Source organism: Haliotis rubra, unplaced genomic scaffold (assembly GCF_003918875.1).
Source record: "Haliotis rubra isolate DU_JTF1 unplaced genomic scaffold, ASM391887v1 Scf237, whole genome shotgun sequence".
NCBI classification, from domain to species: domain Eukaryota; kingdom Metazoa; phylum Mollusca; class Gastropoda; order Lepetellida; family Haliotidae; genus Haliotis; species Haliotis rubra.
The window spans coordinates 600,693-744,871 of record NW_025766414.1 but is presented as its reverse complement, the minus strand read 5'-3'; the positions used below and the strand labels follow the sequence as shown (position 1 = coordinate 744,871).

General features: G+C 40.7%; 2 protein-coding genes across 4 annotated transcripts; both read right to left on the bottom strand.

Annotated features, from left to right (window-relative positions):
• Nucleotides 1–35,819: 35,819 nt before the first annotated feature.
• LOC124278447 (neurogenic differentiation factor 6-B-like) lies at nt 35,820–89,337 on the bottom strand. Of its 3 annotated transcripts, none has more exons than XM_046714149.1 (2): nt 89,189–89,337; nt 35,820–44,720 (listed from the first exon to the last, which is right to left on the bottom strand). In XM_046714149.1, the coding sequence occupies exons 1-2, from the start codon at nt 89,222–89,224 to the stop codon at nt 44,019–44,021; spliced, it is 738 nt and encodes a 245-aa protein (XP_046570105.1). In that variant the 5' UTR covers nt 89,225–89,337; the 3' UTR covers nt 35,820–44,018. The 3 variants fall into 3 exon arrangements, with proteins under 3 accessions (XP_046570105.1, XP_046570106.1, XP_046570107.1); XM_046714150.1 differs by lacking the exon at nt 89,189–89,337 and adding an exon at nt 61,203–61,522; XM_046714151.1 differs by lacking the exon at nt 89,189–89,337 and adding an exon at nt 53,677–53,795.
• Nucleotides 89,338–133,919: 44,582 nt separating this feature from the next.
• On the bottom strand, nt 133,920–135,191 carry LOC124278428 (uncharacterized protein DDB_G0290685-like). The gene has a single exon (XM_046714135.1). The coding sequence runs from the start codon at nt 135,189–135,191 to the stop codon at nt 133,920–133,922; it is 1,272 nt and encodes a 423-aa protein (XP_046570091.1).
• Between the last annotated feature and the right edge of the window lie 8,988 nt (nt 135,192–144,179).

Below are 144,179 nucleotides of genomic sequence, written 5' to 3'. Positions count from 1 at the left end.
CTATGTTTTCTAGTGTTACTATATTTCTATCTAATGACACCTTGGTATCAGGTGATCAGCTCCTCGATACCACCCGGAAGAGGAACCGGAGCGAGGCACCTGATCGAACTGATCAGACTCAGAAATGTCTTGTATTTGGCATTTTTCTATTAAATTATGCATATCAAAAGTTCCATAATTGTTCTATGAGTTATAAAAGGGGGATGATTATATTTGAATCCATTTATTTATTTAAATAACATTTAAAATATCACCTTAAATCCGTGCCCTTGGAGAACCTGCTCTTTATCCCTATTGGCCATTGAAAGGTATCTTTAATTATTTGAAAATTACTACATACTAATTTAATATGAGTTTATTTTAAGTAAATATATATATTAACATGGGAAAACTGGACAAGGTTTTACCAATATTTTTTGACAATATATATTATTGAAAACTGGAAATACTGACCACATGCCACCATCTTAAACCTGCCAAGGGTCACACTGATGACGAGCATCGGACATAATCCGGGACCAATATCTCTTAAACTAAGAGAGCCAAGATACAGTACATTTGTCGGTCTTTACGGCTGTTTGTAGTTCATGTTTGACAAATCACGCGTGTGCCACATATATACTTTCGTGGCATACTCGCAACTAGTCATCCATTGTACACATTTATCATCGATGGTCCGGTCAAACTAAATGATATAAGTTCACAAAAAACAAACAACCAAAACGTTATCGTCAGTTTTATCTGTAAAAGCGATTATCTGAGATAGCTAGAATAGGTATATAATACGGACAACAGTCACAAATCATTGGGTGGCTGTCTAGTAAATTCACCCACGTATGCAACTTTACTATCTTCAACTTTGATAAATCTTTACCATTGCTATTCTATGTTAACCTTAATCTATTGGACGTCTCTTTACTATTTGTTACCTTGGCACTACCTTCAGGTCTATGTGGAACGTGGCACCCTTTCATATATTCTGTATTACTGTTAAGGATGGTTTATTGAACACTGATTAACACTACGCTGTTTTGTGACTATCATAGAATGCATAGAGTGTGTCGGGTACCCTATACTACTGTGTTACGTTTTGAACACTATTTACTGTTTTGTGACTGAAGATTGTAGATTGTATATCGCCCACTGGTTTTGTGACTGTAGATTGTAGATGGTGTGGGGTGGTGTGTGTAAGTATATGACTAATGTGGTGTGTGTAACGTATCTACATGTGATGTGTTCTTTGAAATCTGATTGCATTGTGATGCTGTGATGTTAATCTTTGATTATCTAAAACATGCTGGCTGTGTAATAAACTCCTCGTTTATTTACAGGTGTTGTGTTGTGTGTGGGTTGTATGCTGCCAAGCGAGCTGATAACAGCGGTCATCATAAACCATTTCTATTATTGCCTGATTATGTAGATCACATGAGTTCAATGTGTAATAAACTCCTCGTTTATTTACTCCTCAGGTGGTGTGTTCAGATAACTGTGGGTTGTATTGTCAACCTCTTGCCAAGCGAGCTGATTCCCCAACACTAGCGGTCTTAATAAGCATGTTCATAACTTTGAATGATGCTCACTTCAATATCCTTGTGATTCTGGTGTTCCTCAGATAACTGTGGTCCTGGTGTTCCTCTGATAACTGTGGTCCTGGTGTTCCTCAGATAACTGTGGTCCTGGTGTTCCTCAGATAACTGTGGTCCTGGTGTTCCTCAGATAACTGTGGTCCTGGTGCTCCTCAGATAACTGTGGTCCTGGTGCTCCTCAGATAACTGTGGTCCTGGTGTTCCTCAGATAACTGTGGTCCTGGTGTTCCTCAGATAACTGTGGTCCTGGTGCTCCTCAGATAACTGTGGTCCTGGTGTTCCTCTGATAACTGTGGTCCTGGTGTACCTCTGTGGTCCTGATAACTGTAACTGTGGTCCTGGTGTACCTCTGATAATAATAATAATAATAATAATAATAATAATGTGTCCATTTTATATAGCGCCAAACTCCACACCAGGTATGCTCATAGCGCTAACAATCAATAAGGCATTATTGAAGTCCATAGAACTTTTGTAAAGAAAGGTTTTTCCTCTGAGATGGCACTTAAAGTTTTCAAGGGTTGGAGACAGCTTAAGTTCATCAGGGAGGGAATTCCATTTGACTGATGCCATGTTCTGGTAAGACTTGCAGCCAAATGATTTTAGGTTCCACTTTGGTACATAGAGCAGATTAGCCGAGGATGAACGCAGTGTTTCTTGTTGGCATGTAAGGAGAGAGGAGTTCTTGAATATACACTGGTGCAATACCATGAATGGACTGATAAGCAAGTGTAAGGATCTTATAGTCAATGCGAGGCCTCAATAGGCAACCAGTGAAGAGACAACAGGATAGGAGTGATGTGGCAGCGTTTTGGTTGGAGAGTAACTATGATAACTGTGGTCCTGGTGCTCCTCAGATAACTGTGGTCCTGGTGTTCCTCTGATAACTGTGGTCCTGGTGCTCCTCAGATAACTGTGGTCCTGGTGTTCCTCTGATAACTGTGGTCCTGGTGTTCCTCAGATAACTGTGGTCCTGGTGTTCCTCTGATAACTGTGGTGCTGGTGTTCCTCTGATAACTGTGGTCCTGGTGCTCCTCAGATAACTGGTGGTCCTTGGTGCTCCTCTGATGACTGTGGTCCTGGTGTTCCTCAGATAACTGGTGGTCCTGGTGTTCCTCAGATAACTGTGGTCCTGGTGCTCCTCTGATAACTGTGGTCCTGGTGCTCCTCTGATAACTGTGGTCCTGGTGCTCCTCAGATAACTGTGGTCCTGGTGTTCCTCTGATAACTGTGGTCCTGGTGTTCCTCTGATAACTGTGGTCCTGGTGTTCCTCTGATAACTGTGGTCCTGGTGTTCCTCTGATAACTGTGGTCCTGGTGCTCCTCAGATAACTGTGGTCCTGGTGTTCCTCTGATAACTGTGGTCCTGGTGTTCCTCTGATAACTGTGGTCCTGGTGTTCCTCTGATAACTGTGGTCCTGGTGTTCCTCTGATAACTGTGGTCCTGGTGTTCCTCTGATAACTGTGGTCCTGGTGTTCCTCAGATAACTGGTGGTCCTGGTGTTCCTCTGATAACTGTGGTCCTGGTGTTCCTCAGATAACTGTGGTCCTGGTGTTCCTCTGATAACTGGTCCTGGTGTTCCTCTGATAACTGTGGTCCTGGTGCTCCTCAGATAACTGTGGTCCTGGTGTTCCTCTGATAACTGTGGTCCTGGTGCTCCTCAGATAACTGTGGTCCTGGTGTTCCTCTGATAACTGTGGTCCTGGTGTGCCTCTGATAACTGGTGGTCCTGGCGTTCCTCTGGTAAGTGCAAATGCCTTCGATGGCTACAACTACCTTCTGATAATGGTGGTGGGGCAGCCTTAGATCGTTTATACATTACACTGTATTAATGGTTCGATTCCACATAGGTTAAATGTGGGAATTGTTTTTTGTTCAACCGTGATTTGACATGAGTCTGTTGGAACATTGCCGAAGGTAGTGTAAGACTATACCCCCTTATATTTTGACTTAATGTTACGAGATTGAAATCATAATAATAAATGTGCATTTATAATGCGCGCCAATCGAGACAGATATGCCTGCTCAAAGGCGCTACAATGGGAATGTATAAAGATAGAAGTCAGGGAGTGTTGGAGTGGAGTTAAATGTCACTATGATACTTGGAGAACATATGGGTCTTTAGTCTTGATTTGAATTTCTCAAAGGTTGGACACAGTTTCAACTCTGATGGAAGTGAGTTCCAGAGGATAGGGGCAGTGCTGGAGAAGGATCTGGAGCCAAATGTCTTCAGTCGATATTTAGGAACTTGGAGGAGATTTTGGTCACTTGATCGGAGTTTACGTGCTGGAGTATGTGGAGTCAAGAGTTCAGATAGATAGTCAGGGCTGGTGTTATGGAGGCATCGATATGTGATACAGAGAAACTTGAACTCTATTCTAGCTTTTACTGGCAACCAGTGGAGGTCTCTGAGCACTGGTGTCATGTGCACGTGTCTTGGTGTTCTTGTGATGACCCGTGCTGCAGAATTTTGCAGCACCTGTAGCTTAGATAGCAGTTTACCACTGATGCCCTAGAAGCAAACTGTTGCAGTAATCTAGTCTTGATGTTATTAGACCATGGGCAAGTACCTTTGCAGCTTCTGCGGTTATTAAATGTCGAATGTTGCTGATGATATCACTGACTAACTTAAGTGGTAATATTTCTGTTTGGTGGTTAAGGCCTTTGTCCGATATATAACTGTTATTAGTCGAGTATGATACCAGAGAGTCCTGTGACTGATATCATAAGCATCGACCTGCGCAACTGGGACTCGATGATATGTGTCAACCAAGGCAGCGAGCCCGACCGCCGGAACTCGTTAGTCGCTTCTTATGACCAGCACGGATTGCTGAAGATCCATTCTAACCCGGACCATCATGGGTCTCGGCGGTATCAAATGTTTACGAAGGTTCGTACTGACCTAGGGAGCTGTGCCGTAGCCTAGTGGTTAAAGCGTTCGCTCGTCACGCCGAAGACCCGGGTTGTATTCCTCACATGGGTACAATATGTGAAGCCCATTTCTGGTGTCCCCAGCCGTGATATTGCTGGAAAATTACTAAACGCGGCGTAAAAACTAACCTCACTCACTCACTCTTTCAGAAAAATTTGTTATGATCCTGGGAAAGGTATTGTCGCTGCAATCTATCATTACTTATAAATCTCTCAGTTCTGGCTTCATAAACTTTAATGTATCGAAAATAATTGATAATGTATAGATAAAAAAACGAGAACCATCTTGGTTTCTTATTACAATAAGTATGGATATTGATCCCTTTTAAGAAACAAAACCAAGAGAAATAGATCTATTTACAGTGTATAAATGTGACCCCATTACGATATATTATGAACCTTAAACGGTTATATATGCCACAGTAACACTTATTGACAATAAGTAGATGACCTTAGCAGTAATACCAACAAAGGTCAAAATGTATTTGTTGAACTATCCCATTACTGTGTTTTGGGACATGTACATTGCTCTGTTGAAATGAGTCATCTCAACAAAACACACTAACAACCTTGTTTGTTGTTTGTTAAACGCCTCACTCAGCAATATTCAAGCTCGGAGACTGATCTGTAAACAAATGTGGCAATACAAGACAGACCCCTTAAAACATTACAAGAAATGTTTTATTTGCGAACATCAGCAGAACTATGTAATGTCAGTTTTGAATTCAGCTTTATCATATGACTGGACTCAAAAATAATGTTGTATAGCATTTTATCTCACGTTATTTTTCCATGGTGTTTTTATAACCTGGATGTTTTAAGGTAGCATTCAATGATGCACGGCGTTATGTAAACTTTATAGTATCAAAGTTAGTTGTGTTGAATCCTTTTTAGCCGAAAAGAAAAGATCGTCTTAAGAAAAGGACTGTTTTGAAGAGCGTTCTACGAAATGAGCTTGACTGGCGGAAGTGAAGCAAAGAGACGTTAATCTCAAATAACGCTACCACAAGTACTCAAAGAACACCAGTAGCACTCTCACTGCAAATTTCGTATGGATCGCGTAGTTGACAAGCCTTGGAAAAAAATAGTCCATTTGCACCATGCGGCACAACGACATGAAACAGATGTTGATTAAGCTTGGAATATGACGTGAAGAGTGGCGCTCAGCATGAATGGCGGGCTAAAGATGAGATAACCTGAGTGAGTATGGTTTTACGCCGGTTTTCGCTATATTCCAGCAATATCACGGCGGGGGACACAAGAAATGGGCTTCACACATTGTACCTATGTGAGGAATCGAACCCGGGTGTTCAGCGTGACGAACGAACGATTTAACCATTAGGCTACCCCACCCCCAGATAACCTGAACCTAGGAGAAGTCATCAAATGGGCCTGACCCTGTTGATCAATACATTTGTCGATTACATATTGATTAATCGCAATAACTTGATCCAAAATGTGATTCAACGCCGCAACACACACACACACACACATGTGCTTAGCCGTCAATCATCAAGTTCAGGATACTGTATAAAATCTTGTGTATCACATATCAACATCCTATCATCAGCGCCCCATCCATTCTATCTCAAAACCTTGGGTTGCGCTCGAGCAACAGAACATCTACCCATGCAGTAGCAACAGCACCTAAATATACACAATAATACACTAATTCCACTTTTTACCATTTTAAAAATTGTTATAAGTATGTATATATGTTCTTTTAACTTTTCAAATGAGTTCTCTCTTTTTATCAACTTCATTTTTTAACCTTTTATATGTTTATCATTATTCACTAAATAGATATGTTTTTAAACATGGGTTGGGTGTAAAACCCCCCAAAAAATCCAATAACAATAACAATAACCATTTATTACACTACATCTATATCAAATTCCAAATCTCTATTACTCTTTACCTATTTCATATGTCTTACCTTTTTAATTCGGCCTCCCATTTAAAGTTCCCTTAATACTCAGTTGTTTTTGTTTTTTGTTTTGGTTTGGGTTTTTTTGGTCGTAACACCACTCTTTCAAAATTTCTATATTTTGTTCCCCCTCATTTCTTAATAAGTGTACTACCCCGTCGCCGTTAAATAAAGCAAATAACAACAACAAGTCGGCGTTGTCGACGATGTCTGTAGCCATCATCAACACCGTCATACTTGTAAGAAACACAAGTAACTACTGCATTTAACTCAATCAACTGAAAATGATAATCCAAAATTGAAACATACAACTTTTAATATGGATGACATTTTTTTGTTTATTGCACAGAGCGACGTTTTGATGTAGATTCTTACATCGTTCTAAATTCAGAATAATAAACATAGAAATGGTATCTACTCTCTCTGGAACCCCAACCCTACTTCAGCCTTCTCGTCCCCATGCCTACAACATGGAGTACCGAGTACCTCTCCTGCCACTGAATCATTATGGGATCTGAAGATAGAGATATAACGGGATCAGGTGATCAGGTTCGCTCCTTTGACTAATGCACGTCATCACAATTACGTTGATCGATGCTAATGGCATCCTTCACTGAGTATCTGGTCCAGACACAATTAATTATACCGCCAGATTATATAGCCGGAATATTGGTCAGTGCAGCACTGAAACAACATTCAAACTCGCAGACAAAACAAATTGAGATATATAACTGTACATTTTCTTAATTTTCTCTCTGATTAGGATTAGCAGATATCGCGGACGCCGATTAAATTAAAGACAGTGTTGTTACTTTTGTTTCTGTTGTATACCGCAGCCTCCATTATCCACTGCTGGCTGTAAACAACAGCGTCTGTAACAGATCTAGCAGTCAGAGATAACATGACGTGTAATGTTCCACGCCGTCGGGTATGTTAGAAAGACATATGTTTTACATACTGTACCTAGCTCTCACCACGCATGCGCTCAACCATGTCCTGCAACAGTAACACACATAAATAATCTGAAAGCAACAACAACGCCAGACAAAAAGTAAAGGTCGGTTATAACGAACTCAAATAGACCAATAATTGCCGTAGTTCGTTATGCACAGTGAACGCATTTCACTAAAACATGCAGCAAATGGCCGGGACCAGAATAGCAGTTCGTTATATCCGTCAGTTCGTTATAAGCGTGTTCTCTATAAATGTTGTTCACTGTAAATACGACCCATGCTTGTCGTAAGAGGCGACTAACAGGATTGGGTGGTCAGGCTCGCTGACTTGGTTGACACATGTCATCGGTTCCCAATTGCGTAAATTGATGCTCATGCTTTGATCACTGGATTGTCTGGTTCAGACTCGAATATTTACAGACCTCCGCCATATAACTGGAATACTGCTGAGTTAAAAAACACACAATCAAACAAAACACTGTAAACACAAAGAAGATAAGCATCGTACTGTTGTAAAAACATATATTTATGCCGGCTTAAATTAATGTGACGGCAAATATTCACAAAATGTTTTCGTCGATGCGGACCTTTACAAATTAAAACGTACGAGGTCGTTTGCCTTGAGGTCTCGTAATTAGAGCGTGCGTTGAATGAAATGTACAACGCCACTGTCAAGTACGCTGGAAACGCGTATATCTCACGGGTATTACGTAACTTTGCACGCACAGCTACAGATTCTTGTTTCATTCACAACCCGGCGTGTTTGTACAGCGAGACCGTGGGTCTTGTCGATTGCAGTACTTAAACATCTACTTAAGTGAAAGATACATGGCAAGCGGACATCCGATATGCGTGCTTAACGATTCGTGATTTAAATAAGCGCTTCCCAGTTTGGCACACATTTCAAACGAAGATTTTATTAACCTTTACACACGCCATTAGTAGCCAGTTATCAGTAAGTCACGATTGCCCAAAATAGTTTTCTAGAAATAGAAGTTTTCAAGTCATATCTAAGGATTTATTATCGACGTAAGTGTCTGTACTTTCATGTCTGTTTCTAATTAATATCAAACTCAACAGTTCGGGTACAGAGATCAATAGGTACATTATTAAAGAATTAGCGAAATGTCAGACTAGTATCACTTCAAATTATGAGAGTATACTATTACACCACCATTAATATAGTTCAAGATCATAAGGTAAATAGTAGCGACAGAAACATTTTAATAATCATACGACGTCTTTATTAATGCATAGTCTATTAACGATTCCGATTATAACATAAGCATGATCTGTTTGATTGGCATTTTAGAAGTTGGTGAGTAATAAGAAACTAAGATTCTTTATGGATAACAACTTCTTTATTATATATGATGCGACGTTTCGGTATGGATTCTTATACCGTTGTCAAGCAAGAGCGAAGTACTACAGCACAGAACGGACTTACATGCATCAACAGTAATTCAGTAATAACAACATGTAGGTATGAATCAAGGGGATTAACAACAACAACAACAACAACAAAGGATGGTGGTAATAATGTGGTGACAATAAGAGTAAGCCAATTTCCTTGAGGCAGAAACAAAATATACATGGCTGATAACATTAATTAGCAATGATAGCCGGAGTGCTCTAATCTTGTGTTTTTATCAGTTCATTGTATGCAGATGGGATGAGATACCCCTGGTCTCTGTTGATTGAGGGTTTAGCATTTGTTAATGAATCAGTAATACTATGAAATCGTGATGATACCTGGTGTTCGCGCATCCTGTCCTTTCCTGCACCTGTCATAAACACATGCAAAGGCAATGCAACTGTTAATCCCCAAATCCAAAACCAACCGGGAACACTTACCTGAAATCCAAACGCACAGAAGGACGGCCGCCTATGTACGGTACGAAACTTGCGACTTTCGACCCCAAGTTACAGCTGCCAATGCAAGCTCCTACGTGACTGGGTTCCGACTCCACTACACCCACCTAACCTCGATTTCATCTCGCTCACACACCACACACACGCACGCACACATACACACACTCATCTTTATTTCTACAAAGGGGCGGTTGTGTAACCTAGTGGTTAAAGCGTTCGCTCGGCACGCCGAAGACCCGGAATCGATTCCCCACATGGGTACAACGTGTAAAGACCATTTCTTGTGTCCCCCGCCGCGATAGTGCTGGAATAATGCTAAAAGCGGCGTAAAACTAGGCTCACACACTGGTGTGTTTCTATAAAGGATCTTTATGATATTTTGGCAACATGTACACAATGCGTGTGACAGTCAACACGCTGTTCAAAATATTCTTTTTTCAAATATTCTCCACAAACCATTGTGTATTTTCTTTTGTGCGTCAGTATATATCTGTGGACACAATGGAGACTCATGCCTCATGAATCAGGGATTGAACTTTAGTTGGCGCGTAACATAGTGCTATACACATTTGGACAATCAAATGTTTAGAAAAAAGTGAAGATGTTATTTATTCTTTTCAGAGACTGAGGGAAACCAGGCAAACCTGTCCAGTTTGTTGAATCACGTGGCATATATTCCACTTGTCTTAGTACATTTTGAGAAAACATGTTCTTTCTCGAATATATGAAGGATGATACAACCCATTCCAACCATATCTAGGATGGTTTAAAGAACAGAAAGGAAACCACCACCTCAAATACACACACATGGGCTATATTGACACCATAACGATTATGACCCCTGCTGTGCCTGCTCCCTACGAAAGTGGTACATATTTCTGCTGTCTATTTCTTCTGGCAATCGGCTGTCAATCCGTGTACTTCACATTCACTATGGGACTCATTGATGTCTTAGGTTTTCTCATGTTACCCATTTTGTTTTTGTGATCCGAAAAAGACATCTTAAAACATAAACTCTACCACATGCTCGTACATTCAACAGACAGCGTGTCTGTATTAAGACACTAACTATGTGAAAACCTAAGGGTATTTAACAGCTGCTCAACAAGTGGGTTTTATGGTCGTGTTCAAACATCAAGAACGACCGCAAACAGTCCATGCTATTAAATACGGTAGGTGTTCAGACAAGATCGATGTATTATCGTTCAATTGCCAACGAGAATTATCCTCCATATTGGTAGAAGATGGAGAGGATAAAGCTACCCACTGTCAGCTTGTGTGAAATGTTAAAGTGTTTCACCTTGAGAATGTAAGGTACATCTGGAGGACGTGGCTGCTATAGTGGGTGACGTACCCGACCTTCTTCACGTCGTTCATCTTGCTTCTCTGGTTGAACTTGGTGATCTTTCTGTCCTCGGCACTGGCTTGGTTAGTCCGGATAATTTTCCAGCAATGCCCTTGCTGCCTTGATATTATGGATCTGACTGATTTCCTGGAAGTGCTGACCTTGGTGATCTTGAAAACGTAATGACCTTGGTGATCGTGGTAACCTTAGTGTCCTCACTGATCTTGTTACCTTGGTGATCGTGGTAACCTTAGTGTCCTCACTGATCGTGGTAACCTTAGTGCCCTCACTGATCGTGGTAACCTTAGTACCCTCACTGATCGTGGTAACCTTAGTGCCCTCACTGATCGTGGTAACCTTAGTGACCTTGGTGATCGTGGTAACCTTAGTGTCCTTGGTGATCGTGGTAACCTTAGTGCCCTCACTGATCTGATCGTGATCGTGGTAACCTTAGTGCCCTCACTGATCGTGGTAACCTTAGTGCCCTCACTGATCGTGGTAACCTGAGTTCCCTCACTGATCGTGGTAACCTTAGTGCCCTCGATGATCGTGTTCGCCTTAGTGACCTTACTGATCTTGAGACCTTAGTGACCTTGGTGATCGTGGTAACCTTAGTGTCCTTGGTGATCGTGGTAACCTTAGTGCCCTCACTGATCGTGGTAACCTTAGTGCCCTCACTGATCGTGGTAACCTTAGTGCCCTCACTGATCGTAGTAACCCCTTAACCTTAGTGCCCTTGATGATCGTGTTCACCTGGTAACCTTAGTGACCTTAACCTGATCTTGAGAACCTTAGTGGTAACCTTAGTGCCCTCACTGATCGTGGTAACCTTAGTGTCCTTGGTGATCGTGTTAGCCTTAGTGACCTTACTGATCTTGAGACCTTAGTGACCTTGGTGATCGTGGTAACCTTAGTGTCCTTGGTGATCGTGGTAACCTTAGTGACCTTACTGATCTGGATACCTTAGTGACCTTGGTGATCGTGGTAACCTTAGTGCCCTCACTGATCGTAGTAACCTTAGTGTCTTTGGTGATCGTGTTAGCCTTAGTGGCCTTACTGATCTTGTGACCTTAGTGACCTTGGTGATCGTGTTAGCCTTAGTGACCTTACTGATCTTGTGACCTTAGTGACCTTGGTGATCGTGTTAGCCTTAGTGACCTTGGTGATCTTGTGACCTTAGTGACCTTGGCGATCGTGGTAACCTTAGTGACCTTGGTGATCTTGGTAACCTTTGTAACTTTACTGACCTTCAGACCTTGGTGATGTTGGTGGGAGTGTTGACCTGTTTGACTTTTTTGACCTTGATGATACGCAAAGATTAAGTTTTTCTGACCCTTCTGTCCTTTTAAACATTCAACAACTTTCAAATAATTACTTCAAAGCAAACACAGAAACGATTTTATCGGCACCGTTCCTCAATAAATAAGCTTAAACAATGTGCTTTTTTTACTAAAATGCAAATCGCTTAAGCACGGTTCTGATATATGCACTGATATTCATGTCTACCATTGTTTTACCCAACGAACTGGCTCTTCCATTGCTCCACATCGCGTAAATGGTGTACATTATAGGCTTCAGCGCATGTGTCTGACGTTGACGAACGAGCTGCGGGAAGCGGTTTATAGGGTTTTTCGCATGGATCCTTTTTCCAGCATTAATGTTATGATATATAACAGGAAGCATTTACCATCCCATGACAAATCATCTGAGGTGTTCCACAACGCATCTTAAATTTTTCAGTTTTAAAATATGGCTCATATTTTTAAAACGAAATTGCCATTTGCTTTAACTCTTTCCAAAAGCCTCTTGTATCAACTGCTATGTTTTCAACACTTTAAGCTGCCCAGAATCAATTCCCAGAGCTTTGGCATCTCTTAAAAATACTGCAGAAGTAACGTAAGTCGCTGGGGAAAACCTCTTGAAATAATAACTCTCGTTTTTGAAGCATCGTAGCATTGCGATTATGTTTGAAGGACTCAGTTAAATTAAAAAAACACAAACTGACATTATCGTTAAATTTGAAATCGATTTCTAAAGCTTATCTGTCAATCAGGAGCAAAAACAATTTGAACCGCTTTAAATCAGGTAAAAAATCTCCTTTTTCTCTTCACCGTGTTTCTTGGGACAATGCGGGTCTTCACGCAACTGTGTTTTGTATGACATTTTAAGCATCCTGGTGGAATGTTGTCATTAGGTAAACGATTATTTTGCTGTAATATCTCCATCATATTATTTTCTCTATCTGTTTTATTCTCTCATTTGTTGTTGAAATGTTTCTTTAATACACATTTCGATAAAACTGAACATTCCAATGTTTTAGAAACTGTAGTTTCCACGGGTGACTGGGGGATGTTATGCAGTTGAGTTTCCTTATGGGGGTGGTGTATGAGAGTAGGGTTTTTGTTTTGAAAGAGAATACTGTATGTCGTGGTTGGACCATGAACGCCCGATTGCTTGATGAAGAGTTGTAAAGGCACGGACATTGGAAAATCACATGGATATTGGTCAAACATTTCTCAGCAGAAACAACTGAGATCAACTGATGTTCAACGTCCCGTGTTAGGTCACTTTTATTCACATATATAGGTATATAGTCATAAGTTCTATCCTATAGGGTTTATTGAGAGGATTTTATGAATGGAATGTAAGGGGGATAGAAATGCGGATCCTGGCCGTGCAGACCTGTGGTTGATAGCGTGAGCAACGACCCACTGCGTTATCATGTGATGGTATGTACTTACCAGATCACGTATATGACCCACGTGATCTCTTTTACGTCTGTGCCCACAAGAAGCATGGTTGTCCGCTGACCAATTCCATCCAAACCTTGGGGGGGGGGGGGGGGGCGTGTTTGGATATGAGGTAAGTGGCCTTACACGTGTCACAGTGGCTTGTATGTATAGTTTTTAAGTCAGCATGGACATACGACTGTCGCAGCTACAAGACTGCTTTGGTCAAACGAGCACTCTGGGACAAACCTTGATTGAGGTGGGTTTTGGCGCCACTTTGTCCTTAATAACGTCTATTTGGTGTCGTGTCTGTTTAATGTAGAAGAAATCCCAGAGCGACGCTGGTCGTACACGCTGAACACTTTAACCAATATACTAGAGACATGGAAATGCTCGGGCTCGCGTCGGTTCCGGGATTAGAACTCGTTACCGGCAATAAAACGTCGTTGCACCATATACCACTTGGCCAGTTTTGCTATGCAGACCAATTGCATAACCGTTAAACCCTATTAATCTGGCTCAAGTGAAATCCATTGGATTGAAGTATTTACGGATTAGACACGTCAATAACTTGTAAAATACAAGCACCATAGTTTAAAGGAAACTGTATATAACAGCACCAGTAGTCGTCGTTAACCGTGAGATGTCGCTGTAGATATCACAGATATCAAAGGAGATAATAGTCCAGATGTAATGTTGGGCCGAATCAGCTGATGGTTCGCAGACAATCTGGTTTTCTGAGTGAGTGAGTGAGTGAGTGAGTGAGTGAGTGAGTGAGTGAGTGAGTGAGTGAGTGAGGTTTACGCCGCACTCTGCAATATTCCAGCTCTATGGATGCAGTCTGTAAATAATTGTGTCTGGACCAGACAATCCAGTGATCAACAGCATCAGCATCGATCTTCGCAATTGGGATACGAAGACATGTGTCATCCAGGTCAGCGAGCCTGACCACCCGATCCCGTTAGTCGCCTCTTACGACAGGGATTACTGAAGATCAATTCTAACCCGGATCTTCACGGGTCGGTTTTGGGTGGATGGGTGAATGAGTAAGTGAGTGAGTTGGGTTTAACGTCGTATTGAATAGCATTCCCGTTACATCACGACTTGTCAGTTTAATGTTGTAGTAATACAGATCTCAGCCGTTTGCCACTTTGGTGAGAACCATCCGAACAGTTATGCTGGCAAGTTAAGAAACATGATCGAGACGAACCGGAACATTGCTAATTCAGTCACTTTGTAAATAACAGATACGATGGATGGAACCGGTTTAATATCTAGAGAGGTTCGATTCCCCGATGTACAAATTGGGAACGTCCATTCTTCAACTGGTTGTGATATTGAGCAATGCTGCTTCAACGGCTTAAAAAACCAATCTCATCACTCACAACGCTTAGAAGAACCACTTTAGTGATCTCAGATCAATTTTGTTTTATTTGTCTGCTTTCCTGTCATTACAAAGGAATCTATCACTCGGGATTTCACTGTGTAATGTACGGCTCCAGCTGATTCCTGAACGCTCCCGTGACGTTTCGTCTGTGCTGTAGTAGCTGTTGATGGAGACGTTGACACCCAATATACAGTGTAGTTAAACTCGGTATTTGATTCAAAGTACGTGGATTGTTCTCGGAAAATTCTTTGCTTGGTAAGCCACAAACTGGTACTTACTGAAAAATATAAAAAAAGAATACATAAGTACAAAACACTCTCATACGTAATAAGCACACGGACAGCATATTTTCTGACCGCTCCCGTGGTCAAGTGCATAGAGTATCTGTCCAGAGTGTTGGGGGTTCGATTCCAAAGACGTTACAACATGGTACTTGTAAGCCATGCTTGAGTCTTGCGCTCCGTTTGTTGGTTTATTGTTTTACGCCGCACTCAGCAATATTCCAGCTATATGACGGAGGTCTGTAAATAATCGAGTCTGGACCAGATAATCCAGTGATCAACAGCATGAGCATCAATCTACGCAACTGGGAACCGATGACATGTGTCAACCAAGTCAGCGAGCCTGACCACCCAATCCCGTTAATCGCCTCTTACGACAAGCATGGGTTGCTGAAGATCAATTCTTACCTGGATCTTCACGGGCCATCTTGCGCTCGCTCGGCCTTGAGGGGATAAAACTGTCTGAGTACGGTATGATGTCTGTATCCAATTTAAATTGCGCCACGACATCTCAATGTTCTAGGACGATAACACTGAACTAGTAAAGAACGCACGCACGCATATTCACATTGTGAATACACTCATGTTCACAATTAAAACATATGACACAAGACACAACGTATTATTGGTTCTTCCTGTTCACAAGCGTTCGCTCGGCACACCGAAGACCCGGGTTCGACTTCCCACATGGATACAATGTGTGAAGCCCATTTCTGGTGTCCCCCGCCGTGATATTGCTGGAATATTGCTAAAAGTGGATAAAACCAAACTCACTCACTCACTCTTCCTGTTCACAACATAAATGACATTGTATACCGCATTCACTCGGGGTATGCGCGTGTGAATATTCAGTTACAGAGTAATATCCACATAGATATTTAATATTTTATAGCCATATATATTATGTATTGTGCTCAGGGATACTGCTCTCTTGGAAACTGCCCTTGGGAAACAACAAAAATAATATTCGTGGTGATATGAAACGATGTTTCACGTCCCGTGTCGTTAGGCATTTTAATTTGTTTGTTTGTAGTTTTTGATGATGTCCGGCATGCTCAAGAAAATGGGCAGTTTACCTCACACATCTTATGCACCAGTCACGCCGAAGGCCCGGGTTCGAATCCCAACATGGGTACAATGTGCGAAGCCCATTTCTGGTGTCCCCCGCCTTGATATTGCTGGAATATTGCTAAAAGCGGCGTAAAAACCATACCAACTCACTCACTCACTTACGCGTCAGTATAACGATAATGAGATTCATTGACACATAGCTTGGATTTCACTTACTTGAAGTAATGACTGACTTATGTAGATTTTTTCATAATTTGTAAGACAAACAACCATATTAGCAATTACTGCAAACTGAAACTAGTCTCAACTTGTAAAGATCCAGCAGATTCTTCAATTATTGGTCAATTACGAGGCAGGCAACATGGTGCGTTAGGTGCTTGGAGGGTTTCACTAATATGTTGGTACAGTTGTCAGAGCCAATTGAGCGGTGTTAGTTGTGTAGCACTTATGTGCTATTACTTTGATGGATCCAGAAACATCTGGCCAGTAATTAGAAATCACAAGTTCGGCGAACAAAGTCGCCAGATAAGTAACCTGAGCATTTCGCAGAGAACCAACTGTCACCAATATACAATCGTATTTCTTTAATTCTTAAACTAATTATCCTTCAACGATTTTTTTGTTCTTCAGAAACTTTCCACTGTTACACATAATAGAATGTAATGTCTTCTGATAACATGTCGACCCTTGAAGACACGTTTTGGAATTGGTCTTCAGTAACCCATGCGACTTACGGGATCGGGTGGTCAGACTCGCTGACCTAGTTGACACATGTCATCATATCGCAATTCCGTAGATCGATGCCCATGCCGTTGATCACTGGATTGTCTGGTCCAGACTCGATTGTTTACAGACTGTCGCCATATAGCTGAAATCCAAACATCAGACCAACCATTCTGATAGTATATCAATCCGATCAGACCGCATGGACACGCCTTGCATGCTGGGCAGGTGCCCGACACCCCAGCGAACGCAGGAGCAACATGCTAATATATGTATGTTATTCATGAGCGGTTGTCAATGTGTCGTCAACGAGTCCATACAGTTGCCCTTGATAACTGCGTTAATTCTTGCAGATGCCTTTTGTGTACTTAAAAATTAAAAATAATTGCTAAACTTGTGGTATTCAGAAAAAAGAACCAAGTTCAAGTACGTCAAAACATTTGATTGGTAACCGTAGATACAGTTATTTCTTTGTAATAAAATTTCAGAACAATTTGTCCAATATGAAAGCAAATGTCTTGTGTCAAAAGCAAAACGTAAAGTGCTGCACTTCTTCATTGATAACATCTATGTGAAATTCTGGGACAGATCATTTAGGCTCCTTGGTCACCGAGCTCCTTCTTTGCTCGAGAAAATTCTGTATAAATTGACAACATCAAACCCCAAGGGCTTTGGAGGACAATTTAACTAAAAATGCTGATTTACCCTTCTAATCTATTTCATAACTAGATTCCTAACTATGCTGAAAGATTCAAATGACTCTCACATTACAAAACATCACTGTAAGCCTAGAGGGATGACGTCGGCTTAGTTAACTGTCACGCTGATCCAATATTCCAGCAGCTCCAGTGATTTCATAACTGTCACAATCGAACTTCCAAGATTGCAAAGAGCGACATACGGCTCTTGTTCAGTGGTTCTTTGATCAGAGTCACAACACTCACGGCCTTAACGAAACTCTGAAAAGGATTCCGACATGTGGAGGACTTTTCTGATTTGACCAAATTCAATTACCAAAAGGATGTCTGATGCATCTTCCTATTTTGACCATACATGTATGTTCCTGTTTTTCCGAGGTGATCAATCGATCTGTCCTTGCTTGTGGGACAGCGTACGCCCACGAACACCTGGTATACTCACTATTTGATAGGGATTCATAAACACCTACACATCGTATCTTCGTAGATACATCTTGTCTTATGGAAAGGGTTTTCCTTTGTGCAGTGTGATAAAGTAGTTATTGCACTCATAATTTGTTGTCACAAAATATAAGGATTGGTTCGTATTGGTTCAGATAAGTGCAGCTCAGTAGCGGTTCAGACAGCTTTTAAATTGTCGCACCACGCATAACATATTCGGAAGTGGGGTTCAGGCAACTTTTATATTGTCACACCACACATACCATATTTATAAGTGTGGTGCAGGCAGCTTTTACGTTGTCACAGTCTTCAGTTCAGACAACATCCATTTTGTCATACTACCCAAACAAACTGTTTCGTGGTATATTTCAGATTTCGTTCTGGTTCATGTATTGCCTTTAAATATGGGGAATCTATTTCCCTAATCACAAATCTATAAATAATGGGAGGCATCCCGTTTGCAGAGGTTTATGCTCATCTGGTTACCATGACTTATATACATGTGATGCTTTATTGAAACCTCTGCCAACCAAACTCATTCCCCAGCCTTAACACATCAACAAGGGATAAGGCAGATGAAAATGTCAATATTCTTCAAATCAGTTATATGAATAGGTGTTTTGCGCACAGATAGCTATTCTATTTATATGATGTACATAGCATCTAATTATGGGTTTGAAAGGATTCATCTTTTCTTGGTGTGTTATTTGTGTAAAATCGGTATGTTTGTGACTGAAACGAATCAATATGTCAAGAGAAATCCACGCTGCGCCCAAAAAACACCTTCGCATCTTGACACGTAAAAAAGACACGCTTTGCGATTCGTGGCAGGTGCTGATTTATTGTGGCTTCAACGAGTCGCCGAATCAATGGACCGGAAGCGGAAATGCGGCCATTTTGTTCTCAGGGATGTCACAGTCCTTCAGCTCCATTGTGCGCTCTAGCGTTTTTGTTCACTGAATACGTACGTCAATCTGCTTTGTTGACTTCGATTCAAGTGAAGATGAAGTAGACATAGTTTGCATTTTCTCAATAACAAGAGGCTATTGAACACTAACCATTGAGCCATTGATTGAATATTTTGCTTGTAAAACAATGCATTGGTTGGTCAATTAATTTTAATTTTTCAAAAAGCTCTCCTCTTTATTACGTTCTTGTCAGCGTGCAAATAATGACTATATAAAATCCTTTTCAAATTATCATGTGTGGGATATACATGATATAAACATCCCAAAATACAAGTTGAAAGTAAATCTGATGTCCCTATTTCCTGTTACTGTGGGGCTGAGCCACACATCGTTTTATTCCTAAACCTGAAAAAACCCCACTACTTACTGATTTTGAATTCCGCCAGTGAAGCAGAATACCGTTTTTACTGGACGAGCTACAGGCAAATGCATGATGCCCACGATGCATCACTTTTTCGGTCTTAATCATACTGTAAGTTTTAAGAAAGACAGGGTTTTTTTCAAAACGTGCGCTGGTTTATATCAGATCTAAGTACAGCCCATGTTGGGTAGCTTTTTGCAAGTATTTCCTATCTAGGGAAACGCCTTCCCCGATTCAATCTATCCTAATAAACGTTACAATGTTTTGCCCATGAACGTGTTGCCCATGTCTTAAATACGTGACCGTGATTGAATTAACCTCGTCTGTTTCACTTTTCCGAAGGCTCCAGACGCAAGAACGTCCTTCTGTGTCTGAGGACGTCTCCTGTTTCAGTGCCACCGGTGAAATCATGGTATATTGTTCTGTTGAACATCTTGAAGCTGTCTTGCCCTGTCAAGGGAATTAGTTCCAGGTATATTATCGGTCTAGGCAGGTTCCATCAAGTCGTTACAAATTGTGCATATCTGCTTACTATAGACTGACTGAGTTTAGTTTTACGCCGCTTTTAGCAATATTCCAGCAATATCACGGCGGGGGACACCAGAAATGGGCTTAACACATTGTGCCCATGTGGGGAATCGAACCCGGGTCTTCGGCGTGACGAGCCAACGCTTTAACCACTAGACTACCCCACCGCCCGCTTACTATAGAGGTCCCATGTGTCAGACAAAATGCCCTGAAACCTACGCTGGTGACAAGAGGTCACTTAATGAATTGTTTGGTCAACCTTGATAACTTGGCTGATTGCTATTATCGTACACTGGATATCCTTACAATCACTGGACTGCCTGGACCAGGCGTAAATATTGACCGGTCATATAGCCCATAGGCGGATCCAGAGGGGGATGCAGGGGTGCGCACCCCCTTTTGTCCTGAACGTTTATTAAGTGACCATTGAAACTCGGGTGAAAATGAAGTGTGCCTCCCCCTTTTCTCAATAGTGTGCACACACACACACACCCTTCTCGAAAAGCTGCATCCGCTCCTGTAGCCGTAATATTGGTGACTGCGATGCTATACTTATGTGAGGAAATATGTACCATCTTTAAATAGCGACAATACCAAATATGTGCAAATACAGTTGTGTGATGTAGTGGTCGTTCTAACTTATGTGAATTATTGTTTATTGCCATCATAATAATAATAATAATAAATGGATATTTTTATGCGCCATAGTCCATCCAGAGCATGCCAAAGCGCGCTACAAACAGAGACAATTAGCAAATAACCGTGAGAGTATTTTACAGTTATAGGTACAGGAAGGTTTTGAGTCCTGATTTGAATGCTTCTAGGGATGAAGCATTTTTAGGGAGTCTGTTCCATAACTTGGTGCTGCAAATTTGAATGACCTCCAAAGTGTTTGAGACGAACTTCGGGAACTGAGAGAAGATGTTGATTCTGAGAGCGGTTCACATCCGGTTGAAGATTCACTAGGCTCTGCGAATACAGGTATTCTTTATGTGCGTTATTTTTCTGTGATGCAATAGATCTATGTTTCTCTATTTGTTGTTGAAGGTATGGGTGTCTTGGCCTAGCCTTGGGCATCACCTCTTGTGTTATAAATTCGGTAAGCTTATCCATCGGTTACCCATTATTGCTGGCACTGCTCGAAACATAGTAGATGAGTCAATTCATTGAATACCTCTCTGTTCACTAGTTGTCCACCTGATGAGCCTTGCACAGAAGAGATTTGTCCGTACGCAGTGTAAGTCGCAAGGGCTTTGAAGCGAAAGAGCCTTAGGAGCGTAATGCGAATACCGTCATCTAACTTTACTCAAAGTTATGTGTTATTCACAATTGCTTTTTATCGAAAATGAATGACGTTAGGTAGTGAAACTGCACTTTAAGGATTTGAAAGTTAAAAGCTTTGACCTGCAGTACGCTGGTGGCGCTCGCGTTACAGAGTTGTTCCCCTTGGCTGTTAGAGTTCGTAGGTCGTGAGGTCAGTTTCAAGTTCAACTCCGCTGTGATGCCTGATTGGTCACCTATGATGTATACTCCTGTAACCTACATGTACTGAGGCGACCCGTGAAGATCCGGGTTACAATTGATCTTCAGTAACCCATGCTTGTCGTAAGAGGCGACTAACGGGATCGGGTGGTCAGGCTCGCTGATTGGTTGACACACGTCATAATACGTGGATCACTGAATTGTTTCGTTCTGACTCGAATATTTACAGACCTCCGCCATATATCTGGAATATTGCTGAGGGTGGCGTAAAACTAAACTCACACATTCATTCACCCACTAACTCTTACTAACAGATATATAAACTGAACGAAAACATACACTTGAAGACTGCTGCCGTTTTACACCTCACATTCATGTCTCCTACGTGTATAGTTAAATCAGGGAATTTATTTTACATTCAGTGATTAATTATTTTGACAGGACATGGCAGAATACATGATTCTGGATCCACTGCTCCATGTGTTATGAATAATTCACCGTTATTGGTCGATGTATTCTACAGCGTCTCTGCTTGATGAATAGTGTGTGCCCATAATTACCAACAAAACATTACTTCATGTCGAAGAGCTGTGTAAATCAAAGCCAGGCCTAATATATCACAATACATCACAAACTTGAATTTGAATCTTGAATTCAGCCAGTTCTGTATAACTGCAATAACTGGGTGACAAACGTGCACGCGTGTCTGTATCCACGGGTCTCAATGTGACATAACCCTGTAAGCTGAACTACATGAATATACGGTTTCCTAATTAGAATGGTTAAAGGGGGTTTGAATTAATTTGCGTGAGTAAGCTTGCGCTGTATCGCATATATTTGAATATTGACGGTCAATGCTGGAGTACGTCAAGGCTGCTGAGGTGTATTTAATTCCGTGTCTGTTTCTCAGCGGTGTCGTTAATTCAATACGACGCCTGAACTTGGCACATCTGCCTTCAACTATCACACTTCTTTCAAGTTGTCTCCAGACTGGTCCATGGAGGGTTCAGGGAAGGCTATAATCAGGCAATGCCAGCTCGTGGTTATGTTTTATATACTCCCCGGGGAGTAGAGACTGGACACGTTGTCGATACCTCCGTAATAAAAGCAGTTGGTTGGGATCACTTTAATGCCCTCCTGTTATTTGAGTTTGCATTTAATTGTTGTTAGAACTCATCCATGTATGAAGAAACGACACTGATGAATCAACATATTATTCAGGATATTAAGCCGTCCTTTGCCATCTAAAATTTACCCATTACGAAAACAGTTGTTACTTGTTTGTTTTTGTGCATGCTATTCAGGCTGTACAATTATAGTCTAGATCAAACTTGAATGAATACATGCAGTTGTTGTGTGTGTACTCAGGGGACCTGGATAGGTAAGGCTCCCGAAGCTGTTGTTTCTCCAAAAGGCGACTAAATTGGACTAGGTGTCTCCGGATGTCTTCATACCAAACAGCATGGGAGAGTTGTCATGATATCAACCACTAGTTTGCCTTACCCACAAGTCGCTGCACGGCCACATTGATCTAGCAGGGGTATTACAAAGCACAGCATGAAACGACGAATCAAACATACAATGACGTCATTGAAATGCTACCGAAGGGTTCGCTCGAATATGGGAAGACTGGTCATATTCTCTTTGATGCGCAACCCTATTTGCGCTACAATTTGCGCGTGCCCAAACAGATCCCGAAAGTGGAATGGGGAATAACATTTTCGATCCGGGTTTTTGTTATCTATGTAGTGATAATAAAGTTACAAGTCGCCCGGTGCGGCAATGTGATGTGTTAAAGGTGTTACATCAATTCCAGTCCACTCACCCGCAGTTTGTTCATCGTCTTAGAAATCCGAAGTAAAAATAATTTGTCAAATGTATGTTCAAGACTGGGTAGCGTTACACACTAACAGAACATTGTTTCTGATATGTTTCTTTCATTCCTGTGACATATGTTATACAGTATTTGCAAGGAACAAGACACTGTTCATCAATCACTGTCGGGATTTGCACAACATGCCCATAAAATAATCATTTTTATCCTCTGAACCCCATGCAATCAGTCGGGAATGAATGCTGCGCTGGATGGCAGAACTTCACAATTGACGTTTCAAGGTTAAAAAATAAAATCACTCGAAAAAAGCAATGTTTGAACTAAAACACGATATGTACGTGCAGCTATATTAGTTTTAGTTCCCGAACACAGCGGGGTATTTTCGCTTTGAACTGATCATAAATCTTCTTCCGATGTATTCAGTTTAAGGTCGACCATATGAAGATAATTTATTGCTGAAGCTGTTTGACAGTGCAAGATCTGTTTAAATAACAGTTATATAAACAACGCCAACCCACGGAGCGTCGTATGTCTGTTCAGCATCTGTAACAACGGTGATGTGTGAGGTTTGATTTATATTGACACTACCATAAACCGTGGACGCTGTTTCTTTTTATGTGACAGAGATATGAGTTGAAGTACTCCAGTGCACATCAGATGTGATAACAGTAACTTTGATTATAATGTCTTCTGTTTATTTAACATTTACAATAAAAGGCCAAGCCGTTTTATTTCCTCGACATTAATGTTATGGTATGAAACTTATGTAAGTTTATTACCTGTACTGAACAGTTGCCTGCACAAATAAACAGTAATCAAACGCTTTATGGCCAACACTAGTCCAGCATTTGTAGTAATCAGAGAACTGGAACCGATACTAACATTTTAAATACTTTATAGTCTTAGCTGAGTCATTAAACAAAACCGATTTATGAGGTTTTGCAAGCGTTTTATTACCAGGATTTATGAATATGCATTAATTGCAATATCTCTTATGGGTATCAAACAAAGTGTTGTGGCATAATGCCGAAGTATTGGTATCACCACTGGTCTCAACATTAGTATCAGCATTGGTCTCAGCGTTGGGTCTCAGCTTTGGTCTCAGCAATGGTCTCAGTGTTAAGTCTCAGAGGTGGTCTCAACGTTGAACCCTGTGTTGGTCTCAGTATTGGTCTCAGCACCACAGGCCCTCGTGTCTTTGCGAGGATTAAAGATTTAATTTTTTGAGATGACCCCCGACTCGAAATGCTACACAGTACAATACATTATGACATAATGTATGGTACTGTGAAGCATTTCGTGTCGGGGGTCATCTCAAATGTTTTATTTTTTTCAAGATCTTTAATCCTTGCAAAGACACGAGGGTCTGTGCTCAGCACTGGTTCCAGTATTAGTCTCAGCATTGATCTTCCCATCAGACCCGCAGGTGGACGCAGCATTTGTTTCTTTAAACGCAGCATTTGTCGTAGCACTAGCCTTATCGTTGATCCTACCGTCTGTCAAGCATTGGTCTCAGCATTGAGCCTACTGTCTCATCACTGAGATATACACTGGTCACAGAACTGAGTTATACACTGGTTCCAGCACTGATATATACATTGGTCCCAGCACTGATATATACATTGGTCTCAGCACTGATATATACATTGGTTCCAGCACTGATATATACATTGCTCTCAGTACTGAGATATACGCTGGTCACAGAACTGAGTTATATACTGGTCTCAGCACTGAGATATACATTGGTCTCAGCACTGAGATATACATTGGTCTCAGCACTGAGATATACATTGGTCCCAGCACTGATATATATACATTGGTCCCAGCACTGATATATACACTGGTCCCAGCACTGAGATATACATTGGTCTCTTCACTGATATTTACACTGGTCTCATCACTGAGATATACACTGGTCCCAGCACTGATATATACATTGCTCTCAGTACTGATATATACATTGGTCTCAGCACTGAGATATACACTGGTCTCAACACTGATATCTACATTGGTCTCATCACTGAGATATACACTGGTCCCAGCACTGAGATATATACTGGTCTCAGCACTGATATATACATTGGTCCCAGCACTATATACACTGGTATAGCACTGAGATATACATTGGTCTCAGCACTGAGATATACACTGGTCTCTGCACAGAGATATACACTTGGTCCCCGCACTGATATATACATTGGTCCCTCCACACTGATTTCTATACATTGGTCTCAGCACTGATATATACATTGGTCTCAGCACTGAGATATACATTGGTCTCAGCACTGAGATATACACTGGTCTGAGCACTGAGATATACATCTATGCACTATACAGGTCTATACACTGATTGGTCCCAGGACTGATATATACATTGGTCCCAGCACTGATATATACATTGGTCTCAGCACTGAGATATACATGGTCTCTGCACTGAGATATAAATTGGTCCCCGCACTGATATATACATTGGTCCCACCACTGATTTATATACATTGGTCCCAGCACTGATATATACATTGGTCTCAGTACTGAGATATACGCTGGTCACAGAACTGAGATATACATTGGTCTCAGCACTGAGATATACATTGGTCTCAGCACTGAGATATACATTGGTCTCAGCACTGAGATATACATTGGTCTCAGCACTGAGATATAGATTGGTCTCAGCACTGAGATATACACTGGTCCCAGCACTGAGATATACATTGGTCTCAGCACTGAGATATACACTGGTTTCAGCACTGACATATACATTGGTCTCAGCACTGAGATATACATTGGTCTCAGCACTGATATATATACACTGGTCCCAGCACTGAGATATACATTGGTCCCACCACTGAGATATACATTGGTCCCAGCACTGATATATACACTGGTCCCAGCACTGAGATATACACTGGTCTCACCACTGATATCTACATTGGTCTCATCACTGAGATATACACTGGTTCCAGCACTGAGATATATACACTGGTCCCAGCACTGATATATACATACATTGCTCTCAGTTCTGATATATACATTGGTCTCAGCACTGAGATATACACTGGTCCCAGCACTGAGATATACACTGGTCCCAGCACTGAGATATACACTGGTCCCAGCACTGAGATATACACTGGTCCCAGCAATGAGATATACCTTGGTCTCAGCACTGAGATATACACTGGTCTCAGCACTGAGATATACACTGGTCCCAGCACTGAGATATACACTGGTCCCAGCACAGAGATATACACACTGGTCCCAGCACTGAGATATACACTGGTCCCAGCACTGAGATATACACTGGTCTCAGCACTGAGATATACACTGGTCCCAGCACTGAGATATACACTGGTCCCAGCACTGAGATATACACTGGTCCCAGCACTGAGATATACACTGGTCCCAGCAATGAGATATACATTGGTCTCAGCACTGAGATATACATTGGTCTCAGCACTGATATGTACACTGGTCTCAGCACTGAGATATACACTGGTCTCAGCACTGAGATATATACATTGGTCTCAGCACTGGGATATATACATTGGTCTCAGCACTGAGATATACACTGGTCCCAGCACTGAGATATACACTGGTCCCAGCACTGAGATATACACCTTGGTCTCAGCACTGAGATATACACTGGTCCCAGCAATGAGATATACATTGGTCTCAGCACTGAAATATGCATTGGTCTCAGCACTGAGATATACATTGGTCTCAGCACTGAGATATGCACTGGTCTCAGTACTGAGATATACACTGGTCTCAGCACTGATATATACATTGGTCCCAGCACTGATATATACATTGGTCTCAGCACTGAGATATACACTGGTCTCTGCACTGAGATATAAATTGGTCCCCGCACTGATATATACATTGGTCCCACCACTGATTTATATACATTGGTCCCAGCACTGATATATACATTGGTCTAAGCACAGGTCCTAGCGTTGATATCTACAGTAAGATCCCATTGTCAAAGTACCAGTTAACAACTGTCAAACCTTTAAAATTTGAATTAAGTTAAGTAAAATCTGGGACTCTTCATTTCATCACAACAACATACGTATGTATCATCACTAGCAGAGCAAAATTTAAAAAAAAACGGTTGCCATTCATGCTATTGCAAAGGTTTAACATGAAGCTGTTAGTCAGGATTTGATTTCGTTCCTCGACTGGTTTCCCCAGGCCGACAGCCTTATTTACTGCTATGTTTAACCCTCTATTTCTGTAGGTCCACAGGGACGAACCGGTTTTGCCGATTGAACGTATCTATTTCAGGCAAGGGGTTTTATACAGCGGATATTTCTGTATTATATGGCATGCAGGTTCGTATCTTGCCACAGCGTGGTGAATTTATGTCCAACCAATGGTCGTATAAAACGGACGTTGCGTAAAAATCATGCCTAGTATCCGAAATAACCTGTCAGACATGGGTGTGCATGTTTAGTTAAATGGATATTCAATGTGAAGGATGTGGAACTCTACTTGCAGTTTAGTCTGCATTGCTAACTTGGTTTCAATACATTGTTCATTATATACTCATGCCAATAATGGTTGTGACCCTCCTCCACCCCACCCCACACCCTCTCCAATTAAAAAATTGAAGGGGTGACAACCATTATTGGCATGAGTATACTTAACATGTGTAGGCCATTGACGCATGTATCTAAACTGAGGCACGCATGACAACACACACCTGATGCTTTGGGACTCTCTTAAAAACACAATGTAAATATTTACAAAAAATTTTGATTGTGACTTACATGTCTCTAACACTACTTGTTAGTTGTTTGGTTGGTTTATTATTTAACGCCGCACTCAGCAATATTCCAGCGATATATCGGCGGTCAGTAAATAATCGAGTCTGGACCAGACAATCCAGTGTTCAACATCAGGAGCAACGAGCTACGCAATTGGGATATACGATGACATGTGTCAACCAAGTCAGCCAGCTGACCACCCGATCCCGTTAGTCGCCTCTTACGGCAAGCATGGGCTGCTGAAGACAGATTCTAACCCGGATCTTCACGGGTCTTTTACGTGTTGTACACAATGCAGCTTATATATGACTTGCATAGATAACTTGGTGTTCCAATATTTTCCTGGCTGATTATTTCATAACAGCTTCTCGTGGGGCATGTGATATGTATCACTTCGGCGCTAAACTAACTAACTAACTCATTAACTCACTCACTCACTCACTCACTCACGCATCCACTCACTCAGATATCTTAAGCAGACATCAGTTGGAACTATCCTCCCCAAAGCCTACTGCGCCATCACTCACATTGCCAAGATGACCGATCGTGTTATTATAGAAATGGTTTAATCACCATGCTGGACAACGCATTTTGGTAGACTTAATGCAATAACGTTACCATAAAAACATATTTTTTCTTCTAAATTAATGGAACCAAATCATATTTCAAACTGATCTTTTTCCGTTTTTCTGTCATAGTGTGCGTCTCCTCGTTATTTGTTATGTGTGGATTTAAAGGTTAAACCCACATGGTGATCAGATTTTATCATAAAACTGTAAATGCTTTTATCATGATAACAGACCTCTTGAAAATATCAAGTTAACGTTCACGTGTCTGACACCATAACGGTATTATCAAAGACAGGAAATAAATGTATTATTAGGTGCTTCCTGATGTTTCGTATTTGGAATTTCCCTCCGTCAGTATGTCCAAACGTCACCAAACCAAGTATGGCAATAAAACGAGGGAAGGGGGTATATGAGTGAGTTTTGTTTTGCGTCGCTTTGAATAATTTGAATTTACATCATCAAGCGTCAGCGAAGTGCAGGTCGACGAGGTAACAATTAATGTGAATCTCATGAGAACAGGTATGGTGCTGACATAACTAGGGAAACTCTGGGATTCAAACCGACCGTCAGCGGATCCTGACATGGATCACAGACTATGGCAATCAAGTATGGATAATATCCTGTCAAGCTGACCAGCGTACTCAGGTAGGACTTATTTCTATTTCAGATCTTATCTCAATTTCAGGCTCGTGTGAATATCCCTTCTGTACAAATGTAACCCCTTTCTCAGCGTATAAAAATATAAAAAGTGCTTCTGACATACAAATACCGGAACCTTGTAAAGTTCGTAACCATGGGTCGGAAAAACAAGATTACTAAAGACATTTTCTTTGAAACCATTTTATGTCCAGATTCTATTTTCTAAGACAGAAAATCGGTTTTCTTGTACTAATTTTGATTTCAATTCATCAAAACAAACACCTTCTCGTTACAGCCTGTCAATTATCCAATGAACTTTGAAATAGAAGCGTCCTGTTGTAATTAGCTAGGTGTTTTCCTTCCATTCGCAGAGATTCTTTTTCCTTTCAAAGGATATTGACCAAAAAATATGAAAAGCATCATTGTTAATATTCCTTCGCAGATGTTTTGTGGTCGATCTCATTCTTCAGAAGACCTATTGTGAATGGCATGTCAATTTCGGATGTTGATATCAGGGGAAGGAGGTCGATCTGATCAAAGTTTAGGACTGGGAATCGAAAGAAATGGCTTGTAATTGATTTTAGACGTCATCGGAAATGACTTGGAGCAGAAAACAAGATTCCAGAAGGTAATTCTACTATCTGATGTCACGTAATTATACGAAATCCCGTGCGGCGATGAGGTAATTTTATTCTGCCTCAAACCATGATAATCGATCACTCCCGAAGTCAGGGCAGTTCCGGATTTAACACTTCATCCCCACTCAGAGCTAGGTCTCCTGATGGACAGCATTACTGACTATTTTGTCTTAATCCCAAAATCAGAGGGTTAATCCTGGGGCCCGGGACTGAACGATTCACGGTCCTGCGTAAATATACAATGCATTAATATTTCTTCCAAATGTTCTGGTGATATGGTAATACAACCTTGATGTCCTTGTTTGATACAGCCCATGAATGGAGTCGATGGCGAACTCTGTGTCCCAGTCACTGTAGAACGGGATGGCATTCACGTTTCAAGGATTCTCTCCGTGCCCCTCGCGGGCAAAGGTCATCAATTATGTCAATCCTATTGATAAGAGATAACAACAACCAATGTCAGCTCTACTCGGGTCTTGATATAATAGGCTGACGCCATCTGTTGTTGCAAGGCAGTTGCTGTGAATCACGGAGAAAGTGAAGTTTACCATCTTTTGAGGAACTGTCAATATGAATTTTATGTACTGCATGTTGTTGTAGAAGAGATTTATGTAGAACACCAATATGTTTAATTATAACAGCAAAACCTGGGCCAGAACGTCCTTAATCCGAAAATCTTTGCGAGGAATATTGAATTAAATACGACCATGTGCGAAATGATTATGGTGAGGTTAGTTCTGTGAGAACGCCGATGTCAGGATCAAGGAGTAATACTGCACCAGAAACGTGATTTACATTCTATAATGTACATATCGGAGGAGGTAAACCTCCAACACATGCGTCTCGTAGGGAGTTTTAGCATATAATTTACATTATCAAGATTTGCAGAGGATCCCCATTTTCAACGTTAATATATTCATTTGTGTTCGTCTTTTGAAGACGTATTGAATGAACGAAACTGCGTTGTCATGTGCCACACAATACCGACCAAAGACATGTGAGCAACAGTCAAACCACCCGTTTAAATGAGAGTATCTGACTAAACTTGAGAAGTCGCTAAAACAAATTGTCCCAAAAACACTATTCTTGCAGTTGCACGTGTGTGATCCACTTGATGCCAAGTCTGTCTAGCATGTTTCCAATAATTGTCTGGGTGGGTGCCGATATGAGATTGTTTCAATCTTTAGTCGGAGCATTGCCGAGTTCATATCGAAATGCCGGAAGAACAGGGCGTCTTCAGAGAGCGATTTGCAATTGGTTTTACAAAATTTGAACCTCAAGAGACTTTTTACTTTTAATTTTATTTACCATGCGCAGTTTTCAAATAGCTCTCGTCGCACATAGATGGGTACCAGTCAGTAATAGGAGATAACGTGCATGTGTGATTTCTCTCTCATACAGCAATGCTTCACATACAAACTTTGACCCTTAGATATGAAATGTGGTCAAGGTATTTCTGGATACGGGATTGTCCGTGTTATATCTAACGTTACATGAGTGTACAGTTCTCTAAATCGTGAAGCAAAGGCGCATGATCTGGGGTAGGTGTGCTGCGAGTACATAGATTTACGCGATAACATAAAAAGTGCCGTCACGATTGTCTCTTTTTAAGTCAAGTCCAACCCATTTTGTAAACCGATCAATCAAGAGTGCATAATTCGTGCATTATCTGTGAGCATATCTTTCACCCTGAAACCAGAGAATGTATCCAGGTGTACAGTTTGTCATAGCATATTCGTTCAAACGATATTTCTACAATTAAACCTCAGACCACAAAGCGATCTTTGCCCGTCACAGTTCAATAAATCGATCTCCAGTATCAACACCCTTTACCAAGGTATCCATGCTGCGGGCGTGTTCAACAAAGAGTCCAAATCAAAATAGCTCTGTGATCTAGCTTCTGACTGGAGATTCTATCCCATTCGTCAGGCATTACAGGGATAAAATAATTGGGCAATACAATAACGTCACTCTCACGCGAGTTTAAGCCCTGTATATACACATCAGCATAAATCAAACACCACCCACATTCTTGGTGTGAAACAATCTACAATCTCTACTTGTTGTTGTGTGTTGTATGCTTTGACAACAAACTCTACGTATTAGTGGGTGTAACCTATTTTACTCTGATTAAAACAACAACAACAACAACAACAAAGAAAAAACCAGCTGAAATTGACATTTGGTAACAATTTACTTGCAATCTAAGAGGAATACCAACAATGCCGGAATGTATTGTCACCATGACAACGCTGCCAATTTGATTGTCTCACAGTTCTGAAATAATGATTGTATGGTGTAGCCACCCCTGACATGTATAACACCTGCCAGTCTCCTCCTCTCATTCTGGCAATCCGCGTCAGAATCCCAGCATTGGCATCCTTCGCCATTCCTCATAGAGTACCTGCGTCAATTCAGATTGTGAGCAGGAGGATCTCAAGCTCGAACCTGACGATAGGGTTGTTCTGTAATTGGTAGTTGTCGGTGATGAATATCCTACGACTTGCAAGGGGATGGTTATCAAAATGTGGCACGACGGTGGTATTCAGTACTTCCTATTAAAAACGTTGACTATTGAGTATCCCAGGTACTGTAGTGAGATCAAACCAGCGGCCCACACCATTACTGTGCCACCACCACCAGAGGAATCCTTGTGGTGACGCCATGTCCCTGAATGACATGTAGCGAGCTTGATCCGACCAATGAAACCTTTGCCACATCATCAGGTTTTCTCGGAGCCTGCACCACGCCAGACGTCCCTGCCTGTACCTATCTGACTGCAACCTCCGCCTGATGATACTGCCAGACTACTGGAGGAGACTCGGCCTCACACTCACTATTGCAGGTCTTGGAAGATTCTTTTCTTCACCTGTGGATACGAGCTTCCTCACAACTCGACTGTTAATGTCAAGCTGGTTAATGTTACAGTTAGCACCGATGTTGCCACAGGACACCCCTGCGTCGTGCATGCCAAAAACTTGCCACCGTGTATTTTCTGAAAGTCTATTTTTTGTAATGTCACGAAAAGTTCATTTTAAGTACTGTCGTCTTTTAAATCAGCTGTGGTGCTATTGCTGGCAAACAACCCATAGTTTTGGAGATGTGTGGACACATGTTTTGCATGTGTATATACCAGTAGGCAAAGTTTGTATTGCCGACTCCAGGATCCGCTTTGTGCTTTATCAATACTGACAACAACCTCTATATTCAATTTTCTCGACCTATATACACTTACACAAACGCTAAGAAAAGTTAACGCACACACACACGTGTGTTGTCAGCCAACAAAGGCTGTGCTATTTATGATATACAACGGTTCTCGCTTTATTCCTAGGCGTTTAAAGAATTATGCTTAACCGATTGGTTTCTTCCTTACTGATGCAGTATTTGGTCATGTTAAACGCTGTCTTTTCAGCGTCGAAACGCTAACGACATCCGTCTTTTGCGACAAACAACGATCATGGCGTCCTTTAACTAATATATACCATCCAACAACAGTCAATGTAGTCCCTTTGAAGCCTCCTTTGTACAACAGTCGATGTACCATCCAACAAAGCGATCTTTGTACAACAATTGTCGTATCGTCCGTCAAAGCGATCTTTGTACAACAGTCAATGTGCCATCCAACAAAGCGACGGTTGTACAACAGTCGATGTACCATCAACAAAGCGATCTTTGTACAACAGTTGTCGTATCGTCCCGTCAAAGCGATCTTTGTACAAAAGTCAATGTGCCATCCAACAAAGCGACGGTTTGTACAACAGTCGATGTACCATCCAACAAATCGATCTTTGTACAAAGTCAATGTGCCGTCAACAAAGCGATCTTTGTACAACAGTCGATGTACCATCAACAACAGCGATCTTTGTACAACAGCTGTCGTATCGTCCGTCAAAGCGATCTTTGTACAAAACAAAGTCAATGTGCCATCCAACAAAGCGATCAGTTGTATCGTCCGTCAAAGCGATCTTTGTACAAATGTCAATGTGCCGTCCAACAAAGCGATATTTGTTCAACATTCGATGTACCATCCAACAGAGCGATCTTTGTACAACAGTCGATGTACCATCCAACAAAGCGATCTTTGTACAACAGTCGATGTACCATCCAACAAAGCGATATTTTTTAACAGTCAATGTGCCCGTCCAACAAAGCAATCTTTGTACAACTGTCACCATCCAACAAAGCGATCTTTGTACAACATGTCAATGTACCGTCCAACAAAACAACCTCAATACAACAGTCAATTTGCCATGCTTCAAAGCGATCCATGTACACCATGTGACCTCCCACAAAGTGTCTTCAGTAAAACATTCAACATGCCGTGCTACAAAATGATCTCAATACAACAGTATATATGCCCTCATACATAGTGATCTCAAAAACACCCAATGTACAGTCCTTCAAAGTGATCCAAGTACAACAGTGAATGTGCCGGCCTACAAAACGTTCAGTGTACTAAACTACACCGAGTGATCTCAGTCCAACGTTCAGTGCACTAAACTACACAGTGGTCTCAACATGCCTACAACGTTCAGTGTACTAAACTACAAAGTGATCTCAGTACAACGTTCAGTGTACTAAACTACAAAGTGATCTCAGTACAACTTTCAGTGTACTAAACTACAAAGTTATCTCAGTACAACAGTAAATGCGTCGTACTGTAAAGTGATCTCAATAAAACTGTCCCTCTCCGTGCTACAAAGTGATCTCAATAAAACTGTCCCTCTCCGTGCTACAACGTGAACTCAGTAAATAGTCCACTGGCGGAAGTACAACTACGCTCATTGTTTTCACGGCATGTATCAAATATCATCAGGAATAGATTGAAATTTTATGAGCTTCATATTTTCTCAAAAGATTAATGTATGTTGGTGTTTATGGGTAAAAATAACAGGCGTCATTATCTTGGATAAAAAGGGAGACGGAGGCAGAAATGGATACTGTAAAAAGAAAAATACATAAAAATCGAATGAAACATAAGAACAATAATGGACGCAATAACCAAGAACAAACTCCCACGATGTTCAGCTCTAATGAGGTTGTGTAGTGCTTACCTTTGTTTTGTTCAAACGTTATTCGTATCTTTGGCAGGAAACATAAAGACTGTCATTATCTCTAATGTAGCAAATAATCAAGTTAGTTAAAACTAACGTTAAAACGATTCCAGTTACCGTACGTGGAATGTGAAGGTCTAAAAACACTATCACTCTCACATGAGTAACCAAACTGGCGACTACTTAATTAAGTCCTGGCATTGACAGTTGTGACAACTTTAGGTCTCTCATGAACACATCACTGATAATGATGGGCCATTGAAGACAAGTGCCCCCAGTTTACACAATCGGTATTCGGCATTGAAGGAGTTGTCAGTTGCCAATTAAAGGTGATCTGGAACTTGTTTGCAATATATACTGGACAAAAATAGTTATGATATATGTACATTTTGAAATTATGACTAATAATCTATTTATTCATTAACGTACTGATAAAATATCAATGATAAAATACCAATATCCCTAACCTTTTTTGTCCAGTATATTAGGAGGATTACATTGTTTTATATACTGTCAATCACCAAGGTAACATGTTTTATCTGTACATGTAAAACGTCATTAAGAGGCTTAACATACCCTATATCCTGTAGTGTGTGCAAGTGTTGAGATATTTTGTATTTCTTCAGGGTATTCAAACGCCAACGTCTGCAACTTGAAAGAGAAGCACGTAGTGCCGTATTTCAGTTTTCCAAGTATAATTGTTTGTGTGGAGTGTATATCACATCATATAATTACCAACAAGAAATAAAACCCCACTAATACCTTAAGGGCCCCGTTCCACTACGCGATCTTAGCGTTATGATCCAACGCCTGTGTTCACGAGTTACGATCACCTTAGCGTTAACGTCGCTTTGTGGTACGGGGCCGTGGGTGCCGTTGTACAAAACAACCTTATCGCTAAGACTACCTTAAGTCTATGTTAAGGTATGGGAGTTACGGTCACCTTAGCGCTAAGATAGCTTTTTACAACGGCACCCAGACCGCTAATAAGCCAATAGTGACTCTCTAATAAAACACAACACAAAACGCATGTAAAATCTTAAGGAATTTTATTATGAAATTAAGTTTGTATGTATATTCATATGTATATAGATATATATTATGAAAATTCAATAAATATCGCCTTTTCTTAGCCAGATGTGTTATCTCGCCAGTAGCGTAACAGGGAACAACGACAGGGATAAAGTCGGGCTCCGGAAAATACACTCATAGATCACTCAGTAAACAATTAGACGAGATTTATAACAGTGATAGGGGATGCAGTGATGATGGAAGTAAGATATTAACAACACTGGAATCTATATCTGACAAAAATCGCATTTACACATTATAACAGACATGAAATATATTATAGCGTATTTGCAATGTACACGGTTTCTGTCAAACAGCATTCACACCACGTATTATATCAACTTGTGCATATAACAAGCCAGAATCCAGACAATCTTTTGATACTGTTGATATTAATATTCTTTTCGGAAGAAATACTTTTGTTCAAATCACGGTTCGTTAAATTTCAAGTTTTGTTTTTGTTAGCTTATGCTTGACTTCAAACAAGCACACCAGGATAATTAAAACTCTGATATATGGTTATCAATAAAAGTACGTTCACTTGACCTAAATTCTCTTACTTACATACAAGGTAACAAAGAATTGTTTGCAGTCACACAGCAGTATAGTATGTAAACCGACGATTGGTCGGTCCCCTGATCAACAATTGTGGTTTGCGAATATTTTATCATTTGAATACTGACCTAGTTTTATGTGAAATCTCAAGGTCCTCGTGGCCCCAATACCACTGAGATTTCACCAACAGGTGCGGCATAGTGTTTCAATGGTTGTAGTCACGACATTCAAAGCAATGGCTTTTTGGCCTGGGAGAATTATTTTGATAAACATTTGCTAGTACTCGGGCAATACACTCTTGCCTCACCTTCCTTTGTTATCTGGTAGGGATTACGAGTCCCAGTTTTAGTCTTCCATTCATTCTGTCACACAACCACTATCATATAATGCGAATTGGACATGTGTATTAATCGTTCATCACTGACCTACTATCAACTTCGGGTGTTTCCGGATGATTCCGTCACGTCAAGCTCAAAATATGTTCAATATTCAGCATCATTGATTAATTTGTTTATCAAAATAAAGTTGCTTGCTGCGAAAATATTCAATATGCTAATTGATGATTGCGCACAGTCCGGAAAAGCCCGAGGTTGAGTTAACTGATGATGTGAGAAGCGCATGCGTAGATGGAGATGGATGAATTGCACACGTGATCTACAGCCAATCGGAAGACTGTTTGCACCTTCTTTGAATCGTACAAAAATAGTTCTTAAATATCACACATTCATGTCAATGCACAAAATAATGTCAATTACACAGGCGTTCTTTTGGAATGTGTCACGCTGTTTTGGTCAGATTTGCTCTTTTTATGTATTTCTTTAGAAACAGAGGAATATTTCACCGATGTAATCCAACTTCAGTGTAAGTCTCTTGAAATGTTTGAATGGATATCAGATGACGCTGATAAACATGTGCCAATGGATGATTGAAATTAATCACGAAATCAATGAAATATACCTCTTATCGGAAACATATCAACATCAGCATAACTGCAATGTACAACAAGAAAATATAATGTATTTTAAACATCTTCAAACAAAACAAGTGTCAATAAAAGAAATCAATTTCAGGCACAGTAATGGGAGGTGACATTAAACATCCTCCCCATATTTTAATAATGGCAGTATTAACATCAAAGAACGGGATCGACCAATATTAAAAATGGGGGTGTCAGGATGTACAGGGAAATGTATACGACACTGACTCCGTACACGTTTTGTAGACCTGATATCTAACAGTATCAAACAACTATCAAAACAAATGTATGAAAAATGTAATTAACATCTTCAGGTAACGTGGTGTTCATGCGGATGAAGTCTGGGTAACGAGTGTCAGGGACGCCATATATCAATGGGGGTGTAACAAGGGTGATGCGTGGAGGGGATGGGCAATGGGGTGCATTGAGGTGTCAGGTTTTATCTTGTACTGTACTGTTCTCACCCCCTTACTTGTTTTGAAACCATGTGAATAATATCAACCAAATTACAACGTTAACGTTTATCATGATTTCATCAGTAAACCATCATCAGCTCAAAGTATCCAAATGGCAGATATTAAATCTCATCAGTCTCATCCGGCCTGATTTGTCGTTAATGCGTTTCAGCTTTGAGGATAACAACAGCGTGGGCAGGTTTATTTCAACATATAAACATGAATAAATAGTCGTGAAATACCAGAGGTCATGCTTGATCAAAAATGACCAGATTTATACCATTGACACAAATCCAATTTGAACCCTACGCATATAAACGTTGAAGGTATTCACAGGTTAAAAATACCATTGTTCAAAATGTACACCATTGACAGTCAACTAGTAATGTTGCCATCAGTTTGCCAAACACTAAATCACCCCCGCAGGAGCGTGTAAGCAACAGTAATAAACACTGGATTTTCCAACAAGCAAAGTGACCTTTGGAGCTGTTGTATCTTACTGCTGGGTAAATGACGCCAATTTGGTCGGTGTGTAATTAGAGCAAAATTGTTGTAAATAACGCGTAATTATGCCGCTGCCTACTGCCGCCACAACAGCGTATTCTGAAATAAACACAAGTTCTGGCGCTGTAGCTACTTCCTAATCCATAATTGGTGCATCAGTATTGGAAGTTGTGAATGTGAAATGTTACATTAACGTAAGTGTCATTATGATATCAGCTATGTTGTTATGAAGGACTCGATATTGCACAATCGACAAGTAACTTCGCCTTCAGCATTCCTTCCATAAACAAGGTACTAATTAAAACAACTACACTGTAGATTGCATCTATGCTGTTTCAATCATTTGAATTCATTCATGTACTATTTCTACAAAGCCATTTCCTAGTAGGGATGGATAAAAATACTTCTGATATATTACTGATTGTCCCAACAATGGTTTGTTACTTGAAACAGATTGCTTAGGTTATTTTGAGCCGTTTCTATGACAACATCATTTAACTGTTACATAGAGCCGATAGGCAACAATGGTCAATGTGTTATTAAAAGTCCTATGAAAATGTATTTATCTCGTTCATAATGCGTCACAATTGTCAGCGAACGTAACGCTGGAATAACCTATACCAGGTGCGGTGGAATTCCTTTGTGGTAATTGTGAAGCCTTCACACGACAGAGAGTCGGCATGTAATTAAAATCCGCACTAATTTCCGATTCATGGTCATCACAGCTAATTACCATTGCTTGGGAAACACGATATGGACAATGCGGAAGGGAATCGAACTCGGCAAATTAGAACAAATTGGAGAAGAGCTATGTCATTTTCGCATCCTACACACAGTAATATTTACCCAGTGGGTTGGAAGGTTGGGCCTGGCTAAAGATCAACCATTTTCCTATCGATTAATGGAGCCGCACCCACGTGTCCATACTTGAAATAAAGGAGAGCGCTTACGAACACGTTAAACTAATAATTGAACTCTACGCTTGCTCGAGGAGAAATAGCTTCCCTACAGGGGAAGATGTCTTTCACTCTGTCAATTACTGATTTACACACTTTTAGATTTTTTTAAATCCAAGAAACATAAATAAGAGAACATGGAAGATCTCAGGAATCTGCGAAAAACATTAATGGTTTAAGTGCTAGTTTGCCGGCGCCTAAAATAGAAATAGACACTTCAAAAAGTGTTTCCAGGTAATAAAAACAGCTCGATTTCGGGTGAATGTCTATCAAAATTCAATCAAAGAGGAAAGTTCACGAAATGGACTAAACCAAAAAAATCTATTTATTTTACACAAACATACACCAGTATGGCCATCTAGAAATGTTCTTGAGTTTGTTGGTGAAGATCACAAATCATGTTTTGGAGACAACAAATCGAAACCTTTACACTTAGTTCGATTAATCGTTTTTTGGGGACAAATTCTATTTAGGAGGCCACTGCCCACGCACGGTTTTTAACAGTCAAGATGAGGAACACTATTTTATTACAAGCCAAAACATCAATCGAATATCTCTATTAAACGTATTGCTACGGAGGCAGATGGCATGTGTATTTCCCCTATAACGGGATCTTGTAGGGAGCTGCCATCCCAACCAGCAGACAATCAATATTACGGAAACTGGCCGTCATCTCTTAGCGCTAGCTATACTTTATGACAGCGATGCTCTAGTATTAGGATGGCCACTAGTGGTCTAGAACTATGGTGTGGTCATCGGGTTCTCTGGGTAAGCGTAGTCACCGAACTAATTGATATTGACCATGCTGGACGCTGGTCATTACCGAAGTCTGGCAGAATATTCTATTATATGCGCATGGGTACTATTGGGAAGAGAATTACTTTTAATCTTTGGGGATCTTCTTAAAAACACACTCGTCTTGCAGTATCTAAAAAGTCGTGGGTGTGTCAGAAGAACTTTCATTTAGACGCATTATTCTTAAATAACGAATCACATTTGATATTTCTGAATTAGATTTGACAAACAATGACTCCTTGGGACATGAAAACTGGTACGAACTGGCCAGCTCCATAAAGAACTGATAATGCTCAGGTTCTGAATATTGACTTTCATGCTAAAACTGAATTATATTCGCAAGGAATAAACTCCATTGGTTGGATAGTGTATGGTTCGATAGATCTAATTTCTCCTGATGGTTTTTATGAAATCTAATCATGCCATGGCATAGAATCAGGGGAAGAATGGTAACCGCGGTACTGGTCGAATCAATGATCTTTACGCAATAGACACCGAGAACTAGAATAAACACTAGGGAGGCTGAACGGCCAGAGAAGTCCCATGACAATCTGTAGCGGACAAAGTCATGACCCCAAATCCCTTGGCTTCCCGCGAACCTCAGTGTAACAGGACACACCTAGGACATGAGAAGGCTTGGCGTTTTACGTCACAAGGTAGACGCTGGCAGGATGGATCCAACGTTCCAAATCCTATAAACGGCGCTACAAGTTCGTTGTCAGATGGTAAACGATTTGGTCGCCAATACGCCAGCATGGTAAAGTGAATTCGTAATTCGTCGCCATGCTGATGGAGTGCCTTTCATCTCAGGAATTTTGTATGGTTTTTGTTAATCATGCAATTACTGACAATAGCACCATAAATTACAATCCGGGTATTTATAGCAGAATGGAAGCATATCGGCTTCTTAACGAACGAGACACGCTCGGCATTGTCGTGTAGCGGATGAGTGAGAGAATAGGTCGCTTTCACTGAATTACAAGCCACCTTATTGCATGTCTATTTGTAATAACTCTATCGATCCGGTATTGAATTTTGCGTAGGATTTGTTAAAGCAAATTTCCCTTCCTTTCGAGGACTCATCGAGCATATCAAACGAGAGTCGCTGAGTGGAGTTCTTAATAAGCGTAAATTTGCATGTTTCATTCGAGTAGGTCGCGTTTGGACAACACGTTCGATCATCAAGCCATGCCGTTCATCCTAAGTATCCTTCATCGGCTTACGAGTCACTATGAAAATTGTTTTGGGCCTTATCAACAAGCGCAATATTGAGGACCGTGTGTGTTTGGGCAAGAGTCTGGCAGTTATAGTCAATAAATTCGCATTTGCCGCCGTTTTAAGTCGTTGAGATTGTTGCGACGACGTCGACAAACCAATTAGAAGTTACTTCTTTACGTCTGACGTACAATGGCTATGTAAAGAAGTTAAGGTTGTTGTGTGGGTAATAGCATGTAGATATAGTCCTCGAAGAGTCATGCGTGCGACTTGGCAACATGATTAAGCTTTTACCTATGGTAGTCTACTAAAACGCCGGAACGACTTAAGACACGACAGGTTCTATATTAAAAGGGACATATCTTGTCTTGCAGTGAAATGTGTTATTAGATTCTGTGACCTTGGAGTTGTTTCAGGACGGTTTGTGCAGTACTTTCTGAATTTGTCCTTTAATTTGTCACAGTACGATGGAACCTAAGCCTGCGGGAATATAGTACTGGGAAGATTACTGGAAATTACAAACACTGATTAGTTTCGTTCGGAAGAATATTTAAAAAATACTGAATCCTAATAAGAAAATTTCGTATTGCTATGGGACGAACGATCGTTTTTCACCTTTCATCCTGAAACATTGTGTCTTTCTTCTTTGAGAAAAGTGAAGCTAATTATGTTTAATGAGAACTTAGTTCCACAGTCAGTAGACATGATTAGGCGCGACATTTTACTTCGTTACCAGAGCGTGGGGAAGTCTGGATAATAATCTTAAAAGAGTTCCAGGGCTGAAATTAGTACACTATATCAGATTAGAGATGAGCGGATATTGAGACATAGGTTTCTGTTCAAAGAAAATTAAAAAAACAAATATAACTTTGATGATCAAAGTAAATAACGTGCATGGTTTTACCGAATCAATATTTGTTAAGAAGCTTGAAAGCGTAGACTCTTTTGGCTTCATACACACTGGCATTGTTTCCAGCATATCAGAAATTGAAGAGAGTTAAAAACCGTGAGAAAAGTCTCTTGGCGGAAACCTTGCCCAGTATGCTCGAGATGGCTGTCCCTACCTCGAAATTGAATACAGTCTGTCGAGGACGTTTTTATAGCCCATCAGATTGCATGTTATTGATTTTGTGACCTTAATGACCTCGTGGCTTATCGGAATGTGGTTCTTCAGTGTATCAACACGAGGAAATAACACGTTGTTTCAAAATCCAAAGGTGAGCCAAAATTACTTGCACTAGCGTCCTGTTGTTATGCAAGACATTCGAGTTGGGCTGAAAGCCGGTTCAGCAGTTTGGAACAAATTTGATTAGACCACAACAAATACGGTAGTTAGTTTTTTAATTCTCCTCATTCCTTTTTTAGGTTGTGTATTTTTGACCAGGTATTGGTATCTTGTACTGTACAAAGACTAGAACACACCTCAGCACATAGGATAAGCCTTAAACACAATATGATTTAATCATTGATAATCCACCAGTTTAAGGGATATCAACAAATGAAGTGAGAATATATAAAAGTCTTCGGAATAAAGATAATAGTAAAATAATTCCTTATTTGTGGAATCATGTCCACTTTTTGTGGCCTTATACAACGACTCTAAGACGACACTTTAACAAAATAGTTTCGTTTTATTGAATAAAAGAATAGAATCAATAAATATATCCATCTGATTGGATTAGACACCAAGTTCAATGATAACAATAGTATAGGGGCACCAGATGTGAGCAGAGTTAGCTCCCTTCGGTCAGTGTCGTATACATTATTTTATAATGGAAATAAGTTATATGACCTGTATTTGTGAACATGTACTCATTGCTGAAAGAACGAGAGTCGAAGAGTTAGAACGACAGAAGTCATCATGATGGCAATACTACAAGGTAATCTAATAATTATCTTACAAACATGAGTATTGAAAATGTACAACAGTTGTCAGTTTCAAATATACACAACATTGGATCCTAACCCACTCTTATACACTGAAATGTAATCTGAAAATATGCTGAAAAAATAAATGACTTCTTTTGTCAATTATGACCCAGGCATATCAAAATGAGGTGATACTGATGGAATGATGGGAGATTGTATGATTAAAATTCTATTGATGAAAAGCGTAAGCTACAAACATGACTGAAATGCATGCATTTTGAAAGGCATTTCTAAATTCACATTTCCTCTAATATAACTGTGGCCCGTTCCCAGACAGACAAAAAGAATACTTACAATCGTCTTATCTGAAAATAACAATTGGTCAAAACAATATCCATCGATAAATGTACACTAGCGTATTTGAAAATAATCTGAACAATGATCTTCTTGTTTCAAAATAAAGGCTTTGTCCATTTTGAATTGAGTCCACATTGTGATGGAGGCCACATCGCAGCTCATCTGGCACCTCTTACCTTTATGCTGTGTAGTTCAAGTCATGAGTAACACGATAGAGTCTAGGTAAGGTATTGCTCCGTTTGATTTTTCACTAACATGATGCTCTCGCGTCATATTTTATACAAAACGCGATGCTCTTGTTAGATATTTTGTGGACCGTGAAGCTCCCTTGCAGTTTGTCTCCAGCACGTGATGATCTCATTTGATTTTCACAAAGAGGTACTCCAGCAGATTTGAAAAGGATTTATTTGGAAGAGTCACAATGTCGGATGAGCTTGTTCGGCCGATGGCACTGGCCGATCACTTAGATGATGATAGTTTAAACTTGTGTGACAGGAAAGTGGACGTTTTCTAGCTCATCGTCTTCCTGTAGTTCATGCGAATTGCCATTGTCTGAGACGTCAACATCGCCATCCAGGCCCTGCATGGGCTCAGTGTCCAGCTCGTTACATGACCGTGTTTTACCGGATGCACTGTTTACACTACTCATGTTGTCGTCTTCATCCTCATACTCAAGATCATTAAACTTACTCTCAACCCCCGTCTCCTCGAATGTGAACGGGCGATTTTCTCCACGCATTTCACAAATTACATTAGTAAGAGCCTTGATGTAATTCTTCGCTAAAGTCAGCGTTTCAATTTTCGACAGTTTCCGGTCAAGACGGACGTGAGGAATGACCTCCCGGAGTTCCCCGAATGCATCATTGAGACTATGCATCCTCATCCGTTCCCGTTCATTACTCTCAAGACGACGAAGGTTTCTTTCACGGGCACTCACTCCCTTTTTCCTCCGTGCTGCTTTGCGTGTGTTCCTCGGCTTCTTCTCCGCTATCTCCTCATTGGTAGAACTTCCGGAATCTGATGGCGAGCTGGGGTTGTCTCTCTTTGTGCCACGTTTGCGCATGTCAAAGTCCTGGTTCTTTAAGCTGGTTATGCCCCAAAGGGAATCTTCACTCGCTATATCGTCCGACATGCCTAATTCTATGTTCCTACTCATTTCCTCCGCTCGAGAACGCATAACCTGAAAAGATAGGAAATTCTACTTAGAATACGTTACACAGAAGGTCACAGGTCATCAGGTCCCTGAGTGGGTCACACACACACACACCATAACAAGGCATTGATAGAAATACATTGGCTGCGGTTACCATTACATGAACATTCATGGATTTAATAAAACGTCAACACGATTAACAGGGAAAGTCAAGGTCAAAGTAGCAAGTAAACTATGCGACCATTAGACATGATTAAAGGAGCGGCATATCTGTGCAAAATAATGATTGAAAAATTCCTCTGATAGCAGAAAAGGGAGGTAATGCAGTGGTTTCTATAGATTCTAAGCAAGATAGTTCATATTAAAGAAATATGGCGCTTTTAAGTCCAAAGGCATGTGAACGCTTTCGCACTCAAACCGGAGTTAATTTGGTTTTCAAACCAAGGTCCGCATAATTGGAAATGCCATGAGGCCGACAAGCAACTCATTACAACTTGAATTAGTTCTGAGTTTTTGTTCACCAAAAACTTTCTAACAATTCAGTGCCCGGGGCATTTGTTCCCAAAGTCTTATTTTTAATGACGATTCTCGCGTTCACACTCACAAACATATTTATAAGTCGCCATTGGTCTCTCAAATGTCCTTGCTCGAAGCCCTGGGGAATGAAGTACATGCCATTTCCAACTAGAATTGTAGGGTTTTTTAAGACGACATTGTTATTCAAGCTCCCCTCTCTCAGTGACGGTAACCAGTGGTAATTGCACTCCGCTGATATGTACAAGCCGTGAGAAATTGGACGAAATATAATTTTGAAAATAAAAGTAGTCATGTACATTATACCTCGACATGTGATGATTGACACCTGGTGTCTCAGCCGTGTAATTAACATTTTGCTGGAGTAAGGTTATGTCGTTAAATATCCATTGCATCAGAATCTACTTATTAGACACATATTCATTCAACAATCAGATATGAGAACATTTATGACATCCGTTGGTTGACAGAAATGTAAAGCCATACAATCATGCATGACATACAATCGTTGAGAGAAATGTACCAATTGTACATATGTACATATGTCTCATTTTTCTTGAAACAAATATCCCCCTCGACACATAAAGTCATGCATCTCATCGATCCTAGAGAGAAAAATATTCACATGAGACATGAAATCGTGCATTCGCGAATATTAAGGCCAGTAACAATCCAGCCCTAAAAGCGTAACTGAAATACTGTCTGTTCAATTTCGATGACATTTAACGTCAGTCAAGTCTGGCCTTTGAATTACACAATGCAAGCTATGGTATGACATTGCAAGATCCTTCAACCTCAAAAACAATGCAACGCAGCTGGTTTCTTTGAGAGTTGGCCGATTCTGATCCATCTGCTTCAAGTATAAGGATTGGGAAAAACAAATCGATTACCACGAATATAAAGCGGTGCGGCAGAGAGTTTAAATGTCACCGCCTACGCGAAGGCGTTTGTATGTTGTTCCAGACAACTCAGTGAATGGACACAGCCATCTACAAGCAAATGCCGCCAATCGTCTGGACTGACCATCGACTTGGACACGCTGACCGATCGACTGGGTGGCTCGTGTTGACTATCGAGCAACGGCCTACATTTTTATAGTGTTTCCCGATGGATTTGACGTCATGAAATGGGATGCGTTAACAGTGGAAAGCGTACCAGTTGTGTTTAATGCTTCAGCGGATCTGTATTAAAGATCCATACCATATGTATCAGATCAAATGATATCAAGTGATATCAAATGAGAACTGATATCAACTGATTAGAAGCATCATCAGAATATATGATCCCCAACATCGATCATAGAACTGCGACTGTCGAAATTCTACATGTGATACAAACTTAAAATAACCCTGAAGTTGATGTCGCTGTTTGTGCTTTGATATGGACAACAGATCCATTGAGAGATTTATGAAAACATTTCCTTTTCATAAAATCGATAACTGGAACAGATTACAAGAGCACTGTTGTTATAATTACGCAGTCGAACATCAGATACATTAACGAGATCTACTCTCTTATCACGCTTGGCATATCATACTCAGAGCTCTCGTAAACAATTTTCTCAATCACCATTAAAACCCCAGTTCACATTACTCTTTTTATTGGGTTATTCACAATCACAGACACATCAGTGGCCCTAAGATTTATCAAAACGCATCAGATAAATAAGCCAGTGATGTTATTAATACTCCAGTCCTATTTTTAATGGTCCATGCAAAGCTACATCCCTTCTGACTCTATCGTAATAGTGATCAGCTTTGACTGAAAGGCTCTGTTATTTTAACCTTGGAGTATCGGGCAATTAATCGAGAGCCGGCTCCATAAAAAGTCAGCGAGGCAGGTTGATAGGATTTAAAAGTCGTTTTGGAATATTCAAATAATAACTGTCCTTTGATGTTGCCAATGAAAAGATGTCAATGCATTGGTTCATGCTGTGGAAATAGCTTAGAGATCAGCCGTTGGCACAAAGACACTTTTTACACACTGTGACGGGCTGGTATTTATCAAGCAAGCCATAGAGGATACCTTTGACATTTGTGTTTGAACAGACTTCTTAATCAAGCGCTGCTAATGTGGACGAGTTATTACTGTGAGACTGTGATGCCGAAAACGCTACCGGCTCGGCACACCACTAACCTCTGCTTGTGATGAATGTAATTAGTGAGGGAATGGTGGTGGTTATTTGTGAGAAGTTGTTACGTTTCATGTGTCTGTAAATGTCCACGGAGGCGTAGCAATAAACACAAGGAATGGGCTGGGGAGGGGCGTGAGGGGTGGGGGGGAGGGATAGAAAACGCATGTCATGTGTACACACGTGTTACGTTGGTATGACTGAGTTTAGTTTTACGCCGCTTTTAGCAATATTCCAGCAATATCACGGCGGAAGACACCAAAAATGGGCTTCACACACTGTACCCATGTTAGGAATCGAACCCGGGTATTCGGCGTGACGAGCGAACTCTTTAACCACAAGGCTATCTGTTACTGCAGCACGTGTTGCGTCATGTAGTGTAACTGGATCTTCGTATAGTATGATACGTGCCTGTTACGATAAACATTACGTTATTTGTTACAGGTCACACACGTATTGTGTTATACGTAACTGTTACAGTAAGCATAACGACAAAGATGCTCAGGGTGAGTGAGTGAGTTCAGTTTTACGCCGCTTTTAGCAATATTCGAGCAATATCACGGCGGGGGACACCAGAAATGGGCTTCACACATTGTACCCATGTTGGGAATCGAACCCGGCTCTTCATTACCACTAGGCTACCCCACCGCCCCAAGAGGCTTAAATGGAAAGTTCCATATATACCCATATCAGAATAACACACAATTCAATTACCTAAAACATATTTGCAAATGGACACCATTAATGAGAAACACCTACAATAACGCCCTTCACATTGTCACAGCCTTCATCAGACAGTTGATGGCATGATGCCGTAGATCGATGTCACTCATTTGGTTGTCTGTTCCAGATTCCATGATTTACAGGCCGCCGTAATATATATATATTATAATATTATCGACTTTCGACAAGTAACAAGACAAACAGACAAGACATATAGACAAACGACCAACCTACGAATACAATACTCTTAAAGACAGCATTACTCTGACGTAAGACGAGGAGGTCGGGCAACAAACCCCTCCGCGGCAACTGATAATGAAACAAACAGTTCCATTTTCTTTTGACAAAAGGTGTAAGAAAAGTCCTCTCTCAGCTGCAATCGATCGTCTCTGGAACAAGCTCGATTTCCATTCAGTCAACGACTTTAATTTGTCTTAGTTCAACATCTAGAGTATTTCTCTCCAAATAAGCTGGTATTTCGTGGACAAGACCTCTGTAATCTCTCCACAATGCCGCCATAGGGAATAAGCAGGGGATGTCAAGTTTGGCCTGAACCTTGACATTTCTGTGCGAGCAGTTTACATTCGTGATGAATGGTAATTGGCCACCGATCAGAATAAAATCAAATTGAGAACGTCTAACCTGAAATACACATGTCATCTCCAGCTAAGAATGGCGTGGCATTTAAAGCCCGGAAAGTGCCTTGCTGATAACACACACACACACGTGATTGTTACAAGGTGTCTTCGCTGTCGGTGTATCAGTGTATCTCTGTATCTATATTCCCACAATCCAGCCCCAGATGATACAACCATCTTGTATCCATTTATATAACTACCCATCCCCAAATAATACACCCATATTGTATCCATTTATATAACTACCCATCCCCAAATAATACATCTATCGTGTATCAGTTTATGCAACTACCCATCCCCAAATAATACACCCATAATGTATCCATTTATCCAACTACCCATCCCCAAATAATACATCCATCGTGCATCAGTTTATGCAACCACCCATCCCATAAATAATACATCCATCGTGTATCAGTTTATGCAACTACCCATCCCCAAATAATACACCCATAATGTATCCATTTATCCAACTACCCATCCCCAAATAATACATCCATCGTGTATCAGTTTATGCAACTACCCATCCCCAAATAATACACCCATATTGTATCCATTTATCCAACTACCCATCCCCAAATAATACATCCATTTTGTATCCATTTATCCAACTACCCATCCCCAAATAATACATCCATTTTGTATCCATTTATCCAACTACCCATCCCCAAATAATAGATCCATCGTGTATCAGTTTATGCAACTACCAATCCCAAAATAATAAACCCATAATGTATCCATTTATCCAACTTCCCATCCCCAAATAATACATCCATCGTGTATCAGTTTATGCAACTACCCATCCCCGAATAATACACCCATATTGTATCCATTTATCCAACTACCCATCCCCAAATAATACATCCATTTTGTATCCATTTATCCAACTACCCATCCCCAAATAATAGATCCATCGTGTATCAGTTTATGCAACTACCCATCCCAAAATAATAAACCCATAATGTATCCATTTATCCAACTTCCCATCCCCAAATAATACATCCATCGTGTATCAGTTTATGCAACTACCCATCCCAAAATAATAAACCCATAATGTATCCATTTATCCAACTTCCCATCCCCAAATAATACATCCATCGTGTATCAGTTTATGCAACTACCCATCCCCAAATAATACACCCATAATGTATCCATTTATCCAACTTCCCATCCCCAAATAATACATCCATCGTGTATCAGTTTATCCAACTACCCATCCCCAAATAATACATCCATTTTGTATCCATTTATCCAACTACCCATTCCCAAATAATACATCCATTTTGTATCCATTTATCCAACTACCCATCCCCAAATAATACATCCATTTTGTATCCATTTATCCAACTACCCATCCCCAAATAATAGTTATCCATCTTGTATCCATTTATCCAACTACCCATCCTACCCCCTCTCCATAATACATCCATAATGTATCCATTTATCCAACTACCCATCCCCAAATAATGCAGTTATCATCTATCCATTTATCCAACTACCCCTCTCCAAATAATACATCCATTTTGTATCCATCTATCCAACTACCCATCCCCAAATAATGCAGTTATCATCTACCCATTTATCAAACTACCCCTCTCCAAATAATACATCCATCTTGTATCCATTTATCCAACTACCCATCCCCAAATAATACATCCATTTTGTATCCATTTATCCAACTACCCATCCCGAAATAATGCAGTTATCATCTATCCATTTATCCAACTACCCCTCTTCATATAATACAGCCACCATCTGACCATTTATCTATCCATCATTACTAGTCCCGACACACACCTAACTTTCCACCTATCTGTTCCTCCTTACATCTGTTCACCAATCAATCTACCCCTCAACCCATCCTATTCCTCTATCTACCCATCCAACATTCCTTCCTCAAACCTTCAATGCATTTGACTAGTATGATTGTACATACTTGATAATGGAATGCTTGAAACGTTAATTTCATCATTTCAGCTATCAATTTATACCTTACATTTCGCGAACAGTTCTTAAATGTCAAAGCATTTAACGAAATGAAGTTCAAACATCATTATGTCATCGCTAATATGTACCTGCTTACATATTTGCAAACATTTGCTTGTCGTCAAATCAACGGAGCACATGACTAGAGCGGAGGGCCATCATTGCCCTTTAAACATTTGCTGAACTTAAACCGTAGATTCATTACCCCATTCAACACAACGGATATTGTGTTGTAACCCAGTTTCATATTTCAAGTTGACACTAATAACATACAGGATACTAATAACGCCAAGACACTAATAACATATATTGGTTAATTATTCAATTACTCATTTCGGCCCTTCTAACTGTAACAAAAGTAATGGGCCACATGGAGATGTCAGTACATTCATCAAACACAGGGTGAGTGAGTTGGGTTTAACACAGCTTTGATCATCAGAACAGACATGAATCTTCAGTCACGTCTGCAGTCCATCGTTTATAAGTTGCTGCTGCTGCTGCATCAATATTATTTGCATCATTGTGCACAACCATGTCCGAAAATTTTGGGCCTTAATCAAGAACGAAGTCTTGACATTCATTTTATGACACATCAGTGGTCAACGCCAGAGAAACATGTTGTCTCTATTATCCAACGAAACATGTTCCATTAGGCGTAAATAATACTTAAAGTAATATGAATGGATCAGTGATGACACCAGGTGCTCAGGAAAATCAGAAATCACATTGATGATGTAACAGAAACAAGCTTTGAGGACTGCGACAAAAGGGTCATTTCGCTCGGTGGTTCATCACGTGACTCCAGGCGCTATCGCAATCTGCGACCAGGTCACATCTGTGTACCCTCAAGCTGAGAGTAAGTTGGTCGCACGTGTCAATAAACCACGACATTTATCTTCAACTTATCAACACCTTTACAGTTGCATAGCAATCTTTCGTTTGTGTGCACAAAATATTTCTCAGTCGGAATGATCTCAAAACGTATAAAATAGAGTCTTGCACCTTTTGTCACTAGCGGGGACGTCAACGACGTTCAACGAGGATGATGAGCCCTGAACTAGTAAGACGATTCCTTCGGGCGTCTCATACCGTATTTATACAGCTCTAGGAACCATCGTTGCAGACAGAATCCATTAGCTGAAGCACGCCTTACGGCATCAACAGCAGAGGATAAGCGAATAGTGTTCCTTCGCAGTGCCATCGAGAAGTTCGACCATTAGTAAACCTCGTCCTTTAGCAGTTTTCATCTTCATTGGGGTCACCGAAGGTCGGTAGACTTAGGAGAACCGGCTGTCAATAATTCCGCCCAAATCAGATTACCACCGATCATCCAAAATAGATACATTTCTAAAAATAAACGGCGATTTTATCCTTCGTTATAGGCCTTCTATGGGGACGGCTCGAGTTGGTTTACTGGTTACCCATTGCAGATTAGTTAGAATTGGTCGTTGCCTCATAAGTACTGGAATTTGGTAACTACATGAATAGAGAAGTTATAACCAAACCTCGACAATCCGGACCAGGTTTGCTAGGAAACCACTTCTTCAAGAATAGTGTTGCTGTGAACTGTATACGGATAGTACATCAAGTCGTTATCATTAATCGCTTATCTAAACCTGGTTAAATCAAACCGGTTCTCTTCGTCTTGACAGAGTTTCGTTATTTATAATCTGGGTATCAGGGATGTTGACTATATTGGTGTGTAGGTTAACGGAACGGTCTGTTCATAATTGAGACGCTTTTATCTCTAGATAGATCATTAACGGAATTACATTGATTCATAATAAGAATCTGAATCTTAATTTTGAACAGGGTAGGCAGAATGCCATAACGCTTAATATACCTTAATTTCGCCGTGACCTGCATGTATATTCTGCTCTATCAGATATAATGACGATAATTTTACATCGTATAATATCACCGTGAAATATACATATTGTATTAACTGTATATGACTATTGCTAATGTGTTTCGATAATTGATTGACCATTAACGAATAATTGTCGGGATTCGACACTTTGAATATGAACCTGTGATAATCGACAAATGTGGGTCAGGGTACTTTAGGCCATAGAATACCACAGAGATTTGTCCTGTTCAAACAATATTATTTGCGTCAATCATGTTTATATTTGTGTGCCGTGAAGATCAGACTTCACAGACTGTTTACTTGTTGTCAAATGTGTATGTCCTTCTGATTCCACAGTATTTACTGGTTCTTAAAATATGGCTTAACACAAAACCATCCGACAAAGCTAAGCATTCAGTATGTGTTCCAGTTCATAATATAGACCAGATCTCGGTTTGAAAGGTATATCTTGCACTAATACAATGCTCAAATACAACAGCTTGCCTTCTACAAAATAATGGCCTACATACATACACAATGTTTCTTATAGATCGTGAGAACCGTAAAAACTGTTTGAACAGCCGTGATAACTTATATCGTCGAATGTATGTCAATTGTGAGTTTGAGTATTTATTGACTTCAGATTGTCAATATATTGTAAGACAAAATAGATACTTAACATTTGAATGAATGTGTTATCTATATTCATAAACGCTATTTGTATATGTTGTTTATATGCGAATTAATTATTAACTCATTGAAACCGCATGATGATCACAGGGGAACAGCAATAATAAAATGTCAAGTTGTAAAACTGTTTTGTTACAAATCAAATGACATTTGTCATTTTATTCCAATATTCTAAATATCCCTTCAACGTATTTCCGATTTTGCATTACAATAAATATATAGATGTGCGTATGATAAAAAGTACAAGCATAATATTTTAAATATAATTCTCGAACCTTATCAGCTATGTACAACTGGATGTTAACACAAACTCCCCACAACAAGGCATACAGGCGGTGAATGACAGCCGCTTCACTGACAGCAATATACAATGCAGATATCAAGCGACATCGCGTAATATTTCAATACAATAGCAATCAAGGGATACATTACCTTTCCAGGGCGACAGACCTGTTGACAGGTAGGTAGATTAATGAAATATGCCCGTATGTAGGTAAAGCCAACATACACCTGTTCGCTCTCAGCTTGGCCTCGCACCTACTGCACGGACTTAGTAATAGACTTTCCACCTGTACGCTCAGGATTGATCTGGCTCAACTGCTGAGTGACAGCTATGTATATTTGTTGTCGATTGCAAAAGTGAAATTGACATGCGTGTTGATTTCAGTCCCCAGGTGCTTTTGCAGGCTGCACCGAGACATTTACACGACAGACAATAATACGTTAATATTAGTACACTATCTTACTGTATAATTTGTTGATATTTCGAAAAATCAATTTCTTTGACTACAACCATTTTTTTTCAAAAGATAGAGATATTTTAGCTATTGAAATGTTCATAACATATCAATCATCTTATTAATGCATGTGAGTATATATGTTCTCGAAAATATAATACAGAAATCCTTTTAAAATACGGATAATGTTAGGAAAGAGACAAAGGGAAATTTCTGGCAAAGAGATCTAGTTCCTGAATGCCCGTTGGACACAACCAGGCAAACAGTCATCAATTTCCACTTCTCTGGTACATTATGTATGCAGGGGCACTTCCAAAACTTCTGATCATAAAAAGTATGGATGACCTGTCAGCCACTATGTAAATGTCCCAAGGGTTGAAACCGTATCAGTGTTAGACTGATGTAAACGGGGCTGTGACTGCTACAACGTGAACATCAGTGACTTGGCACCGATGATGCATTGACCTGGCACTCATGATGCATTGACCTGGCACTCGTGCTGCAGTGACCTGGCACTCATGATGCAGTGTAAGGGAGAAGCACTGTACTGGTAGACCTGTCAAAGCGCTGGGAGATGATGATGCAAATCAAACGTGTAATGCGTGTTTGTACATTGCTGACAGTGAAATGTATTCCCCGTCAACAGACTTGTTATGCACTATGGATGTGGAACCTTTCACTTGATATGCACCCAGTTTGCACCCTTGCAACTACCTAACTTCTGATATACAGATTCTCTGAAGCGTAAACGTCAAAATCCATTTGTTTGTGACATTTATGTGTACATTGCAAAACACGTGTCAAAAGCCAGTATGTAATGCTGTTTCATATCATGGTATATCATGAACCAGGGAGTCTAGTGGTTGTATATATCACCAGTGTAAGAAGGCGAGCATAATGGAAATTAATATATTTCACAAGAGTGTACGATTTCAGGAGACAGATGAACTTGGCCAGTATATGATGACATGTTGCCTTGGAAACCAATGATGGCAAGCAGGATTCAGAAGTCTGGTGCCTTGTCTTTCAAAATAGTCAGATAATAAGCGGGGCATTTAACTAAGCTGAATATTTCAGCAGCCCTCCCTGATGCCTCGGTCAGAGGGTATGGGCAGATGATCAACGGCTCAATTCATTGCCTTGTACATTTCACCAGTGCCATCAGATGCTTAACAGTCAGTACGGTAAGAATTTCAATGATTCAGTAATTAACTTGTACATTTCAGTAGGCCGATTCGATCTCATCAGTTAGTACGGTCACTGTCTCAATCAATCCATCAATCGACCTGTGTTCATTTAATTCAGTCCATGTCCATGATCACATTCGTAATCAATATATGCTCGTCCAGATTCGTTATCAATAAACATCAGAAGCTAGGTCATGGCCAGGTCCAGTCTTTCACTCTGCAACGACGCCGGTGCAACCGCTTACTTCTGAATCACGTCGACGTCAAACATCTACATTTTTCAGTAGGAATAACACGAATTCAGCCTGTCTGCTCCCTTGTCAAAATGCAATGTGTGACTGACAATTAGCGTGTCTTAATGCACTCGGAAATGACCTTTAACTAATCACGCTTAGGCAATAGATCTAGATACGAGGCAAACTGGCAGGACTGGGATGGTAAACGTGCTTGTTTGCACCGACATGCAAATATATGTAAATATGACTATTCGACGTATACCACATACGTCAATCACATCTTCTTCATGTCTGCAATACGTCGTACATACGTATACGTACTAATGGTATACACTCGTACAAAAGAATTTTCGAGAGATGATATTTTTTCATTTTATGTGTAACTGATATATATAAACTTTGCATATGACATCGCTTAAATAGTTGCTGTGTCAGCTGTATTTGACGGGGGTGTATGACAAACAAGCGCGAGTGTCAAAAATGTCGTCATAAATATTTGTCCAGACATATGTAACGTAAACATTTCATTTTTTCGATATCAATTCTGATACACGACAGTCATTTTACTGAAACACGACACCATTCGTCTAAAGGGAACAACGTGTATTTTTATTTCCAAAATACGTCCAGACATAATAATGGTAAACTAGCAAATTTATGGCCCACAGACCAAAATATGTCCAATTAATACAAATATAACGGGGTGTTTTGCCCACACATTCTAGAAATGACGTCCACAGCTGTCAGTGCGAGGATATCTTGTCAATCTTCCTAACGGTGAATTTTCGACAGCTGTAGGAAATATTGTACATTACAACCTGTCCATCAAGTGAGGCTCGGCCACAGAACAGTCGGTGCAAAACAAACAGTTGTCGAAGCACCAGCGCAAACAATGACATGGTGCCCCAAAGCGGTTGAAACGCCGTTAAGCCCTTGGTATATAACGGGATATATACGAATGTGTGCTGAGCGCAGGTGCGCGGTATTGGCAGATCCCAGAATTATATGTGCCTCTATTGCTCGCAGTTCAAGATGTGCATACAGTTTCATGGTCCATACAGCTAATATCGACATCTGTGGTATCTTGTACATTGCAAATAACCCAATTTCTATCAATATTACATATGTGTCAGTATAGCTGGTCACACTGACCTAGTTCTGTTCCAGTTTTCAAGGAATGCCATCTTAAAACCTAAGATACCATCGGTTGTTCTCCAGAAACCGAATTCTTGCTAGAAACATTCCCAAGAGAACACATGTGCGACTCGTTTAATAAACAGATTCTGACAAGCATGTCGGTCAGGATGCTATCCTTTAAAGTTTTCACAACATCCGTCAAATGTTTTGAGGAACGAAGGTAAACAATCTTGGAATGGTTTCCGTTCTTCTGTGAAATGAGCTGCATTATACATCGCATAGGTTCCGGAGAAACGTGACTAAACTTCTTGCGTGTTGTCACAGGGTTAGCAAAAACTAATCCTTGAAACCGGAGAAGCGAGAAAGCGATTGCTAACGATTACCACCAGCTCATGTTCTAACCTATGTAGGTCAGGGAGACATACATTTTTAGATATAGTCTCCATATTAGCCTATTTTGACCACAGATGCAATCTACATGAAATTGACATGCGAGATGCTTTTGGTGTTCCATGCATTTAAACGCAATTTGTGCCATGGCTGTGGGATTGACATGCGAGGGACAGATGGTTTACACGCTGACATTAGATTGTGCTTCAACTATGACGAAAGAGGGAGTAATCGGTGTGTTTTTGAAACTTAACAACCTCAGCTCAGTCGCATGGCTTGTAAATAGCCACAAAGTTGTCCATTAGTGTGTTATTGATTTCGATCTCTGAAACAGCTCAATGTTATAAAACCGTATAAAGAGACAACTATTTATATCTCACAAACAAAACACTCAAGGGCTGGCGCACAAATGGTTCATAAATATAGTATTAGGGGAAACACTATAACGATATAATTTCGATTGAATCAGAGTACTTATTATTAATATCCACATGTCTGAGTTAAAGTTTTGATGTTTAAAAGATCATATATTCATATCAAATACTTCTGGACAACACTGTTCCCTGTTTACGCATGACACAGAACAGTTTAGAAAGTTGGGACAGGTCACTACGATATATTTCCAATCGTCGAATCAATAATAACACGCACGCTGTAGAAATTACTGTTATACACAATAATATAATCATAATATGACTTTCATGTGGTATATCCGAAGGTTACATGGGATATTCATATCAGAATGTAATTATCACTAACGACCGAAATTGGCACGAGTTGAATGTGGGAGAGCAGAGTTAAGCGTTCACGAGGGCAGCTGTGAGGAGTTAATTTGTTCTGTAGTTCAATCCTTCTCGTCATGTGGGACTTAAGCAGCGTGTGTTTAGTCCTCGAAACCGAAAGTACAAGTCTAGTACTACCGCCCTTGCGTGTGCAAACAGTTCTGTTGCATCATCAATTTCTAAAGCAGGGAACTCGTGTGTTAAGTCCATACATACACAAATATAATGTTTTTGCAACAGTGAACGAAACACGGAGCTAAAGCCGCTATGCCACGAAAGCTGAAAAATTGCTGATTCAGCGTTTCGAGAATTTTACTCGTTAATGTAATGTGAAGATGTATTTACATTGACAGATCACGCGGTGGTAAATAAAAACATTGAAATAGATATGGCTCGAGATGCAGTAATTCTATCCTCGATCTATTTGCTGTCTTAGTTCTGACCCAGGCTACCAGGTAGTGCATGTTCATTATGATACAGGATGACAGGTGCATACATTTCATGCAAGGGGTCGTGTGTGTTGTCGCTGTTGCTGCTTTACAGCCTGGTGATTGTATCCACTTTCCTTCCCGGCGCGACATGTTGATGAAACAAAGCGTGCCCATTGCAATCACATTTCATATTTCTACGCTCAACCCATGGGGATTTCTGTGATAACTGCCGGATCAATTTCGATGTAAACAACACCATTGCGGGTTTGACAGGAGACTCGAGTAGGCTGGACTGGGATCATTTCGACAAACAAGCTGTGGAATTTTGACAGATAATCAGTGGAAACCTTGGTCATAAAACGCTGGACAGCTTTGGAATCGATAAGGATGCGGAAAAATACCTGATCAATAACAATTAAGAAACCAACGGCAATTCTAGGCCAAGGTATGCACACAAGGGGTTGCTGTCGGATATACTGAAATATTAAATCTGCTACCAATGTGTCACTGTCCTATGCAATAACTGAAGCAAGAATTAATGTCAAACCATAGCCACGGGTTCTAGTTCTCTCTGAGATCACACGCGTACACACACCAGTAATACACACAGTGAGATAGTGTGTGAAGAGGGAGTAAAGCTATCGGGCCATTGCACGGTACATTTACAAGGTATAGCAGTACAAGGCAGATTGACGGCTTGACCTTGTGTGTGGAGGGGGAGAAGAGCTGTTGGGCCCTTGAACGGTACATTTACAAGGTATTACAGTATTAGACAGGTTGACGGTCTGAACTTGTGTGTGATGGGAGAGAAGAGCTGTTTGGCCCTTGGACGGTACATTTACAAGGTATTACAGTATTAGACAGGTTGACGGTCTGAACTTGTGTGTGAAGGGGGAGAAGAGCTGTTGGGCCCTTGAACGGTACATTTACAAGGTACAACAGTATTAGACAGGTTGACGGTCTGAACTTGTGTGTGATGGGAGAGTCGAACTGTTGGGCCCTTGAACGGTACATTTACAAGGTATTACAGTATTAGACAGGTTGACGGTCTGAACTTGTGTGTGGAGGGGAGAAGAGCTGTTGGGCCCTTGAACGGTACATTTACAAGGTACAACAGTATTAGACAGGTTGACGGTCTGAACTTGTGTGTGATGTGAGAGAAGGGAGATTTACAAGAACTGGTATTGGGCCTTGAACTGTAGGTCCCTTGAACGAACAGTACATTTACAAAAGGTTTACAATTAGACAGGTTGACGGTCTGAACTTGTGTTAGACAGGTTGAGATGTTGGGTCTGAACGGTACATTTACAAGTGTGATAGACTGGGACGGAGAAGAGCTGTTGGGCCCTTGGACGGTACATTTACAAGGTACAACAGTATTAGACAGGTTGACGGTCTGAACTTGTGTGTGATGGGAGAGAAGAGCTGTTGGGCCCTTGGACGGTACACTTACAAGGTACAACGGTATTAGACAGATTGACGGCTTGAACTGGTGTGTGAAGGGAGAGAGGGGCTGTAGGTCCATTATACGGTACAATTACTAGGTATAACAGTACATGACATGTAGATGGCTTCAACTGGTGTGTGACGGTCAAGCTGAGGATTACACTAACAAATCAAGACGAAGATAAATAGTGTCGCTCACATTGTCTCAGCTTTGATACAAACAATTCATAGGCCCTCAACGGGTGCTCCAAATATTCCTACTGTCTCGGGGGCGGTATATGTAACACATGAGAAGTCAAGATATTCGCTGTACCATCCCACATCTTCACCTGGTCCCCGGTACAAGCCACGTGCCTCTTGCACATGTTTTCTAGTGACAGTGGATATACATTCGAGGCAAACCATGAATGGGAAATAAATAATTCAAAAGGAAACAATCCTGGCATCTGATATCAGATTATGCGTTACATTATTCCTCTGACAATGTCACACAATTCTGGTATTTCATTTGGTTTAATAACCATAGTTATTGCATGGACATATATTACACAACTTCGCTGTATGACTTGAGGTCACATCGATAGTGGTTACTCGCCTTCACCAGATGCAAACACTCTCAGTTACATACGGAATATATTGCTATGAATGTGACATTTGTCTAATAAAACAGAACGAAGGCTCCTGCGCGAACCTGATCAATACATCATTAATACAGTCCAAGAGACAGAAGTTGTTAGAATGTATTTATAGCTAGGCTAATCCAGCTGCTGTCAGTTTGGACGATTGGACATAGCACCTGTCAAAGACAATATACTCGGTGTGTGTAAAGATCCTCGCCGCGCGACTGTCTTCAGCCGAAAGCATTACAGTTAATATTCGGAAAGGAATCACGGAAATATACTGCTATTTTGTGGATATGAGATGCCATTTAATTGCTAGCACGTTGCAGTGAAATCTACAAGGGTTGTATATAGCATGTCAATGACTGACAAGCACGGTGTTGTCTATGACCGGCCTTTAATGACCCCTTGCGCGATCTTATGTCATTAGCCTGGGGCAGTGGTGCCTGTTCGAGACTAAAGTGTGTCATCGAGTCACAGACAAGCTACATGGAGGCTTGCATATGTGTATTTCACTTCATTGCTCTCAGCACCATGTTAATATCACACTAATAGTTTGTCAATTACACATCGATAGCTGTAGACAGGGATCTTTCATGCGAGAGGTTAATCATTAAGTGAACGAGCATGTGTAAGAGAAACCCATGGCATGAGTGAAACCGCTTCATTTTGACATCTCTTCACTTTATGCAAACTAAATAAAACCGTAAAAGTCATGAGTAAGCAAGTTTCTCGCTAGACACATAAGCGTATGAATGGAGTGTTTTTCAGTTACGATTGATGCATATTTAAGAAAACCAGATATGGACGATCAGCTGTCAATGAAGATAACAGTAAAGACGTGTAAAGAAACTGTAACATAATACGAAAGCGTTGACATGTGCTGACAGTAAATCATGTATATATCAGCGTATTAATTGCTTCGAGAGTCACTCATGTGCATTGCGGTTTGACAAGCCACATGTCGCTTGTCAGGCAACGATATAGCTTACCTCTGGTTTATGAAAGTCAAATGTCCACTCGGTATCCTTGACCAGCGCTTGGTATTCCTGATATTTGGGGAAGCCAGAGTTACTAGTGATGGTTCGCACTGCCTCGTCTTCCCTGCGTTCACAGCAGTGTAAGCCTCGGATTCAACGCCACTCACATATCCCGTTAATACGCGGCTTTTGCCCGTGTTATTTTAATAATCGATCTCTCTGTTTCGATAAGCCAATCGCATGTCCCGTTCGCCGTGACGTCAAATCTGTAAGGCTGATAGCAGCTCGAGTTAGCTACGTTAGAACAGGAATTATGTCACACCGATTGAGAAGGACCATTTTGGAGAGAAACAACAGGTTGCCTCATTCCGAACAATACGGCCGGCCTCAGCCAATCACAGAGCTTATGACGTAGCGACGCCGTATCTCCCCCTCCCACAAAATGTTTATCATAAGCTGCGCGTCGGTGTGAGCGCTGAGCTAAATCGAAACGGAATCACTCTCTAGCTTCATTCACACTACTTTGGCCGTTGGGACTTTTCAGACCGAGATTATACTGCGAAGGACGAGGAGAGTGGTGACACCACTCCCCCAGTCTCACCCCCTCCTGCCCACGCTGTCCAATCGATCGATACTGACTTATTCGATGAGTGATCTCCACGACAAGTGAATTCACCCCTTCCTCTTGTAGAGATGTAAAGTCTCCGTAACATAAAATAGTTGTGTTATTCGCGTCTACAAGCAAACAATCCGTACAGAAATAGCGCACTGCCGTCCACATTGTTAATTAGAGATATAAACACAATAACCCTGCAGCAACCTACGCTGGATTAGACTCAGTGAAATAATAATCTCTCGTCTAGAATAGACTGTCGCTTCATCTCGGATTGTGACTTTATTAAAATTTGAAATATAATAACATTAGGTTCCATGTCGCATCTATTTCTTACGTCCATTTCTCTAAAAGGCACACTGTACATGATCAACTCTATAATCCCAAATATTCATAAACACAGTGGGTGAAATCGGTTAAGGTAACTGAACTCAGATGTCACTCGTCCAATTTCTTTCAAAATTGATTTAGGCTTAGATTGCTAATACCTCCAGTAACAGTTATATATAACTGAATACCGTAAAACTCATAAAGGGAACTGGGTTTAATACCGTAAAACATACAAAGAGAATCGTGATGGACAAAGTAAAAACATAAAGAAAACAGGTGCATACCGTAAAACACCTAAAGAAAAGCTGGGTATCTACCTCAAAAAGAGAAGTGCCCAATGTAACGTTGTATCTAACGCAGTCAATCTTATCTCAGTGTTATAATACACTTTCATTAATGTTAAATCCAATTTAAAATATTCTTAATATGTTTTGCTACATATACCATGCGCCTGTCATGTACGTTACGGTTTCAATTAGGACACATTTCTGATATTACTCTATGAATCCACACATATGTGTGACACATACAGACGTACGCACACGCACGCACGCACACATACACACCATAACAATACGGAAATCAGAAGCCGATGTTACAGGGTGTATCCATTTCTCTCCAATCGATGTCAATTAGCGATTGACGAAGTGTGTGGAGTTCGGCCAGCAAGGCACAGTGTGATAGATGCTAGATGACAGGTAGATGCGTGAAACGAATGCAGCAGCTGGTGCAACAGGTGCTTGTCGATATTAACAAGATACACTGTCACTCATGTTACGGCCTAGATGCTATAGACGATAGATGGCGGATGACGGATTACGGATACTGTTAAACTTTTGAAACAAACATTTTGTGTGTTTATATTTAGTAGAACATGTGCTTGCTAAACGGTGTAGGTTGCATTGAGAGGGTAATTAATATATGTGAATGTATATTTTTCATGGTTACAATTTTAATTGGAGTTATTATTCCGATATTAGGGAGTTCGTTTCTTTTGTCATATATCAATATTTTACGTAATAGACAAACTCGTATACGTAGTATCTCCACAGTTACTGAAATAAGCAGCGCATCTAATTATCCGTTTATGACAACATTTACGGTAGAGTCTAAACTGTATTATACCAACTGGGTTTGATTCACAGCATGGGCATAATATGTGAAGTTCATTTCTGGTGCTGAAAGGGCGTTGTATCGAACTTACTCACTCACCCATTTATATAATGCACTATAATACAGGCATGATAACTAATGGGATTTTAAAAGCTTTCTCGATACTTTATGTCACTACTTTACGAGCACACTAAACCTGTGACTGTTTATTGTTACTCAATTGGCTTCGGTGTGATCGTGTTCCAGGGCTGTCCTTCAAACACAAAATACAGTGTATTAAAAGTCTTGAGTGTCGTACTGCGTGGCCCTTTACGGATATCACTTAAAGGGACTCTCAGTGTGTGCTAAAACCCAGTATGACCTGGTAATCTGTTCATATCGGGCGGTTTGCAACAAGGGCAAATATAATTTATGTACACTCGACCGTTTAACTCGGTGTTAAGATATATTCCAAACTGTTAACTATCGAAATTAATTTTGAGGTCACTGAGATGTTTATTTCATACTGACGTCATGCTCACATGGAATATTCTTTTTAAGTAAGGTACTCGCATGTACTGAAGTTAATGTGTACTTTCTAAACCTCTTTGGGTGGTGGAGTAAGTCGCCTGGTGGTTAAATCGTTCAATCGGCACGGATTAGATTCCCCACGTGGGTACAATGTGTGAAGCCCATTTGTGGTGTCCCCTGCCGTGATATTGTTGAAATATTGCCAAATGCGGCGTAAAACTAAACTCACTCACTCTAAATCTAGTAGTTCACATGGTTAGCAAGACGTAATTCTGACCTAGATGAAGATTATTTGAAAGTTTTCCTGTGAAGAGTGATCTGCGACGACACTTATATTAACATTCATATATGTTAGTTATCACAACTCAGGGATAAAAGGCAGTTCGTTACATCCGATTTTTCGCCACATTGACAGTAACGTTAGTTATGACAGTTCGCTGATGAAAAGCATTTCGTTACATCAGAAGTTTTGCCACAATGATAGTAACGTTAGTTTCCACACTTCGGGGATTAAAAGCAGTTCGGTACATCCGTTATTTCGCAACAGTAACAATACCGTTAGTTATCACAGCTCGGGCATTATAAGTAGTTCGTTACATCCGTTGCAAAGCCAGTAAATACGCGTCTTCCAGGACTTCATTACACCAGGTTTGGACTATTGGTAATTCGAACTGTGAATATTGCTACAACGATTCTTGGTATCGAATTTGACAATTTAGGCGGAAAGAGGACCATCAAATTAATGGATATCTGATGAATATATGAATACATCAGTAAAATGACAGTCTAGACAGACCTATTTGCTTCATTAATGGCTGAATTCGACCATTGAATAATCAAAATACCTCTCCTACCATCACCGAAGCGCCACGCCCTCTATCATCTATACATGTATCTGACAATATCCTTCAAATCTCGCCACAAACGTGTATTTATCGCAACACGTGGTGCGGCTATTTAACCAAGACCTTTGCTTTTCGCTAGCCTATTGTTTGAACTGATGGCTATCGACCGACAATAAATTAGAAGCGGTGTAACTGACGCGCACTGGTCGTCCTTTGGGATGGACACTGTCCAGTTGTGTCCAGTACTTGACATGCAACCCCCAGGGGCATGGGGGAGGGGTCAGGTTCGCGCAGCTGTAGTTAGATCCAGTACTGATTTAAAATACCTACATTTTCCTTTTAAAATACTCTCGTTTTAAAAACACGTGGTGCTACGGTAATTGTCCTTTAATGGAGTCTCTCCCGTTTAGTGTCCAAAAATGGTCACAACAACGGAACAATTACAAGCGAAGATTAATTATTGGAGTTTAGACAGCGAGCCGGTCAATAAATGGCGGAAGTTGCAGGTCCGCCCCCTCTCGGGCGGACGGGAAACTAAGGACGTCATGAGAAAACTCCATTTGGTTATCAAGTCATAGAGGTGTATGTAACAGACATGACAGCGAGCGTTCCCGCGTTGCCCTGCAAACCAAATGAAGATAATTCTAGTTGGCTAAGCGGCATTTGTCAATAGAGGGATAGTTATCTACCGAAGTCTCGTAATTTCACGACGTGGGTTAATGCTTCCGTTGTTTGACGTTACCACTAAGCATGGTCGTCAAATGACGCCAGCGCGAGGAAGCGATATGTAAATATTGATGTTCTTTCTTAATAAAGACACAGCAATTTACGCCTACACAAGCGTAGTTTGGACGTTAAACTGAATGTGCCGGTTCTTACAAGGGTGGGCGTATTTCTGTTACTTTATATTCTATTAGTTTGGTGTACCGGAATGATGTTGAAGGATAAAGCAAAATAGTTCTGTTTTCAAAAGGAAGGATGGGTGATGTTTTAAAGAATAAAAAACCTGGTGTTCAATAAAACATGTCCTATTACCAATGCCTCAGCCGATATAGGAAACAAATGACTGCACATTCATCGGTCGGTCGATTTAGTTGTCCGAACACACAAATGTGCTTCAATAAGCGTGGAATTGAATTAAAAACGCGTTCAATAGGCTTATTGGTTTACCCTAATGTATTAGGAGATGCACGTCTTCGCGCATAACAAAGTTACGACATGCCGCAAAGTGTCGATGTGTGTCTTTTGATATCTTAAAATCAGCACGGACAACACAATCATAGAAATATGAAAGTTCAATATGCTCTCTATAAAATGCTTTGGTTTTATTCTGGGCTCTACACAATTACGACATTCCGAAAAGCAGTTGTTATCGAGTTATTTTTTTCAATAGAAAGATTGAAACTTTCCCAGTGACTCCCGTTCGCTGCGGGGGTAATTCGGTCGAGGTGTCTCCGTCGCGGAGTGATACATCGATTCTGTAAATTATCTTACAAGAGCAGACCTGGTTTGAGAAACATCGAAATTGTCAACAATTGATTTGATGAGGCGGAGTTTAAAGCACGGAGAATTCTTTGGCGGCAAATTAGGCATAGTTGATTTGATTCCGACGTGCTTTTCAGGGACGGAGGATACTTGGAAAGATGATCAAGTGAGTTCATCAAAGGACCCTTCTGAGAAGGGCGACTAAATGGCAGTCGGCGTTCTCTCGCGGTGGCCATGATAGTGGAAACGACGTCGGGAGGGAGATGTCGTTAAGGGTGTCACCATAACCAGTACTGCTTGATAAATCACACAAGCATGGCGTTGTTGCTTGCATTGGTGTGTTGAAGCGCTACGTACCAGAAAATATATAATCAACACTTAAGAATACTGTTATTTACGGCGATTTAACAACGGAAAGTAATAGTTTTAAGGGATTTTAGAAGTAGCACCAATAAAGCGATTTTATATTAATCCGAGGTGAGACTGCACGTGTGGTTATTCTGCCTCGAGGCAACAATGAAATATTCAAATACCTGGTTATCTATTGACAGCTCGGTTACTTCCGGCATATCAAATCGTTCATTTCCGTCGTGGCGAAATCAGCAAACCCTTTTGGTCCTTTACGCGGCTGTCAAAGGCAGAATGATTGATAATTACGTAGTATAGGGAGAAATCGGAAAATGGCGGCTTTTCCAGACCACACGACAGCTCGCATAAGAGGAATAACAGTTTTATTGACATGCGTGGTAGACAGCGCGACAAGCATTAATAGTTGCTATAGCTCCACGTGACTTAACCGGAAAATCCCGAAGGTGGTCGATCAATTTGTGTGTGAGATTAACCTGTCAGTTACGCATTACGAGAGGTGGTGACAAAACAGCTGCCACGCTGTGACGCTTTTACAAACGAAGTCGAAAGGACCACGATATAGACGATCGAAACTAACTTCCTTCGACCTTTCTAGTGATTGGTTTTGGGCCTGTGAAGCTGTCGGTTCGAACAGTCAGAGGAATACGCGGAGTTAGTTTTTGTTGTTTTCCCACACTCCTGAAAGCTAGTCTTCCCTACTGTTACATTAATGACATGTTAGCCATGATGCAGGTTGCGACAGTGTCAATTTAATTGGAATTGTGACATATCTGACGTTTTGTAAAGCAATCAACGTGTGCGCATGGAGATTCATCACACGTCTATAACACCAGGCGTACAATTAAAAAGAAAATGTCGAGCGTCTAAATTTACATATTTTGTTATTTAGGAGGTTTTGCTATTGTTGGAAGATTGGCCTATTTTTTCTTAACTTAACAATTCGTATCCCGACGGATGTTATTCTCAATCACGTCCGAGTTGATTATATTTCTTATTTGTAGTAATTTGAAGTAATTCCTGGAGTGGAAACAGTATGTTCAGAATTTAAACATATTAAAACACCGGTTGCGTCATCTTTCCCCTGCTTGAAATCTAATTCGTTATACAAAAACATTGGACTATTCATGTTGATGTTTCCCACCTGATGGGTGGCAGATTGATCGACTTTAAATCTAGTTTCTGTGCGTTCATGAGTACGTCAATTGCACGTTGACCTGACCGCGAGGATCTGGGCTTTTCTTAATCACTTTGGCGGTGGGGTAGCCTAGTAGTTAAAGCGTCCTCTCGTCAAGCTGAAGACCCGGGTTCGATTCCCCATATGGTGACAGTGTGTGAAACCCATTTCTGGTGTCCCCCGCCGTGACATTGTGGCGATACACCATACTCACTCACTCAAGTAATCACTGGTCTGATACAGTTCATACTGTTGGGGTGGGGTGGGGTGGGATGATGTGGGGGTGGAGGGTACACACACGTGGTCATCAGTGACGACAGAAAGCATGAGAATAGGGCTGGGATAATTGAAGGATGAAGGTGCATTTGGATTTAGCTTAGATGGGACGTTGTGCAGAAAATGTGGTGATTCGGGGTTTGGAGGGATGTTGGACAGTTGGTGGTAGTGGAATCTGGTTGCAGATGGGCCTTTCTGGGTCCGGGGGCGGCGAGGGTGGAAGACCAGTGATGGTGGAGATGTGATGGGATTTAAGTGGAAAGATATTACCCAAGGGTAGGGTAACGTATGGAGCTGAAGTGATATTGGTCGTATCTAACAACTAGTCCTCACGCTGACCTCTCCGAGCGATCTGGCTGTGTGGTGGGAATCTTATTAATGCCAATACAGATATACCACATTCTGCCAAATGGACAAAAACACGTATTTGCCTATTTAACTTACAGTTGACGTACCTCTCAGTGGCATCCCCTTAAAATAATGTATATTCCTAATAATCTAAAACAGCTTTCATATGATTAAAGTGATAATATCGATCAGTAGCTTCCAATGTCACTCTCTCTCTCTCTCTTATCTACAATATCCACAAAATATCAACACTTTCCATAAAGCCGACGACAATGGGTTGTAATTCATCCTAAAGTCAATATCTTCAACCACCATGCCCCATTTCAGAATGGACATGACACGTGCTACCTGCACCAACCCACTTAGTGTAAGCCCGATCAGGCTAAACTCGAAGCCACCAATCCAATTTCCCTATTAGCTGAAGGGAATATTTTTCCATTTACACCAGTCGAAGCTAAAGAGCTCGGCGGGTGTAATTCCGAGCCTACCGACATCGTGAAATAGGCATCTGTGTATTGCTGACGTGCAGATGTGTGACAGGCGATTGACACAGACATTGACATCACTGTGAACATTCCCTGTCAATATTAACCCTCTCCAACATGTTTGTTCTAATCGACCCAAGCGATATTCAGTTGAAAGCAAATTCATTACTACATTCATAAATATTAATGAATTGACATAACTATTAATTAGAAAATCAAAATATTTTAAAACTAAATAGGATAACCTGCTTTCTCAACATTGTCTTTAATAAACTTAAAAATCAATGAATACAAAATGTCATCCATCTAATTCACTTCAACAGTTTGTAAATAACGTTCGTTCTTGAAACAAGCTGAAAACAGGCTGCACTTTTCACACGTTTCGAAATACAACATGTCAACTTAACCCTGTAAACAAATGTCACAGAATACATCCTTCGCATATGCTAGTCATAAGCTAAAAGCTATTATCGACGTCCCTGCAACCTATTAGTGGACCACGCACGACCCACTGAGAAATGTGACAACTCAAGGGAGGTCACTCTGATTTGGGGTTGATGAGCCACGCTGCACGTTTTGTGTCGGTAATAACACCAACTTATTTGAAATTAAGTACCTGTCACGACCCCATTAATCCCGACCGTATTTACTGATTAAGCCAGTGCATCTTGGTTATTGTCAGCTATGTACATATTACAATAAATTATGTTTACTGTTTAATTTTCACGAGGTACGTTGGCCTGTAATAGTATGTAGCGATTTTGCTGTATTTGCATAAGAGTCAGCAGTTAGTGTCCCCAGTGATAGAAATGTGTGCATTATTGTCGATGTACATTCACTTGAGGAGACCCATTTAATTATCAGGGTCAAGTTCAGTGCATTTAGATATCTGCAAATATGGAATCGACAACAAATGTAAACAGTCCTGTCAATGCCATAAAGTGATGTATGTCAGTTTTATATAAACATTCACAGTGAGAAATCGAAAGGTAATATTGATCCAGTTTGGTATAGAAGGTGTAATGGAGAGTTATCGTGCACTTTTGTCGTTTAGAAAATATGGTGTCTTTATAAGACACACACAGACACACAGACACACAGATTGTGTTCATTAACCTTTTTTGAATAGCATATTTTTTAATAGTAATAGTATATATATTCACACACATTTCAGGGTTGTTCAGTGAAAGCATGTAAATGATTTATTCTATCTGGACTGGAAAGTGAAGTAATTTGCAAATGAACAGTTTATAACTGCTCGAATTTCATCCGTTATGAAATAATATTTACTATTGCATAAATCAACATACATTTCAAAGTCAATAGGGACACGGCGTGCTTATTTGATACCCATAATCTGTTAAATATCATAATGGGATTTGAAAGTTCACGTGACAGGACCATTATTCGACTGCTGTCAATAGTACGTTTAATAGGACCACGAATTATGGTAAAGTTTAAATGTCGTCCCACCGTCAATATGCAGATGAGAGCTGTGCATGGCGCTCATTATGTTTACATTAACACATAACGCTCGTGTCCAGACATGTTCATAAACCCCGTGTCACTATACCCTCGTCCCCCGACATAACGCTATTTAGGGTATTACTAACGAAATGATGTGTAATTGAACTAGCATTTGTAACAACAGGACGTTAAAAAGAGGTATAGTGTATTTGAGAATCCATCCGATGCTTTCCATGGTGCCATTATGTAGCTTGCCAAATACGATCTGATTGACCCCCTTCCATAACGTTACTGCGACCTAAAGACAAATATGGCGTATTTGCCGAGATCTGAGTCCCTCTTCACGCATTGACACATGAGATTTGAGACAGGTAGAAGGGATAAGACTCGAACCCAGCTCAAACGTTAACGAAGCTCTCGAGAAAAAGATTTACACAATTTCCAGTGTTTGTCGTACAAGCAATCGCCGAATCTTTCACTGAAGCCTAATCTCCTTTAATTCCTTGGCCTACAGAAAACTTTAGAAAAAAATTCGATACAATCTTTTGAAATTTAGCGTGGTTGGGACTTTGAGATTATCATCCGTGAGCATGCTCATCGGTGTTCAGTCCGAGAATGGTACAGATTGATTCAGCAAAGTGGGGATGTATTGCAAGAATTACCGACGGCGCGAGCTCTTTGCTGTACTTAATTCAAGCATGACGAAATAAAATAACACTCAAAACCATCTAAAGATATCTAACCTTAATGATCATTAACTACTGCTGGAGTACTTGTCAAAAGAAACACATCGCCCCACACTTAAGGAACAAAGAATTGGTCGTGTATTAATGCACTATTAATTTCCTGACTTTTAAATCTTTGCTATATTGCAACGCATTACTACGTAATTCAAAGACTTGGTCGGTGCATTAAAGCCATGAAATACTAAGGGCGGAAAGTTGGCTTTGAAGATGTCGTAATATCGTTCCGAATTTCACACTTTAACTGTGAAGGAAAAGGATTAAAGACGTCTTAAATTGCAAGTGTGACAACAAACGTCCATTGTGTCTTATTTTAGACAGCGGGGGATAAACCGCGGTCCAGCTCATCACCATGCAGGAACCATAAACTGAGACACGAAAGTATGGCTGTCCGTCAGGTCACGCTGACCCAACGCTGAATAACAATCTATGTGGCGTCGTTAAGCGGCGCGAGGTGCCGGGATGTCGCAAACAGCGGGCAGTGTCGTAAAAGAAAGATCAGTGGTCTACTAACCTTGATGTTTATAACTACTTAGTTGAGTTTACAAATTGCACCCACTTGCTAAATTTCACGGGCTAGGTGGCGAGACGTTAACGTAGCACCATAATCCGTCACGCTAGATGCACGCTGAAATTGGGACATGATGACCACATGTTTGACCGCTCAATACGTTTACTGTTAGCCTCCACACATTTACAATAACGATTTAAGACCTTTGTTAAAAGAATAACTAGTAAAAATACAACCATATCAACAGACAGGTTTTTTATACAGTAACAGATACTATATTGCATATACAGCCTTTATATGAATAGTATCGAGCATTTTGTTCACAGCCTAATTACCACAAATGTTTTTTTTCAGATAAATCGTTCACAACACTTCAGGATTTCCTTATGAAGAGGCAAGAAGTCGACCTGAACTGCATCGAATGCATTATGAGAAATGGTTGTTCTTAATACGCCTTATCGTTATGATATCTTCTACTTGCCCAAACAAACTCATTGTGATTAAAAAAGGATATTTTGATTTGCACCATGCTGTATTCAAGTCGAAAACATAACCCTCAGTATAACTATACAGAAACAGGGAGCACTGCTCGTTCTGTAGTTTAAGGTGCCGCTACACGTTGTGTTGTGTTGCCTCCCTTGGGCATGTCAGGATCGTAGGTCGGTTCGAATCCCGGTTTCCCCGATCATGTTTCTAGCATCACAACCATGCTCAGAGTAAGTGAGTATGGTTTTACGCCGCTTTTAGCAATAATACAGCAATATCACGGCAGGGGAAACCAGGAATGTGCCTCACGCATTGTACCCATGTGGTGAATCGAACCCGGGTGTTCCGCGTGATGAGCAAACGCTTTAACCACTAGGCTACCCTACCGCCCCGCCTATTCATCGCCCAACTCAGACATTCATAACATAAGCAGCAGTCTTCCATAATCTAGCAATGCAATATTTCAGTAACAATAGCAACAGTAATGGCGAAGCAAGTTGATTCTTGTACAAGAAACAATAACAGATACTCAAATCTGATACGAGATAAACCTGGATCCCTAGCAAAGAGATTTGTTTAATGACATCACCTAGCACGGGATACATATTTTATGAAGCTCTGTGCAGTATTATAGCGCTGGTCATAATAAGGGCACTTGGGCGATATCGCCACAAAAACAGCTGTGCAATGGTGCGATGTCAGCATCCAAACAGCTGTGCATTGAAACTCGAGTGTAGAGCCTTGAATTGTGTTAAAACCTATTAGAGATGACAGCGTTTTTATTTACAATAAATGTAACTCGCGTGGCATAGTATATTCTACTTGTGGAGTGTTTATCTCCACTCCGTGCGAGAGCGGCTTGCTGTGCCAAGCCATTTACGTAATAAAATGCCGTTTTATGTGATAATTGTAAAATAAAGCATGGCGCTAAATATTGTATTTATTGCACGTGGAGACTGTCACTTTATATTTAAGGGTTTCTGATAAGATATGGTGTGTTGTCCCTTTCTAACACATATGTGGTATTAAGTACCACAGTTTCGGTATTGTGGCTGATTGAGTTTGGGTTTAATGCCTCTTTGAACAGTATTCCAGTTATATCACAGAAGGGATGATGGGGGTGGGGGTCAAACCCGTGCCTGGAGCAGATAACGGTAAACTTTGCAAACTGCCACCTGTTGCAAAGTACTTTTGATCTGGGACATCCACGTTGGCGTTTGTGCTTCATATCTACCACATAAATTACCAATACAGTTTAAATATGAAATATGTAATTTGAAAGAATTTGACGAATGGCAATGTCGAGCGAATAGAGCTTACGCTTACGTTTGATGGTGACTTTAGATGTGACATACAATGTCATTAATTCGGTGATGATTCATTTGAAATTTTTGATATTATAAGGTTGCAGGGTTTTTGGGGTTGTTTTTGTTGTTGTTGTTTTTAAAAAAAAAAATTCTATTCCTGCTCTGTGCATGGTTGTGTTAACGCACTGTTCACGTGGATAATGTTTGGGTTAAATAGAGGTTTCAAGAGTATTCTTTAGCGCGGTAATTTACCCAAAACGAATTACTATATTTCGCTACAGATGACAAATATTAAACTATCGATCTTCAGAATGATTTGCGATGAGGTTCCCGGACTCGTAAAATCAGCGTCGGGATTGATGCTATTGATTGAAATTGACATCAAAACGTTGATCGGTTTGCTTTCGCGAGGCGCATTCACCCGACGGGCATACATAAATATTATATTTGTCCCAGTACGAGACAAGGCTGTGACGGCTATGTAAAACGATGCCGTAGTTCAACAGGACCATGGTATGACTATCAACCCTGTCAATCAAGTTGCCCTCGCATTTGACAGGGTCACATTCACGAAATTAACAAGCCATTGACAAATAACATGACGAGCCGACACCTGACAGGGAGATGGATTAATCTCCTGAAAGCCCACCTGTGTGTGGTGCTTACATATATAGATTTTTAAACTGCTTAATTGCAAAGGTTTTCTTTAGAATTCAGAGTCAACTTCAAATACGTACAGCAAGTTTTAGAAGTAAATATCTACATGTGCCTATCTCAGTTTGTCTAGTGAACGGAATGGACGAAGAATCAACACGCGAATTAAGCCAGCATCAACTCAAATAATGAAATGTACTTGAAGAATATATTTAATGTGTGGGTGTCCCGTTTATCCCCAGGTGGGGGAATGTGGCAAAGGGGGTACGTTGACTTGTCATCGTCTGTTTCAATTAGCAAATGTCTACGTAAAGATGGACCAATCATGAGGCCAGGGGCCACTCGGAAACAACGTTGTGGTCACCTGGCAAGCGGAGCTAAGTCTTATTTGTGTACCATTAACTGGTCCAGGAGAACCTGGATGACCTTACGGAGGTCAATGCACTTGACTTCCGTCTGGAATTATACGAGTTAATCTCAAAGGTATTTTACAGTTATGTCATGACCGACTGCGGTGTAAATACCCCAAAACGCGACCCCTCATTGTTACATGTTAAATAGAGATTTTTTTAACCTCGCGTGTTTCCGTATCATTAATATGATATATTTGGAATAAAAAATATGTATTATGCTCGCCAAAGGCTCATACATATTTTTTATTCCTAATATATCATGTGATACGGAAACACACGAGGTTAATAATCTCTTTATCATATAATGTCATTCTTAAAATTACTCTTACAAAGAAGCAAATCGTACTTGAATTTATATTAAGAGAATCGAGCATTCGCGTAACCATACTTAGCGGTACACCAAGGTGAAGGTCGTTCATGACGGCGGCATATGGTTGTGACTAGTCGCTAATACAGTGCAAACATAACTCATGCTTAAAATAAGATCTTTCTGTCTAAAAAGAACAACAAAATCGAGCAGGGTTTTCCTGGCAGTGTTTCTATTTTCACTGCGGGTAATCACCTCATCAATATCAGTTTCTGATACCTGACGGAATCGATTCGTCGTCTGTATTGTGATCGATAGATCAAAATCCTTGGTTGGCACCTTTCTTAGACGATTGCCTTGCAGTCGTGCCTCATAATCCGTACCTTCAATTTGAACGAAGTACTCCGTTTCATGTTTTCCAAAGTCAATTACTGCAGTCCCGACTCCAGAACCTCTGTCATCAATTCTTACTGAATCACTAATTTTTAGAATGGGGGAAGCCATGCATGTTTGTCTACAAACAATGTAAACTCGCGACGACGTCATCAATAAAATGTTAAAACGTTTTAGGATTCGCATGACCGTGTATGGAGTTTTGTGAAAGTAGTTCGTGGATTGACGTAATTTGCATAGTTATCATATTTGGATACCAAGTTATCAGATTGCTTTAATGCACCGATAACACCTCCATTAGATTATATATTTTAATAACTACACAAACTTTAAACCATCATTGTATCGAATCTTATGTTTTTTTCTCAACTTGAAGATTAACTGTGTTTCCCCATCTGTTTCACAACACGTCTTTTCTGTCCACTAGTAGATGCCATTATTAATAGGCTTGTTTCTTGGTTGTGAGGAGAAGTGTTGATATTGCATGCAATTGTGTGATATTGTCATATTGTATCAAACCTGGGTATAATTTCTAAGTAAAATAAGAAGCTCAATCACAAAATATTCTGTCACTTATTTCTATATTTCTCCTGTAAAAAACAATGCGTAATTAATAGACGTGATATTGAGCAACCAATTAAGCCAAACGAGGCATAGGTCACTAAAAGACCTTTACTTGATACGATGTGACTAAGATACCGAACTATTAAGATAATCATGTTTCGCTGTTAGATTAAAATGGTAAATCTAATATAATCACTTTGGGTTATTGTGACATAGGAAAATGTACTTGCAGATACCATTTCAGATTGAGTTTGTTGCTTGTTGTTTGTATATTCGATGGCACTGTGATATTTAACGATTGCTTCAAATGAATATGTTGGTTCACATTTGGGATTTGTTAAACAAATTGCCATATCCTCATTGCATCGATTTTGCAATTGTTAAGACAGAAATATATCGTAATGAACACAAATTGAAGCGCCTTGTTACTGTAAATGTATCTAATCGGTCACATATCTGAAAATTGTTTTCGGAAGAAATGTATTCCTTTATTGAAATTGATTGGATTTCAGTAGCACAAAGATCGACGAGTAGATGTATATTAATCTCATTTGGGAAGGCTGGTCTGCGATGGCTCTGTTCTTCCAGCTGAGCGTGATTGCTGCAGACCTCGCAGCACGAAACTAATGCCCACCGAGACAACGCAAGTTACTGAGTAAAATGAATTACAAAAATATCAAATTCGCAACGGAATTCAACTCTCGCCTCTGCACTACGCGACGTCACACCCTTGAAGTCTCGCGAGAATTGAAAGATTGTGAGTTATACCATGACCCCACAGAGTGCCCGGTCTATTTTGGGGATGATTGTCTGCAATAACGCGATAATTGAACGAGGCTTAACGAGAGCATAAAACCCGTTATATAACGCTTGTGGGCCAGTAACGGTTAATTGTAGATTGTAGCCATGCTAAGGAGAATACAACGAGGTCTCATTATAAAATATCGTGATATCTGAATTTAAGGCTGCCCCTTTATTCTTGCATTTAAAGCCTGTGATAATGTCAGAAAAGACCTTCATGAAATCGTTTATGGTGGCTCATAAACCTTCTTATTTTGCTACCTCAGCTGTTTTCCAGGGATTATATTATACAAGGCCTTGAGTTAAATGAAAAAAAACATTCAAGAGGCATTCAGTCTGAAATCGAACGGATGCATTTTCCTTTTCAGCACAAAAGTGAATTATTTTTATTGAAAAAATGGATTTGGAAATAAACGCTATTAACGAAGCCTTAGCTGTGACAAGACCTGTCAAATGCAATATGACACCCGCATCTCAAATCTTTACACGGAATTTCATATGAATTACCTAAGGATAATGGATGGGTCGATACTGCCTATCTTCTTGGAATCCTCGCCGACGCGTTTCCAATGGCATTTCTAATAAAAACACAGCAAGACGTTATTTTCAGGTACCGTATTTACTCTGTGGTGCCGCAGAGACATTTTCAAGACAACGTATTCTGCTAGACTAATGTTTGTAACAGCATCCACTCGTGTCTCATATAAGATAAACGATAAATCACGTCATAAAGAACTACGGAAAATATAGGGCTGACCAGAGCGTTGACATAAATTGAGGAGCGAAAATTAAATCAAGTCCTCCAGATGTACAATACTTCGAGATATAGAATACTTCGAAGTGTGCCAGATAATTCGATATGGGAAGGCCTATATTCAATCTAAATGATACTCAGATCTAATGTGAGCTGTTCAGACCACAGACCCAGTTAAGTGAATGTTTCTTTTGACAAGTAGTGTAGATATACATCATCATCTACAGCGGAAAACAAGGCAGAAAAAGGCAATGTGTTGCTTTGGACGGGTTTCTTGGAAATGGACTTTGAAGTGGCACTACTTTGAAGAGGTAGAACATCCTCCGAACACGGAAACAACATCCGTTCTTTCATATTATTATCGTTATTATATTATTATACAGATTTACAATAATAATGTTCAAGATCAGATTTTCCTTAACTTATGCTGAGTAGCATAATACTGTGTTTCGACAACCTGCAGCCAGCTGCACCTATTGCCTCCATGTATTTCATTACCCCACCGATGGCCTGTGCCGGGTATTGATGTAATGGAGTTCACGACTCAGTGCCTCCTTTCAGACTGTTTTTTTGACGTATTGCCGACCGATATGTTTGTGTGGTTTTACAAATTTCCCCACTATAGATATTGTGACATCCTCATCTCTATTGTGAAACCCCTATTCGGGATGCGATCACAAAAGGCACTCATCACGCAAGACTGAATCGCCACTTTAAGAAACAAAGTTCGATATAAAGTCATTTCGAGCCAAATAAAGGATGATGCTAGAGGTTTTATGGCGATTGTTTTTCACATGAAAGCTGAATGCATATTCGCGTCAATCCAATATCGATTTGGATCTCGAATGAACAACCGGAAGCGGAAATGTCCCCCGTGGCTATGGTCGAGCGGACCTGAAAGAAGACACCTTGTCACGTGGTGTCAATATACTGGTCTCCCAAGGCGACTGGGTTGTACCGGGACAATGGTTGCCGATGTAATGCCTCGGCTAGAGGAAATATGACCGCTTTATTATTCTACATTTGAAAGGATTTACTGTAAACATGGTGAGAAGCCCTACTTTATTGTGTCCGGGGAATATCACCCAAACGTTTCCTCATTGCTGAGATTTTCCCTTTTGATGCAACCATTTATTACAGTTTATTTCGTAAATGAAGGACAACAATACACAGCTAAAATGGGATCAGGGTTACTTTTATGATATGTTTATGAAATTGTGTGCTCGGTCTTCACAACAAGAAAATACACACACACACCCACCACCACCCCACCATCACCATCATCTCCAGCCCACCCAACCCCCAAAAGAAAATAAAAATAATATAAATAAAAATAAATAAAATAAAAAAATAAAAAGAATGATAAATAAAAAAAATACAATAAACATAAAATCATCCCTCAATATCTTTTCTCATTAGATATACTAACACATCAAAACCGGCTCTACACTCCCCTCGATGCATCACGATCGGCAATTTTGGATGAAAATGGAGCAGTATCAACAGCGGATATAGGATGAAATCAACAGTTGCTCATACAGTATCATGATGCGATAAAGCTTTAAAGACATATTTAAGTTGGAACATTTCCATATCTTTCGAAAGATTATGAGATCAGATGCAATTCCCTATTCTGTAAATACTTGATTAGCCTTTTTGTGTGTTTGTGACGTGTGCCACCGGCCTTTAAGCGAAAACCTGGAATAAACACGTAATCCCGATATACGATAGAATCTGCACTGAGCAATCGCATACAGTTCTTTACGATTATGGAAGGTTTTGTCACCTTTAGTTATTTACTATTTTCAAACTATCCTCATCTAAAGAAGTAAGCTCTCTGGTATAAACAATAGAGCTTAAACAAATAATTCAATAATTTGCGCTTGGAGGGTTAATGTTAAATTGAAACCCACTAGTAATAATACCATAGCCAAGAATATGTGTATCAGCCGGGAACATGCGTGTCGCTTTACCGTAAAGCCGAAGGGCAGTGCATACGCACCCACGCATCTGAAAATTAGATTTCTGAGATGAAGTGTTGAACAACTGAGTCACTGCGTATCGAGCAAGCTGGAGCTGATGATACTCACGACCTCTCACGTATCTGCCGTGGGCAGACTTCCGATGTGCCGGGCAGTGAATGAAGATTTAACAGGCTCATCAATCAGTTGCCGTGTAAGCTATGCAGGGTCCACGCCATGCACTAACCCATATCAGCCCTAAATATGGAACGTTAATAAAAGTCAGAATGCTGACCACACGAGCAGGTTAGTGGGATGTTAGATGTTTCAGTGAAGAAAAGAATATGTTCCACGGTATAAAACATATGTACTTATAGAAAAAATATTTTGAAAAAAAATATTAAAAAATTATAAAAAATCATAGCCAAACAGAGTTCCATGAATGATTCAAACTGGTGTAAGTACGTCTCCATGAATCAATAACAAAATAAAACTGATTATAGGTGTTCGAGAAAAGGGGTGTTTTTTGTAGCTCTGATTGTCATTATCTCCGAGGAGAACATAACATAACATACCAGCAGCAATTGATAATGGACAAAACCTGCTGGTGTTGACACTGCAACGTCGTTGTGACGTCACTGTATGCCAATGACGCCCAAACCATCATTACACTGGCTAAGCCTTCGACTGCCTCTTTCAGCACTCATTGGACAAACAGGGCGACTGCACAATGTCAATTTGCTGTGAAATACGAAGTTAACACGAAGCATGGCTCTAATCTGCCCCAACGCTGTCAGAATGTGGCAAATAGTCTCCAGAAAGAGTGTCCACACCGGGAAAGGCGGGGTTTCATTCCTACGACTTCTTAAATCCGATAGCCTGCTGTAGGCCTATATGATATGACGACTTGCGAAGCATACCGAGGAGTATGTCCCACTTATTCTCAGCGTGTCGGTCGGTCGCAGGTGTAAAAACCACGTTAAACGCGGAAATGTCAAAATGGTGTTGACATAACTGGTGGACTAAACCCAAATCAAATATCTGCTCTTTTGCCATTTATAATTACACAGACAACTATTTTTTAAGGATATTGACTTTTGTTCTGTTTGTTATATACAGCAGAAAATGTCATGAAGCTGGGGTACTACAGGGGAAGTAACCAACGCCAGCCTCTGGGACAACAAGTCTAACAAACAAAGCTGGTACTAAAAGGTTTGATGGACAAAAACGAATATCGTGGGGGAGAGGGAAAGTGAGAGGGAGGGAGACAGGGAGAGGAGGGAGAGAGAAGCGATAAAGCTAGGGAGAGACACAAAGAGCAAGAGAGTGAGAGAGGGGAGGGAGATAGAGAGGAAGGGGGAGAGAGGATGTGAGAGAGGAGAGAGGGAGAGAGAGTTAAAGGGAGAGAGAGAGAGTCGGAGAGAGAAGCGAGACAGAAAGAGCAAGAGAGGAGAGTGAGTGAGTATGGTTTTACTCCGCTTTAGCAATATTCCAGCAATATCACGGCGGGGACACCAGAAATGGGCTTCACACATTGTACCCATGTTGGGAATCGAACCCGGGTCTTCGGCGTGACGAGCGAACGCTTTAACCACTAGGCTACCCCACCGCCCCGCAAGAGAGGACAGACAGAAAGAGATCCTTTAAAAGTACTTCGCTTAGGAAGAGAACTATTTTTATCATCGTGGCTACAGCATGTTTACTATATATGCTGATGCAGCTACGTATACATGATAACGCCAAGTAGCAACATCACTATAATGCCTCTGGACATCTTTTTAAAGAGTGTGATAAATCGACGAATCCCACAAAATGTGTTACTCAGAAACCGGGCGAAGGTGGACGCCAAGTTCAACAATAGGGTGGGAGGTAAAACCACTTTGGAAGCCGAGAAACCAAACAATTTCCACATTTTATCGTTCTGAACCTTAAACAAAAAACGTAGTTCTTAACCTACACTGATACAGGCTTGACATGCATGCTACACAGAGTTGTGTAAACGTTATGGTTTTTCTACCGTGGTTTGATAATAAAAATCCTTCTAGCCTTCGTCACGACAGCAAACACTTATAATTGAAACCTTCCACAATACCAGCATTAACAATCCTGCAAATTGACCTGCTGTCTATGTGATCCTTTGTCAAATTGAATTACCAAATATTAGATACGTACACCCACGGATCGCTCTCACATACGTTCTCTTTCACAGTGTTTAGCATACAGTGGGAAAATGGCCATTGTACATTCTAACATAGTCAATATCAAGTGAACAGGATAATTATAACATGGCACATGCATATAAATATATATGTATATTTATATTAGGTGTTTTCAATGTCATTATAACACATTTTCTCGTGTTTCTGGACCAGGCTCCATGATAGACAAGACAGTCGTGTATTTTATGAATGGATACGAGTACATTTTATCGCGAGCGACACACATAGCATGTCAAACCGCGCAAGCCCCGGGCCAACACCGTGCGGGATATGCAGGCGAGGAGTGGGTTTCCGCAAATACCACTTCTTGCAATAAACTCGGGAAGATTTCATTGGTTGTCTCAATAATTAAACCACGTCTTACGTCACACCATAGTTGCCCCTGTCAGATTGCTGCGCCCTTTCGTGTTGTTTAATTATAAATGTAACACTGTTACCTGTGCAGAATATCAGGTACATTTTGCATTAAATGAAATGGAAATTCAAGATTTCAAGATTTCAGATTAAAAAAACATCGGCTATACCGAACTTGGTTATCATTGTTAAGCTGATAGGTATAATTGTTTAACTGACATTATATATACTTATGATCAATTACATTTGGATTGTTGGATTGGGTTGGGATCTTAGTTCTTAGTTTTTAACTTTGTATCATATACACGTAGCGCTTTGAGCACCCACTATAGTGGTTGGATTTAGTACCATATACCTTTCAGTATTATTATCCTGTAATGATTGTATATAATATTTCCCAGTTATAACATTATGCATATGCCAACAGAGACAAATGCAGTTTAGTCTAAGACAAGCGCCTAATATTCGTGTCACACACTGTACTAATTTGACAAAGGTATAGCATATGAATGAAAACGTCAATGTGATACCCCGCGCAGACACAGTATACTGACCAACCAGTCCTAGTCCCACCCCACACTCCCCCATCCCTCTAGCTAACCCCCACATACACATCTTAACCACAGAACCAGGTAACAACAAGTACCATCCTTTATGACACGCCCCGGGATCGAACCACAGACTACCAATCCACTTGCCTAAAGGTCTGCTATAAATATACTCATGCCAATAATGGTTGTCACCCCCTCCCCACCCCAACCCCACCTCACACCCACACCCCCTCTCCAATTAAAAAAATTGAAGGGTGTTGACAACCATTATTGGCATGAGTATACATTAGCGTACGTCAATGTGATATGCATATCCGTTTTTTATTCAGTAACTGCAATATATTAATTACTTCCTTGAAGACAAGTAGACAGGTTATTGTCTTTGTTATCAAAGCAATGTCGAATGTAAACATCGAGTAAATAGCAACAAAAGCCCCAAATCATATTTCGAAGCCTGACACCTGTTTGTCATGGAGGACATAAATTCTATTTGACATATTGATATAATCTCACTTCTTAGCAATGACCTATACATGAACGTGCTTGTTCTTTTCATGTGTGAAATAAACACGGTATTAGCATGAAATATACATGGGGGTTTTTCCAGTGGTGAAATGTACACTGTTTTGATGACGAGCAAGAAACCATGCCACCGGACATACGATCTAACGAGTCGTGAGCTGGGGACTTGACAGATATCTGTGGTGAAATTGACATGATTGATTGGGTATATTTCTGTACTCTGGGCCTTACACATTTGTTATAGAAACCCCCAAATGACTCTGCAGAATCACAAGATCTATGGGTTTAGATGAGTTGGTGAACATTCTGATTTAAAGATTGTGGGTGCCTCTGGCAATTCAAAACGGTTACGGAGGGGGAATAACCTTCCTCGATTACCTGCCGAAAGGAGTGAGTGAGTTTAGTTCTACGCCGCACTCAGCAATATTCCAGCTATATGGCGGCGGAGTGTACAATCTAGACCAGACAATCCAGTGATCAACAGCATGAGCATCGATCTACGCAATTGGGATACGATGACATGTGTCAATCAAGTCACCCAATCCCGTTAGTCGCCTCTTACAAGCATAGGTAACTGAAGATCAATTCTAACCCGGATCTTCACGGAGCGGGCGTTGTAAGACAAAACAGTGACAACTGCATGATGGATCCCAAAACGACACCGGGTGTTCGAGAAAAGGGCACTCCTGTCCCACACTGTGTAGTGGTAGGGGATGTTGTACATTCGGACGGGCATGTGTGAATGAATGTAGTTTTACGCTGCTTTAAGAAACCGAACACTTGCATAATGAGATAGCCCATTGCCCTCTGGGCTACACCAATACAGAGGTGACGTGAGGTGAAATTTGGTTTAACGTCGTGCTTTGAATATATTTTGCTCATATGACGACGTGCATGCGTGTGTATGTGTATGTGCGGCTGCTTGTACTAGCCCAGACTGAAGCTGGTTTTATAGTGCTAGCCCATTTAGATACCATGCCGCAGTGAAGCATGAATACCCCACTCAGACACATTATACTGACTCCGAGCCGACCAGTCCTTGTTGTACCCATTAATGCCGAGCGCCAGGCAGGGACCAACAAGTACCATATTTTAACGTCTTTTGGTATGACGCGGTCGGGGATCGAACCCGCGACCTTCCGCTCTCCGGGCGGACGCTCTAACCACTACACCACGGAGGTGGTCCTCACCAATACAGAAGTGTAATAAACGGCGAATATAATTATTCCCCTCTTTGATCATTCGAGACTTTCTGATTTTATCGGATTGAAACTTGACTTACTGGCTGCAAAACAGGGCTCTGGTATTGGTGATATATAGTTACTTTCTGGGTCAAAGAAAGGAGGGAGGTGTGTATGCGAAGGCACGATATCTGAGATTGGTGAGCTAAGGTGGGGTTACATTGGATGTGTACTATTACATTTATAGGACAACATGCACGCACGTGTGTGTGCACATGCATGTTCGTGCGCTTATACAAGTCTGGATTAAATACTCCTGCAATTTGCGTGCCCTCTTAGATAGGCAATTCGACTGAAATATACAGCAAGTTTACTGGACAAAATACAGTTCGTATTATCCGTCAGTTCGTCCCAACCGCGTTCGTTATAACCGTAGGTTTATTTTTGTAATCTCCCCTACATTACGAAATATATACCAAACGGAAAATATACCTTGAATGTAAAAAGAAACTGTCTTCTAAAACGTTTTCCCCACAGCCCCAGGTCCCACAAGCCCTAACATCCACCGTCCAATCACACTGAATGACCTGTGCTCGCTTGGAGGTGCTGTTAAGCTATCGACTGACATGTCTATAGTTTTTATTGCTTTGAGGGGAACAGAGATGGGCTTCACCTCATCAATTCCAACATATATAAAACTGAAGTACAGCATATATAAGCTGTACTGTCTGTGCGTTTACTCAGTGTAATTAGGTCTTCCGCGGGGCATGTTTTGTGAATCTGCCTGTGAGCGTCAACTACCAAAGAAAAAATGAAGTTGCCTTATATAAACAAACGCATGGGAGATCTAGTCACGTGATAGGGAATCACGTGATGACAGTGACACGAAGAAATGACATTCCAACTGGGATGTGTTGGAATATTTGAGAAAAACCGACACAGAAATTGTCGAGATTAGCGAATTGGTTCAGCTTAGCATAACTTCCTTTGTTTTCTGTCGGTGGTTTGAAATTGAGTGGCGGGATGCTATGATTACTTACGAAAGTTACGAGCTGTGAAATTTCTTTGTTGTTAGAAAATCTTAAATAGGTTAATCCATCAAAGCGATTAGGCTGTGTTTACCAATTGTTATTGTAAAAGTGCCGAGACTACGTACACAGCCCATTTGATACGCAAGATTTACAACATGGAATAAACTCTGAACCTGCTAATTACCTCAGTGGGGCTATGCGGAATTTGTTTTAGGGGACTATTTATACCTCATAGATGGGTGGGTTTTGCTCGAGTGTTTATTTAAGGGGCACGGGATTAACACTTTGCCCATCGCTGTATAGCTGACGTCACAAGATGAATCTAGGAATTCGTCTTATTTTTCAAAATTGTGAATAATGGGGAAGGAACGTGGGAAACTCTGTGTAAATTTATCCAATTTTCAGTTTTATCGTTTTTATTGTTCATTTCGGTGTGTCTATATGTTGTAAAAACACCGCAATGTTATGTTTTCGATTTCTATAATAAACTGATCGATGATGTAAATATTTCTTTGGAACGTAAATAAGTCATTTTTTTAAAAATTAAAATTTAAACTAAACGTCATAGATATCCGTTATTTCATTAAATGAAATCACTTGGTCGTGTATAAACAAATATTCCATAATGAAATTGACAAATCTTTGAAATGAATCAGCCTCGAGTCAAAGCCAGAACAAAAATAACCACAAACGATACTGTTGACAAATTAGCGTCTTAGGCGCAACAATCAGATGCGTGTGTTGTCTGTTCGTGATGGAATGAGCCGGATCGGGATGACGGTATACACGGAATTTAGGCGAAACGACAAGATTAAACAAGCATGTCAACAATTGTCAGGTCAAGGGGTCAAAAAGACGATCGAATATGACGCATACACGTGTAGTTTTTTTTAAATATATCATTCCCGTATCTATCATATATCAAATACATACTTTCTACTATGCAGTACAATGTATATTATGGTTCACACGCCGTGGTCGCTACTATTAGACATGCCTGTCAATTAATGTCTATTTCACACGATATAGCGCACTGTGCTGTATGTAAACGATACGCATGTACATTTCAAGTAGGTTCTCAAGAAACTGGATCTGTCAACTTTTAACATTAATATATAATGACCTATATCATCGCATAGGAAATGAAGATATTTGTAATTGTATACTCCAGTTTACATATACTTTAATGTACACGGGCTTACATAAAACATTCCTTTACATAGATAGAGTGCGATTATGTGTGGTTGATAAAAACTATTATAACAAGCAAATCTATGCTGTCGATATAAGTAGACCAGGGGGGCTACAGGTGCTGTGAGAAAATATGCATGTCATTGAACTAATAGATGAATTGGTAAATTGATAAACTGAGAAAAATGATATTTCTGGAATAGACAGACTTGTGTTACATACAAGGTGAGTTGGTTAGGCGGCTGACTTTGTGTGCTGTCGATTAGGTGCCTGACTCTGATGGTGTGGGTTCGAATCCCGGATGGGACTAAACCCCCAAAAGTACTAGAATCTGTACTTTACTGAGAAAGCGTAATCCCAAAGATAACATGTGTTACACACAAAATAATCCATTATCCATACTGTTATCTAAATGGTTTGTTTAGCAAACTATTACATTATGCTCCATACTTATATCTAAATGCTTTTTTTATTGTTTTTTGACACAGATATCATCCAGGTGTAAATGTGCCTTGCACATCTGACTGGAGAGGGAATAACTTAAAAAAACTTTTAAAGTTTACGGGAGTCAAATTCTTCTGGAGTCAGGGCATTTCGCAGATTGTAAAGTGGTTACTTATACCATGCAGGTGTTACCCTACCTGTAACCGCAGTATCTCCACGTGCATCTTGATAAAGACTGACATGTTGTGACAACGCAGACGCCTTGAAATACACATCTGCAGAGTGGTCTTGTGATATATTTCAGAGCAATCAGCTACGATTGAAGTTCACTTTGATATTGAGACATGTGACATGCCCGATTGAATTTCATGAAATGCGTTGATGTTTCGGGATAACAGGTCTCTTGATAACGTGGATAATAGTCTATTTGTCGTGAATATCCGGGATGGGGTAGTATTCGCTTTTTATACAATATGCTCGACTGACTGACTGACTGAGTTTGGGTTTACGCCGCTTTTAGCAATATCCCAGCAACATCACGGCGGGGGACACCAGAAATGGGCTTCACACATTGTACCCATGTGGAGATTCGACCCCGGGTCTTCGGCGTGACGAGCCAACGCTTTAACCACTAGGCTACCCCACCGCCCCAAATATGCTCGGATAACGTTCCCTCTGCATGTTTGCTATTGTAGGTACATTGCGTGCGGTGTTTACGAAAACAAACATTTTCCACTTTATCCAGGATCTACGGGATGTAGGCACGTCTTGGTTTCTATTTCAGTGACCTAATCAATTTCAACACACCGTAACAAGGATGTCAGGATTTTTGAACAATTACGGTCCGGTTACATTGGATTTCAAAATTAGGTAGCTTACACTAAATAACCTTTGTCATCATTACAGTGAAAAGAAACCTCCTCCCTGTGAATAAATCAGCGAGTCCAAGACACGAAGTCAAATACATCTTGGACTGGTATTCAGCCTTAACAAATGTTTATTTGTTTATCTTCTATATTTAGATCAGTGACATCACGAAATGGGACATGTGTATTTTGTATGCATTATATTAAGCTAAATATAGTCCCACCCTCACGACAGAATCTTCAAGCGAATTACTACAGTGTTGAAGCATGAGCAAGCCTCTTCAATGGGCATTCAATGGATCTACCCTACTTCGATCTTGCTAAGTACTTAGACATCGTTTTTACGACCATTCACCCTAGCTCTCATGAGTAAATTACTATTGACATAACTGCACATTGCGAGTAGCCTCATGTGTCTCTGGTATATACATTCCCACACCGCCGTGTTTTAAGGAGATTTGGTTTCTATACTATTTTATACCTAGGCCTTAGAAACGTATTGCGTGAAGAGAGATGCGCCTGGTGAAGACGTGTTGTAGATTTCGTGTATTTACGACGTACGGGGGCATTGTCTATGACGATACAGCTATCAATCACTGTCAGTGTCGTCTGTGGTGGCTCTTGCATAGTGTGAGATCCTAAGTCTGGCGTCGATATGATTCTGAATAATCTTCCCAGTACATTCATGTGTAAACACATAGTAAATACCCAGTGATGAAAATAGTAAATAATATTTTCAAATAAATAGTTCAGACATCAACCTCCCGAATTATATTCAACAATACAATTATGTAAACAATGTTGTAATATGATGTATTTCAGTATAAGATCATATAATGGATTTTAATGACAAATGTCGACACCGTTTGATTTATAGCTCATGTTATGTTCCTAACGGTATATCAAACATTTATGTCATTTGAACCGAATTGTACAGATTGTCAAGTCAATGAATTCAGCTATAGACCCTCGATGAAGAACTTGGCAAAATTTTAGAAATAACATAAAACGCTGACACACCGTTAATCACTTTAAAGATAAGATTCCTTGAATATTAATGAAGATAATGTTGCCAAATATTGATGTATCCCCCCCTCCTCCCTCTCCCCTTGTCACATAAGGCCACCGCAGCTGAAACCGACAGTAAACCGCGACGTGCACACATTAAGTGAAATCCGCTCCAGTGAAATCTACAACTATTACGAGACATTCGGATGAGCAAACACCTGTGTTGTGTTTACACGTGGGTCCTGTTCCAGCGTTATCTTACAGTCCAATCACAATCTTTAAACATGGCTTGGAAAGAATACCCCATCGCAAACCAGATTAACTTCTACCTGTAAATAGATATCCCTCCTTTCATTGTCCACATCGTGAGCTGGTTGTATATTTCTACGGCATTTGACATGTTTTTATAAATCAGCTGAGACGTCAAGGCTGACATGTGTCGTATTTATCTCAGCTCCGATTGTAAATATATAAACAAACAAACTGCTCAGCGTTGTCATCAAAATAAGGTCAAATGAAAACATTTCGTCATCAAGTAAGCGTTCTAGTAACTGCATACCAAACACTGTTTGAAATTCTCGCACGATTTTACAAAATCGTGACAGTCTTAAAATCACTGTCGCGAAGTCGGGAACACCACATACATCAAGTTGAAGGGAAGGGACAAGTATAATATAAAAGAAACAAATAAACGTGTGTGTACAGCGAAAGAAACTACTCACTATATGAAGGTCCGATCTCGACGTCCAATTGAACATGTGTTAAATCCGCAAATTCCTAGGTGAAGATCTTGACAGGCAGCTAAAGGCCTTGTGTGCTACTGTTCGCTTAACCACACGCTGTGTCACTCAATCCAGCTAACTTTGGAATCCTTAGGTGAACCGTTACTTTGCCTCAGGCTGCGCATGCGTCATAGACCACCTATCCCGATAACTTTTTCAGGTTGTGTACTGTTTGGGGACAAACCGTATATAAGCGGTGCTCAGATAGCAGAGTCAGTTAGCTAATTAATCGTGTATCTGTGATGGCGGTAGTTATAGACAGTTTATTTAACGGGTTTTGTTTTCATAACTTTGATGACATCACGCGGGGTTGTACGTCTCGAACTGTCCCGACAAACAGGGAAATCCCCGACGGCTAAATATGACGCGCATTGTTTAGACCAGAGACCGCAGGCTTTTGTTTCCGGAAATAAAATACCGAGAAGTTGTTTAACTCGCGCTTTCCTCTATTTACACCCTACATGTCAGTCAAGGAAATGACTTTATTATGGGGATTAAAATTAAATATGTTTAAGATTAGCTGAATGTCAAGGCAGAGATTTGTCCGTGGAATTTACCTGAGAATTTCAAAATTTAATTAAGGCGGCTGGGAAATGCATCAAACTGACGACTTCATCTATCGATTTCTGAAGTACATTGTAGATAGAGTCAGCCCAGAAAACCCACAACATGATTCTCTTCCGGGTAATGATTAGATAAAAATAGCGCTGGTAAATTACGTAATGGTATGTCACATCTGTTATCAAGTTCCTTCGGAAATAGATTACATTATTTATAACTAGAATATTTCTAAAATTTATTTATGAGTAAAACATAAATATAGCATCAATGGATATATTTGTGTACTTGTCTGTCTGTAAAATGTAATTAATGTATGGCAGTTATACTTTTTAAAGGTGTATTGAGAAATAAATCATATTATTTATATATTGTTTATGTAAAGTGAAATTATATAAAAATGTACATTTATAAGCGATTACTTTTATTCAGCTTTATTGTTGGTGTGGCATGTTGGGCTGCCGGTTTAGAGTACACCGACAGTAACCGTTATCTAGGAGAGATAGCAAGAGGATCGGGGGTCAGGGAGAGAATAGTAGGAGACGGGGCTGGGAGAAGAACATAGGGGAGGGTATGATAAAGTCGAAAAAGGGAGGGGTCTTGATTAAAAACAACAGGGAAGCGTAATGAAATAAAGTTATCGAAGAGTTTCATGAAGGTACAAAAATACTTTGCTCAAAATAGATTATGGGAATCCCAAGATTTTCAGCTCTGTTTCAGTACTACTGGCAGTGGATAGTTCCGCTGAAGAATCAAATGTCTCCGACTTACGTAATAGTCATTCCTCATTTGTAATGACAATAGGCCGTGATGTCACTGAGACAATGTGACAATATCCGTTAAACCATATCGTGAACTCTCATGTGAAGAAGGCTCATATAAGAGTTCCTATCAGAGGGTTTCCCATAAGAGACGCAATAGCCATTCATAGTCAGCGGATTAACAACCAGACTTTACCGTGTGGGTTCCTGAACAGCTAAGCAATACGGCAGGTATTGTCCAGAATCACCAATAGTTTATGATGACGTAACTCCTGATGATACATTAAGCTATCGATCAAATGACTTCTTGGTTTCCACCAGTTGAACAGCTACGACTACCCGCCGTTGTACTCCCATACGTTGTTGCCAAGCTGAAGTATCATACAACTAAAATAAACCTATATGGGTATTAAAGAGTCCTCAATTTGGTAAAACGTTCAAATCACATGCTATGTGAATACCTTAACAATGTTTAATATCAAAGGTAGAGGGCAACATAGTAGCAATGCCACGGCCTTTAAATAACAGCTCCTGGGCCAACTAGTGGTTGATAGCAAGAACACATCTTCGCCGAATGGATACAAACACGCAACACATTGTAACCAGACTGTACTCGTTAGCAGACAGTTATTAAATTGAGGGCGTTGGGGTAGTAGCCTCGTGGTTAAAGCGATCGCTCGTCACGCCGAAGACCCGGGTTCGATTCTCCACATGGGAACAATGTGTGAAGCTAATTTCTGGTGTCCTCCGCCGTGATATTGCTGGAATATTGCTAAAAACAGCGTAAAACAAAACTTACTCACTCACTATGAAATTGAACATATTTTGCTGCCGGTTATGTCTCTTTTCACAGTGCGGAAGGTCGATGGTTCGATTCCCTGTTGTATCTTTCTTAAAGACGTTAAGAGGTTGTATTTGTTGTTGGTCGACATTAAGGCGACATTAAGTTCACTGTTGTATCTCAGTGGGCTGGCACTGTCATTTATCCAAAACAATCCGAGCATCAATAACCTTCAACGCGACGTTAAACCCCATTGCACCCACCCACCCACCTCAGTCCATATTTCAGGATATATTTCCTCATACTGACAACACCCACGTGACCACGCTGCTAATAGCCCGTACACACGGGATGAACCAGGCATGACATAGCTTTTGTCTGTCATCTGATATCCTGTATCTGTCATCTGATAATCATAAGATGATCATTTAACAACATGACCACAGACATGTCACGTGACCCAGGTCCTTCTTAAACCCACGTGGTGTCGCGTGGTGTCTATCATAGTACTCACTCAACGTCGTCAAAATGACACCTTTAAATTTGGAAAACGAAATTTAGAGTGAAATATCTGAGTTAACAAGATTATCTTTTATAATTCAGTTATAAGGTCTTTTCCTATGCAAATTTTACTTGTTATTTGACTTCCTTTCACTCAATTTCACGTATGGATTACTTTCAGTTTCTGTATGTTATTATCATGTCATAAAATGGTTTTGTTTACACATATAAACATTTATTTGACGTGTGACGCATCACTCATTCATTCATTTATTGTCAACATTATGAAACCCGTGAAGATCCGGGTTAGAATTGATCTTCAGTAATCCATGCTTGTCGTAAGCGGCGACTAACGGGATTGGGTGGTCAGGCTTGGTTGACACATGTCATCGTATCCCAATTGCGTAGATCGATGCTCATGCTGTTGACCACTGGATTGTCTGGTCCAGACTCGATTATATACAGACCGCCGCCATATAGCTGGAATATTGCTGAGTGCGGTGTAAAACTAAACTCACTCACTCATTCAACATTATGAAACTACATACTTATTGTGTAACATTCAAAGTGTGGGAATGACGTAAACGTATAGTTTACAAAACATTACATCTAAATCATAGCAACTCCGGCCAGAAATAAAGGAAGACAAAAATAGATACATAGGTCGACAGCATGAACCACTACCAACGCCCTCTGAAATCAACAACACGATTCCTATTTTCGTTGGGCCATGCAATCGGTACTGGAAACCTCCGGAATCCCTTAGGAGATGAAACATTCGTCACCACAGGGGCGTGTCACGCTAAGAAACAGCGTTAAAAAGACATATAGGTATATGGACCCTACCCTAGTACTATATAAAAAAAGGATATTACTAGAGTAGGGTCTATATACCTATGTGTCTTTCTAACGCTGTTTCTAAGCGTGACACGCCCCTGTGTTCGTCACCACTCGCTCTCTGGCCTGTCCCGGAAGAACACGAGTGGTCACGAATGCAGTTACTATGAAATACACAGAATGACACACGGTCAAGTTAAACGAATGAAATCCCCAGCTGTAACTGTTGGTTTTTCAGATAACATTATTTCTAACCTGACACTTGTTTATGACATAATCGGAATCTTACAGTAGAGATTTCATATGATTGTTGAAAGGATTTGTTGGTATTATTAGTAGGGGTGGGTATTGCAGAGAATATTCATATTGCGATATATTGCGATGCGAAAGCATGTATTGCGATATGTATTGCAATATATTGCAAGACGTATTTTTAAACAAAACACTACTTATAATCGAGTTACTGCTTGATTTATAGAGCAAAAACACAACAAAATCACTATGCTTGATTAAGCTTTAATAACAAATTGTAATCATGATAAAATAAAAATGTGAATAATATTTGGCACAAATGAAACACGAAAATATCCGAAAATTTCCAAGTGTTACGACGTTTTCCGAATGCATGTCAAAATACCGGTTTTCGATCAGCATATCGCAATACGTATCGTTTTCATGTCTGAACATGTAAATACCGTTAAACCGGTTATATTGCGCAGCCCTAATTATTAGGTATGGCTTATCATAGCTCTATTTAAGTTAAGGATTTTAAGTTAGTTTCATGTAGTTGTAACAGCAGTATCGAAACAGCTGGAATGATTTATCTTCAGTATTGATTGTATCCGGGGCGGTGGGGTAGCCTTGTGGTTAAAGCGTTCGCTCGTCACGCCGAAGACCCGGGTTCGATTCCCCACATGTGTACAATATGTGAAGTCCATTTCTGGTGTCCCCCTCTGTTGATATTGCTGGGATATTGCTAAAAGCGGCGTAAAACTAAACTCACTCACTCATGATTGTATCCAAACTCGGTAACACAAGAGTCTGATATACTATATACATGTATGTATGATAAACGCATTCACTCAACGCATGAAAGACAAAGGTAAGGAAGTGCTAAGAGATTGGTCACCCGTACAAGGTGTTCATCGGAACAGTGTGATAGTTCCCCTCAAGGCGCCCCTTCTGCCCCTTGCTTACTGTCGCTGCGATTGAACATATTGGATGTTTCTGTGGAATTGGTAAACTCCGCCTGCTGTTTGGTCAAGAGGAGGCCGACATCATCACTTAGACGTGTCAGCACATCCTATGTGGCATGCTGTCTAGACGGTGGAGATATACTCAGACGCACATTCGACGGAATGAGGGGATTAATGTGAGTAAGGCGGAAGGAGTGACACATGAGGATTTATCTCAGCGTTAATTAGGTATAAATGTCGTACTCTGTTGGTCAAACCTGTGAAGGGAGAAAGAGAGCGCAGGATAGTAAGAGAGAAACACAGAGAAAGAGAAAGAAAGCAATCGAGAGAAACCAAGAGAGATACAGACAGAATGAGCTGGAGAGAGACCGTGATCCCAAGAGGGAGAGAGTGTGTGTGAGAGAGGGGGGTTGGGGAGGGAGAGAAACCAAGAGACAGAAAGAGCTAGAGAAAGACCAAGAGAAGGAGAGAGCAAGAGACGGAAAGAGGTAGATAGGGAGTTAGATAGATAGAGATTGATAGATAAATAGAACGTGATAGAGATTGAGGCAGATGCAGATAGAGCTAGAAAGAGATAGAGAGAGAGAGAGAGAGAGAGAGAGAGAGAGAGAGAGAGAGAGAGAGAGAGAGAGAGAGAGAGAGAGAGAGAGAGAAGAGAGTGCGAGAGAGACAAAAATGTAAACACACACGTACAACTATTGCCCGAGTGTTATGGGTGACATGTAATGTTACAATTACATCAGACATTGGACACCGTCTTCAGACCGCCATGCCGAGACACAGCTGAATCATTGCTAAAGTGCAACGGAAGACTGTTGACTGGCAATGAATTAGTATTGTACTGCGAATATCCCAGCAATTATGACGACTGTGAACACTAAAACCAGATTTTACACATCGAAATCGCTATGTCACGAACAAACTGTTCACCAAGAAGACTGCGTTACCGTCCTCCCGACGTTTGCTGTTTGACCACATAAGTCCTGAAACATTGTCTTACTTCAACCAATGACAACAAACAGTCGTCACGACTGGCAACATTACGTCAACATTCATTGTTTCCTGAAACAGTGACGAACGGCCTTGTTGAAAAATGAGACCAGCGTTTTGTTTTGTCAGTTTACATTATGTCAGTCAGAGCTTGAGGAACGTGATGGTCTTTTGTTGTGAACTTTATCAGCATCTTGACAGATCCCTAATAAACAACGTGCACCCGGATGTGTTCAGATGTGAAATAATACCAAGTACAAGCAAACCCAATACCCTGTTCTCATAAAAGTTCTCTTTCCAAACAACAACATTTTTGCACGTTATTATGTAAATAAAGTGCTGTTTTGATGTTTTGACGAAATGAATTGTTATATACTTTTAAATATCTTCTATAAACTGACAAAGGTTTGCTAATGGGACGCTCTCAAGCAATGCAACATGCAATGTTCACATAACTATTCCGGAGGAGTTGTTTCTTATTGTGTACTCGTACAGTAATGGGGATTTCAATTCACGCCTAAGGGAAGGGTGAGCCAGCAACTAGTCATATGTACACGCACTATCAACCCCTAGGCGGCATTTTGGTAATCCGATCTCCCTGTTGTGTTTGAAGCACGGAACAGACGGTATCGTTTCTATTGAATATCCACACGGGCAGTTTAAAACGTCTTGTGTTTCAGTACTCATGGGAATCACGGTAAGATTTTTTGTCGGCTATTGTCGGTTTACACACAATCAGGTCTGGACCAGGGGAACCACTGATTGGTATTATGGGTGGGTGAGTGAGTTTAGTTCTACGCCGCATTCAGCAACATTCCAGCTATATGGCGGCGGTCTATAAATAAGCGAGTGTGGACCAACAGCATGAGCATCGATCAATGCAATTGGGATAACATGACATGTGTCAACCAAGTCAGCGAGCCTGACCATCCGATCCCGTTAGTCGCCTCTTACGACAAGCATGGGCTACTGAAGATCAATTCTAACCCGGATCTGCCTAAACTGGAGAACGTTTGCAAACTACGAAACATACGTTGTAAGTGTTCAAGAACTTCTAAAGGCAGTGATGAATGAAACCGACCTGCAGAAATTCAGCTGAACCTCCTCTTAATAACTGCAAATTTTGTTCATCCTCCGTCAGGAGGTTGTTGGCTCTGCCTCAGGTCAGTTGTTTACTTATTCCTTGAGAGACGTAATAGAGAGCAGATATGTGCATTAATACATATTTGGAAACACAAACATGCGAAATTCGGGCAATTGGAAACCACTGACAATGATTAATCAGCATAACAAGTGAGGTAGTGCTGCGGTAAAAACATCTGTTTTTCACGTTGCAGTCCTATGATCCATTCCCAACATGGGCATATTGTGTGAAGCCAATGTTTATCTCCCCTGTGGTGATATTCCTGAAAAAGGTTCTACATGCAGCCTGAATCAACCTCAATCACAGTCGTACCAGGGCTGAGGTGTTGACGTCAGCCGACGTCAGATACTGTACATTTATAGGTCACTCGGTAACAAATGTGTTTCTTGGCCCCTGTCAACATTCCCGTCAGAACAGTGATGTGTGAGAGGAACGAGGACGTGCTGTCTACCAGATGCCTATCCTCCTCTGTGATAAACATGTTTTAGTTCTTGTAACATCAGTATATGTCAAAGCTGAAGGCTGGCACTTTTCCTTACAGGTGTGAAGGATATTACTAGAAGTACATGTATATCTCAGCGCCTTGTTGGACTGTGGTAACAAGTACCTATTACATTGCAATGATGATATGAATATTTGACCTCAAATTATTCAAGCCATAACACGTCCTCAACATGTTTTATTAATTACTAATGATCATCTTGGAGTGAGTGAGTGAGTAAGTGAGTTGAGTTTTGTCACTGTCTTCAATTGCTCTTCATTTTGGGCAATATTGTGTTCGTTTTCCTGTAATGCTCTTTAATTCAGGCAATGCTTTATGCCTTTTACCACAGTAGCTATTTTGGGCAAAGCAATGTGTGCCTGTCATCAAATGATGTCTACGGAAATCCTACCAATTCCATCTTGCTCAACGTTTACAATGGGGCCACAGACACGATTCAGAAGAATTATCTTCAGTGATGAGTCGCACTTCACATTGCGCTTTGCCTATGGCAGGGTATGGGTGTGACGCATGAGAGGTGAAGGTCACTCATAGTGTTGTGTTCGTGAGGCAATGGTCGATCTCCATTGATGTCGTGGAGGAGAACCTTGTTAGTACCAAGTTTTGACCCAAGTCCTTTTGCCGTCCATGCAGCTACCTGGTCCTGGACTGATATTTCAACATGACAACGCCATATGTTCTAATGCCAACGTCACATCGGTGTTAATGTCCTGGACTAATCGTGTCGTTACCCAGGCTTGAACCCGATCGAACACATTTGGGATGACCTGGGATGAAGGGTGGGACAGCAAATGAATCAACCCTGAACTTGCAAGGACTCGGACAAGCACAATCGTCATCACTCGCCCCTTTCTACTGCAGAAGACGCATCCCCCTATCGATGAATGTTATATGCAAAATTACAACAAACCAATCAGAATATGCTTCAGGTGCTTTGATAAAAGTAAGCCCGGGTTCTTAAATCTGTTCCGAAAAGATGTGATCGTTTAAAAATTGTTAAAAACATATGTCGCAATCTTGACATTAAAAAGTGCATAAATGACACCATTGTGATGCAAGAATTGAAGTTGTTAATTGAGATAGTAGATGCACGGTAAGCGATTCAAATCCTCATATGTGTGTTTTTTTACATAACATGTTTTCGTGTTGGGTATTTTGTCTGTCAGTCTGTTGGCTTTCCAGATATATTTCAGTTTAATATCCGCCTTGATTTCATAGATACCCAGGAGTTTCAAAACAATATGTTTTCATATATTATTAATCAACGTTTATCTTAAATATTATGATTACATTTCACTTTATTGTGGATATTGGAGCCGTAATATATTTATCTATATCTCATAAATTATACATCGGTGGTACATATCGTGACGAAGCTGTTTGTCTGATCCCTGACAGATACATGTATTATGTTAATAGCGGATTGTCGATAACACATACTTTTTATATGACATGGCATTTCACTTCAATGTACCTTCCAACTTTCAAACAAATTATAGATAAAATATAGTTTATGAATGTTTATGAGGAGAAAATATTTTTTTCAGGGTTCGAAATGATATGATTGCGATTCATTTGTCTTCATAAAGCACATAAGCCATGTCGCATGGAACACATTCAGTTAAATTTGAAAATGTTGATATACACAATACAGATATATGACTATTTTGAAGCGTTAACACCACCTTATATAAAATGTACACGAGTAGCTGAGAGTAACAAATTATACTTGTTATTTTCAAAGAGGTATTGATCTGTATAAAACAACAACAATGTGTGTGTGTGTGTGTGTGTGTGTGTGTTTCTGTGATGTTTATTTATAATTTACTATTTGAATTACTACAGAAATAGAGTTATCGTTCTCGTTTCAAGTAGTTCTGGGGTTCAGACGCCAATATGAAATCCTCCCACAGGGGCGCGAGCCGCTCTTCGGCTTGTCCCGGAAGAACACGAGTGGGTCACGAATAGGACAAGCACTCGTTGGCAAATGGCGACAACTTCCGGTTACAGTCCCAACAGGTTGTCCTATCCTTGAGTAGACGTTGTTTTGCCGTCACGGTCGCCCTATGAGGTCAGTCGGTACTGACTTTTTCTGTTTCAACAGTTTTATCAGTGTGAAGTTCGCTTGGGAAGTTATAGAACGTCATGCATTATTTTTCGAATAAAATAATTTCGCAATCCACTTTTCATCTCCTGTAATTGGTTGAGTATACATGAAAATGACCCGACGGAGAAATACTCCATTTTTAATTTTGTCATATACAAGGAATATACACATAAAATGAAAAACACCTCCAACATCCGGGTCAGAGACTGGGCAGTTCTGATGGGCATTTCAACATCTAAACATCTTCCTATATCTATTTTCAGATCCCTCAGACCAAATCTTGTGGATGTGTTTAAATCTACCATTTGAAAGATGCAATTGTAGTGAAAGGGGAGGCGTCATATCCTGATACGATATGCATCATATCCGATACGATATACATCATATCCCGATACGATATACATCATATCCCGATACGATATACATTATATCCCGATACGATATACATCATATCCCGATACGATATGCATTATATCCCGATACGATATACATCATATCCCGATACGATATGCATTATATCCCGATACGATAGACATCATATCTCGATACGATATACATTATATCCCGATACGATATGCATTATATCCCGATACGAAATGCATTATATCCCGATACGATATGGATCATATCTCCCGATACGATATGCATTATATCCCGATACGATATACATCATATCCCGATACGATATGCATTATATCCCGATAAGATATACATCATATCCCGATACGATATGCATTATATCCCGATACGATAATTATGCATTATATTCCATTACGATATGCATAATATCCTGATACGATATGCATCATATCCCGATACGATATGCATTATATCCCGATACGATATGCATTATATCCCGATACGATATGCATCATATCCCGATACGATATGCATTATATCCCGATACGATATGCATTATATATATCCCATACGATCTCATTATATCCCGATACGATATGCATTATATCCGGAACTTGTACAAATTGTACAAAGCCAACCTTGTGGAAACATATCTACAGCAAAATAGGAAATTCTAAAACTTATCAACATCATCAGTAGCTCCAACTTGAAGATATATTGTAAAACTACACCAAGTCAAGGTTAAACAAGTTAACCGTATGCAGGAGTGTGTTCCTTCAATTATTCATATAAAGTGCCCCAACACTGGGAGATGGATTGACAATCTTACTGTTAGTAGTATTCTGTTTAAGGCATACTAAATAGTTGCATAGCCGAGTAAATTATGTTCCGAGTGACCGACGAGTAACATGGTTTGTTGACAATCGAACAATAGTCGAATAAAATCGTCATTTAAAAATCATGACAGTAAATCGTTATTAGACCTATTGTTATCAGTAAAACGTGTGTTAACCGTGAAGATCCGGGTTAGAATTGATCTTCAGCAGCCCATGCTTGTCGTGAAAGGCGGCTTGGTTGACCATGTGATTGTATCTTAATCCCAAATCGATGCTCATGCTGTTGATCACTGAATTGTCTGGTTCAGATTCCATTATTTACACACCGCCGCCATATAGCTGGAATATTACTGAGTGCGGCGTAAAACAACAAACAAACAAAACAAGCAAAACCATTTGTTGGGTAGCCGAGTAAAGAAATAAAATTACAGTTTATTGAAGACTATGGTTGACATCTATTATTAGTAAGGGCGTTTTTGTACTGTCGGTTAAACATAAGAGTTTCGAGTAAAGTGATCTGTGATGACTAGAGTAAAAAGGCTTTTAGACAGTCAAGTTTAATTGTCTACATGCAACCTAGCTGGCGACGATATCTCCATATTTTGGATTCAAATGCCTGTAAGAAAATACTTTTGATAAAGGGATATCATATGTGCTAAATCGTGCCCGTTTGCACACATATGAGCTAGCTTAAGCAATACGAACTTTAAACAACCACTAAGGCACAAACAATAATGTGCTGTAAATCCCAATTTTTAAAAATACATGTGTAAGAGGCATGACAAGACTAGCTCCCCGAGAGCTTAAGCTTGACAAGGGACGGTGTCAAATATTCTGATATAATTTTCAATCTTAAAAAAACAGTCCACATTGTTCCATTTAGCTTCCTCCAAAGCGTGTTTCCTTGTCTGTGTCATATTAAACGCTGTCTATGAATTAAGAGATCATGCACTCAAGGTTGACTTAACCGAGCCTTTTGTGTTAGATATGCTCCAGTGAAACATGCGCACAGGCAATCGCCTTTATCATATCTCTCACAGGTGACGATTGTGTGGTTACATAGCGACATAGTTAAAAAGTAAAAGTTAGGCCAACTGTGTCAGTATGTATATCGATCGGGTTTGGTGTAAGAATCAAACCCGGAAGTCTATTACCGTTAACCTTGGCATTATATTACCAGGAAAAGCGATCATGTTACATATCATGTCAAGGATGCTTTAAATGCAGGTCCTCGTTTGTACCTCTTGCATAGTATTGAGGGAATCCGTTTTTCGGGCTTAACGACAGTTTGCACACTATTTTATTTCAATCACAGATGTGTGAGGAAAACCGATGAAATGAAAAACATAGACGATCGCATTGTTTGGATATGGCATTAATGGCTGCCGCGACATATTGTAGGACATGAATCAACAACATATTCAGTCTATGGACGAACCATAACACAAGTCGGACAAAGATGGCTTGCTGCATTTTGGTTGGTATTTTTTTAATTTCAAAAACAGTTTGAAAATGTACGAAAACCCCTAAATTCTCATGGGAAACGAGCATAATAAACAAACCTGTTTTTTACAATACAATATGAGGTGAGGTGAAATTGGTTTAACGTCGTGCTTGAGAATATTTCTCTCATATGACGACGTGCATGCGGGTGTATGTGTATGTGCGGCTGCTTGTACTAGCCCAGACTGAAGCTGGTTTTATAGTGCTAGCCCACTGAAATACCATGCCGCAGTGAAGCATGAATATCCCACTCAGACACATTATACTGACTCCGAGCCGACCAGTCCTTGTTGTACCCATTAATGCCGAGCGCCAGGCAGGTACCAACAAGTACCATATTTTAACGTCTTTTGGTATGACGCGGTCGGGGATCGAACCCGCGACCTTCCGTTCTCCGGGCGGACGCTCTAACCACTACACCACGGAGGCGGTCAATACAATATGAGGAGCCGTGTGTATTAACTGATTAACATAGTTACTTGGGACAAAATTCAAGTAGTTACAAGAGGGTTCCTGAACTTTGTATGACACACCAAACTATATAGTCGAAGCAACACTGATGGTGTTGAATATTGTCTGCATGAATCCCAAGATATTTAACGGCAAGAGGGCCACACAGAAGTGACTTGAAGTTGTAATACTTTCATGTTGCAGTACGGAGTAATGTGTGAATCATTGCTTGATAGCATCAATGTAAATCCATGATTCCACATATTTAATACTTCGTGTCAACCGTAGTATGTGATAACTGATGTGATCTTCTTTCAGTGCGTAATTAACAAACTAACCTATGTTAATTTGGGATTACACTTTCTTAATAAAGTACTAGAATTTGTACTTTACTAAGAAAGTGTAATCCCAAATATAACATATGTTACATTTAACCACTTTCTAAATGGCTTTGTGTAATCATAGCTTTCGGCCGTGGGAGCCGTGCCTATCAACACTTATCAGAGGGGTACACAAAGCCCGCAGTCTAGACAACCAGTTGTCCGACTTCCATTTTTGTGGAAGTCCCGGTAGCTGAGCGGTCTAGGCGGCTGACTTTGTGTGCTGGCGATTAGGTGCCTGACTCTGAGGGTGTGAGTTCGAATCCCCGATGGGGCTCAACATATAAAAAGTACTAGAATTTGTACTTTACTAAGAAAGTGTAATCCCAAATATAACATATGTTACATTTGACCACTTTCTAAATGACATTGTGTAATCATAACAAACTAACCTGCTGTATAATATGGGTACACATTATAACCTAGCTGAATGGCAGGACTACTGCTTTGAGGTGTTAGGCGACAAACAAAAACTTGTCTATGTACATTGTGAGTGGAGGGTACTGCCTTTAGGACCTTTTCTCGAACACCTGGTGCCAGCACCGTATATTGTGATCGCAAGTGGGTACGATATCTGTGTACAAAACATACACAATTTTTTTTGAATATTTGCGACCTGTAAGTCACAATCAATGTGGGTTTTTTTTTCTAAATATTTACGTTGTTTTTGTAAAATGATCACAAAGCACCAAGTGTGTACTTTCTTTTGTACATCAGTTTACTCAGTACGCTGTTTCAAAGAGAGCACAGGGTTTACTATATCCTTTGGTTGAGAGAGGTGACCTCGTTAGGCAGTAACAGCACGGTGGTGATGTGACAGGTATTGTTGTGTGAACAGTGTTTACATACACTTGTCAACTGAACCGTGGTGAATCACTCGCTTCTGCTCCTGGGGCTTCTGGTATGGGGAAGCAATCACTGCTCCCGCCATTCGCCAGCTGTGAATGGATGGAGGTGGGACACGGAATAGAGACGTGGGTCTGGAGAATGAGGGTGAGTGGGAGGATGGCGCTGGGTGGGTGGGGTCGAGGAACTAGAAAGGTGCTGGAGGTGGTGGTGGGAATCGGGGATTTAGGGTGGTGTTGGAGTTGGTTGGTGGGGGTCGGGGCTGGAGGCTAGGCAGGAGTTTTGGGGTGGGGGTCGGGGCCAAAGGCTGGGGCTTTAGTTGGTATGTAGAAAGTAAGGGATGGATGGGTGGGCTGGATTTTGGGGGTGGGGAAAGGTGCGTGGGGCTAGATGGGGTGTGGTGGGTATTGAAAGGCGGCGGGGGAGGGCGTGTATTGGTGCCTGGAGAATGGGGGATGGAATGTTGGGCTTGAGTTGGTGTATGAAAGTGAAGGACTGAGTGTTGGCTTGAGTTGGTGGACTGGGGTGGGTCTGGAGTTGGTGGGTGGGGTGGAGGCTGAAGGATGGGCTGATGGAAGTCGGTAGGGGTTGGTGCTAGAAGTGAGAGATGGAAGTTGGGGCTGGAGTTTGAGGCTTGAGTGGAGAGTGGGACTTGATTTTCTGGATGGGGAAGGGGGAAGGTTGATTGGGGCTGGAATTTCGGGTTTTGGGGCGGGGTTGTATTTGACTGGTGGGGATGGGGCATGGAGGCCTGAGTTGGGGGATGGGACTGGAATTGGTGGGTCGGATGGGAATGTTAGGTGGTGTAGGTTAAGTGGTGGGTGGGAGTGGGAATGAGATGTCTGGGTAAGATGGGTTAGAGGAAAGTGATGTAGGTCGTGGTTTGAGTTGGTGTCGATCGTAATTCTTCATTCACTTCTCGAGAACATCTCAAAGGGTTTTTGTCATTCAAGGTGGATTAGATTGCCATTCATTGCACGTGAAAGTGTTAATCGTCAGTGAGTTTAGGTTTTAAGCAGACATTTCACCATTATTTCAGACATATGTCGTTGGTGGACACCGACAGATCTTTTCGGCGGACTGAGCTAACACTTGTCCCACAGGACTACTTCAGTGCTCCTTAATCAGGGCCAACATTACCATTTCCATAGTGAGAAATAGCTACTAAACAGTCCACTGTGGTACACCGGTAATATATTGAGCTTGTGTTTATAAATCACTGTCAAGAGGTGATGAAAGTATTCGTGAAAAGCTGAGCGTAACCTTATACAGAGGCTGTTGCCTTGTTAATCTGTAATATGTCTGTTTTAATATGTCTGCTTTAACATTGTATTATACAGATGTGTGACACAGAATAAACTATTTTCTCTCTCTCTCTCTGTAATCATTCGGGGCGGTGGGGTAGCCTTGTGGTTAAAGCGTTCGCTCGTCACGCCGAAGACCCGGGTTCGATTCCCCACATGGCTACAATGTGTGAAGCTCATTTCTGGCGTCCCTCGTCGTGATATTGTTGAAATATTGCTAAAAGCGGCATAAAACCCAACTCACTCACTCACTGTAATGATTCACGGTCATGTGGTCGGTGTCGACATAACCGTCTGATATAAGGACCACAACAGCGATTTCACAGTGTATTTCCTACACTATCATCCTGTCTCTATCAAATCAGACAAACTCTCAAAATACCCGCTGAGTGATCTAAAAATGCCCTAGGGCAAAATATCACTTTGTCATGGTGACGTGACGTCACGAACAATGCATGCTATGACGTCACGCTTCTGTGACGATGCGTTCTAAATGCGGCGACGGCGGGTAGTCAGCCTATGTTTGAAAGTAGATTTGGTTATTTTCCTCAATTTGACGACTTCGGTAATAAACAGAATAGCATACTCGTGCCCATATCATACTATGTTTACGACACTCGTGCCTAAATATCGGTATATCCCTCGCTCTCGCTCGGGAAATACCAACATTATATAAGCACTCGTGTCGTAAACATAGTATGACATGGGCACTCATATAATATCGTCTATATATTGCTGCAAAGGCTGTATTTGACTACGTTCGATCATATGAATATACACTCCGTCAGCAAAAAATATTGACCGTAATTCAACTGTTGGGAGAAAAGAACATCAACCTATGACGTCATCAGTGTTTGATGTCACATGATTCGCTAAGCATGACGTATTAGAAACATTCATCACTCTTTACACTTTTTCTCTTAAACATCCCGGGTCTTTAAATGTCTGTAAAATATGAACAATCAACATGAAATACGGTCAACTGAACAGCTGTCATTGAAATTCTCATTTATAAAATATATTTTTACGCGTGTCAGTTATGCATTGGTGTTAAAAAGTCTAAGCATGATAATTGCTCATTCTGTACAGAGGCTCAAAGGGATGAACATATATCTGTCTAAATCCATCATAGTCTTCAAAACTAGACTCATTAGGATCTTTTCTTCTGCCACCAGCATTGTACGCTCTCGTTTGACTTGTGCCGATCTAACGCCCAATATGATATATTGTTTCTTATGTGTGATAAAATACATGCTTTAAATTATGATATTTAACGTTTTAGTCAAAGTTGTGATCTAATCCATATAACACAAAGATTCGTATTCTCCGGCTGCGTTTTTAAATGACTCAATGACAGGGAAGAACAATGTCTAAAATCTCTGATTGGTGTCATGAACTATGGCTATTCAGACATCCTGTCATCCATTTACACTGATCATATCCATCACAGACAACTGAAGAGGTTTAATAATGTTGATGATAAACTAATGACATCTCATTCTATGATACCTTTTTCACGTGCAGTGTCACTTGTGACAGAATGACAAAATGTTGAAAAAGAGAGAGCAGTAATTGCCTTTATCTATACCTCGGAAGGGAGGGATTAGTACGGTTTATAACGGGTATAAGCAAACCTTGTGCTCCAGCACTGAAATGATAGTAACAATACACTTGGAATAAATGAAAGCCAATAAACCCTTTTCCTTTTTCGTACATGATCTCTGCAGAAAACAGAAATCTTTTGGTTTGATATCGTGATTTGTTTGTTTGTTGTTTTACGCCGCACTCTGCAATATTCCAGCTTTATGTCGGTGGTCTGTAAATACTAGTGTCTGCACCAGACAATCCAGTTGATTGAGCATCGATCGATTAAGCATGAACATCGATCTATGCAATTGGGACCCGATGACATGTGTCAACCAAGTCAGCAAGCCTGGCCACCCGATCCCGTTAGTCGCCTCTTACGACAAGCATGGATTGCTGAAGACCAAGTTCTAACCTTAATCTTCACGGGTGTACTATACCATGATCATGTGTTTATGACCAAGTGCAAACAATAGTTATGATTTCTTGTGGATGTGGAAAAGGATTCTGTCGCTTCTATTTTATATCCACCTTAAATAATACGATACTAAACAGACTAATTTACACATAGGAGACAAATTAGGATCTTAACGTAGGTACTCTGTTCATGTACAACATGAACTTTCTATTTTTATATATCAAGCTAATGATAGATTATTTAAAAAACCTGTTAGTATTTGAAGGATGTTATGTATGAAATACTAAATGTATACTGAATTGTATGTGGATCGTGTCACACCGTCTGTCTCAGAGTATATGATTTATCATAACGTATAACGATTGTGACCTTCTCATCACATTTATACGAGGACATTATAAAGGCATATTTACTCAAGTACTATCAGACGAACAATTTCACATATTACATATCAGGATAGATAACCAGGGCGAAGAAAATGAATATATGCATTAAAAAGTATAGGCCCTTAGAACATCAGTCACAGCGCAAACACCTATCTGATCGTGATGAAGATGATTGATTGACGAGGAAATCCTTTCATGAATTCAAAGTGGCTTAAAATGACTTGCACTTATTCGTACGTAAAAACGCTTCTGATGGAAACGTGAACTGTGTAAAACCACGCGCAGTGATACAGACTGGAAAACAGTTCAGAGAAAAAAACGTGTGTGGGGTGCAACAGGGTGATTTTTTACTCTTATTGTCTTTACGTAAAGTGAACATTGAATCAGTTCATCCAGACATTACACAAGTGATGCGCTAAATAAATAATAATGATTATAATTAACCGCTGTGGTCTCGATTCCAAACGAATTCGCTATTATAGTAATGCACTGAGCGAATGAGCATGGTTCTATGTCGCTTTTAGAATATTCCAGAAATATCACGGCGAGGGGCACCAGAAATAGGCTTCACACATTGTACCCAGCTAATGTACTGAATCATATTAACACAAGGGTGAATGATGTATTAATCAATATAATCTGAAGAGAGTTTTTATGGATGTCAACTTCTTTATTATGTGGAACACATCCTTTCGGAATATATCCTTCATAGCCCATTTCTGGTGTCCCCTGCCGTGATATTGCTGGAATATTGCTAAAAGTGGCTTAAAACCCAACTCACTCATATTTACAAGTTAAGCCCCAAACAAATAAACATGTCAGCATCGAGTTTCTAAAGACCTCTCCTGATATAGTGATCTCATTATAAGGTTTGTACCAATCACGTCCAAACACACTAAGATAAATTCGACACTGTTTGTATTATGATATGATAAGGTGTCATCGCGATTCATGGAATACAAAATTTGCTTTAAGCCCTTGGTGCAAGTCAAATGGTTTCCTAGGTTATTTGGAGGGTCATGTAACCAGGTGCACTGTGTGTACAGCAGACAGGTTATAGATCACGGTGCGTGGTTGAGATGGATGGGCTACATTGTTACAAGCGGCGTCTACCTAGGCAAGTGACTTCTGAATATGCTTCTAATGTGAATGGGTGCCCGATGTGAAAGTACTTTTCACTGTTGCCCACCAAGCCCGAGTTGTATTCTCCCCTTCGAATGGAAAATCTAATACACACTGATCCAATGGCCGGGATAATATTGAGATCTATCCTCCATGGTGTAAGCAGATTCGAAAGATATGAATTGGATTGGCACAATACAAATGCAACTTCATACCAAAATATATTAAAAGCTAAATTACATTTTATTGCCTCCTCAGTCAATAGCTACAGCTGATTACTGAACAGCGTTCTGCGCCTAACCGACTGACTGTGTTGAAGGAGACGTTTATCCCGTACACAATTCCTTCGAAGGTCCAACGAGGCTTGAGCGATCCCATTGGTGCAGAAGGCAATCACCTTTTGATGTATAAGTCGTCCTCGCCAGCAGTGTCGGTGCTGAATTGCTTACACATTTTTCGTCAAGTTTAAGGAAGTGAAGGACATCTGACGGTGCAAAATCTTGTTGATAGGGGGATGTTCAATGAGTGATGAGTTTGGTTTTACGCCGCTTTTAGCAATATTCCAGCAATATCACGGCGGGGGACACCAGAAATGGGCTTCACACATTGTACCCATGTAGGGAATCGAACCCGGGTCCTTGGCGTGACGAGCGAACTCTTTAACCACTAGGCTACCTCACCGCCCCGATGTTCAAAAAGTTCAAAGACACAGTGATGCATTGCGGCCTTAACTTAAGCACAGGTGCTTTGGAATTATGGAAAAACATGCCTGAAGTGACCTCTTTACACGGCGCTTATCATTTGTACTAGTATTCAAACACGGTTGGCCATAATCTGGCCTTTCGGGAGATAGTCCAAGAGTAAAAATCCTTTGGAATCCCAGAGAACAGACAGCACCAAATTGCCTTCAGGTGAAGTGACCTTGGATGTTACCACTACTGTAGCTGATGTATGGACAGAACCCATCCGCTGTTACAAAATCAGCTGGGAATGTGCAAAGCGAAGTCTATTCTCACGAGAGATGAAGCATCAGATCCATCTATTGGATCATGTCAGACCAGTGTTATGACTCCTTTACATGATCTCACTTCATCACCTAACCACGATGTGAAAATTGAACGGTGTAAATAAGCTTCACACAATGAATCGAATCCGAGCCTTCGACAAGCCAACTTTTTATCAGAATTTTAGTCAATTGCACCGTAATCCTAAGAAAGTTGGACGGCTGCAAAATGACAGGCGTATTGTTTATACAAGGTTAAATGGAAAGCATAACTCTTTCATCAGATTTGACCCACATTCTAACTCTTTCATCAGATTTGACCCACATTCACATAGTGCTTTCATGATGCAAACAAGTCCATCCTCTTTCTTGGCTAATAGAATTCACAATAACAACTTCAATATACAACGGTTATAACGAACTCAAGATCCCATTAATTCTAGTTCGTTATGACTCTAGTTCGTTTTTTACGTCAGTTCTTTATAGGCGTAGTACCGTGCGTCTCAAAGTTTCAAAAACGCATTTCTATGTCGGCAAGATCAGCTTGTACAAATAAATAAATAATGTGTTCGTGCTTGGTCTATGTGACTGTACATGCCTGATGACAAACCGTACATGTAAACAACACGATTCATGCTTTAACCAAGTTATTACTCGACCACTGATCGTAGGTCAGCTCCAGCAGCGCGTGAAACGTTAGCGGAACGGCCTAACCCGACCTAGTTCCGTCAAATATTTACACCCGAGGGATAAATGCTAATCCTTAATACTACTTTGGAGATTTATTCCCACATAGTGTAAACGATGCCATGCCTCCCATTGCCCGACCCCCGGCAAATTGCCCGGGGGTAGATATGAGGGTAGCAGGTCAATAAAGCAATTATTGCTTGATGGACTTGATCTTCAACAGGGCATTTAGTGTAATGAAAACGTCACGTTTATCCGCCCTTTATAGTTTAAAGGTCTGGTTGTGTTAAAAGCATGATGTAAATCCTGTAACTGAAAATTTATGAGAGCTTTAAGTGAAACCTTAAGCCCGTCCTACTCACAATATTTTTGTTAATGATGTCTATTTTCTTTGCAGCTTCCTTCTAAGTAAGCTGACGACTACATGGAGACCCTGGGAAATTCTGTACAGAGCCACATGTAATTAAATACCGAGATTATCTCACGAGGAACGATAGTGATTTGTGCGAAGGTGGGGCATATAATGGTACATTATTTCCGTAATTAGATATTCATAATGACCTGGTATTTACTGACAATGAGTTTCGTGTCGTAAAATGTCATCCATTATAGTTTCAGGAACTAAGTTCCTTGTTTGTCACACCTACATTTTCACAAATGTATTTTGACTGATTCATTTTTTATGGAGCAAACACAAAATATTTGTGTTGGTGACGAGGATGAAAAGTAAAATATGATTACTATTTTCGATATTTTTGGTTTTATCTTGTCAGATGATAATTCAGTTCGAAGTATGAGTGCTTGACTGTTTATAGGTTTAGGCCGCCTTAATAATGTTCCAGCCATATCACGCTGAGGGAAAATTGAAATAGACTTCACGTAATGTGTGTGGGCAAGCCAACACGTCAGTGTTCAGTCCTATAATTGTGGAACATCAGTACTGAGTAATATCTATGTATGTTTTTCTCATAATTTTAACCCTTAAAAGACGCGTTTGTTTGCCTTTTCAGACGCATTTGTCCGATCGTTTATTATCCATACAGACCATGAACTCGTCCGCTTTAGTGCCGTGACGTGACTTACATAATGTCATGAAATAATACTATGGCAGGTACCTTCCGAGTTTCAGCAGAAATTCTGTCACGTCTTAAGAGAAGTTCACCTCAGAAATCTAAGTGTCACGTCTCTGAAAATCTAGTGTCATAGCAAGTGCCAAATGTTCCGACATAGAAGTCAATGTTTTCCGACATCGAAGTCAATGTTTTCCGACATAGAAGTCAATGTTTTCCGACATAGAAGTCAATGTTTTCCGAGATAGAAGTCAATGTTTTCCGACATAGAAGTCAATGTTTTCCGACATAGAAGTTAATGTTTTCCGACATAGAAGTCAATGTTTTCCGACATAGAAGTCAATGTTTTCCGACATAGAAGTCAATGTTTTCCGACATAGAAGTCACATAGTCAATGTTTTCCGACATAGAAGTCAATGTTTTCCGACATAGAAGTCAATGTTTTCCGACATAGAAGTCAATGTTTTCCGACATAGAAGTCAATGTTTTCCGACATAGAAGTCAATGTTTTCCGAGATAGAAGTCAATGTTTTCCGACATAGAAGTCAATGTTGTTTTCCGACATAGAATGTTTTCCGACATAGAAATCAATGTTTTCCGACATAGAAGTCAATGTTTTCCGACATAGAAGTCAATGTTTTCCGAGATAGAAGTCAATGTTTTCCATAGAAGTCAATGTTTTCCGAGATATGTCAATGTTTTCCGACATAGAAGTCAATGTTTTCCCGACATAGAAATCAATGTTTTCCGACATAGAAATCAATGTTTTCCGACATAGAAGTCAATGTTTTCCGACATAGAAATCAATGTTTTCCGACATAGAAGTCAATGTTTTCCGACATAGAAGTCAATGTTTTCCGACGGTCAATGTTTTCCGACATAGAAGTCAATGTTTTCCGACATAGAAGTCAATGTTTTCCGACATAGAAATCAATGTTTTCCGACATAGAAATCAATGTTTTCCGACATAGAAGTCAATGTTTTCCGACATAGAAGCCAATGTTTTCCGACATAGAAGTCAATGTTTTCCGAAGTCAACATAGAAGTCAATGTTTTCCCACATAGAAATCAATGTTTTCCGACATAGTCAATGTTTTCCGACATAGAAGTCAATGTTTTCCGACATAGAAGCCAATGTTTTCCGACATAGAAGCCAATGTTTTCCGACGGTCAATGTGTCCCGACATAGAAATCAATGTTTTCCGACATAGAAGCCAATGTGTCCCGACATAGAAGCCAATGTTTTCTGACGTAGAAGCCAATGTTTTCCGAGATAGAAGCCAATGTGTCCTGACATAGAAGGCAATGTTTTCCGAGATAGAAGGCAATGTTTTCCGACATAGAAGTCAATGTTTCCCGACATAGAAGTCAATGTTTTCCGACATAGAAGCCAATGTGTCCCGACATAGAAGCCAATGTTTTCTGACATAGATTTTGGTTTGACTAATACAGTTCTTGACTGGCTAAGATCCTACCTTTTAGACAGAACCCAGTCCATTCACATCGGAACGTCTTCATCATCCAGTCACACCCTAACCTGTGGAGTTCCCCAGGGATCAGTTCTTGGACCAACTCTTTTCTCCCTGTATACTCAACCGCTCGGAAAACTGATGTCTGCTTATCATGTGCCTCATCATTTCTATGCGGACCACAGCCAATTGTTTGACAGTTTTAAGTCGTCAGAACAAAGTCAGTTAGAGTGCAAGTCCAACCTTGAAGCATGCCTCTCGAGCACAAGGTCCTGGATGTCTGCTAACAAGCTGAAACTTAACGACTATAAAACAGAAACAATGGTCATCTCCACAATCTCAAGACAACGAAACCTTATCATCAAAGATATCTCCATTGGGCAATCTTCGATTCCTTTTTCTCCTCTTGTGAAAAACCTTGGCGTTCTTTTGGACTCAAACCTCAGCATGGACAAGCAAATAAATCATCTAGTAAAGACCTGCCACTACCATCTGAAGAACATCGGCAGCATCCGCAAAGTCCTAACAAAGAAGCCACTGCCACCCTTGTGCGGACACTGATTTTATCCCGCCTGGATTACTGCAACAGTTTACTGTTTGGCATCTCTTCCTCTCAACTCCATCGTCTTCAGAAAATCCAGAACAAAGCTGCACGCATCATCACTCTCACCAGTCCTCGCTGTCACATCTCTCCCATCCTAAACTCTCTACACTGGCTCCGTATTCGTGAAAGGATTGATTTCAAGATTCTCTGCCTCACCTACCAGTCTTTCTACAACTCAGGACCTTCCTACCTTCAAGACCTTCTGACACATTACTCTCCAGAAAGAACCCTGCGCTCATCACAACAACTGTTACTTGCTGTCCCGAGCTACAATCTCAAATCATTTGGCTCAAGGACCTTTTCATATGCAGCAGCTTCTCTGTGGAACTCTCTCCCTATCGAGTTAAAATCATCTCCTTCCCTAAGTACATTCAAAACACGACTAAAGACTCATCTATTTCTTCGCTACAAGTGACTTCCAATCATCCGTACCTGCCAACTGTATATAGTTTTAACTTGAGCTCAGGAAGCGCTTTGAGCATATCCCTGTGACGTGGAAAGGCGCTATATAAATGGCCTATTATTATTATTATAAGCCAATGTTTTCCGACATAGAAGCCAATGTTTTCCGACATAGAAGTCAATGTTTTCCGACGTAGAAGCCAATGTTTCCCGACATAGAAGCCAATGTTTTCCGAGATAGAAGTCAATGTTTTCCGACGTAGAAGCCAATGTGTCCCGACATAGAAATCAATGTTTTCCGAGATAGAAGTCAATGTTTTCCGACATAGAAGTCAATGTTTTCCGACATAGAAATCAATGTTTTCCGACATAGAAATCAATGTTTTCCCACATAGAAATCAATGTTTTCTGACATAGAAATCAATATTTTCCGACATAGAAGTCAATGTTTTCCGACGGACAATGTTTTCCGAGATAGAAGTCAATGTTTTCCGACATAGAAATCAATGTTTTCCGAGATAGAAGTCAATGTTTTCCGACGGTCAATGTTTTCCGACATAGAAGTCAATGTTTTCCGACATAGAAGTCAATGTTTTCCGACATAGAAATCAATGTTTTCCGATATAGAAGTCAATGTTTTCCGACATAGAAATCAATGTTTTCCGACATAGAAGTCAATGTTTTCCGACATAGAAGTCAATGTTTTCCAACGTAGAAGCCAATGTGTCCCGACATAGAAGCCAATGTGTCCCGACATAGAAGCCAATGTGTCCCGACATAGAAGCCAATGTGTCCTGACATAGAAGCCAATGTGTCCCGACATAGAAGCCGATGTTTCCCGACATAGAGGCCAATGTGTCCTGACATAGAGGCCAATGTTTTCCGACATAGAAGCCAATGTTTTCCGACATAGAGGTCAATGTTTTCCGATATAGAAGCCAATGTGTTTCAACTCAGAAGTCAATGTGTCTCGACATAGAAGTCAATGTGTTCCGACATAGAAGTCAATGTGTCCCGACATAGAAGCCAATGTGTCCTGACATAGAGGCCAATGTTTTCCGACATAGAAGCCAATGTTTCCCGACATAGAAGCCGATGTTTTCTGACATAGAAGTCAATGTTTTCCGACATAGAGGTCAATGTTTTCCGATATAGAAGCCAATGTGTTTCAACTCAGAAGTCAATGTGTCCCGACATAGAAGTCAATGTGTCCCGACATAGAAGTCAATATGTCCCGACATAGAAGCCAATGTGTCCCGATATAGAGGCCAATGTGTCCCGACATAGAAGTCAATGTGTCCCGACATAGAAGTCAATGTGTCCCGATATAGAGGCCAATGTGTCCCGACATAGAAGTCAATGTGTCCCGACATAGAAATCAATGTGTCCCGACATAGAAGTCAATGTGTCCCGACATAGAAGCCAATGTGTTTCAACTCAGAAGCCAATGTGTTCCGACATAGAGGCCAATGTGTCTCGAAATAGAAGTCAATGTGTCCCGACATAGAAGTCAATGTGTCCCGACATAGAAGTCAATGTGTCCCGACATAGAAGTCAATGTGTCCCGACATAGAAGTCAATGTGTCCCGACATAGAAGCCAATGTGTTTCAACTCAGAAGCCAATGTGTTCCGACATAGAAGTCAATGTGTCCCGAAATAGAAGTCAATGTGTCCCGACATAGAGGTCAATGTTTTCCGACATAGAAGTCAATGTGTTTCAACTCAGAAGTCAATGTGTCCCGACATAGAAGCCAATGTGTCCCGACATAGAAGCCAATGTGTCCCGACATAGAGGCCAATGTGTCCCGACATAGAAGCCAATGTGTCCCGACATAGAGGCCAATGTGTCCCGACATAGAGGCCAATGTGTTTCAACTCAGAAGCCAATGTGTTTCAACTCAGAAGCCAATGTGTCGCGCCACAGATGTTGAAGTATCATGCCTCAGAATAATGTAAATTGTCACGCCATAAAAACTAATGTGTCACGCCACAGAAGGAAATGTGTCACGCCTCAGAAGGAAATGTGTCACGCCTCAGAAGGAAATGTGTCGCACGTCAGACGTTCTACAATGATGACAGAAACCACAACAGTTTATACAATTAAGAATAAATATTGTCAGTAATTCCCTGTTTACCGCTGCTAAAATATGGTTGATAACAATACCTAGCAGGTAGATGATCATACATCCAGTCACATCATGCTACAGATCAACGTACGCGGTGAAAATAGGGTACAGACAAAGGTATACGTATTGTCTTATGTCGACATGTATCGTTGATTTCCAGATCGGCATGGTTAGGAACAATCTCGATACTGTTTAAACTTCTAAGACACCATAAACACTAGGGCTATATTTGTACTCTAAAAAACTAAAAAATAGTTTAGTCAAAAGTACATCGCTCTGTGCACCCCTCATAGCATTTATTCATAGCGAGAAGTGATAAAGATGAAAAATAACACCAATCAAAGTGTCACATGTCTGTGGGAAATGTACTCGGCATCTTGTTTTAAAAAATGTAAAATGCTTCTAATTTGCGGTCTCTTTTGAGGTAAAGGAAGGGAGACCGTGACTCCCCATTCCCCCACAAGGAAGTGACCCCCGGGGCACTGTTACCTGACATGTTTATGATACCTGTGCGCGTTAGACATGATTGCCTCTCATCTCGATGTACCTGTGTCAACAAACCTGTCAGTCATTGTCGAGTTCAGTGTCGGTAACCACGTGGCCCGAGCAAGGGTATAGTATACATTTAGCAGTGTGGGGAAAAGTCACATTGGACTCTATGTGTCTAGCACATTCATCTGGGCAGTCGAAAGCACAGACAAGACAGTGAGGGTATATAGTGAAGTAAATAGGCACACACATGTGTTCTCACCTTAGGCAAGCGAGTTTGTTCAAAGTTGCCTGTGTTCACCCAGCAGAAAATGGGTACCCGGTGGGATAAGTCATGTGACTATAACATTCTAGCGCGTAACAGGCAGCTTGGGTTATCAAGGGTAATAATATGTTAGCGCTTTGAGCATGCACAAGTGTGTGGAAACAGGCGCTTTATTAATGGCCATTATCATTATTTTTTCTTAGACAAAAAAATATACATTAGACGAGAACCTTTTTCGGGGTTTTATATATTGTACTACCACCGTCAACAATATTTACATATACTGTAATCGTGGTCCTTTCAAGTTGTATGGAACCTACAACTTCAAGACCAACTCACGATCTAGGCGCATTATTACCATCACAACATTTCTGGGGGCGATGGATATCTGTTTGTTTGTTGTTCAACGCCTCATTCAGCAACATTCCAGCTATATGGCGGCGGTTTTTCAAATAATCAAGTCTGGGCCAGATAATCGAGTGATTGACATCACGAGTATCGATCAACGCAATTACGAAACGTTGACATGCATCAACAAAGACAGCGATCCTGACAACCCGATCCCGTTAGTGATCTCTTCCGAAAAGCCGGGTAGCTGGAGACTTATTCTTACCCGGATCTTCACGGGTATCATATTCCAAAACACAGTGTATTCTTACAATATTGGAGAATCTCTGCCAGTCTTAATGTGTCGGTAACAGACACCTAGTAAGAAACGTGCAGTAAATTGTATTCCATCTAATATCAATTAAATGTCACACCAAATCAAATCTCGCGTATATCCCCGGAACCATAACGACTGATTATTGTGCTGATAATTACATACACATCAGGACGGATTCCAGTACAAATGAGAGTATCGCCAGTGATATCAAGATCACAAGTGTATCTCACTGGGACCAACGTCTAGTGAATGCATTCATGAAATGATCAATCGGCATGTGAGTCATGAAAAGGGTAATTAGTGAATTTGTCATGCGAATTGTTTTGTCATTGTCACTTTGAATTGCCATATGCATGCGAATTACTACTACTACTTCTGCTACTACTACTACTACCACCACCACCACTACTACTGCTGCTGATGTTGTTACTACTGCTACTACCACTGCTACTGCTACTACTACTGCTACTACCACCACCACTTCTTCTGCTGCTGCTGCTGTTACCACTGCTACTGCTACTGCTACTTCTACTACCACTGCTACTGCTACTACTACCACTGCTACTGCTACTACTATCACTGCTACTGCTACTACCACCACTGCTACTGCTACTGCTACTATCACTGCTATTGCTACTACTACCACTGCTACTGCTACTACCACCACTGCTACTGCTACTACCACTACTACTACTACCACCACTGCTACTGCTACTACCACTGCTACTGCTACTACCACCACTGCTACTGCTACTGCTACTATCACTGCTATTGCTACTTCTACCACTGCTACTGCTACTACCACCACTGCTACTGCTACTACCACTGCTACTGCTACTACCACCACTGCTACTACTGCTACTATCACTGCTATTGCTACTTCTACCACTGCTACTGCTACTACCACCACTGCTACTGCTACTACCACTGCTACTGCTACTACTACCACTGCTACTGCTACCACCACTGCTACTGCTACTACTACCACTGCTACTGCTACCGCTATCACTGCTACTGCTACTACTACCACTGCTACTGCTACTACCACTGCTACTGCTACTGCCACTGCTACTGCTACTGCTGCTACTGCTACTACCTACCACTGCTACTGCTACTACCACTGCCACTACTGCTACCACCACTGCCACTGCTACTGCTACTACTACTACTGCTACTACTACTACTGCACCACTGCTACTGCTACTACCACTACTACCGCTGCTGCTACTACTGCTACTACTACTACTACTACTGCTACTACCACTACTACCACCACTGCTACTACCACTACTACTGCTACTACTACTACTACTACTGCTACTGCTACTGCCACCGCTACTACTACTACTGCACTGCTACCACTACCGCTACTACTACCACTGCTACTGCTACCACCACTGCTACCACTACTACTACTGCTGCTACTGCTACCACTACTACCACTGCTACTGCTACTACTACCACTGCTACTGCTACTGCTACTGCTACTACTACTGCTACTACTACTACTGCTACTGCTACTGCTACTACCACCACTGCTACTGCTACTACCACTGCTACTGCTACTACTACCACTGCTACTGCTACTACTACCACTGCTACTGCTACCACCACTGCTACTGCTACTACTACCACTGCTACCACCACTGCTACTGCTACTACCACTGCTACTGCTACAATACGACCGCTACTGCTACTACCACTGCTACTGCTACTACTACTACCACTGCTGCTACTACTGCTACTGCTACTACTACTACTACTACTGTGTAGTAGTGCAGCTGTTTCCGCTGTTTATTTCACTGCTGCTATACTTTCATTTTCACACTACGTTAACGTTTCCCCTACACCAACTGTTACCACCTACTCAAGTGGCTGGACTGCCATGGATGTGACTGTCAGTTGTCGACACAATATTTTTAATATTGCTAGCATTACAACCGAACCCTTTCTACTGCTCGTTGTGTTACCGTTACTGTTGTAGGTATCCCTGGTTGGGCAACTCTCCGTTAAGTCTTCTGCAACCAATACCCGTGAAAGGCAACTAAGGGTGGTCAGGTTCGTACTCTTATTGCATAGATCACTGGACTGATTGATTGAGCCTGAGTTATTTACAGACAGTCGTCCTGGAGATGTAATTTTACTAGGTGCAGTGTTTAGCAACAAACAAACAAACAAAAACCCACACCATTCCTTCTGAAACCAACACTACAACCTTTAACTCGTACTGCTGCACCTGAAATGACGACGGAAACAATAAAACATATGCGCGTGGTCCTGTGCTCAAAGCTCAGGTCACAAATCGGTGAAGTTAAGCAGCGTCGAGCTCGGAGAGTCCTTGGATGGGTGACCGTGTTTGGCAGCTTGGCTCCTGAGAGTTTCTAGGACTTGAGTCCTGCCCCACAACGAAGCATATGTAACACATGTGGTCTCACCTTAGGCAAGTGAGTTTGTTCAAAATTGTCTCTGTTCACCCAGCAGGAAAATGGGTACCCGGTGGAAAAAAAGTCATATGACTATAACCTTCTAGCGCCTAACAGGCAGCTTGGGTTATCCGGGGTAATAATGTGCTGTGCCTTGATTGTTAGCGCTATGAGCATACCTAGTGTGGAGGTATATAAATGGACACATTATTATTATTATTAAATAACAAATGAATAAAATCACTAGTTTCTGGTACTAATGAACTCTTTAACCACAAGGCTCACTGTATTGCGAATATCACTCTCTGTGGGATTCCAGGTTTCAATCGGCCTGTCGGAAGTGACGTATATGTATTGCGTGAGTTGATTGGTTGCGTGGATCGTTGCTCATGTTATCAATCACTGGATTGTCTGGTCCAAACTGAATCTGCAAGAATATCGCTGACATTGGCGTTAGACAACCGCTATACAAAACTGGGACCACACGCATAACTACTGCTGCATGTACCGCCAAAGGTACAGTTGTATCAACCAGTTTCTGCTGCCTCTACCCTTGCCTGCTACAACTGCTGCTAATGCCTCAAACGCCACTACTGCAACGACTTCCAGCTACACCATTGTCGACTATTCAACTCCACAAAACTAGAGAAGCAAGACTAGCTTCAACTTATATTTGATTTAGTACACTGACATCCAGAAAAGACATTGCAACGTAAATTGCGCAGATAATTCACCAGAGGCACACATTTATACTGATAGCTGAAGGCAGATGACAATAAAATGTCGACCGTATGGACTGAGTTATGCATTCCATGGCTGAGCCCCGTCGCTTCGCATCTCGTGAATATTCATGAGGAAGAATTAAATTTCGTATAAATAATCGGGCACTTGACACCAAGACATTCTATCCGTAATGAGACCTGACACTGCTTCGTTAGCATTATGTTTGGTTCACATCTTAAATAATGATATTTATTAATGTTTACGCGGGCTGGGATATGAGGCAAGTTGCATAGAATTAAGCACAGAGTGATCAGCATAAGGCAAGCCAGATCATAGTACCAACAGGAATGTGTTTTACAAGGTCATATTTGATTGCATATTCCGAAGCACGATATTGCTTTGCGATATTAACCTTGAGTTATTCGTCAGAAATGTCACCAAGATCATTTTGTGATTACCCGTGAAGACCCGGGTAAGAATCGGTCTTCATCAACCCAAGCTTAGGGCGACTAACGGTAACGGGCTCGTTGACACGTGTCATCGTATCCCTCCTGAGAGGGTACATAAGTCCCGAAACATTCAAAGGAATTTAAATTTACCAGCTGTTTTAAATGTTGTATCCTTGTCATTTTAATTTTGGCTAAATTTGACTTCAATCGCCAGCGGCTGAAGGGATGATATAAATCCAGCTAGGGTCCATGCAGGTAGCAAAAGTAATGTAAGTCACCATGGTCCCTAGTTTGGTGATCTACCTTCAGTTGTTGGCGACCTATAGCCAGGTTTTATATTGTATTGTCCAAATAGTGCTATTAGTTTTAATTGTCCGCAATTGTGATATTCTAGTTGTTTTACTGTCCTTCGTCGACAGGTTTTTACGGTATACATCTATTCCATTTCGGTGTCACATGTGTTCTCGTCACGATATGGCTGAAATATTGCCGATATGACGTTAAATAATAACTCACTCACACTAACTCACTCACTCATCGTATACCAATTGTGTAGATCGACGCTCATGCTGTCAACCACTGGATTGTCTGGTCCAGACTGACTGATTTACGTCTGTCGTCATATAGCTGGAATATTGCTGAGTGCTTCGTGAAACATCGACAAAGTGATTGTTGCTGTTGCTCTTGTTGCTGTTTAACACCTCACACAGCAATATTCCAGCTCTACGGCGGTCAAAGTTAGCGAAGAGAACCAAGGTCCTCGACGGGATATAGGTCTATAAGCATGTTTCTGGAAGTTTCATCCAAGAATCTATCATTTCCGGGACAGGTAGACCTTAAGCTTAGTTACTGTGTCACCGGCTGCATGGAAACCAGTCTTCTTTAGGCTGGTTCTTGTCGCTCTTTGCGCTGCGACATTTTATGCAATTTTGAGACCAATCTGTTTTACGATCTTAAAATCGATAAACCCGTCTCAAATCTTCTTACACTTTACGTCATATATACCAAGTGCCGAGTAAGAAAATGCGTAATATTTTGGTATCTGTGTTCAGTGTTGAATAAAAAAAACAGTTGTGAGATACAGTTGTAGATATGGCAATAGAACGTTAGAAGATTATTTAATTGTTTGCTTATTCTCAGCTCCGTCGATTACACTACCGTGACCCTTTTGTATGCTTCCACTTCATTGTAGACGTAATTCAAATATGTCCATTAGTGAAGAGTATCACCCTGAGTTTGATGAGAGTAAGTCTGTTGACTCGCTGTAACGTAATACCAGTGATGGGTAGGGTTAATCATTACTGGCAAGGGATGAAAAACATTAAACTGACATACTTCCCGAAAGATTTGTATGAATATTCAACCTGGTAAACTCTGGAGCAGTCGACATACCGGTACTTTAAACACTGCGAATAAATGCAATCGGTACACAATAAGCACAAGTTTAGACTTGAACCTACGTTGAATTGACATGGCAAACATTGGCTTGCTAGTTGACTTGGGGGATGTGTGTGTAGAATGAGCTAACAAGTCCGAACATTACTGTGGGGAAAACGGAAAGCACCTGGCGAGGAGTGAAAAGGTGGATTGACATGAGGTGTTACGTCCCGTTCAAGATATTTGCACTTATAAAGCTAGTCAGGGTGGTGGGTGGGGTGTGTGTGTGTGCGTGTGTGCATGCATGAGTGCGAAAGTGCGTTTACGTGCATACATGCACACGAGCATGTTTGAACTGAGATACTATACCACAAGGATACCCAAGTCAAGACTGAGAATGAGTGAGTGAGTTTAGTTTTACGCCGCGCTTTTAGCAATATTCCAGCAATATCACGATGGTGGACATCACAAATGGGCTTCACACGACAAGCGAACGCCTTAACCACTAGGCTACCCCACCGCCCCTTCAAGACAGAGACAAGATAGGACAGGGAGTTGTTCATAGCAAGCAGAACGAATGTGAAGAAAGTGAGAGCTTGCGACAAAAAGAGGACGAGAAAAAGCGAGATTTCAAGAGTGAGTAAGTTTAGTTTTACGCCGCACTCAACAATATTCCAGCTATATGGCAGCGGTCTGTAAATAATCGAGTCTTGACCAGACAATCCAGTGATTAACAGCATGAGCATCGATCTGCGGAATTGGGAACCGACGACATGTGTCAACCAAGTCAGCGAGCCTGACCACCCGATCCCGTTAGTCGCCTCATACGACAAGCATGGGTAACTGAAGGCCAATATTCTAACCCGGACCTTCACGGGTAGAGATTTCAAGAAGCGAGGGCTGGGAGTAGGAGAGGAGAGATATGGCTGTGGGTAAGGAAAGAGCGGGTAGAAATTGAATCAGGCTGAAATCGTGTTCAATCCCAAACTCTACAAAATACAACTGCCTCGCTCATTATATAGAAGTCGCATTTACCGCTCGGCACCCACACCGCCTGACCGTGGTAACACACGTCACAGAGAGGATCGTTCAATTCGAGAAGGAATACTAATGAAAGCGAAAGTGCGAACTCAGTTGAAGTAATGGTTGGAAGAGGTGCCAGACAAGATGTTGTGGTGGTAGTAGTCAAATAATTAACATCGCCGTCGGTTCAATATACGTCGGTTCATATTTTATTCCTGGATTTGACCTATCCAATCATGAAGCACTGGTTTCAATAATCATATTTAGACAACATGATTTTTTATTTTTTTAACTAATTTGATTTGAGTTTCCATTTGTGACTCGATATGCCTAGACTAACCGAATTTGCAACAATTAAATAGTTTCTGAACCTTAAATATTTTTATTAAAAATACAGAGAAACGATTTATTAGAAATGCCATTTTAAAGGTATACGTACATCGTAAAAATATGTAATGACATAAAGCTTACACATAATCACATTATACTCGATCATAATTGAGGTGGTTTTTTCACATCTAAACACCTCAAAATTCAAATACAAGTGACAGAATATTCAATCTGTCAATCAGGTCTGACATGTAAATGACGGAGAATGATTCTGTTGTCATTTCAAAATCATTGATCTACCATTAAAAGATACTGTCACCCATTCAAATGAAAGAACACATTCATTTTGTTCCTAATTAGCCCGCAGTAGACCTTGAGTACAGCATCCACACTGATGACGTCTTAAGACAGCCCTGAACATCACAGTTACACAGCTTCAACACCACTACCTTAAACAACGACTTCTATATGCACAGTTCAAAACAACCTGGGACGTTGAGGTAGCCTAGTGGTTAAGGCGTTCGCTCGTCACGCTGAAGACCCGGGTTCTACTCCCCGCACGGATACCATGTGTGAAGCCCATTTCTGACATCCCCCGGCGTGATATTGCTAACAGCGTCGTAAAACCAAACTCACTCACTCAAAACAACCTGGAACCTCGACATCAATATGCACAGTTCAACACAACCTGGAACCTCGACATCTATCTGCTCAGTTCAACACAACCTTCAACTTCGACATCTATCTGCGCAGTTCAAAACAAACCTTAAGCGCCGACATCTTTCTGCTCAGTTCAACAAAACCTGGAACCTCGACATCTATCTGCTCAGTTCAACAAACCCTGGAACCTCGACATCTATCTGCTCAGTTCAACACAACCTTAAACGTCGACATATATCTGCTCAGTTCAACACAACCTAGAACCTCAACATCTATCTGCTCAGTTCAACACAACCTGGAACCTCGACATCTATCTGCTCAGTTCAACACAACCTTAAACGTCGACATCTATCTGCTCAGTTCAACACAAACTGGAACCTCGACATCTATCTGCTCAGTTCAACACAACCTGGAACCCCGACATCTATCTGCACAGTTCAACACAACCTTAAACGTCGACATCTATCTACTCAGTTCAACACAACCTTAAACGTCGACATCTATCTGCTTAGTTCAACACAACCTTAAACGTCGACATCTATCTGCTCAGTTCAACACAAACCTTAAGCGTCGACATCTATCTGCACAGTTCAACACAACCTGGAACCTCGACATCTATCTGCACAGTTCAACACAACCTTAAACTTCGACATCTATTTGCACAGTTCAACACAACCTTACTACACGTAACACCATGGATATATGCTGGAGTCGGCCATTTCAGTTGGAGATGCATGATGACAGCACAGCCCAATTTCAACAGAAAATGCCTAGTCGCTTTGGTGTCTGTAAACATGTGCAGCCTTGTGGTGGTTTGGGTTCAGGCGCAAGCTATTAGCATGCAATGTATTGTACGTAATGCATGCAAAATGTTATAGGATTACAATACATCCCTTGTAGTTAGGCTCAGAATACTTCAGCCGCGCCACGTCTCTACATATTCTAATACTACCCTGAATGTCGATGTATAAACTCACTGTTCCAAACAACCAGATTAACACACACGCACATGTCGCCCAAACACTGTACTATCACCTAGCCAGATGCCACGCAGTCATGATTTATTACCGGTGCCAGACACCTGCACATATACAGATACTCGCAGAAAGTCACGTCCTTCCATTTCTGAATATACAAATGTATGCTCATGCCAATTCTTCGGCGTAGGGTCAGGGTGAACCTCTTTCATTTCCATACATGCATGCTTTCATTTTGACGTCTGTAATGGAATCTCAAATATGTATTCAATGAAACATAATTAAACCCAAAGTGTCATGGCAACCAATGCAGAATATTACTGCAATATGATTTATGTGCATATTCCCATCCCCAACAAGAAACCTCATCAGCAACAGGGACTGTTTTTCCCTTTGTTGTGGAGGCTGCAGTGTAAAGAAGTGTTCAAGGTAATGCAGAGAAGCTATAAAATGTCATATGTTGGTGGTGCTTAAAGTGTCACCATGCAAACTCCGGAATTTCAATTACTGTCATCGTCCGTGTTGCGCAGCGAGATTACGGAAGACTCTGAGTGCGCTTGGCGAATTGGTACACGAAAACCTATTTTTCTCGCGGTGATAAAAAGGACAATACTGACTGTAAACCTCTCGCCTGACCTTTACGATGGTCAAACGACATTTCCCTTCAAGATCTTCACGAAACACTTGAATAACCGATATACATTGCGTCGCCCCTTATGTTACCTTTCTGCATACACTCAGACTGTTTGTTATATCGGTTAATTTATACCGATACGCCTTTGAACATTCAGTGCAGCTCAGCTACACTGCCGGACAGAAGACAGTATTCACCTGTTTGATGATACCCTTGAAGATCCCGGTTAGAATTGATCCTCAGCAAACAATGCTTGACAAACGGGATCTTCGTGTCAGGATCGCTGTCGGGAGTGCATGTTAACGAATCCTAATTGAGTAGATCGATGCTCATGATGCGAGTCGATTATTTACAGACCGCTTTCACATAGTTGTACATTGCCGAGAGGGGCGTTAGATACCCAAAACAAAACATTGTTTGATGACGGCTAGAATAAAGCAAACATATGGTTATTAAACATATGGTTATTCGATGGTGATGTGTGTGATAAGGGTGTTGGGATTGGTACCTTACGTTTACAGTGTTTTGGCGATTATAAAGATAAACCAGACTTCCGGGAAAAACTACTGAAAATAAATCTACCTGTTATCCTGCGTTTGTAAAATGTCATCGTTATCCGAAATTTGGGAAAGAATAAACTGTAAGCTAATTCTTGTGTTTTAAATCTGGTTCCGCTTCACCACAGGAATACATAGCTTGAAGATATTTATTTTTTAAATACAGACCTCACTGTATACATGGGTGAATATTCATATTGTTCAACGATGCATTTGCGGCGTTCTGAGCACTGTGGGACATGGGAAATAACTTTGGGCATGACTGATCACGGTCACAAAAATGTCGTAGCCGGAACGGACCACAGACCCAGCGTGGTCCCATGTTCCTGATAAGTGATGGTGTTACAGCTTAATGGAATACGGAATTGTATGTAGGACACTGCCATGAGTGTGGCACAACCGACATAAGTAGTCTGCGTTGTCCCAGGCTCACCTTTCTAACATACAAAAGACATGTATCAACTCTAAACCTGGTTGTAATGATGACAGCTTTAGAACATATACTTGTTAAACAATGCACTGACACCCTTCAAAACAACATTACCGTTACATTTATCATGTGAATGGATACTTAAAGTGCTATGCTCCGTCCAACAACACTGTTCTCAGGGCTGAAAATAGATTTGAAATTGCACGCGCCTGTTTTACAGAACATCCAACACGATGTTGTCTGAGGGTCGGTATGAAGCCTAATAAAAGTATGTTTGAACTTGAGGTGCTATATGTCTTAATAAATATACGTTTTAAAAGTAACATCATTGTTATCACTGAATGTTTATATTTCTTTTTCGACCTTAATGAACTGACTGTGCGTGTAACATTTGACACTGTTTGTTTATCTGAATACTAGTATGTGTTTCAGATTTGCTTGGTGACGGTTATCCGAAATAGTGTATTGTGTAATTTTGTTTGTGTCGATCTTAAAACTAGCTTAAGCCACACGATGGCCTAGCGTGCCTTTTGCAACACATGAAGGATGTGTCCTCATCTTTGCAGTAACTCTATTGCATATACTGACAGTAAACAAATATATGTTCATTGTATTGTACAAGCGGGTCTTTATGACAGAGCGTTATATTCTCAGGACTAGCAGCAACATATCAGCATGGTTTCGAATCCCAGTTTTAATCCCTATTCCTGTACTGGTGGTTTCGTCAAGTTGGTGAATATCTGAGGTCCGCATCACAAATGATACTAAAAAATGCTGCTCAAATTGGCACCAAACTCACTCTCACTCACTCACTCACTCACTCACTCTACTAGCGTTCTTGCAAAGGGGACGTCAAACTGACTGAAGACACTCTATGACCAAATAAGGAATGGTTGTATTATCATTAACCCAATCGCTGATAATTATTATTTACCATTAATAAATCAGCGTACATTTTAGTTCCTGTAAACAATTTGATAAATTATCATTGACGTCCATGGCTTGTTTTTCCTTGCACCCAATGTTTTTATATAAAAATATCTGAGTTAATTCTCACGGAACATATACCGTAATGACATTGAAACTAGGTGAATATACCTACACAGGTTCACGCTTACCTGGTATATAACCGCTCAACAGTCACGAATTGTGTATGTTAACAATACAGACGTGTAATCGAGGCGTGTGTTGGGCATGTACATTTCAACGCGTTCATGTCAATCCCAGAGGTGGTGTCACGTCTTCACAACAGTGTAGCACATGCAAGGTCGTTGTCGACATATCTTCCCATGATACATTTCCTAGAGATGGTAACTGATATAACTAGGTTAACGTTACACGGGAACACCGTCATTCCAGACCGTACCCGACCCATTAAAATCACTCGGACTGATACTGGGACTGTATTTATGAACCAAGGGTATTGATTATTGTGTACACATAGACACATGGAACATTCATTGCAAGCATGTCAGACACACGGGTTTCAGTGTACATGCATACTCGATATTCTGTTGGTTTCCCACAGAAGACTCTACGTCATACTGAAATGCTGACACACCTGCTAGCGTTATAAACACTGCGTACAGTGTGAACAGGTATGTTTGATTAAAACGTCAGTGTAGGTAATCTAATAATGTCTACGGTTGAGGGTTTGGATGCCATGACAGGTGTATGTGTGTCATGTAGAAATGACAAGTGTATGTGTGTCATGTAGAAATGAAAGGTGTATGTGTGTCATGTAGAAATAACAGGTGTATGTGTGCCATGTAGAAATGACAGGTGTATGTGTGTCATGTAGAAATGAACAGGTGTATGTGTATGTGTGTCATGTAGAAATGAAAGGTGTATGTGTGTCATGTAGAAATGACAGGTGTATGTGTGTCATGTAGAAATAACAGGTGTATGTGTGTCATGTAGAAATGACAGGTGTATGTGTGTCATGTAGAAATGACAGGTGTATGTGTGACAGGTGTATGTATGTCATGTAGAAATGAAAGGTGTATGTGTGTCATGTAGAAATAACAGGTGTATGTGTGTCACAGGTGTATGTATGTCATGTAGAAATGAAAGGTGTATGTGTGTCATGTAGAAATAACAGGTGTATGTGTGTCATGTAGAAATGACAGGTGTATGTGTGTCATGTAGAAATGAAAGGTGTATGTGTGTCATGTAGATGTAGAAAAACAACAGGTGACAGGTGTATGTGTGTCATGTAGAAATGAAAGGTGTATGTGTGTCATGTAGAAATAACAGGTGTATGTGTGCCATGTAGAAATAACAGGTGTATATGTACCATGTTGGTATGAGAAGGGTACATATACCACGATGAACTGTGATTTCTACACCATGTTGATATGGTAAGTGAGTGAGTTTAGTTTTACGCCGCTTTTAGCGATAGTCTAGCAATATCACGGCGGGGACACCAGAAATGGGCTTCACACATTGTTCCAATGTGGGGAATCGAACCAGGGTCTTCGGCGTGACGAGCGAACGCTTTAACCACCATGCTACCCTACTGCCCCCATGTTGATATAGCAGGTACATGCACATACCCTGTTGAAATGAAATGGGTATGTGTGCAATGTTGTAATGTGGAAGGCGTATATGCAGATTTGAAACGTATATATGATGAAATATCGGAACGTGCAATGTAATATATCAGAGAGTATTATATGTCGAATGTTACGAGCGAGTATTAAATGTCCTGAGATATCACCGTGAACAATGATCTGTCACACAACTGTCAACTGTACCTTTGCATGTAAAAAAGCTATAATTTTAGGAAGAATGCGACTTTGAAATTGTGTCTTCATGGTCTGTTCTAAACAATTCTGAGTGAAACTTTGCAGCTACTTTTGTGCAGATGACCGCTAGTGGATTCAATACAAGCAAGTGAGTGATTGAGATTTTACGTGGCTTATAACAATATGTCAGCAATACCACACGAGGGGATACAGAAATGAGCATCGCACAGAGCCAGCAAATTAGTGCTCCTGTAATAACATAAGGGGCATACCACGCAATGCATCGACGTCACTACAATATACCAATCTGTGAGGATACATCGCAACAAATGAGACAGAGCCCTGTGTAACAACGCAGTAGGCGCTTCCTCACATGCCATTACAGCTGTAGAGTCGCGAGTGCCCTGTCTGACCGCGGGGTGACCATCGTGACCAGTAGCTTGACACCTTGCTCAGAGAGGGGTCGTAAGTCACGAACACATGGAGGCAGCTGAGTGATCAATAGGTCCATTGTAATGAACTTGGAAAGGTTACATGTAACCTCTGTGAAGTCGCTAATGTACACGCGTTCGGACGTTTGCGTTCCTAATGACTGCCAGGCGAGTAAATGAGCGTGTATTTGGCAGACTGATGCTAAGTAGAAACTGTTATAGAGTTCTTATACGTAGTTTCCAGATGGATGCGGGGGCAGATGATGTGAATGCTGTTGTTACTGCTGAAGGTAATGGTGTTGGGACGATCTTCATGGTGATAATGATGACGAATGGATTCCATCCCGACTTAATCCCGTCGCACTTGGAACCCGTCCGTTCACGCAGATCATACAATAGTGGTTTCAGAACACTCCTGGTTTTACCTCTAGCCTCCTCGCATAAAACGGTCTTAGCGCTAAGGCTGTCGTAAAGCCATGTTATTAAGACCCATTCACATGCACAAAATTTACTCATGTAAGTAAATTTGCTCATGTGTAAAAATACATACGTGTTTAATAGTAAACTTAGGCCCTGTTCATATGCACAAGATTTGCATACACAAGCAAAAATACATATGAGTATATTTGCTCACATAAGCAAATAGTATATTTACTATGCGTTCATATGCACATCAGGGTACTAAAATATTTCCTTAGCAAATTCTTTCATTTAACTACTATACAGCAGGATGGAAACAGTCCTTTCTCAACGTAGAAGACATTTGAGATATTTTCCCTACATCTTAACAGTTGGACTAAGCCGTGAGGGAACCCTATATAGACGAGAAAAAGCAGATACTGGTGACAGAACATCGTTTTGAATTCCTTTAATGATACACAGTGGTTTGAAAATTTTAGAATGAAAGCGGAGACTTTTAACTTCATCTGTGAGCAGCTGGCTCCTTATCTTGGGAAACAGCACGTAGTGTGTGAAGCTATTGAGATCAAGCATCAGGTTGGAGCAGTTATATATTGGCTTGCTACCTCGTCCGAGTACAGAACGGTTTCAAACCTTTTTGGTCTTGGAAAATCAACCCTTTTTGAGTGTGTTCACAATGTTTGTAATGCAATAACGGATCACTTGACACCTGTGTACATAACATTTCCAACTGGAGATAATATAAAAAGTGTAATTCAGGGTTACAAAGAAAGGTGGGGATTCCCAAATTGTGGAGGAGCCATCGATGGTTCACACATTCCCATAATAGCACCACATGGAGACTACATCAACCGGAAAGGATGGTATTCCCTTATAGTGCAAGCGGTATATGACTATCGTTACATTTTTAGACATTTGCGGTGTGTGGCCTGGACTGTGCACGATGCCAGATTTTTTGCAAATTCTGATTTATTTCACAGGGGAGTTTCAGGATGCCTGTTCCCTAAATGGAGCAAGACTCTCAACATCAACAATGGGTTGGCTGAGGTACCTATTGTGCTTATTGGGGACCCCGCATGTCCTTTGAAGGTCTGGCTCATGAAGGCTTATCCAGACAGAGGGAACCTGTCACAGTCCCAAAAGAACTTTAATTATCGACTGAGCAGAGCCAGGATGACTATTGAGTGTGCATTTGGACGTTTAAAAAGAAGGTGGCGTCGTTTGAAAAAGCGATTGGATGTTGATGTAGTATTTGCCCCAACAGTTATTGCAGCTTGCATTGTCTTGCACAATATTTGTGAGTTAAAACAGGAACAGTTTCCAGAGGAATGGCGTTACCCTGTTGATGACATGGCTTTTGAAGATTGTGACAATAGTGACATATCGGACAACAAATCCAAGGCGATAAGAGATACCGTTTGTAACAACCTTGCAACTACCGGTCATTGAGTTTCTCATTGATCTCATTGATGACTTAATGCACACATGTGCTGTATGTTATAGAAGTCTCTTTCTTAAACTTATATTCATTCAATGTTTAGTCTTTATTATGTCATCATTAGCAGTCACAAGTTTTCACTCTCTGTAGTTTATTTTTGATTGCAGAAATGAATAAAGCTTTGTAGTTTGACTATCTTTTAATTGGAAAATTAAATCAATTCACATACACTTATATACATATCATGGAATAAACTTCCAAATGAAATGTGACAGTGTAACTCTGGTTGTAGAATAATCTATGACAATCTAAGAAGAACATTTTTCACGATAAGTGATATCTCACTAAAGATATCTTAAAAACAATAATTAACTAAATGTCACCCCTTACGTGAAAAGAAAGCAAGTACAATAAATGTTCAAACTGTTGGAACCGTCAGCAGATGAAATGTAAGTGTGAACTTGTACAGGTACATACATCATCCATTTTGGAATGTCACAGATTATATAAGGTTTCCCCAGGTTCCTCATAGGAAACGTTGCTGCCGTCACTGACTGACGGACTGTAAGAAAATTGCCACTGTTGCTGGCGACTCTGTGATGTCCCTGGATGTGGATCCACATTGGGTGTTGTTCCAAAACGAGACATAATAATGCTCATCATTCTGTACCGATGATCACGCTCCTCTCTCTAAAGACGCTCTTCTGACTCTTAACCTCATTTTCTCCATTTCCATCTTTTTCATTTCAACATCAAGCTTGCGGTGTTCTAAAGACAAGAGCTTCTCTCCATATTTCTCATTACTTGATGTAAAACTGTCCATGACAGACGACAGAGTTATCTCTAGACGTGACTTTCGGGCTCTCTTCTTGTACCCATCATGTTTCACATCGCAACCCCTCCTCACCAGCCGAGTTTGTTTGGAATGTAGTGCTTGGCTGACAACATTCTCCTCAGATCTGTTAGTATGCCTTTCTGGTTCATCCTGAAATTGATCTGGTTCAGTTTCCAAGATATCTTCTGTTTCTGTCATATCCTGATGAGGTAAATTAGCAATACCGCTCATGTTTACTTCATCTTCGGAGGAGCTGTCGTCATCAACTTGTTGTCTCTGAACACTCTCAACAACCTTCAGTGGTGATGTTATGGGACGAGAGCCAAGTATTCTGTCCAGTTCATCATAATGTCGACACAAATGTCTTCCCTTTCCACTAATTTTCATAGCTGTCTTGCATTGTCTGTAAGATCTCTTAAGAGTGTGTATTTATATTTTGCACTGTGCAACTGATCTCTCAAAACCAAGGTCTTTAAGAGCTCTAATTAACTCTTCATAGACAGCGTGTTTGCTGATTTTTGGACAATCAAGTTGTTCTTCTATGTTTCTCTCAGCCCATAAGTTAAGCAAAGCTTTAGTCTGATCATCTGTCCAACCCTGATCACGACTACGACGACCATTGTTGCCATTTTTCGGCATGTTGACTGTCAAGTAAGTACTGAATGATTGCCGAATTTGACAAACTGACAGAAACCAGACATTATGTCTAGAGAGTTGTCTTAAAATACCAATGATGCAATATCCTGTTACTATAAATAACATCAAGATGAAAAGCAGTACAATTTGCTCACGTGTGTATTTTTGCTATGTGTTCATATGACAAAAATACTCACATATGTAAAAATGCATATATGCAAATATACTTTTGCACCACCCCCTGACGAGGTGCAAATTTGCATACAGCGCAAATTTGCTCATGTAAGCATTTGCGTTCATATGCTCATTTTACTCACGTGTGTATTTTTGCACACCTTAGTAAAAATACACACGTGAGTAAATGTGTGCATATGAACAGGGCCTTACTTTGAATTTATGTAGAGTGAGTAAACTTGAAAGTGTAAATAATAAATGCATTAAAGTGTCTCATTTCTCTCTGAACTTCAACGGCGAAAGATGTTTTCTTTAGAAGAAAATCACAGTATCAGATAAGTACTGCTCTTGCAATAGGTCTGTCACTAGATAGAAAGAAAAAAGACTAATGACGACAAAGACTGGTACGATAGTTTTCGAATGAACAAAGGGGTTTTCGATCTTATCTGCACACAACTGCAGGATAACTTAAAAGCTAGTGGCCAAGCTGTTAGCCAACCTTTGGATGTACGAATGAAAGTTGCAATCGCAGTCTACTTTATGTGATGTTTTGCCTCCGGAATATGTAACTTTTCTCCTAAAAGAAGATGTCAGGACACGATTTACTCACAGTGCAAATTTGCACATGTGTAAATATACTTTGCACCTGGTCCTGTCCACATGTAAATTTGTCAGGACATACGAGTTTCACATGACACATTTACAGACGTATGTAAAGTTTGCTCATATGTGTATTTATACATAAGTGTGCAAACAGGTGCTTGAGAATGGGTCATTAGAGTATGGTGGGAATGTTGTAGTGATATGTGAGGGTTCGAATCCTAGACCGAAATTGTAACTTAATAAGAAATTGTAATCCCAAATTAATGTGCACGATAGCATTCCTCGTATTTCGTATTGTTCCTTTCGCTCGTCCGTGGATGTCTGACAACTACAACTCGGCTCCTTTTCTTTACACGTCTGTTACTAGTACTACAACTTCAACATCTACTGATACCAGGGTTCGTCCTGTCAGCCTCCTATCGTAGACCATAGCTACTACAATCACTACCATCCCTGCTTCAATTATTGTTACTACTACCACCATCTCTACCTTCATCGTTACTCCCACCATCCCTGCTTCCATTATTGTTACTACTACCACCATCTCTACCTGCATCGTTACTCTCACCATCCCTGCTTCCATTATTGTTACTACTACCACCATCTCTACCTGCATCGTTACTCCCACCATCGCTGCTTCCATTATTGTTACTACTACCACCATCTCTACCTTCATCGTTACTCCCACCATCGCTGCTTCCATTATTGTTACTACTACCACCATCTCTACCTTCATCGTTACTCCCACCATCGCTGCTTCCATTATTGTTACTACTACCACCATCTCTACCTGCATCGTTACTCCCACCATCGCTGCTTCCATTATTGTTACTACTACCACCATCTCTACCTTCATCGTTACTCCCACCATCGCTGCTTCCATTATTGTTACTACTACCACCATCTCTACCTTCATCGTTACTCTCACCATCGCTGCTTCCATTATTGTTACTACTACCACCATCTCTACCTTCATCGTTACTCCCACCATCGCTGCTTCCATTATTGTTACTACTACCACCATCTCTACCTGCATCGTTACTCCCACCATCGCTGCTTCCATTATTGTTACTACTACCACCATCTCTACCTTCATCGTTACTCCCACCATCGCTGCTTCCATTATTGTTACTACTACCACCATCTCTACCTTCATCGTTACTCCCACCATCGCTGCTTCCATTATTGTTACTACTACCACCATCTCTACCTGCATCGTTACTCCCACCATCGCTGCTTCCATTATTGTTACTACTACCACCATCTCTACCTTCATCGTTACTCCCACCATCGCTGCTTCCATTATTGTTACTACTACCACCATCTCTACCTGCATCGTTACTCCCACCATCGCTGCTTCCATTATTGTTACTACTACCACCATCTCTACCTGCATCGTTACTCCCACCATCGCTGCTTCCATTATTGTTACTACTACCACCATCTCTACCTTCATCGTTACTCCCACCATCGCTGCTTCCATTATTGTTACTACTACCACCATCTCTACCTTCATCGTTACTCCCACCATCGCTGCTTCCATTATTGTTACTACTACCACCATCTCTACCTTCATCGTTACTCTCACCATCCCTGCTTCCATTATTGTTACTACTACCACCATCTCTACCTTCATCGTTACTCTCACCATCGCTGCTTCCATTATTGTTACTACTACCACCATCTCTACCTTCATCGTTATCATCTACTCCCACCATCGCTGCTTCCATTATTGTTACTACTACCACCATCTCTACCTTTTACTCCCACCATCGCTGCTTCCATTATTGTTACTACTACCACCATCTCTACCTTCATCGTTACTCCCACCATCGCTGCTTCCATTATTGTTACTACTACCACCATCTCTACCTGCATCGTTACTCCAACCATCGCTGCTTCCATTATTGTTACTACTACCACCATCTCTACCTGCATCGTTACTCCAACCATCGCTGCTGCCACCTTTGTTACTAGTATCGCTATCCCTCTGCCACATCGCTGCTACTACCCCTACTCCCACCAGCAATGAAACTACCACTGTCCCTCTACCATCGCTACTACTATTAGAGCTATTATCAACACCATACAGAGAAGTGTACTGTCCCCAAAAGCATTTAATCTACTGCTTCTGGTATAACTAGAGTGTGTACGGTCGCTCCTTCAACTCCACCTCTAGTATTACCAATCACAGGGGGGGGCGAGACTCCAGTGGGTGGCATTAGAAAGCGTTCTCCTTCCAGAAGCAATTACCATGAAACTCCCTCGGAGAAATCACGATAGTGATACAATCTCTCTATCATGACCATTCCCAAAGGAGTGTTGTTGTTTCACAAATCTCTCGAACCCACGACAACATATATATAATTCATAACTAACCAACAATAACTGCTTTTCGTCATGAGTACGATCTATAAATGCCTATATATATATAATTGCTTACGTCAGAGGTATTATCACGTAAATATTTCACAAAGTCCATATTTGTACATGAATGCTATAGTAAACATTGCTCTTTGTTTTGGTCTTGCCGGACGGATGGCAGCCTGAGAAAGTCTTCACACGCTATATATCAAGTGTACATGGACAGTTTATACCATAAAGGTTAATTCCTTTATCATTTCTGACCAATAATTGCTGAATGTAATACGTGTCTATGCTCGCACACATGGCACTACATGTCCAATATTAACACTCAGCAGGTGCTTGAGTTCATATTTACATAACAATAACGACATGTCAAGCCACTGAAGCCGAAGGTGGAGATTGCATTTCGACAATAATGCTGTTTACATCACAGTATTGACGTCAAACAAGTGAGCAAACAAAGTTCTGTATTGTCGTCAGTGTGAGAAACTAAGCCATCGATCTCTAACTCTCTATTTAATGAAGTAAATGTTTGTTTATTAGGTTACAAATTATGAAAGTATTTTCTAGCGTGTGAAAAGGGAAATATTATATACACACGAGTTACATAATACATAATAAACAAACAATAAGTTGGTTTCATCAATGTTGGGCTAGAATTGACCATACTGTTTCACAATCAAATTAATAAAAGCTAACTTTAACCCTCCCCAGTGTCCTCCCCTACCCTCAAGGAAAAATAATGGTCGAACAATTACCATATCCAATTTATCACTTACTTAAGTATTCAGGTAAAAGTCATTGTATTATATTTCATAGAGTTTAACGGTAAATATTACACTTACAAAACGACTGAACTTTTATTTGCTTGCACATTTTGGTGTACCATATGTAGCTATCATAAAATAGCTTTCTAATTGCATTTGTACTTTATTTATTTTTTAGCGTTATAAGATGTAAACAAACTTGTCAAAACGTATTCTTGTTAAAACATATTCTTGTGTTTGCTATGAATTTTCCTCAGTACCTATACAGTGCACTGCAGAAAACACCGGATATGAGAATTTTCACGGTAGGCAGGGATCATGACCCACAAAATCTTGGAATGACCTACTGCTTGTACCGGGGGCTTAATTTCCTGTCGTGGTTAAACTTTTCGCCTTTCGCGTGAAGCTGTCACTACCGTCGCCACGATCTCACCTGAAAGTGAGACGCCCAACTGTGATAGCAGCTGACATAACTTACCAAACATATTCCAAACAGTCTCCGGTAATATGAAAAAATATATAACTGAGTTTTTACAAACTGCATGATAGATATGCCTTCGAAGTTAAAACTACCAATTAATCCACAGCATAGAGAAACGTAATCCCTCGCAAAGCCGTTAACGCTTCTCTCGTTAGATTAGGGCCAGTTATCTGTCACAGTCAGCGAAGCAGAACGATCAGTGAACGGAATCCACATCAAAGCTTCACGAGTTTGCCGGAAGCTAAGAGCGCCGAGTGCGCATTATTTTAGGCCATATATATTGACATTTTTTTTAAAAACATTGGTAAATATACTGATGGATCGGTTCGAAAAGTAAGCCACTAATTTCCATGCCAATTGGACAATTCTCGCGAGTTCTTCAGTACATTATATGTAGGACTATAACAATTTAGTATATTTCTTTTGCAAAATTACAAAGACAGATGATGATATGTTTTCTGAAAAATGACTTGGATTAATCAAAAACATATTCTAATATTTCATGTTGCGCAGAGTTCGTCGTCCTATGCAAAGCCACAGGTCACAAGTAGGTGACCGCACTCAGCAACCCATCTTGAGATCGTAACTTGGCGTGTGCCACGCCCAACACTGAAACACCAGCTACATCAACATGGGGTGTCTGACAAGACATTGTTGAAAAGGTTTTCTGAAGAATAGTTATGAATGTGAAGGAAACCTAAATTAATTCAAGGGCAAAATATTTTTGCAATCAAAGAAAACTTTTAAAAGTACATGAGTCAATTCTTTCTTACTTCCTATTAATCCGCATCCAGGGAAGTTCTACGGATTATCAAGATCCTATGCGAGGGAGTCTTGGGTAGATGATGTCAAGAATGTTGTACTATGTAGACTGCTTGAATAAGTCAGGGGTACTTCCGGTTTTACAGAGCTAGCCCACTGAGATACCATGCCACAGTTTTACAAGTGTATCCCACTCAGACACATTATACTGACTCCCTGCTGACCTGTCCTTGTCTTATCCCTTCTTGCCGAGCACTAGACAGAGTAACAAGAAGTGTCATCATCTCAGGAAGTTTGGTATGGGCCGGGCATCGAACATGGACCTTCCACTCTCTGAGCAGACGCTGGATCTACTGGAACAAGGAGGCAACCCGTAATCTTGGAGACAATGTAGTATGTGTCTTATTGTCTATAACGGTCCCAGAAGTAATTATGTAGGTAACTGTTTAAACCACTGTATGCATACGAGGGAGATAGTGTTCACAAGGATGACTACAGAGTCGACGATGATGATGATTATTGATGAACAAGGAGGCAACCCGTAATCACTGTATGCATACGAGGGAGATAGTGTTCACAAGGATGACTACAGAGTCGACGATGATGATGATTATTGATGAACAAGGAGGCAACCCGTAATCACTGTATGCATACGAGGGAGATAGTGTTCACAAGGATGACTACAGAGTCGACGATGATGATGATTATTGATGAACAAGGAGGCAACCCGTAATCTTGGAGACAATGTAGTATGTGTCTTATTGTCTATAACGGTCCCAGAAGTAATTATGTAGGTAACTGTTTAAACCACTGTATGCATACGAGGGAGATAGTGTTCACAAGGATGACTACAGAGTCGACGATGATGATGATTATTGATGAACAAGGAGGCAACCCGTAATTACTGTATGCATACGAGGGAGATAGTGTTCACAAGGATGACTACAGAGTCGACGATGATGATGATTATTGATGAACAAGGAGGCAACCCGTAATCTTGGAGACAATGTAGTATGTGTCTTATTGTCTATAACGGTCCCAGAAGTAATTATGTAGGTAACTGTTTAAACCACTGTATGCATACGAGGGAGATAGTGTTCACAAGGATGACTACAGAGTCGACGATGATGATGATTATTGATGAACAAGGAGGCAACCCGTAATCTTGGAGACAATGTAGTATGTGTCTTATTGTCTATAACGGTCCCAGAAGTAATTATGTAGGTAACTGTTTAAACCACTGTATACATACGAGGGAGATAGTGTTCACAAGGATGACTACAGAGTCGACGATGATGATGATTATTGATGAACAAGGAGGCAACCCGTATCACTGTATGCATACGAGGGAGATAGTGTTCACAAGGATGACTACAGAGTCGACGATGATGATGATTATTGATGAACAAGGAGGCAACCCGTAATCTTGGAGACAATGTAGTATGTGTCTTATTGTCTATAACGGTCCCAGAAGTAATTATGTAGGTAACTGTTTAAACCACTGTATGCATACGAGGGAGATAGTGTTCACAAGGATGACTACAGAGTCGACGATGATGATGATTATTGATGAACAAGGAGGCAACCCGTAATCTTGGAGACAATGTAGTATGTGTCTTATTGTCTATAACGGTCCCAGAAGTAATTATGTAGGTAACTGTTTAAACCACTGTATGCATACGAGGGAGATAGTGTTCACAAGGATGACTACAGAGTCGACGATGATGATGATTATTATTCTTATAGTTGTATCATTAGTGGTAGCAGTAGCAGCAGCAATAGTTTAAGAGTTCACATGACTAATTAACTGATTATACATTTTATAACTTAGATGAGGCGTTGTATTATTTTTACAATAGTAGTAGTAGTTGTAGTAGTAGCAGTAGTGGTAGTACTTGTATTAGTAGCATATGTATAGTAGTAGCTGTAGTAGCAGCAGTAGTAGTAAAAAAGTAGTAGTAGTAGTAGTAGTAGTTGAAGCAGCAGCAGCAGTAGTAGTAGTAGTAGTAGTAGTAGTAGTAGTAGTAGTAGTAGTAGTATATAGTTGCAGTCGAAGGGGTGTTACTATTTTGGGTAAATGCCAAAATGATGCCTTCCTGTCAACGCAGGATTGATATTGTGACTTCCAAAGAAAGTGTACTATCTGTAGTCTTACTGAATGAAAGTCATAAAGCCCTGGAGACAGGTGACTATCTAGCTTACAGTAGAGTACTTTATGTTCCCCTGCCAGGCAGTCACACAAGTACGCCCACCACGACCGACGCACTGATCGCTTCACGAAAACTCGGTATCGTCAACAACTGTCCAGGAAGCCCGGCTAATTACCGAAAACACGACAAGACCTTCAGTACAATCTGTTGTGCGATGTGCAAAATAAACAGGATGTTTGACAAGCATGTAAGGCATACATCCACAGTAGTTCTCAACACGGAAGCCCGAGCCTGCTCTGTGGAGCGGGTTGATGATCTTTCAGGAAACTTCTGCCGCTGTATAATACAACTTCAACACTACGATAGTCGTAAGTCCATGTTGAGGTACAGGGATCGCCTTAGCGCTAAGATAGCTTTGTACAGCGGTACCCGAGTCGCTGAAATACAATCAACTAGGCTCTATGAACGCTTTGTGTGGTTCTCAGATGCTAGAAGGATATCTGTCAGTGGTAGACAGGTCCTAATTCCGATTAATACTTACATACCAATACCACCTTGAGGAACATTGGTAGACCTTTCTATGGAATGATCAAATGCAGGGATATCGAAAAAGTAGCATTAATACCACCAGACCAATGGCCACCAAGGTTGCCTCAGGGCGAAGACAAGAAGAGAGATAGAAGAACTGCACTATTAAAAGGGTAGCATCTCTTGATGGTATCTGGACGATGTCACAATTGGAATGCCTTGTGCACGATGCCTATACTCAACGTTAGCGTCACGCCAGTCCAAGTTACATTTAATTCATTTGCATCAGATTAAAAGACATGGTTTACCACCGCTTTGACAGTATAAAGTATTTGAACTGTAGCACTGTTTTGTGTGTGCGTTTATCTCAGCGGGGCGCAGAAAGTAGACGTTTTCTTGACCAAACTTAACACTGGCAGGTGAGGGATAGAACTCTTCACTGAAAGTAGCCTCGCCTTTACCCACTTGACCACGTGGACCTTTGTAGATATAGCTTCACTGTGGCGTAGATGTTGTGAAACCCATATCCCCAAACTTATGTGTCATTCATTTTCATTTTTGAGTGATTCGTGATGAATCCCCTTTGGTACTGGTTTGCCCGACGACCCGAGTATATCTGTTCAAACCACGGTTCAGTTCAGACCATTCGTTCACAAGAACTGTTAGGTAGCTGACTTTGGTGTCAAGTATTACGCCCTCTAACCTTTTAAAAAATACAATTCTTTAATGATAACATTGATAAAGTTGATTTATTAGACAGCACAAATAGCCTTTTAATCCATCTTATAAATCCGGAACAAAATGATCAGTCTGACTTTAGTCCTATCACTCAATGTCCATTTTTAAAGGGTTACATTCCATTTAATCACAAATTATAAATCATTTTGACATCATCTTAATACATTTCGCGACACGACTGAAATATTGCCAAAGTGACTTTAAATTTTAACTCACTCACTCACTAATACAATTCGAACTATTAAATTTGTTATTACCAAACTGAAAAAATTACTGTTTTGTGGCATTATTTTTTTTTTAGTGGTTTTACCACATATATTTCCCCTTAACTTTAAATGATGTAGGTAATTGCATAAACTAACAACTTATACTAATCGCTCTCAAAGGAACAAAACAAATCCTTTAACAGGGACAATCAAATCGGGGAAACTTTAGTTAAAACGCATCTACTAGAATATACAACTAATTACAAAACACCATTTACTTATGACACAATATTTCAAAACGTATACCACACATACAAGATATGTCAGTTTCCACCTTCCTCTAGACATGCCACGCGAGAATACACGTGACGTACCAATAAGTCTCGTGACCCGTGTGACATCTCGCGTGACAGGTCGGCAGACATTTTAATAGACTTCTTTCCCTGTAGATAGCTTTCCACTTAGTCATTACTGAACGCACGCCACGAGCCTTGTAGGTTAACACAATGTTTCTTACAGATTCATAACAAATGGGGGAGAAGAGCAGGACAGACTTGTGCATCTAGTTAATTATGGGCTGCATCTCTAGTACTGTAACGGAAAAGCAAATTATACAGAGATGCGTTATTTACTCGACTCTGTCACGATGTGAGGAGACTCTGTTCTGTAACGTCAGAACAACACGAAGCTAAACTAACAAACTGGATGACAAATCGGATTCTTCATGTACTTATCCGCGTGGAATTCTCAACAAATTGTAGTGTATTATAATGTGTTTTTCGATTGAAACGTTATGTCATAGCATGCTGTGTGGATCTTGGGCATAGGCTCTTGGGTTTGGAATGTGTACTTTAAGGGTGACATTCCAATGTTAAAGTTAAAAATTGCACATCGAAAATTGTGAGTAATTGCTTTCCCTTCAAGCCAAAAAAGATCAATACACATACAGATGTTGTGTGCGACTTTTGGGGATTGAAAAATGTCTCGGATATATACTAGGCACATAAAGAAACTGTGCATACAAAAAATTAAAATCTAAATTTATCAAACCTTTGTAGACACATAAGGATTGAAACTCAGAGATTAGTGACATGTATCCAACATGCATGCACGTGCCACGTTCCGTGACGTCAGTGGGTTCGTACTTGAGACGTGCAATACGTTGTTGCACGTGCATTCCGGGAAAGAGAAACAGAGCAAATGAATGCCACAATACTGTCACTTTGGATGCTCAACCCCTGCCCTTACGATCGTTCAAAAAATTAAACGGCTATTGAAACGCATAGCATGCCAAGGCTAACGTCTGCACAACGTCATGAGGCTATTGGGATGGTCCGTGGGGGAATGTCTCAACGACAAGTGGCTGCACATTTCCACTGCCACCGGAACACCATTTCTGCACTGGTGAGACGCTACCAGAACACAAATGACGTCATCGATCGGCCACGTTCTGGACGTCCACGTGTAACAACGCCAAGACAGGACATATGGATAAGGGTGACCCATCTTCGCCACAGGTTTCAGACTGCAGTGATGACTGCCCGAACCATCCCAGGACTTCGCCGTATCCACCCCAACACAATTCGACAACGTTTACGTCATCACGGGATCAGACCACGACGTCCCGCCATACGGCCTATCCTGACACAACGTCATCGACAAGCTCGCCGAATGTGGTGCCGAATCATGTCCGCAGACCCTTGTTTTGGTGGAGAAATGTTGTTTTTACAGATGAGTTCAGGTTTAACATTTCCCATAGTGATGGACGTCAACGTGCCTATAGACGCGTGGGAGAACGTTAAGCACAGGCCTGTGTCTTGGAGAGGAATCGCTTTGGTGGTGGTTCCGTGATGATTTGGGGTGGAATAACAGCACGCCAAAGAACTCCTTTGGTGATTGTTCAGGGCAACTTAACTGGTGTGGGCTACAGGGATCAGATTCTTCGACCTGTGGCAATTCCTTTTCTGCAACATCATGGCCCTGGGTTAACATTCCAACAGGACAATGCCCGCCCTCATACGGCAAGGGTTGCTATGGATTTCTTGCAACACCACAACGTTGACTTACTGCCTTGGCCTGCAAATTCACTGGATCTCTCCCCGATAGAGAATGTTTGGGACGAGATGGATCGACGTCTACGCCGTCTTCCTCATCCGCCAGATAACGTCCTTGACCTTGCAACAGAACTTGAGAGAATCTGGCGTGACATCCCACAAGCCTCCCTTGCACGTTTGATAGGCTCTATGCGTCGTCGATGCACTGCTGTTCTCAATGCCGATGGTGGACATACCCGTTATTGAGCTTGTGACATGGTCGTTTGACCCCTGTCCCGCTTGTGCGTCATTGTGATTGACTTTTCAATTGAAATTCTCCCGACTTGTTATGGTCTCATGATCCCTCCATTAAAGTTTATATGTACCTTTGACATTGTTATCGTACTTATCAACTGGGATAATATTTTGACAATGCACAGTTTCTTTATGTGGCTAGTATATCTTGGCGTATAAACTCAACGGGCAAAAGAGTCAACTTGATGCGGGTGGCCTAGAAGGGGCCTCCGCTCGCAAGTAGGGTGCTGACAAAGCACGTCTACAAAATGGGGCCTTATCTACTATTCGAATCATGGCGAAGACGGCAATAAAGATCGACCCACGTCTTAATGTGTAAGATATGTGTTTGTGCCAAAGCTGGGCATCCATTGACAACGTGGTAGACATTT

What these genes read in the sequence shown, in the direction of transcription:
- LOC124278447 (XM_046714149.1), bottom strand. Translation starts at nt 89,224, where the DNA reads ATGTTCAATTGGACGTCGAGATCGGACCTTCATATA. An exon ending in CGAGATCGGACCTTCATATA is followed by an intron (nt 44,721 to 89,188) that starts GTGAGTAGTTTC and finishes CTATCTTTTCAG; the next exon opens with GTTATGCGTTCTCGAGCGGA.
- LOC124278428 (XM_046714135.1), bottom strand. Translation starts at nt 135,191, where the DNA reads ATGGAAGCAGCGATGGTGGGAGTAGATGATAACGATGAAGGTAGAGAT.